Source organism: Dromiciops gliroides, chromosome 3, assembly GCF_019393635.1.
Source record: "Dromiciops gliroides isolate mDroGli1 chromosome 3, mDroGli1.pri, whole genome shotgun sequence".
Lineage (NCBI taxonomy): Eukaryota > Metazoa > Chordata > Mammalia > Microbiotheria > Microbiotheriidae > Dromiciops > Dromiciops gliroides.
The window spans coordinates 1,689,401-1,830,278 of NC_057863.1; the positions used below are offsets into that span (position 1 = coordinate 1,689,401).

The 140,878-nt window shown below is 50.0% G+C and overlaps 2 protein-coding genes and 1 long non-coding RNA gene across 4 annotated transcripts in view; 2 read left to right on the plus strand and 1 right to left on the minus strand.

The window, feature by feature from the left end:
* Positions 1 to 22,869: 22,869 nt before the first annotated feature.
* LOC122747014 lies at positions 22,870 to 26,869 on the minus strand. Its single transcript, XR_006355602.1, has 3 exons — positions 25,206 to 26,869; positions 24,940 to 24,992; positions 22,870 to 24,623 (listed from the first exon to the last, which is right to left on the minus strand). It is a non-coding gene; the product is annotated as an uncharacterized LOC122747014 (long non-coding RNA).
* A 113-nt stretch (positions 26,870 to 26,982) lies between these two features.
* On the plus strand, positions 26,983 to 85,404 carry UBE2G1 (ubiquitin conjugating enzyme E2 G1). The gene is made up of 6 exons (XM_043993207.1): positions 26,983 to 27,715; positions 62,096 to 62,198; positions 66,617 to 66,714; positions 69,098 to 69,276; positions 75,949 to 76,071; positions 84,429 to 85,404. The coding sequence occupies exons 1-5, from the start codon at positions 27,067 to 27,069 to the stop codon at positions 76,033 to 76,035; spliced, it is 1,116 nt and encodes a 371-aa protein (XP_043849142.1). The 5' UTR covers positions 26,983 to 27,066; the 3' UTR covers positions 76,036 to 76,071; positions 84,429 to 85,404.
* A 12,639-nt stretch (positions 85,405 to 98,043) lies between these two features.
* The window catches only part of ANKFY1 (ankyrin repeat and FYVE domain containing 1), a 75,461-nt gene continuing 32,626 nt past the window's right edge, over positions 98,044 to 140,878 (plus strand). The window contains exons 1-7 of one of the 2 annotated variants that reach the window (XM_043993002.1): positions 98,044 to 98,120; positions 109,490 to 109,682; positions 118,626 to 118,744; positions 129,468 to 129,603; positions 135,866 to 135,989; positions 138,548 to 138,697; positions 138,958 to 139,123. In XM_043993002.1, the coding sequence (XP_043848937.1) occupies positions 98,084 to 98,120; positions 109,490 to 109,682; positions 118,626 to 118,744; positions 129,468 to 129,603; positions 135,866 to 135,989; positions 138,548 to 138,697; positions 138,958 to 139,123 (925 nt within the window). In that variant the 5' untranslated portion in view covers positions 98,044 to 98,083. Of the gene's footprint in view, positions 98,121 to 109,489; positions 109,683 to 118,625; positions 118,745 to 129,467; positions 129,604 to 135,865; positions 135,990 to 138,547; positions 138,698 to 138,957; positions 139,124 to 140,878 lie in introns of those variants that run through there. The other variant, XM_043993003.1, reaches the window with a different exon arrangement.

Sequence of the window (140,878 nt, forward strand, 5' to 3'; positions counted from 1 at the left end):
AATGGTCTAATTCTTTTTGGTCCAATATTTGTTATTGCTCTTTTGCTCCTGTCCTTTGTATTATGTGAGAAATGGGTAGTTGTTTCCTCTCAATGTGGATATAACAGTCAGTCATACTCCCCCTTACCTGTTTGTAGGACAAAGGTTTCAGATCCCTTCCTCCCCCTCAGGTTAGCAGGTTTTCACAATCAAGGAGCCCTGGTCTCAATAAGGTCTGCTCCAGAGTTGTGTCTATATAAGGAAGTATAAAGTTCACTCCTGAGTTATGCCCATACAAGGAAGAGGGGTGGGAATACTGCGTTTTGATTAGCTAGTTTTTGCACATAGATTGTAACCCCACCAGTGATGAAAAAAGGGAGGGTCCATTCATGTTAGGGACTAGGGTATAAAACAGGACCTGTGATCCCCCTTTCTGGGCACCCACTAGCTGCACACTAAGGTTCCTCCTTCTCATGAGAAGAAAATAAAGAGCCTTTGTCGCTTCGCTGCTGAGTTCCCGAGAATTATTGAGAAGAGGATGGATTTTTCCCTCACAATTATTACTTTATTCCTTTCAACATATCTTTAAGTGACCACAAGTCCAACATTCTTTCAGAATTCCTTTAGTGTCTCTCTTTCTTATCCAAGTAGGCGCTCAGTGTTATCCATTTGCCTCTAAGACTGGTCTGGCTGCACCCATAGATTCCGATAAGTGGTGTTAGTGTGGTTATCTTTTACGTGTCCCATTTGGGTTTTCTGATGTCTCCTTGAATAGAATTCTGGTTCAAAGGTTTGTTGCTTCAACATAGCCTCATATGTTTTGCTCCTGTTACTGTTGTTTATTTCGTGCTTTACTTCATTGTTGTCTGAAAATAATTTCTGTCAACTCTGTCTTTTTAAATTGACCCAGAGTTTCTTTCTGCCCAAGCCTACAATTCTTTTTAGTTGATGTTAAAAAAAAAAAAGTATCCCTAGCTTCTTTCTATTATTTACCTCAAGTATATGTTTGTGTTGTTGTTGAGTCATTCCAGTGTGGTAAAATATGAAAGTTTTTAACAGTCGGTTAGGATAACTGAAAGACGCCAGTTTTTCAAGGACCACCCTTTTGGGGAGGAGATGAACAGTCCGCCTGCTGCGCATGTCAGACTGCCTGCCGGGTACAGTCCGCCTGCTGCGCATGTCAGACTGCCTGCCGGGTTTTTTGACTTCCGGGGTGGAGAGAAGCAGAGTAGGCCTTTTTGCCTGCTTGGCGGGACTCCTGGCGGCGCAGCACAGACGGTCTCCCTCACTCCAAAGGTGGCCTTTTTTGGTTTGGTGAGTTTTTATAAGAAATATAGACTAAGCCTAGATTTAAGACGATTTCTACTGTATTTCTACTTTCCTATCCTTCTAATCAACAACACCTTATATACAATAAAGGCTCTATCTAGAAAACCAGAAGCTTCTTCCATTTACTGGTCTGGGAGATAAATTAAGGGAAAAGTTAAGTAGGGGAGATTTATGATCTAATATCCAATTTTAAATTTCACAGTTAGTCTTATTTCTTTTTGATGAATTAATCACCACTTTAAGTATCTGCTACTGTTATACTAGAGAATTCATGTATAAGATGATGTGGTCTACTTGCTAAAAGAAGATTATGTAATAATGTCTAAAAGAAGATTATGTAACAATGTCTAATATAATCAGCTATTTACATTCATTTATTATTTATATGTCATTATACTCTGGGTATGGTTTGGAATTATTGTATATATCACTAATATATTCTCAGTTATGCAGCATAGCACACATTTTTACCATCATATTGTCTTTGGTGAAATTAATGAGATTTCAGAAATATGGAAACTTATCATTTCAGAGACTAACTTGCTGTGAACTCTGATGCAGGCCCTGGAGAGAATATATGTGCAACAAAAGGAGAGACAGGTATACATAAGTCCATGGTTTGCTTATGATGGTGACTATGTAGAGCACAATTACTAGGCACAGTCCAGTATTCATCCTCTCTCCCTCCTAATTTAACCTAATTTAACTGAACTTACTTATCTTTTTATCTCACTCAGTTGAATTCACCTGTGGCCTAGCACAATCACTGGCTGTCTCGGAACCATGAGATATGGTATGATAACCTTTCCATAACATTTTCAGGTGTCATGAACACATACTAAATTTGACTTTGATCCAGACACATGGTGGTAAAAAGTGTTACTGATTGCAAAATGCTATGCTAAGGTTTAGTAAAAAAAAAAAATACAGCAATTCAAACAGTTAAAGAAGAAATCCAGCTTTCCAGACCAGAGTCCAGAGTCCAGAATCCAGACCAGAGTCCAGAATCCAGTTTTCCAGACCAGAATCCAGTTTCCTCCTGATGACATCTTACCACTTCAAGAAGACAAGAGAACTCAGAGACTTTATATGAACTGTTTTGCTTTATTAGCTTTTACTATCTCCTTTCTGTTATATACTATCTGTAACATGTACTCTCTGCAGAGGCTCTCCCTTTGCAAGACTAATGTCAAAGCGTCGGTTCATGAGGAAAGAAAAAAAAAAAAATCGCCCCTCTGGACAAAACTTTCCTCTCTTCTTTTTCTGTATTGTTGTTCGCATATTATTAGTCAGCAAAAGTTATTATATTCTTTTTACTGTTCCATCAAGGAAACATTCCATTTCTTGAGGAAGCAAAGGGGGGAAATGTGGTAAAATATGAAAGTTTTTAACAGTCGGTTAGGATAACTGAAAGACGCCAGTTTTTCAAGGACCACCCTTTTGGGGAGGAGATGAACAGTCCGCCTGCTGCGCATGTCAGACTGCCTGCCGGGTACAGTCCGCCTGCTGCGCATGTCAGACTGCCTGCCGGGTTTTTTGACTTCCGGGGTGGAGAGAAGCAGAGTAGGCCTTTTTGCCTGCTTGGCGGGACTCCTGGCGGCGCAGCACAGACGGTCTCCCTCACTCCAAAGGTGGCCTTTTTTGGTTTGGTGAGTTTTTATAAGAAATATAGACTAAGCCTAGATTTAAGACGATTTCTACTGTATTTCTACTTTCCTATCCTTCTAATCAACAACACCTTATATACAATAAAGGCTCTATCTAGAAAACCAGAAGCTTCTTCCATTTACTGGTCTGGGAGATAAATTAAGGGAAAAGTTAAGTAGGGGAGATTTATGATCTAATATCCAATTTTAAATTTCACACCAGTCATGTCCCAGTCTTTGTGACTCCATTTTGGGTTTTTCTTGGCAAACATACTAGAATGGTTTGCCATTTCCTTCTCCAGCTCATATTACAGATGAGGAAACTGAGGCGAACAGGGTAAATGATTTGCTCAGGGTCACACAGCTAGTAAATGGCTGAAGCCAGATTTGAACTCATGAAGATGACTCTTCCTGATTCCAAGCCCAGTGCTCTACCCATTGTGCCTAACTGCCCGAATATGTGTTACTTAAAATTTAAGAATTGGTTCATCATATCTTATATCTTTGTTGTTAAATCTTTTTACTAGATTTAAAATACTCTGATAATGGAATATGGAAGTCAATCTGATCTATTATTTCTCCTTGCAGTTCTATTTGCTGTTCACTAACTAACGTGCCAAGGTGTTTGGTACATATAAATTTAACATTGATACATATTTACCAGAAAAGAAGTATTGTATAATGGATAGAGGCTGAGTTTGGAGTCTGGAAGAAATGAGTGAAAATTCTGTTGCTGACACTTAGTGGCAAAGTACTTCCATTTGTGCCTTAAGCAACTCTCTAAGACTTACCTAGTAAGTAATAGGTTAGTTGTGACCTGCATGGGCTGAGGAGGTACCTACATAGACACAATCACAAATACTTTGTGAAAAATAATGAATGGGTCCCTGGTGTCCCATGCCTAGTGATCCCTTGAAACTCTTTTCAGCATGAGAGAATAGCCTGATTTTCTCTCTTCGTGGCTGGTATTTGAATCCCATTTTATATCACATTGTCATTGTCATTCCTGCTTTTCTTCTGACTTACAGTTGTACAACCTATTCTAGATCCTCTTATTTTAGATCTCATTTTTCTTTAACTGTGCATTTCATATCATAGAAGTAGTAGTAAGCTTCCACCAGTCGTGGACAACCATGGATCAGTGCCTTGAAGAGCCACAGGCCACAGTATGGCTGTGTAACATTACATAAGTAAAATGTTAATGCATTGGCTTTAAAAAAAAAAACCCAACTCTTCCATAGTGCTTTTCTTTTTAATAGGAGAATCCATGCTATTCACATTTAAAGTAATAAATAGTCAGCATGCTTTCCCCCCCAATTAATCAATAAGCATTTACTATGTGTCAGGCCCTGTGCTAAATTCTGGGGATATAGAGAAAGGTAAAAGCACAATTCCCACCTTCAAGGAGCTCCCATTCTGAGGGAAGAGATGAGAGACAAAGAGCTGTAGATATGACATATTTACAGTGAGAATAGAAGATAATCTCAGTTTCTGATGTTTTTATTTTTCCATTTCCCCCTCAGTTTAAGAGGTCAGATTAATCCTATTTGTTCTCTAGCTATTTCTAATGGGAAGCAGTAAAGTCTTCCTTTAATGCCTTGCCATGAGGTGACCCTGGGGTCTCTAAGCTTCTTCAGGCAGAGTGTGGTAAACTCTGACTGGTCCCACCAAGCTGAACAGGCTTCATGTTCAGGCACAGGGACCAGCTCCATGTCCTTTTTCCCAGGACCAACCTAGCAGAGTACAAAGGGATGGGTCACCACCAGGCCACAATACAACAAGCTCTTTGGTCTCAACAGCCCATTGAAACTAATTTTGAAAATCCAACCAAATGGGACTTCTAGTTGTCTTTGAAACCAGCCACTCATTGTCATTCCATGTCACTCAAACCTCTTTTGGTGGAAGATGGGAGTTTTGCTTTAGGACCATCAACCCCTTTCGCCCCCAATTCCACATTTTGTGGCTATTTTCCCTAGTCCCTTTAAAATTCCTTCTTACTTATGATGCAACATCCATTTAACTCTTTTCTCTTACTTAGGTAACCCCTGTCCCAAAGCCCATTGGTGTGGGACTCTCTCCTTATTGTAGACCAGTGAAATTTCAAGCATCTTTGACCATCCAGGCAGCTTCCAGCTTCTAGAGGGCAGATGGAAAAGGTCAATCCCACTTTGGGTTCCTGAAGGAGAAGCCTCCGGAAAAACATGAGAGGAGTGGTCTCTATCCTGTCCCTGTTTCCAGCTTGTTATTCTAGAGACTTTGGGGAGTTTTCTTCTGGATGAGCTCAAGGATCCCTTCTCCTTTTTGTGTTTTTGGTTTTGGTTTTTTTTGGTTTTTGCTGGGCAATGAGGGTTAAGTGACTTTCCCAGGGTCACACAGCTAGTAAGTGTCAAGTGTCTGAGGCTGGATTTGAACTCAGGTTCTCCTGAATCCAGGGCCAGTGTTTTATCTATTGTGCCACCCAGCTGCCCCTAGGACCCTTTCTCTTGACCAAACAGAGTTCTCTTTCCCAATGGGTGAGCACCTTCATTCTACCTTATCTGGAATGGAGCCTCCCATGGGAGCCCTCTTTTTTTTTTTTAATTAATAAAGTATTTTATTTTTTTCCATTACATGTAAAGATAGTTCTCAACTTTTGTTTATACAAGCTTTACAATTTCAGATTTTTCTCCCTTCCTCCCCTCCCTCCCCCCCTCCCCTAGACAGCAGGTAATCTGATATAGGTTATATATATATACACATAATAACATTAATCCTATTTCTGCATTAGTCATGTTATAAGAGAAAAAATCAGAGCAATGATGAAAAACCTCAAAATAGAAAAAAAAAACAACAGCATCAAAAACAAAAGAAATAGTATGGTTCATTCAGCATCTATACTCCACAGTTCTTTTTTTTTTTCCCTTGGATTTGGAGATCCTCTTCCATCACGAGTTCCCTGGAACTCTTCTGTGCCATTGCATTGGTGAGAAGAATATAGTCCATCACAGTAGATCAACAGGGAGCCCTCTTTGATTTCTGTTTTGCTGTGATTTGGATAAATGGGTTTCTTTGCTGTTTGCTGAGTATGCTTATTATGAAACTGGCATTAGGTGGGAAAGGGGTCAAGCCTTGAATATAGAGCTTGGGGTCTCTTGCCTCCAAAGTGACAAAGCAATCAGGAAGCAGCTCAAACTTGACCACATTCCCTGGATGAGCTATATTTAAGGGAGTGCCTAGATATTCTTCTAACCCCATAACCTCTCTCTGAGGAGAGCAGAGTGGCATCTGGCCCCAACTTCCTGCTTCCTCTCAACAGGAAATAAGTCTCCCTTGGAGAAAGGTGGGGAGGAAAGAGGCTGGAGATGTCTATTCTCCCTCCCTTCTAGCCATACACAAGAGGCCTCCTTGCCAAGTGTGGGCCTCTCTACACATCTGAGGCTCACTCCTATTGCTACACAACCATTTTATCACAAATTAAAATTTGTTGCTAACTCCTGTACTGAAGATTATATATATCTTTTTTTGTTTGTTTTGGTTTGTTTGTTTTTTGTATTTTTGTGGGGCAGTGAGGGTTAAGTGACTTGCCCAGGGTCACACAGCTAGTAAGTGTCAAGTGTCTAAGGCCAGCTTTGAACTCAGGTCCTCCTGACTCAAGGGCCGGTGCTTTATCCACTGCACCACCTAGCTGCCCCAGATTATATATATCTTACTTAAATTTCATACCCAAAAACATTTGCCAGGGCTACATAATCTTGCTATACTTTGTGAGAATTTGCCTCCTAATCTTGAAGTCCTCCCTAACCATTGATAGCAGCACTTTCTCTGGTAGCTAAGGATTGGACACGACATAAATGGATATTGATTTCATGGTCTGTACTGCAATATAGCTGTGCTACAAGAAACAATGGCTAGGATGAAAACCAAGAAGCGTCAGAAGACTTCTCTGCACAGATGCAAAGGGAAGTAATCAGAGCCAAGAAACCAACATGCACAATGACAACAACATAAATGGGAAGAAGAAATACAAGGGGATTGACACAGAATGGTTTAAAATTCCAGTGACAAAGCTCAATCCCCAAGCCCCACTAAGGCATCAAGCAGTGGGTGATGTCCTTTTCTGATGTTTTGGTTGGTTTTGCTGAGATCTCTTTCTCCTTTTTGTTATTCTGGGGTGGTTCTCTGGGGAGGAAGAAAGAGGGATTCACTGGGAACAGAAACAAAAGATACAAATGTTTCATCAAGGAAATGCTCCATGTTCCTCGAAAGAAACAAAGGGGGGAATGTGGTACAATAATGGAATTTGGCAGACTGATTGGGATGGGCCATATCTGGCCTGTCCTGAGTGACTATGCTGCTGATGTCAGCAGGAAAAACCACTCTCCACAGGCGATTTGAAGGACCTCCCCTTTTGGGGGAGGGAGAGTAAACCCTCGCTGAGGGGAGCTCTGTCAGTCTCTTTCCGATCAGGTTTGCTGGCGGGAGCAGATGAGAGAGAGGTTTTTCCTGGCAGTTTCTCCACTGGGCCCTGGCTGCATAGCTCTTTTCCCATTGAAACTATGGACCCCAAGTGGTGAGTTAATAAGCCCAGCTCTTTGAAATTAGCTGAGCTGAAAGTGAGTTTGGGGATCGTATAGGCTTTTTGTTATAGTTAGGGGGATTATCCCTTGTCTTTGACTTTATTAATTTTAACTTTGCTGTGTATTTTATTCCCATTAATAAAACCTGATTCGTTTGTGGAAAAGAGGCTGTTAAGCTCCTTTCTTATTGGCCTGGGAGAAATATCCAAAAAAGCAGTTCGGAGGAGAGGGAGTTTTGGACCTAGAGGTCCCTCATTATTTTCCAAACCCCAATATTAAGGCGAGCCACCCAATTAACTCTACATTTAAATTTGGTCCCGACACAACAAAAACTATTTTTAAAAAGAACGCTTTCTTTGTCTTTATAATTTTGAAATTTCACAGTTGTCAGCTTTAGATTTCCCTGTGCTGAAGTCCTATTACATTTTTCCACTTACAGAGGAATTCCTGTTGACCATTCAGGGCAACTTTCTTTAATACTTTTTTGAATGTGGAATCTTTTATTCTCCTCATCCCTGGCATTTGAACTTCCCAGTCTCCCTTCCAAGTCTGTTTCTCAATCTGACTTTGCCATTAACTGTGTTTTGATTCTTGTGACATTCTGGGCCCCTTCTTGGGTTGCCTTCCTAGTGACTTATGCTCGGCTACATTGATTCAGCTTTTCCCTTTTCCCTTTGATGTTTCCAGTGCATTTTGGGAAGTTGTTCCATTATCTTTCCCTTGCCTCTCGCACTGAAGTCAACTTCCTTTAATGCATCGATTGCACACTTTGCTTTCTCTTCAGATGTTTCTTCCATCTATCCAGTGGCAGATGCAGCCTGTGATTCTGGATCAGTTTTAGTGCCAGGCTCTTCAGTGTTACAGAAGGTTTGTATCAAGTTGGAGTTTCTCTTTGACTGCTAATGATCTGTCAGGGAGCCTACGTTCCTGGAACGCATTTCTTGGCTAGTATCCAGGGAACTGGCAGCATTCTGGAGTTTACCATCAGCTTTTTCTCCAGACTCCAGGAGCTCAGAAAAGAGCAGGATACTACTTGGATGCAGCATTTACTGGGGCCCTGGCAAGTTGGGAAGCTGTTCCTGCCTTGAGCACATTGCCTGGAGCTCCCCCCCCAACCCTGTTTCAAGACTGCTGGTGAAAGAAAACTGGGGCCCTGTTCAGAGGGTCTTTTGAAAGGAGACATGAAGAACCATCACTGACCTTTCACTGTGATAATATCAACCTGTCACAATCCAAAGAGAAACAAAATGTTTTCCTTTGTTTATTTGACCCTTGGAATGACTCATGAATTCATCCATTGACAGACAAAACTTCAGGTCCCAACAAGGTATCCAAGGCAAGAACTCCTCCAAGCTATTAGAAATTCAGGTCTAGGGGAAGGGAAAAAGCCAGGCTGGAAATGTTTCTTCTGGGATGTTCATTTTTTTTTATGTAAAACATTGCCATATTAGTCATTTTGTATAAGAAAACTTCATTCTGTATTGTCAACATCAGTTCTTTTTTTTGGAGGTGGGTAGTATGCTTCATAGATAGTCCTTTGGGATTGTCTTGGATCACTATATTGCTGAGAATAATTAAGTCATTCACAATTCTTCATCGAACAATATGGTTTTGTGTCTCTGGGTCCTGAGTCTGAGCACAGTCCCTAGCATAGAGTAGGTGCTTAATTAATGCACATTGGGTATAACTGTGTTCAATTCATTTCAGCAAACCTGGGCCAAGTTCCAGTGACTAGTCTATGTCTTTGCTGTAGGAGAGGGAACCAGAATGACATGTGTGAAGGAAGGTTTAGACCTGCCCAAGAGACCAGCAAGGGGGGGGCAGAGTTGCGGCTACACTCATGTTAACTTTCAGGACCCTAAAAACTGCACATGAGACACACAGTTTCGCACGGTCTCCTTTTTTGATTTTCCTCTATGTTGAAATGGTCGTTTTTGTTGATGTCCATTAAGTTTACAACAAAGAAGAAAAGCAAACCCCCGCCCTAGCCTTGGTCCTTTGGGGCTGCCTGCAGATCTAAAGGAACAAGCCTCTGCTCAGTCAGGTGGTCGGGATTCCCAACCAGAGCAAATGTTCTTCTGTCTTAAAGCAAACGGAGTGGGAATAGGGGTGGGGCAGGGAGCGGGAGGGCGGGACCTGGCTCCGATCCTCGCAGGTTGGGAGGGCCAAACTGATGCCACAATTCGATCCCTCACCACTCACCTCTACCCACATGTAAACACTTGTTGAACTTGTGGGGTTAGGGACAAGAGATTCAGCAGCCAGAGAAAGGAAATGCTGCTTCGAAAGTGGTACCTTCTGCAGTTTGGGATCTTTCTTCAGTGACTTCACTGGATTAGATTCCACAAGGGTTTAGTACACTCTGCTCTGTCCAAGGTACTGGATGTGCCAGATATAGCTGGGGATGGAGAGACAGAAGTGGCAACGCTCCTGCCCACACAGGGGCTCCATTCAACATCAGGGAATGATGCGCAAACAGAAGAGCAAACACTAGATCACTGGAAAGGGAGCGAGGAACAATCAGGAGGGATGGAGGTGCTTAAAGAAGCTTCCAAAGAACTAGCTAAACCTTGAGGAAAGTAAGGGTTCTAGGAGGCACAGAGAGAATCAGGAACTCCCCAGGATGCCAGCAGGGCTGGAACACAAACAGGTATCTTAGGAAACAAGTCTGGGGAGGCAGGGGAAGCCCCACTGAGAAACGCCTTTTAAATACCAGGCTGACTAGTGTCCACTTGTGTGGGATCACCTTCTCGATTCACAATGAAGCCTGCCGAAGACACCTCTGACTGAACAAAAGTATGTTTGTGGTAGCAAGTCCCGAGCTGCTGAGTGTGAATCATGAAATGGCAGAAATGTGAGGAGCCATTTAGAATGCAGACATCATTCAGAAAACCCTGGTCTCCGGGATCAGCAGGAAGTAGGAAATGCACAGGCGGCCCTGTCTGCAGATCAGCTCCAAGTCCCTACCCCTCCTCAGGCTGCAAAGAGCTGCAGGTGTGAGAATGAGAGGACATTTGCTGAATACAATGATTCCCAGAATACTGAGGGAGAGCCATGAATAGCAGCACCTAGCACCTGGGGTCAGGTCATTTTGATGGTCAGCCCTCAGACTTGTCTATGACAAGCTTACTTCCCGTAAATGCTCATGAATGACAGGTGGGGGCTGAAGCCAGGGGCAGCTTATGAACCATTAGGAAAGATACCTTGATGAGACTTTTCCTTGAGAGCTGTTGCTGAACGTAGCAAGAACACCATGCAATCTTCAACACTACAATAACAAATCAGTTTGTGTTGAGAGCAGCTGTGCTGTGAATGTGCAAGACAGCTGTATGGGACAATTTAATTCGAGGAGACCACGGAGTCAGGCAGAGACAGATTTATTTCATTCTCATGAGAACGGGCGACCCAACTCAAGGAATGAGAAGCCCGTCGATGAGCTCAGGAGCTGGGTGTTTATAGAAGTTTGAGGGGGCAGTTCCCTTGTGCATCAGGTGGGCTCACAATTGAACATCCAATCCTGTCCCATCCTGGTATTTGTGCTGCGCTCCTGATGAGGGTATGGAGGCAGGCTCAGCTAGGTCTCAGAGCTGGGGGAAGGGGGGGGGGGGAAAGGGTCCACCCATGTAAGGAAGGGAAAGGGGGAAGAAGGGAGGGGTGGTACCAGTGTGGGGCTGCACTAACAGGAGACAGCAAGGAGGAGGGGTTTGGGGTACACCATGTTCAATAAGACAAAATACGTGTCTCTTGGGGAGATTGCTACAACACCTTGCTTGGCCACAGAACAAGGTGGGATGTGCTTTAGCAGGGGGATGGAGCAAGGACAGAGTGGCCTAGAAATAACAGACTGGATACTGGGTACTTTCCAAACCCCAGCCTCAGAGTCTGAGCTGACTCAAATCTACTACATCCCACTCAACAGCCACTTCAAAGAAAAAGTGCCTACTATGCAGGCTCTGTGCTAGGTGCTGGGGGTACAAAGGCAAAAGTGAAACAGTCCCTGCCTCCAAGGGTCCGGTTTTTAAATTTTACTCATTGCAAGAGGGTGGAGCAGACACCACTTGGAAAGGCAGTGCTTGAAGCAGTCCCATCACAAGAACAGACTGACTATGGTCAGCAAGCATTGGTAAATGGAGACATGTAGAACCTTCTAGCACTCCTGGGAAGTGTTTTCTAGATGGTGCCTGAGATGGGGCTGTGCCATCTATGTGGCTTCAGCATCTTCCTGGTAAAGAGTTCCACTCCTTCATTTATCTCCTGTTTGTGAGCTTTGTGTTACTTCCTGTGGTTTCCAGCTCTGAGAAGCAACAAAGGGGCTGTGCTTGACTGAGTTATGGTCTCCAGGGAACTAAAGATCTCTGCAGAGGATCTACTTGTCTGTGTGGGGCAGTAAGAAGGTGGAAACTAGGGGCAGCTAGGTGGCACAGTGGATAAAGCACCGGCCCTGAATTCAGGAGTACCTGAGTTCAAATCCGGCCTCAGACACTTGACACTTACTAGCTGTGTGACCCTGGGCAAGTCACTTAACCCCCATTGCCCTGCCAAAAAAAAAAAAAAAGAAGGTGGAAACTAAGCTGGGTCCAATAGATCCCTGCAGGAATTTGCATGTCAAGATAAGGGATTGGCATATACAATATGAGCACTGATGGAAGGTTAGAGTTAAGGAGCAATGTGGGTTCTCTGCCACTCCCTCAATGATGAGACAGTGGCCTCCAGATTTCTCTGGTGTCCTGTGAGGACCAGGGAAGTGTTAACCTGGAAATTAAGGAAGCAATGGATATAGGAGAAAATACGGGCTTTAATTAGGGCAGAGGAACTAGAGCTCATGGTATCACAGAGCAAGATGCTAGGAATACCCAAAGATGGGACCAAGGATGGGTTTTTTATGGGGTAACAACAAAGGGAACCAAAAGACTGCTCTGGGGTCAGGTACAGAAACGACTAACTACTTAATGTAAATGAACCTTTAACAAAAGAAACTATAGAACTGCTCCTGAGTTAAGGATAATACTATTTAACTCTAAATAGAAACTATAATGTAGGTGGACTCTTTTACATAATAACATAAAGTCCAGGGAGTAAGATAGGAGATCATTTTGCTTGGAGGGTGGTCCATAAGTCAATCAAGAGTCTGGAATTGACAAAGACTGGTCAACCCCAGGAAATTCACCTGCCTGGGTCAGTCAGTTCTCAATAAATTTGTAGTTATCAGAAGTCAGTGTTATTCTGTTTGTCTTCAGAGGTTACACCAAGTCACTTAACAGCTAGATATGTTGTGCCTGTTGCTCTAAGGAGAGAAAGAATGAAGGTGCAATGTAGCATCCAGTCAAACAAGGTGTGCTTAGACCACTTAGACAAGCTCTATGTAGGCTGTGAATGTAATCATGGGCTCTATCATTTCTGTCTGTGTCTGTGTGATTGTAGGCATGTTGCTTAACCTCTCTGGACCTCAGTTTCCTTATTTGTAAAGGGAGGAGTTTGGCCAGGTGACCTTCAAAGGTAGCTCCCAATTCTATATTGCCATCTTTCCATTCAATTCTTTGAGGAATTGGAGGGTGAGGTTGTCTCCTCTCAATAAGGGTTAATTCAAAGGCTAATTTAGACCCATCTGGGAGAGTGTATTCACAGATGAGGGGTAATTCAGATAGACAAACTTCCCCTGGGAAAATAGAAGCAGACTCTCAAATGCTAATATTCACAGATTCAGATAGAGAAATTTCCCCTGGGAGAGTCAAGGCAGAGGGTTGGGGGATGCTTGGTCTAACTATCTAGTTATCAAGGATAAATTGTAACTGGGACAAATTTGCCTCAGTTTACCCAAATAATTCAAAGAGACCACCAAGTCAAGCAGAGACATTTATTTCATGCTCATGAGAATGGGCAACCCCATGCAAGAGATGAGGAGCACACTGATGAGCTCATGAGTTGGATTTTTATGGAAGTTTTGAGGGGGGGGTCCCCTCATGCACAGGGTGAGCTCACAATCTAACATCCAATCCTGTCTTACCCAGTATGTTTGTTCGGCTTGTGATCAGAGTATGTGTGTAATTTAAGATTCTAAATGTGGATTCTAATCTGTTCCCCCAGTTTTGGGGAAAACTGACTAAAATCACTGATAAAACAAGTTTAGGTTTTTAAGGGTTTATTGGAAAATAGAAAGAAAAAGATTGAGAACAGAATTCCAACAGCCTGGCATTCCTATCTTTCCTCAAATTTCCTGTGAAGTCCTCTGCCGCCACCACCACCAAGTCAGGAACCCAAAAGCGCAAGAGCTCTCCGCGCAGGCTCCCTCTCCTCCTTCCTGTCTCCTCCCAGAAAATAGGAGGCTCCTCAAGTTGATTGGCTGGTAGCCTTGATAGACAGAACCCATGAGCAAACGTCATTTCCTGACGCCAAGGAAAAGCCACAATGCCTCTGAGGCATTTTCCTCATGGCGGAGCTTTCCCACAGCAAGTCTCCAGTAGGTGGCATTATTCTAATCATTACAGTCCCCCCTTTTGTTCCTCAAGAAACAAAATGTTTCCTTGACGGAACAGTAAAAAGAATATAATAACTATTGCTAACTAATAATATGTGAACAACAATATAGAAAAGGAAGAGAGGAAAGTTTTGTCCAGAGGGGCGATTTTTTTTGTCCTCATGAACCGACGCTTTGACATTAGTCTTGCAAAGGGAGGGCCTCTGCAGAGGGTACATGTTACAGATGATGTATATTATAACAGAAAGGAGATAGTAAAAACTAACAAAACAAAACAGTTCATATAGAGTCTCTGATTTCTCTTGTCTTCTTGAAGTGGCAAGATGTCATCAGGAGGAAGCTGGACTTTGGTCTGGAAAGCTGGATTCTGGACTCTGGTCTGGAAAGCTGGATTCTCTTTAACTGATTGAATTGCTGGATTTTTACTAAACCTTAGCATAGCATTGTCAATGATCAAATTAATAAATTCCATTACATATGGATACATGTTCCAAGAGCGAGGGGGAAGGGGAGGGGGGAAAAGTGAAACCACTCTACCCATGTAAAGAGGGGGCAAGGGGGAAGAACGGAGAGGTGGTACCAGGAGCTGGTGCTAGGGGCTTGGGTTTAGGAATGCAAGAAGGGAGAGGTAGCGTCTGCACAAGCAGGAGACAGCTCTCCTGTTTGGTCATAGAACAAGGGGGAGTAAGGTGTGTTGTAGCAAAGGCATGACTAACCCATAACAAGGACTGGGGGCTTGGAATGCAGGCAGGGAGGGATGGTAGCAGGGTACATTGAGTTCAGCAAAGCAAAATACATGATTCCTGTTATTAGCAATGGGACAAAACATAAACAAAATAATCTGACACTAACAGGGACTGGGGGCTGGGTACTTTCTGGACCCCATCCTCAGAATCTGAGCTGACTCAAGTCCACCATATCTTATTCAGTAACCCTTGAAAAAGGGGAGGAGCCATTTCACATTGGGGATTAGAGGATAAAAGGGGCCTGTGAGCCTCCATTTTTTGGCACCCACCAGCTGCGCACTGGGTGGCCCATTCTTGTGAGAATGACAATAAATACGCCTTTAACACATCACCACCACTGAGTTCCAGAAAATTATTGAGTAGGAGTCATTTTCCTCATAATTTGGAGGTTCCGCCAAGATAAAGGAGTAGTTTTTAGCTATGGGGACCTCCCAGGGCCCAGCATTCTTTCGAAAGGACATCTCAGAGGGTTAGAAAAGTCACCAAAGGGTGGCTAGGTGGCACAGTGGATAGAGCACCGGCCCTGGATTCAGGAGTACCCGAGTTCAAATCCGGCCTCAGACACTTGACACTTACTAGCTGTGTGACCCTGAGCAAGTCACTTAACCCCCATTGCCCTGCCCCCCCCCCCAAAAAAAAATTCCACTGTCTGAGTGGATCTTGAAAAGTCACCAAAGGGGCAGCTAGGTTGCACAGTGGATAGAGCACTGGCCCTGGAGTCAGGAAGACCTGAGTTCAAATCCAGTCTCAGACACTTAATACTTACTAGCTGTGTGACCCTGGGCAAGTCACTTAACCCCAATTGCCTCACTTAAAAAAAAAAGAAAGAAAGAAAAAGAAAAGTCACCAAGGATAGTATTGAAGTTCTCTTAAGAAATCCCTAAAAAGACAAGCCCTTTTGAAGGGAATAGATTAAGTGAGTAGAAAGAAATTGAACCCTGTTTGTACTGACAGTGGAAAAAAAAAAACCTGAAAGAAAAAAATGTGTTCTGTGATTTAAATGTTTTACCTGTGATTATCTTCCAAGCAGAATAAGATATTTTGGGATGAATGAGTTTTGAATTTGGGTATAATACCCTAGTTGGGGGGGAGGTAGCGTGCCTGAGCCCTTGGAGGGGCTCTGGAGCACACTGGGCACTCCAGAAAGACATGAAACCTAGTGTTATATGAGTATTGGATGTGGTAAAGATTGGTTATTGGTTAATGTGCTTATTATATGGAACCTGACGTATCTCCTTGTGCTATCCAAATTGAGAACAAGCCACACCCTCTCAGCGGTCAGCCACACTCTTTATCTACAGGGGCCTAAAAGCTGCTGTAAGGAACTTTAACTTGTTATCTGACAAGTATGCAGGGTAGGATGTGTGAGAATTAGAGCGCTACCAACACACTGAGAAAAATATTTCCAGAAAGCTCCGCCATAAGGAGAAAGCATGTGACTTGGCATCTACGGGTGACTTAGCATCAGGAAGTTACTGCCTGTTAGTTGTCAATCAAAGTTATCAGCCAATTAGCTTGAAGCTGTGTCCTGTTTGACAGGGGGCTTCTGGGAGAAGGGGGAGGATCTTGGTCTTTTAGGTTCCTGACTTGGACTTGGCGAGAGGACAGATGCTGGGCTCTCTGAGAGATGGTTAGATGAAACTTGCTTTTGACCTCTCTATTTACTAACTTCTAATGCACTTTAATAAATACTTAAAAGTCTAAACTCTTGCTAAAGCTTCTAATTTAAGGAGACCATTCATTAGATTTTAGACATCACAGCTAGAATTTTAGGCCCCTACAGATGGGAGGTATGAATGATAATATTTTTCTTTTATAAATGCAGAATATTAGGCCATAGAAATGAAAATGTTACCATTATTTGATTTGATTTAAATGAAAATCTGCCCTAAAAGAAAGAGTGTGGTCTGAATGTGTGCTCTTCTGTCAGGATTATTATGGTAAATTAGGAAGATTTGGCATTAAGAAATCTACTAGTTGGGGCAGCTAGGTGGTGCAGTGGATAGAGCACTGGCCCTGGAGTCAGGAGGACCTGAGTTCAAATCTGGCCTCAGATACTTTACACTTGCTAGCTGTATGACCCTAGGCAAGTCATTTAACCCCAATTGCCTCACAAAAAAATAAGAAAAAAAAAGAAAAGAAAAAGACAAGAAAAGAAATCTACTAGTTGTATGACCAAAAGACAGTTCTGTTTCAGTTTACCTTTTCTGCAATAAAACTTACCTCCCAGGGTTATGAGGATCACATGATTGATTGTAAAGTGCTTAGCATAGAGCGAGTGTTATGTAAATGATTTTCTGTGTAAAGTATAGAGCAAAAATGTTATGGGGAAAACTTAGACCTGATGGTGACAGCCCAGCACCCTAAACCCAGGAACCTAGGGAACAGCGAGGCTTCCAGTCCAGTGCCCAGAGCCAGCCTCCCTTGTGGACCTGCTCTTCTGGGTGCCACGGCTGCCGCTACCCAAGAGCCTGAAGAGAAAGTCCTCAGCACCAAAGTCCCTGGCTGTGTCTGATGGCTCGGTGTCAGAGAAAGGCTGACACTGTCTGTGGATATGGCATGAAAGAAAAGGCTGGACCTTCTGCTCTGCTGCTGTCTCCTCCCTCCCACCCCTCTAGGCCCACCTGTGGCAGAAACCCTCCCAGGAGTGCAGGGGCTGTCAACCCTTCCCTTTGCATCCCCAGCACTTAGAACAGAGTTCTGCATACAGTGGGTGCTTAATAAATGCTTTGTTTGGTGTTTGGTTCTCAGTACTGTTGCAGGAGGCTTCCAAAGAACTTCTCACCCAAGAACAGTCCCAATTAAGCACCTCCCATTCAGAATTGCTTTTGCCTTTTGAATTCAAGGAGCTATGGCTTTCTAGAATTCTAGATGGGTTGCTGTTGTCCACTCTTCATGGCCCCATTTGGGATTTTCTTGGCAAAGATATTGGTTTGCCATTTCCTTTTTCCGCTCATTTTTACAGATGAAGAAACTGAGGCAAACAGGCTGAAGTGACTTGCCCGGGGTCACGCAGTTAAGAAGTGTCTGAGGCAGGATTTGAACTCAGGAAGATGAGTCTTCCTGACTCTAGGCCTGGTGCTCCCTGCACCGTGGTGCTCCCTAGCTGCCCCAGAATGGGCAGACCCATTCACAGCTCTTTTAGGAATGTCCAGCCATGTCCATCTTCCCACACACAGTCCCTCCATTTCTTGTCATCTTTGCCAGTTTCTTCAGTGTTGATTGAAACCTCAGGGTTGTTTTGGTTTGCATTTCTCTTATGATGGGTGATTTAGAGCAATCTTTTGTGTGGTTGTGGAGAGTGCAATTCTTTTAAAAACTGTTCTGGCCCTTTGGCACAGGGCCAATTATGCCCGGGGCCTTAGACGTGCGTGTTTGTGTCAGCACAGTGCCATGTATGCAGTGGGTGATTAATAAAAGCTCCTTGACCAACTGAATCTTCATACCCTCCATCTGTTGGATATCATATTTATCAGAGAGTCAATGCAAAGGTATTGTCCCCTAAGGGTTGGTTTTCTCCTTGTGCTGGCTGCACCGTTTCTCTTCATTGCAAAAGTGTCTTCACTTGACATCTCTCATCCAGGGTGGCCTCTTTCCCATGTGTGGCTAAGAATTTCCCCCAAGATGTTGCTGTGAAAAGTACTTCTTTGCCACGTGCTCTAGTTTTTCATGTGATTGTGGATTGTGGTGGGCCATGCCTGCTCTGTCTAGCTTCTGAGAGCTGAAAAGACTGAGCTCTGACCTGCTTAATCCAGGAGTCTGAAGGTGTCAGGGCCTGGGCTTCAGTTCCTCACTCACCCTCAAATACAACTGCATTCCCCGGTCCAGGCAAGACTCAGGGGAAAGAGCCCCACCCTCTGAACCACCGCCATGCCTGGCAGGACAACAGGTTTCCCCAGCTCGGGCCTTGCTACGAGGGAAGCACTTTCGTGCACTGCCTCGTCAACAAGCCCACAGACTGAGTGACACCAAAGAGAGCAGGGCAGGGCAGGGTGGTGAGATTGTGGACATCGCTCACGCCTTGGAGAGAGTGACTCAGGTGATGACCAAGGAGTTTTATTTGGCTGGGAAAGCTTGGCCAGGGTAAGATAAATAAGGGTGGCCCCAGCGTGCCTCAGGGGAGATGTGGCCACATCTGCCTGGGCCGGGCCAAGGCCGGAAAGGCCAGGGAAGCAGCCAGGCTTCACTCCCGCTTGGGCTTTGGAGCTGTCCCCAGGCTGCCGCTGGTCACTTTTTCCCTGGCAGGAAGGCTCTGCTGCCTACTCTTGCCCAGGCTGAGTGCTTCTCCGGTCTCATGCTCCAGCCTTCCCTCTTCCCCTCCAAGAGCCCAGGGGCAAGGCCACATGCCTGGCCCTTTTCTAAGCATATTCTGTGGCAAAGCCCTGCACCTGATACTCCCGGCTTGGCCTGTTTGCTGGAGGCTGGGAGAGAGCCTCACTCGCCTAAAGGTTGGTGCTTTGACATTTCAAACACAGAAGGCCCATGGGGCTTTCAGCTAGGAGACCAATTGCTAGAGGAAACCAAGGGGTCATAAGTTCCTCAGGCTTCCTATCAAAAACTGAAGTGAGGACTGTGAGGGCCAAAATTTGATATACAGAGCGTTATTTGGGTGACTCGCCTTAATATTGGGGTCCCAGAAATGTGAGGGACCTTTTAGGTTCACCCTCCCCTCTGAACTGCCCTTTTAGATATTTCTCTCAGGCCAATAAGAAAGGAGCCTTTAAACTTTAATTCACAAAAGGATCCGATTTTATTACTTGGGAATTAATTAAACAACAAAGGTGAAACTAATAAAAATCAAAGATAAGCAAATAGGAAAATAGAAATACAGATAAACACTCTTTTTTTTAAAGTGAGGCAATTGGGGTTAAGTGACTTGCCCAGGGTCACACAGCTAGTACGCGTTAAGTGTTTGAGGGCAGATTTGAACTCAGGTACTCCTGACTCCAGGGCCAGTGCTCTATCCCCTGTGCCATCTAGCTGCCCCCCAGATAAATGCTCTTAACTCTAAACTTAATCTATGCAACCCCAGACTGTTTCTAATGTAGCTAGTTCAAAGGAATTTAGGGTTTTCCCATAATTAACTCACCAGACCTGAAAGTCTACAGTTGCTTGTGCTGCCAGAACAGCTAACACACCACCAGCACAAGAGCCAAGAAGGAAAAAAGACTGAGTTCTGGAAGATGCCTGGCATTCCTGCCTCCCTTCAGGGAGTGTTCAATCTCCCCTCCCCCAAAAGGGGAGGTCTTTCAAAAGCTGCCTATGGGGGCAGCTAAGTGGTGCAGTAGATAGAGCACCGGCCCTGGAGTCAGGAGTACCTGGGTTCAAATCCGGCCTCAGACATTTAACACTTACTAGCTGTGTGACCCTGGGCAAGTCACTTAACCCCAATTGCATCACTAAAAACAAACAAACAAAAAAAAAAACTGCCTATGCAGAGTTCTCCTTCTGACCTTTAACCTCAGGGTCAGCCAGGTGTGGCCCCTCCCAAATGATTCAGCTAAAACTGTGATATTAATCTTTACCACAAATAATTTTTACCACAGGACATAGGGTTCAGCTAAGAAACTGTGGTATAGGGGGCAGCTAGGTGGCACAGTAGATAGAGCACCAGCCCTGGATTCCGGAGGACCTTAGTTCAAATCTGGCCTCAGACAGTTGACACGTTCTAGCTGTGTGACCCTGGGCAAGTCATTTAACCCTCAATGCCCCACGCAAAAAAAAGAAAAAGAAACTGTGGTATACATGGAGAGTACAGGGAGTGGGCCCAGGGAGAGCACTGCCAGAGGATGGAAGATTGGGCAGTGACCAAGCCCAATGACTCAAATGGCGCTCCCTCTTCCCATTGGGGAGTTCCTTCCAGGGCCTCTATTTTGGGGAGAACCATCTTTCATTTCCCTCTTCCCTATGCCTCCAAATCTCTCACTTTGCCATTCCCCCCCCCCATTATTCAGCTTCCTTGTATGGATGGTCTGGTAACCTCCTTGAGGGCAGGGGCTCTTGGCGCAGCGCCTGGCACCCAGTGAGGGGCTGAAAAAGGCTTCTTGCAATAAAGTCAGACCTAAACAGAGAAATATTCATTACTCATGGGTGGACTGAGCCAATATAATAAAAATGACAATTCTACCCAAATTAATTTACTTATTCAGTGCCATACCAATCAAACTATCAAAAAAGTATTTTATAGAGCTAGCAAAGATAGTAACAACATTCATTTGGAAGAACAAAAGGTCAAGAATATCAAGGGAATTAATGAAAAAAGTGTGAAGGAAAGTGGCCTAGCTCTACCAGATCTCAAACTATATCCAAAAACAGCAATTAATCATCAAAACAATCTGCTAGGCAATAGAGTGGTGAATCAGTGGAATAGATTAGGTACACAAGACACAGCAGTAAGTGACCATAGTAACCTACTGTTTAATAAACCCAAAGACCCCAGCTTCTGGGAGAAGAACTGGCTATTTGACAAAAATTTCTGGGAAAGCCAGAAAGCAGTTTGGCAGAAACTAGGTGAAGACCAAGATTTCACACTATGTACTAAGAGGTCAAAAAAAGGTACATGATTTAGACATAAAAAGTGGGACTATGAAGAAATTAGGGGAGCACAGAAATTTTTATCTGTCTAATCTAGTGAAAAGGGAAGAATTTATGACCAAAGAAGAGATGAACATTATGGTATATAAAATGGATAACTTTGATTACACTAAGTTGAAAAGTTTCTGCACACATACACACAAAAACCCAATGCAGCCAAGATTAGAAGGAAAGCAGAAAACTGAAAAAAAAATTTGTGGCAAGTTTTTCTAATAAAGGCCTCATTTCGCAAATATAGAGAGAAATGAGTCAAATTTATAAGAGTGTAAGTTATTGCCCAATTGATAAATAGTCAAAGGATATGGAACAGGCAGTTTTCAGAGGAAATTAAAGCTAGCCTATGAAAAAATTATCTAAATCACCATTGATCAGAGAAATGCAAGTTAAATTAGCTCTGAGGTACCGCCTCACACCTATCAGATAATACAGAAAAGGAAAAGCACAAATGTTGGAATGGGTGTGGACAAACAAGGACACTAATGCACTGCTGGTGGAATTGAGAACTAATCCAAACATCTGGGGAGTAATTTGAACTATGCCGAAAGGACTATAAAACTGTGCATGCCCCTTGACCCGGGAATACCACCACTAGATCTCTAACCCAGAAAGATCAAAGAACATGAACAAGGATCCATGTGTACAAAAATATTTATAACAGCTCTTTTTGTGGCGGCAAAGAGTTGGAAATTGACAGGCTGTCCATCAGTTGGGAAATGGCTGAACAAGTTGTGGTGTATGATTGATGGGATACTATTGATCTATAAGAAATGACAAGTAGGATGCTTTTAGAAAAACTTGGACTTACACGGATTTATGCAAAATGAAGTAAGCAGAACCAGGAGAACACTGTACACAGTCAGAGATCAACTGAGAAAGACAGTTATTCTAAGCAATATAATGATCCAAGATGATTCTAAAGGGACCATGCTGAAAAATGATGTCCACCTCCAGAGAAAGAACTGATGGAGTCTGAATGCAGATCAAAGCAGACTTTTTAAAAACTTACTTTATTTTTCTTGTTTTTATTTTCTGGCCTATGTTTTCTTTTGTACCATGGCTAATGTGGAAATGTTTTGCATGACTTTACATGTATAATCTATGTCATATTACTTGCCTTCTCAAGGGGGGAAGAGGGAGAAAATTTGGATCTTTTTTGGAAATCTGAAAATTTTAAAAAACAAATGTTAAAAAATTTACATGTAGATGAGAAATATATAAAAATATTGGGGGGGGGGAGAAAAAGGCTCCTTGCTTTGTCTTGCCCTGGCCCAGGAGCAGTGGTGAGGCAATGAGCCTGTAATCAAGCAAGGAGCTTGCCCCCCTCAGCCACTCTCAGTCCTTGGCATCCCATTTCCCAACTTCGCGCAATCAATCTGATTCCAAGTAGGATCCCAAGCTTGAAGCACACTCTCTTCTTTATTCCTTTCTTCCCCTCCCCTCCCCTTCTCCATTTCCACTGGAAATGGACCCAGATGTTTAAGGCAATTGGGGCTAAGTGACTTGCTCAGGGTCACAAAGCTATTAAGTGTCTGAGATGAGTTTTGAACTCAGATCCTCCATACTGCAGGGCCAGTGCTCTATCCAGCGCCACCTAGCTGCCCCATATTGACTTAAGTAGGATGGGTTTGGAGGTGACCTTGGGAGTTAGTGCTAGAGAGCCTGCACCCACCCAGTGGAATTGACAGGTAGCAAGGGGAGCTTCATCAAAGAAAATGACCACCTGGAGGACCGGCCCAAACTCCGGCCTCGACTGATGGTCATGAAGGGCCTTGGATGCCCAAAAGAGCATTTTGTATTTCATCTTGGAGGTGACAGGGAGGCCCTGGAGTTTATGGAGCAGAAGGGTCACGTGGTTAGACCCGTGTTTTAGGAAAATCACATGGCTGAGTAGAGGCTAAGCTTGGAGTGGGGAGACACTTGGAGCAGCCTACCCAAGTCATCCAGAATTGAGGTGAAGGACAACAAAAGGCAGCCTGGGGCTGAGTCCAAGCCGAGCATGGAAGAGGTTGAGTCAAGCCCCTTGGACCTTTACAGGAAGTCCAGTGCATTCAAACAAGGAAGGACTAGCGAGACCACTGTCAGCACCTAGAGGATCCCAGAAGTTGTCCCATTGTGCCGGGTTCCCCCTAACTTGTTGGCCAATGGTGGCAGGAAGGTCTGCTGTACACAGTCCTTCTCTTTACTGCCCTGGTGATGGAATACAAGACAGGATCAGGGTGGAACTTTACAGGGCTCCTGAGCTGAGCCTTGAAGGGTGTTGGGACAGAACTGGGCTAGCTTGTGCAGAGACCCATAGAGGCCTGTTGTCACGGAAACTTGCCAATTGTGAGTGCTGCCTGGGGTGGAGCAGGCTGCCTCCTGGAGGTCCCCTTGTTGGGGGATTCTTGCTCAGGGGCTCCTGCCAGCTCTGAGGTCCTGGGGTGAAGGGGTCCCAGCTCCAGGGGTGTTTCTACTGCCACTGTTTGCAGGTCTGCTTGAAGGGGAGACCAAAGGTTTTGACCTCCAAATTCCACATCTTCCCAAGATCCAAGAGTCCCTTCCATGAGTCCTCCCTCCACTGTTTTAGAACCCAGTGCCTTGGTGTCTTAGGTTTAAAGAACGCTCATCTTCTGAGGCCAACCCCTTGCTGGACACGGAGCCTCCTTGCACTGAGCTAGGTTGATCCTCCAATGACAGACAGTCTAGATGCCTGGCTGGCACACAGTAGGTCACCTGGCATGGCAGGACCTGCCCAACATATGCTCTATAGGTCTAGAGTCCAAGGGTAGTCCTGGAGGCTGCTTTGAGGATCATCAGACCTTGAGAGCCTGTCTGTCAGAGACACGCTTCATCCGAAAGATGCCCCACCCAGGAGATGCGCAGGGAAGGCAGGAACTGTCATTTCTTCAGCTTTGAGGGCTGCCCCTCTCCCTCAACTTAATCCAGTGCCTGGCACACAGTAGGTGATCAATACATTTTAATGACTGGCTTATTGGCACACAGTAGGTACTCAACCAATATTTGTGGAATGAACTGAATCTAGGTCAAGTTCCACTCTCCCAAATCTGAGACTCTAGAGAACAAACCATCAGCCAATGAAGAAGTATTTATTACATTGTATGCACTGCCAGGAAGTGAACTAAGTTCAGAGGACGCAAAGACGTGAACAATGTTGTCTCTGCCTTCAGGGAGCTTGTTTCTATCGTGGCAAACACCGTTTCCTCATATAAATAAATACAGGTAAGATGGGAGTGGGGGGAGGCAGGCAAAGTGTTACACAGGAAATGGCCCTTCTACTGAGCTTCTTAGATTTTGAGAGCTGGAGATGAAAAGAAGAGGCGTTGCTGACATGGAGGGCACTGTTTTCAAAGGTGCAGAAACAGGGATGGAATGGAGCGAGGCGGAGCAGGCCCTCTAAGGTGTCCGAGCTATGGAGCTGGCTCTGAGGGGCCCTGGTGGGCTGGGGGAGGGGAGGGTCTTTGGTAGTGCTGTGGAGTTCTTGAGTTCCCGCCCACCCAAGGTTCACAGCTGTTATTCTTTGATCTGCCAGACTTAATTAGCTTGGAGAAAGGACAATGCAGTAGGGTGGGACAGACAGAAAACCCCAATCCAGTAAACATTTATTTACTAAGCACCTGCTAGGTGGCGTGCCCTGGGCATCCTTACGGGTCCTGAAGGAGTTTACAATCTAATGGGAAGGAGGAGAGACAGAAAAGGAGTCAGGAGAATAGGGTGGGGGAACACGAGGAGGTACCCAGCCCAGGGACAACTTGTTCTGGGAACTGAAAACCAACCAAGCAAGCAAGCCACAACCCTGCAGAGCAACAGAGGCAAAGTAGTGAGTGTTAGAATAGTTGGTTAAAAGCAGCCCCTCCCCCAAATCTGTGACCCAATGCCCCACCAAGTGTATCGAGAGCAGGTGTAGCCAAGGGCTGTCCTTCCCTCCCTCTGGGGCACTTCGTGGAGGCCTGGGTCTGTGTCCTGTCTGTCCCTGGTGCCTGAAGCCACCAGCTAGGGCCCGACTCTGCTGACCTCCAGATTTCCACCTTCAACGGCCTATTGAACATCTGGAAATGTGGTTATCTTGGGATGGTTCTCATCTCCACTCCATCACTTAGCCTCCATCTCTCCCTCTCCTGACTTATCTCTACAAACATGCCCCTATCTCTTCTGGAAAAAACAAACAAACCAAAAACCCAACTCTTCCTTTGACCCTTCCATCCCTCCCATCTTCTATGTCTCATCTGCCCTCTGTGGCTAAACTACTCTACAACAGGTGCCTCCACTTTCTCTCTTAACCCCTTCCAGTTCAGCTTCCGACCTCATCATTTCCTTGGCCAAGGCACAAACGATCTAATCACCAAATCCAAAGGTGATTTCTCAATCCTTGGTCTCCCTGAGCTTGCTGTAGTCTTGGCTACTCACTGTGGGTCGCTCTCTCTGGCTGCTCCTTTGTCACCTGCCTCTGGATCCTCCTGCAGACCACTCCCTCTAATCCTAGGTGTCCTGAAGGTTCTGTCCTGGGCCCCCTTCTCTCTCTAGACCAGGGCTTAAACTTCAGCTACCCTTGGCCCCAGGTATATAGTAGGTAGATAAAATAGCTATACATGACCTTTCAGACCCACAGTTTAAGAAGCTCAGCTCTAGTCTGCTATACCTGGTGATCCCATCAGCCCCCACAAATTTAATTACTATCTCAAACCTACCTTTCCTCCTCCAGTCTCTCTGTTCATCTCCAACTGCCTTTCAGACATCTAAAATTCAACATGTCCCAAATCAGCCATTATTTCTCCTCTAAACCCTTGCCCTCTGTCACCTACTCCATTCCTATCCCCCCAGGCCCCCAGGCTCACAAGCTAGGGGTCATCTCTGACTCCTCACTGCCTCTCACCCCCTATAGCCAATATGGTACCAGTCTGCTGTTTACCCTTGCAATCGCTTTCCCATATGCCCCCTTCTCTGCTCTGACAGGACACGGCCCCCACCCTGGTGTAGACCCTCATCACCTGGACTACTGAAGTAGGTGATGGGGTCCGGGAGGTGCTGCCCACCTCCAGGCTCTCCCCCTACAGCCCCCGCCTTCATCCATCCACCAAAAGGATTGCTCTAAAGCTCAGGTGTGTCATGCCACCCCCCCTCCCTGCACTCAGTGAATGCAGGGGCTCCCCTTGAGCTACAACCTCAGATACATTCCAAGTCCCTCCAAAGCCTGGCCCCAGGCTTCTTACACCGGATTCACCACGCGATCCAGTGGCCCGGCAGCTACGGGAACAAGAGCCTCGGTCTCGGGGCTCCGGGCATCCTCTCTGGACGTGCCCCACGCGGGCTTATGTCTGTCCCACCATCTACGGGGAGGCTTCCCGGCCCCTCGGGATTCCAGCGCCTTTCCTCTAGAGCACCCCCCCCCGCCATTTTTTCCGTCTACAGGGGTTTGCGTGGGATCTCCCCCGTGAGAGTGTAAGCCCCTCGCGACCAGGGACTGCCCTTGGCCATCTCCAGCGCCTGGCAGAACGTGCCCGCTTGGTGAACGTTTCTTGATGGGCTGATTGCCCATCTCTCCCGCGTCTTGCGCCCGTTCTGAAGCCCCCAGCCCCCCCCCCCCTCCGGTGCTGCCTCCTCGGTGCGGGCGCGGAAGGGAAGCCCCCTGGGCACCGGCGCCCGGGCCAACGGGCAGGATGCCATCCCGAGCCTAAGGCCGGCTGGAGAGCTGCTCCCGAGGAGGCTGCGCGGCCGCGCCTCTCCGCTGCGCTGACCTCCCCATCATGGAGGATCGGAGGCGCCACCGCCCCGGAGACCTTCTCAAAAGGGCGGCGGCGGCGGCGACGTCGGCTGCGCACGGGGGAGGGGCCGGGGAGCGGAGCGCCTCCGAGCGGCGCCGGCCAAAACCCAGTGCGCCTGCGCCGAGCGGCTCGAGTGCGCGTGCGCCGAGCGGCCCTGCGCGCAGTGAGCCTGTGGCGAGGGACGGAGAAGGAGTCGCCGAGGCCGAGTGTGGGCCGGAGCCGGGGCCGGAGGCGAGGGGAGCCGGAGCCGGAGCCGGGGCCGGGGCCGCAGGCGGAGGCGCGGGGAAGGAGGCAGCGGATCAGGCCCCGGGCGGAGCGCAGGGAGAGGGAGGGAGGAGGCGAGCGGCCGCTAGGGTGACCCGGGCGAGGCCGGCGGCCTGCCAGCCCGTTGGTCCGCCCCGGCCCCGGCCCCTCGGTCGCCGCCGCCGCCGCGGTCGCCGCCGCCCGGGCCTCGGGCCCCCCGGGCCCGCCTCCGCCCGGCCCCGGCGGACGAGCGAAGGGGCGAGCGAGCGCCGGCCTCCCGCCCTCCCTGCCCGCTCCGCTCCCGCGGGCCCGCGGCCCGGCCCGGCCCGGCCCGGCCGGAGGATGACGGAGCTGCAGTCGGCGCTGCTCCTGCGGAGGCAGCTGGCAGGTGAGCAGGCCCCGGGCCCCCGAGGCCGCCCGCGCCCCCCGCCCTCCCCGGGGGGCCTTTGTGTGCCGGGGGCCCGGGGCGCGGGCGGCCGGCGCCCCCTCCGCCCCGCCCCGCGCCGGGTCCCTTTGTCCGCGGCCGCCCCCCCGCCCCCCTCCTCGGGCCGACCCCGGGGCCGGGGCTCCGGCCGGGAGCCCGGCGGCGGCGGGGGACGGCGGCGGGGGGCGGGCATGCGCAGTGGGCGCCCGGCGCGGCCCTCGGCGCAGGCGCAGGCGCGCTGGGCCCCGGGAGGCGCCTGGCCGCTTCACAATGCAGCCCCACGTGCGGCCGGATTTAAAGAGAAAGGGCCCGGGGAGGGGGGGGGGCGGCTTTGGAACCCCCTCCTCCGGACGGGGGGCGGGGCACTGTCTCCTCCGCTCGTGTCTCTCTTTAGTGAGAAGGAAGCGGCCCAGGCTTGGTTGGGGGCGAGTTATTGTGCTCCGGGGGGGGGGGGGTGAAGACCCTGCTGGCCGGGCACTGGGCACGGTCCGGGCAAAGGCTCAGAGGCCGGAGGTGGCGGGGCTGCCGCCACGTGGTCCGGGGCTTGAGGAGCCTAAGGGGGAGGAGTTTATTTGGCTCCTGGAAGGAGGCGGGGCGAGAACGGCCGGGCCGAGGTGTGGGCAGGACCCTGGCCCAGAACCCTGCTCCGGGGGAATAGGGATCGGAGGGTGGCCGGAGAGCAGGGGGGAGGGGCTCGCTGTTGGGCCCGATTCTCCCAAGGCTGGGACCTCCCCGGATGGGTTCTCTTGAGGCCCTGAGTAGTGGCTCGTGTGTTGTATGTGTAGGCTGGGAGCCCACGGCTCTGCCATCACTACCCGAGGGACCCTGGCCCCCTGCTGGGATGACCCCGAGGGGAGATCCTTGGCACATTGACGGGACTTGGTCAATGTCCGATCTTGTGGTTACAACGTGCATTTAACGTTCCCAGAGGGGGTGGGGCAGGCCCAGTCTCTCTCTGCAGCCCTTAAACGCGCGATCTCAGTGAAGATGCTTTGCTAAACCCGGATGTTCAGCCAGATCTCTGGGCTGCTTGTGAACTTCTGGAGGATCCTCGTCTTCACGGTTCTGTAGAACCCAAGTAATTTCTTTCTTAGAAATTGGTCCCTTGAGGGGTACCAAGTGCCGAGGCAGGTATTGTGGACGCCCTAGAATTTCAGCATCTGTCAGTAACACGACCTCTGGTGGTGTAAGGGCAGGAATGATAAGAAATGGGACAGCTAGGTGGGGACCTGTGCGGAAAGACTCCTCTTCCTGAGTTCAAACGCAGCCTCAGACACAGTCTAGCTGGGTGACCCTGGGCAAGTCACTTCACCCTATTTGCCTCAGTTTCCTCATCTGTCCAGTGAGGATCCCGGGGAAGGAAATGGCAAGCCCGTCCAGTATCTTTGCCAAGAAAACCTCCAAATGGGGTCACAGGATCTGACACGACTGAACAACAAACTGTAAGAAATAACTGGATAACTTTCCAAGATTAACAAGGTCGTTGGGATTTTATCTGGTCAGATCATGGTGGGGAAAATAATACAATTAATCATAGTAGATTCCTCTACACAGGGTTCTGCTAAGTGTCTACTTTCCGCTGGAAACCCATCTTAAAAATTATATTCTGAACACCAGCAAGTCTCCACAGCAGGGCAGACGAGCAGCTGAATTTATTTCTTTATCCACTGTCCACTAAATCTTTGCTATCTCCTTTCTGCATGAAATTAGGTTCCCAAAGGAAAATGTAAGTAACTTTGTCTTGGCCAAAGGCATATTGGCTCTGACCCACTAATTAGCCTTTGGGAAGTTTTCGTGAAACTTTAAAAATAGGAAATAAATGCCTGTGGTCAACTCGCAGGCTGTCAGTAGACAGCAGAGGAAAAAATCTGCAGTCACCTAGGCAGTTTTCCACAGTTGGGGCCAAGAAGTATATTGCCCTGAGAGCAGCATACCGATGACCCTCTGGCCCAGCCTTGGGAGTAGATACGCATTCTAGCCAGTACTTGGCTCTGGAGATCCCAGGGCCCCTGTGCTGAAGGGAAGCCTCCAGACAAACTGGGCCTTAGCAGAGGGATCTCTGATTAGGCAGGGAGAGACAGACCTTTCCAGAAAGTGAGCCAGTTAAACATGGGAGCCTTGTGGTTCAGGAAAGGGCTCCGAATGCTGTCCAAGGGTGAGGGGGCGTTGTTTCTCTCCCTTTGAGATGAGCTGCTGGCACTGGAAGCATTGGACACTTCACATGCTGAGACTGACAGACCTTCTGTTACTGTGTTTGGGGCCTAAGCTGCCCACTCAGAAAGGCTGGACGTGGAAGTGCTCGAAGATGCTGTTAGGGGCTTAGACTGTGGCCTAGGAACCAACTTGGCCCTGGTGAAGAGGAACGAGGAAGCTCAGCACAGCCCTACATTCAGAATGAATGGCTTGGTGGTGTGGCTGGTTGGTTTGGCTAAATCACTGGGCTAAGGGCTTTCCTTCAGAAGTTGCATTCTCTTAAGGGCCCTGGGAATCTCAGCAGCATTCGAATGCATCTGGTGCTCCTCCTTCGAAAGCCTGTAAAGGCTTTAAAAGTTACTGTGACCCTACAATGCGGAGATTTTGTTTTCTGAAATAGAAGATAGTGTTTCTTCTGTGGATAGTAATGAGAGCCATGTCTTGGCACTTTCCTGGGATACAGTCATTGAATGTTGGGCGAATGAAAGATTCTGAAGAAGGCCCCATCGACTGTCTTAGACCTCGGAGCAGGAGAGCCCAGGTTCAGATAGATAGAGCCAAGCTGCTTCACCCTTAGAAGCTGGGAGTTTTTTTAAAAATGGCTTATATTTGTTCTGGTGAGATGGGAGAAAGCAGAGTACATCTGAAAGCTTGACAGAACTGAGGGAACAGTGAAGTACACAGAAACCTGGACCACACTTGTATGAAGGAAAGCAAATGCAAAAGACTTGAGACTCAGGCCCGGCCACAGTTCCTGCATCTTAGCAGAGAGGTGGTGTCCTGGGGGAGCAGAATGCGGTGTGCATTTTCAGACAGAGCCAGCTGTGGACTCCCCTTGTTCCAAGGGGGGGCAGGGTATGTGGGAGGAGAGTGATAGTGACCTGAAGAGAAAGAACAGCCCAAAACATCTGAAAACAAACGGGAAGTGTTCAATGTAAGGCCTCCCCATTGTCTTTGTGGGTTGTCCATGTTTGAGTTAGTGATCCGTATTTGTAAAGGAAGTAAACTTGGAGGGTTGAAAGAGCGCTGGCTTAGCAATCAGAGGGAGGAACTGGCTTCCAGTCCTGCCCTGGGTGCTCACTGCCTGTGTGACCTGGGGCCTCCGTGTGTGCTCTTGTGGGCCTTCCTGACAGGAGTCCCAGTGGGACCCAGGACAGGTCTGATGAGCTGGTCAGGGTGAGGGTCCCCAAAGGCAGATGATGTGGGCAGGAGGGACCCAGTCTGGGTCAGGGCCCACCAAGAAGATTCCCTGAGACTCAGGTTCTCTCCCTGAAATGTGACGCTGTTTTTCTTTGGCTTTTCAGCAGGTCTGTGCCACGTTTGAAAAAGGAATGCCATGGGGGAGCCTTCTGGGGAAGGAGCTTGGTTTGCAGCTTCGAGCACCAAGGCATTTCTGCCCCTTGGACAGACTCTCCCTTTCCCCCAAGAGCCCTGGCACCCTGAAGGTCAAGGCCTCCTGTGTCCTAAATTGCCCACAGGGCTCTCCACTGGGGTGTCTGGAACGCGCTGTTTGTCCTCGCTTTGTGGCCACTTGCACAGCCCTGCCTTGGCTTCCTCCATTCTCCCACTTGACAGATGTCGGGAGTGCTGGCAGGAGGTGCCCTAGGTGCCCCCTCCACCAAGGCCTCCCTTTGTGCTTCCATTCTGGGTCCTCGTTTGCCTCGAAGCCCACAACCATGCCACAGAGCTTAGGCGGGGGCTGGGCTGGCAGGGCTGGGCCAGAGGCCTCGGACCAGGACGCCCAGACTCAGCTGTGACTGGAAGACCCTTAACCTGCACCTGACTGGAGTTTGACAGGGCCGGCCTGGGGCTCCTCCCAGTTCTCCTTCATTATCGTGCCTTTACTTCTCTTCTCCAGCGCCAGGCCAGCTCTTGGCTTGCTTTGGTGTCTCGGGTGCGCACAGTAGGCCTTCAGTAAATAGCCGTTGGTGTCAGGAGGTCACCTGTGCAGAATCCGATTTTAATTAGTCTAACGGGGCTTCGGGTTACTGAGCCGCTTCCCAATAGATCCGGTTACAGGCCCTTGGAAGTATCAAAGCCTGTAGAGACAGAAAGCGGGCTTTTTTTTTTTTTTTTTTTGGAGTGGCCTGTGCAGCCAAGCTCTCAGTTACTTTGAAATCTATCCTGTGCTCAGGATGACCCAAAGATATTTCCCAAAGAAATGAGGGTCGTTTTCATTCTGCACGTAGAACCGATGGGCTTTTGGACCGTCCCAGCACAGTATCGAGTTGTTTCCATCTTCACTCCTGCCGCGCCCCAAAGGGCCAGGGGTGTCTGTGCTCAGCTGAACTGGGAACCAGGCTTTTCTTTAGACATGATGGTGGGGAAGGGCCAGGCAGAACAGTGACAGGAGGTGGTATGCGTGCAGGTCAGTGGGATGGTCACACGAATGCTGGGAAAGCAGCTCTCCCTTGAGTCACAGGGGGCTGCTTTTTGGTTGTGTCTTGGCTGTATCGGCTCTCTCCCCAGAAGTCCCTGCTCGCCCCCTCGTTCAGTCCAGATACCCACTTGAGACAGAAAGGAGAGGCACCTCCCCTTGCATCCTCTGTTCTTTCCATTTGGCCAAATGACCCTTTCTGGAGACACGGTGGCCATTGTGGGGAGGGGGTGTTGTCCATGGATTAGGGTTTCAAGGGGCTTGGCTTTGTGGGCAGAGGTGAAGAAATAGTGAAGTTGGTGACTGTTTGTGTCACAAAAATGTGGCTCTTGTTCAGGGGCTCAGTAATCTGAAGCCCTCGAGCAGCAGGAAAAGGTGAACTGAGGCAGGAGAAGCAGGAACAAGCTTGGAGGGAAGTGGGAAAGTCCAGGCCTGCAGGCAAGGCTGGCTCCCTTGTCAATGGCCCACACTGCCCTTTGCATACTTATTTCGAGAGCACCTGGGGCCAGCCTTGTCCTCCTTGTCACAGTTGTTGGGATTTCCTGTCCCCACCTCTGTAGTAGTAGACAGGCCAGCCACCCAGGACAGAGGGCCGGTTTTTGGTTCCTCTGTTTGATTGCTCGCTGTGGCAAGAAAAGACATTGCCAAGTGGGCAGCCTCTCTGGGCTTGTTAGGTAGCTCCTCAGAGGCCGGGTGAAGAGCCTGTCCGGTCTGGCAGAACCGGCCAGCGTTGGACTCTGCTAGCAGAGCCTTCAGGAACCCAGGGCCCTCCTCCCACCCCGAGGAAGAAGGGAAAGCAGGAAGCCTTTAGGAAGCACCCGCTGGGTGTCAGGCTCTCTGCTGAGTGCTCCGCAGCGGTCCCCGTTCCATCTGCATAGCAGCCTGGGGTGGGAGACTGTCCTCATTTTAGAGATGAGGAAAGTGAGGCAGGGAGGGGCCGAGTGACTTGCCCAGGGTTACACAGCTAGGAAGTGTCTGAGACTGAATTTGAACTTGGGGGGTTCCTGGCTACAGACCCAATGCTCTCGGCACTGTCTCTCCATAGCTAGCTGAGGTATTGTAGGACATCTGGGAATTGCTTTCCTCATAGTTTACAGAACTGGTCCCAAAAAACTGGCCTGGTGCTTCAGAGCATCTCGTGGGAATCTCCTCGTGTTGTCCCTTTCTACAGAGCCCCTCCACGTCTGCCCCCTTGCTTCTCTTCTCCCAGTTGTGTTAATGTTGGCATTCCCCTGTTGCGCTGTCCATGGGCCTCTCCTCTCCTTTAGCGGCCTCTGGGCAGGATTCTAAATCCATTCACCACGCTTTTATGGAACATGGACGCAAAGAAGAGGGTCTTATCCTTGAGGAGGAAGCTCTCCTGGACTAGAGGAAAGCAGCTCGTGGCCCCCCCCCCCCCAGTAGTGTCAGGGGGAGACAAGCACCCACTCTGGGGGCTCAGGGAAGGAAGGCAGCCTTGGGCTGATCTTCGAAGGCACAGTGGTGCTAAGCTGAGGGGCGGGCAGCCTTGTCTAGGACACTGCCGGGAGCCAGGGAGAGTGGCACCCGTGAGGGGGATAGTCTGAGACCAGCCCAGCCAGATGGGGGGAGTCCCAAATGAAGGGCGGCCACTTTATGGAGGCTGGATTGGAGAGGAAAGAAGCAGTGAGAGGGTGAGAGGTGCCCGGGCCCTGAGCCGGGGGCAGGGAGGGGAGCCATTGGGAACTCTGACTTCACTAGACTGCTGCTCAGTGGAGAGACTGAAAACTGGCCAGGAATGGCCACAAAGCTGGTGTAGGGTCTGATAGAAGTGGGGAGGGGAGCTTGAGGAAGAAGTCTGGCTTGGGCGGAGATGGGCCACTTTCGGGGACATGGTGGAGGATGATGTCCTTAGAGAGCCCGCTGTCTGAAGGAAAGCCCCCTTGGGGAGCTTAGAGTTTAGCCCAGGGATGAGGCCTCCCCAGGCCTCGGTGCCTAGAGATGCACCCAGGAGATTCCTGAGAGCCCCAAGGGCCGACTGGGATAGAGCCCTGAGGTATGCTGGGAGGGGCACAGGGACAGAAAGGTCCCAGACCTCTGCAGAGACGGCCAGAGGGGAGGCCTGAGAAGCAGCCATCCACTGACCCCGTAAGAGGCAGAAGCAGAAGGAGAGGATGGCTAATCCTGAGGGGGAGGTGGGCAGATTGAAAGCTGGGGAGCTAAGCGGATGGATGGATGGATGCTTGGCTAGAAGACAGAAGATGGTTGGATAGGCGGTTTCTCCTGGGCATTTGTCTGAGACTGATTGCTTGAGTGGATTCGGGGGGGTCAGAGGGAATTTGTGTGTGTGTGTGGGTTGTTTTTGATTTTTAAGGGGGGGGGTGTAGGCATGTTTGCAGCTGCAGGGAGGGGACCAGAGGGCAGGTGAACAGACTGGAGGTCATAGAAGAAGGGAGTCCTGGGGCAGCTAGGTGGCACAGTGGATAGAGCACCGGCCCTGGATTCAGGAGGACCTGGGTTCAAATCCAGCCTCAGACACTTATCACTTACTAGCATGTGACCCTAGGCAAGTCACTTAACCCCAATTGCCTCACCAAAAAAAAAAGGGGGGGGAGTCCTGGGAGCAATGTGAGAATGTGAGGTCACTCACGGGACCCCTCATCTTCTCCTGTCTGCTTAGGTGCTTTCTTCATTTCTTTCCCTGGAGACAGGCTGTGTGCTTCCCAGAGACAGACAGACAGACAGACACACACACACACACTCACTCACTCACTCACTCACTCACTCACTCACTCACTCACTCACTCACTCACTCACTCACACTCCAGCTTCTATTCCTCCTCACTGTAAGAGAGGCACGCCCACTTCCCCAGTCACCCGAGACTGAGGTCTGATAGGTCTCTGAGGCTTCCCTCTGACTCCTTTCCAAGTTGATGTAGGAGAAGGAGTTGTGATGGGCCTTCAGATTCTTACTCTTTTATTGCCTTGGGGAGCACTGGAAGTCACCACATTTCTTGGGGCCCCAGCTGCTTTGTCTGTAAAGTTGGGTGATCTCTAAAGCCCTTACGGCTAGGTTTCTGGGCTGTTCATTCCCTGAGGCAGTCTGTTCTACTTGGTGGCACAATGGATAGAGCACTGGGCTTGGAGTCAGGAAGACACATCTTCCTAGCTGTGTGACTTCACCCTGTTTGTCTCAGGTTCCTCACCTGTCACATGAGGATCCTGGAGAATGAAATGGCAACCCCCCTCCACCAGTGTCTGCCAAGAAAACCCTAAACAGGCTCACGGACAGTTGGACATGACTGAACCACAAAAACTATTGTTGGCAACTTTTCCTCAAGGGAGCCAAATGGATCACACCTCCCCTTTGTTCTAGGTCTGCTATCCTCAAATTTGTCCTTAAGATGAATCTTAACATTCCATTTTTTCTCAGTTGTCTCATCCCTCTTCACTCCCGTTCTGAGGCTGGGCTAAGAGAGAACCTGCTCCCAGCCTGATGCAAAGTTCGAGAGTTAGTGGTCTTCAGAGGCCATGGAGTCTAGCCCGCTCATCATATTCTAGAAGTTTAGACCCAGAGGTCCCGGCCATGCCTCTTTCCCTGCCCCACCTGTCTGCCTGGCACCCGGCCGCAGCTGAATCACTGCCTGTGAATTGAATGGCTTGGCATGCCCCCTCTCCCTCCAGTGTGCAGTCTTCTGTGTCATCTAGAAGGGAGGGAATAGAGGTCTGCATCTCTGGAGTGACCAGGGCACCCCATCAGCTGCAGATGGAATTCACTTTCCTTTTCCTTTGAAATCCAGCCAACATTTTCAGAGTCTTGGTTCTAATGAACAAGCTCTAGAATTCTGTTCTCCCCCCTGTTCTGTCCTTCACTGCCCAGCTCCCGGCTCCCCAGGATCTTCTAAGCAGTCAGGAGGCGGTGGTGAGAGGGGGCTGATTAGGGCAGACTCGGACAGCTTTCTTTTCCTGGTGACATGGCTAATATGGGCGCGTCATGATTTCACATGCATAATTGATATATTGCTCGCCTTCTCAGTGGATCGGGGGAAGGCAGGAGAGAATGGGGATTTTTAAAAGAAAATATTAAAAATAAATTTAAAAACGATTTTTTCAAAAAGGAAGGACAGCCTGATTCCAGGCTGAGTTTAGGAGATGGAGTGTGTTGTGCATGAGGAACAAGGGAGCAGGCTGGTGTGGAGGAGTTAAAGAGGGAGGTCAGAAGGGACTGGGCTTGGGAGAGCTGGATTGATTTTTGGTTTGGTTTGGTGTATGAGTACATGTGTGTGTGTTTTTGTTTTTTGTTTTTTGTTTTTTGGTGAGGTAATTGGGGTTAAGCGACCTGCCCAGGGTCACACAGCTAGTAAGTGTCAAGTGTCTGAGGCCGGATCTGAACTCAGGTCCTCCTGAATCCAGGGCCAGTGCTCTATTCACTGTAACACCTAAATGAGGACTTCCTATTTGATGTAAGATTGGAGCTGAGGAGAGAAAGACTAGGGCAGAGTGGAGACACCCAGGGCTTAGCTGGCAGCCCTGAGAGCTGAGGAGCGGGCCTATGGCAGGGCTTGGGGCAGCACCTCTAGTTAATGGGCCAGCAAGGGATACTGAGGAAAGGTGCTGCCTGGAGAGGAAGTGAGCCTCCAGTCAGTGGATTTATGACCAGGGGCCTACCATGGACCAGAGGGCTGGGGAACACAAAGGGCACACTTAGCAAAAAGCATACCTTCTGGGCTGCAGCTAAATGTGGAGGTTGGAGGCCAAGATGGCCAAAGGGAGGCACCGGCCGCTTCTCTGCACTTGGCCTTTTCTGTGCTGCATGTAGCTCATATTCGATGTTCCCAAGGCAAAACTGATGGGCTTCTATTTTGTCTTCAGCCTTGAGGGTGAACCAAATAAAATCCAAGCTGGCACCTTGTACCTGGATCTCTGCTTTGTTCGGTCCTTGGTGCTGACATGCCCATGTTATGGGGAACTAGGTGGGGATTTGGGGTAGGGGCCCTTGGGAAGAATGACACCCTCTTTCACACAAATCCAATTACAATAAAATAATAGTTTATTTAGGATGCTAGGGAAAGGAAACCAAGAGAGAAATCGGGGAGAAGGCATGGCACAGAGGCGTAGCTCTGAGGTACCTATTTCCTGGAGCAGGACTGATGGGGGTGATCATCTGACTGGAAAGCTCCCCTATTGAGGGAGGACCATCCCCCACTGCTGCTGGCTGAGGATCTCTCAAGCCATCTCTCTCCTCTTTGTGCCACCAAGGCAGCAGCCACACCTAATTTTATATTCCCAGGGGTGTGTGAATGGAATGAAGCATGGTGGTCCTGGAGCTAGCTTAGTCCCCATCCAGGGCCTCTGTCTCTTCAGGTGTCTGTCCTTTGGTTTAGTTTCTCAAGGACAAGGTTCTTTGATCTACCCCAGACAACTTCTGGGGTGCTATGGGCCCATAACACATACCTGCCTACCCCCATTTCCTTTTTATTTAAAGTTTTGAGTTCCATATCCCATCTCCTCTTGAGCCCAACGGATCCTGAAGCCTCTCTGGCTTCCAAGCTTCTGGGAGGGCTTGGGAAGGCAGCAGTAACCTTGGAGGAAATAGAGACAGCAGAGGCTGAGTGACTCTGGGGTGGTGGGAGTGGATGTTGAGGTGGGGAAAACTGGCAGCGTGTATGACAGCAGAAATAGGGCCAAGGGGTCTGCCCTGACCTCTGGGGGGGGGGTCCTGTTTGCCAGCATCTTTCTGTTAGGCTTGATAGATGGCTGACAGTTTTATCACCCAGAAGGGGCCTGGGAAAGGGCTCCCCAACACTGACCTATAGTGGCCTCAGTCAGGAAGGGAAGTGGTTGGATGGGAGGGCCTTTGTCAGGTTTGATGTCCAAGTTATTAAAGACCATGGAAAGAATAGGGCAGGCCAGAAGCCATTTTCCCATTGATGAGAGGTTAAAGGGTAGGGATTCTAAACTATTAACCACACCAAAGAATGTTTTGCATCGTTACTAGTCAGATGAGTGTAAATGGCCAATATGACAACAAGAGGAACGGTCACTGCTGAAGGGCTTGTAAAGGGCTGTGAGTTAGGACTGTGTTTGGGAAAGCCCTTTGGGACTATGCAAATCAAGTGACCCCTGCCCTTTGACCCAGAGATTCCCCTTGGAGGCTCTTACCTGAGGAGATCACTTCCCAGGCACCAGGCGTTTCTCCTGGAGACCGAATAATGTCCATCGGGAAGTAGCTGCACACATTGTGGTACATGAAAGTAATGGGACATGACGGAGCTGTAAGAAACGACAAATGGGAAAACTTCGGTGAACTGATGCAGAGCCAAGAAAACAGGGGATCAGCCACATGACGGTCCAAAAGGGGAGGATGCCGTGTTATAGAGACAGAGGTGCTGCCAGCGGCCGTGTGTCATCAGTTCTGGAACCTGGGCCCCCAACACGTCGTCCCCTCAGCCCCAAATGGGCCATCTTTATATCCACTCTCCCTTCTCGAGCTGCTGCATCTCTTACAGCTCCAGGAAAAATGCCTTGCTTGCAGTTCTGGGTATTCATTTGTTTAAAGGTAGAGTTAGGTTCACCAAGTCAGGGGCTTTTCCTGACTGTTTGGAAAAAACAATGGATTCAAGAATTGGGTAAAGAGGGGCCATAAAAGTTGTGGAAGCTGGGTCAAGGAGGGCTTTTCTGCCCTTGGGATTGAGTGACTTGATAGAACCCTGGTTTTAGCTAAAAGACTTTAGAGGCCACTTAGAACCTTCCCCTCATTGTACAGATAAAGAACAAGTCAGGGATTTGTGCAGTAAAGTAGGAAAGGTGGGATTTGAACCCAGGACACCACCTTGGGAGCCACATTTTCGATCATGATTCATTCGGGTACTACTGGCTGCCCTCCATAGGTAGTTAACCAATGGGCAGCATTTGTCAATAGGCAGAGTCTGACTTTTATTTGTCTCCCATTGAAGACTGTTCTTTGTTTTCCATTCTTTCCCAATACCCTTCCCATTGTCAAGAAGAGTTGGATTAGATGGGTCATTAATCTGACCCACAACATTGGATGGCTTGAGGTTTGGGGGATAGGAACAGGAAACTGGCCTCTCCTAAATGAAAGAAAATGGCAAACCCGCTGCGCTTACCTGACAGCTTCCTGTGCCACTTGGTCCTGCCAGGAGCCAGGTTAACCCTTTTGTTCTCCCAGTGTCTTAAAGAAGCAGATGATGTGGTGGGAAGAACCATTGGAAGCCTTCCTAAGGTGATTATCTTTGACCTGGGAATCTGAGCCCCCTGGACTTATGTCCTGGGTCTGAATCCTGGGTTGTCCTTGTACTTCCATGGGCTGGAAAGCTGCTTCCTCTAGGCCTGTGCTGAAGGAGAGCAGAAAGTGGCTGCTCATTTTGGGGGTGGAGATTCCATTTCTTGGCAGTTCTGAAGCTCGGAGGATCCATTTCGAGTCCTTTTCCGATCCTCATGGGACAACTTGGAGGGGCGCCTCTTTTCTCACCTTGTTGTACCCACACAGTATGGGGAATGGGGCGGTGCCACATTGGGAGCGCTTTTCTTAATACAGAATGTCCCTGTGGGCTGTGCTCCTTCCCCTTCTCAAGTTCTGGCCCCTGGAATCTGGGCTATTTATACTTGTGTGGCGACATAGACAGTGGCTGTCTCTGATAACCAACAACTTCTCTTGTAACATGAGAATTATGTAATAGGGGACCAGGAGGAGGGAGCTGTCACACACACTAATGAAACTGGACTGTGGAGCTCCTGGTGACACTGGGACTCAATCATTCAAACCTAAATTGAAGTGATATTTAAAAAAAAAAAAAAAGGTAAAGAATTGTTAATGGATCAGGGGGGCATGTTTTGTTGGGGGAGGGGTGATGGTAAAAAAAATTTTTTTGAGTGCTGTAAGTGACTTGCCCAGGGTCATACAGCTAGTAAGTGTCAAGTGTCCGAAGCCCGATTTGAACTCAGGCCCTCCTGACTCCAGGGCCGGTGCTCTAGCCACAGCGCCACCTAGCTGCCCCCAATTTTTTATTTTTATAAGATTTTTGTTTTAAGTTGGTTTTCCATCACAGTTCCTTCCCAGCATGCCCTTCCTCCTTCTCCCTCCAGCTGTCCATTTCACAAATCATTTTAAAAGGGAGCCAAATCAGCCCTGCAATGATTGCTTGCAGGGTTCTGTCTCCATGGCCTCTCAGCCCTACCAAGAAGGGAGGCAGAGATGGGATCATCTGTCTTCTGGGACTGCACTTCATCACGGTCACCTCAGAGCATTCGCTCTGGCTGTGGTTCTTACTCTGACTTGGTTGTGGCATTTTGTCCCCATTGATTCCTATAAGTCTTCCCAGTTTCTGTTTCCTCATTTCTGTCACCTTCATGTGTCACCACCTAGTAAGTCGTCTTCCACTTGGTAGGCTTCTCCTTTGTTTGGAATTCTTTCCTATCCCTCTAAAGTGCACCCTCAATATTCGGGCATGTGTGGTCTTTCCCTTTTGTCCCTGGTCTAAGAGAAAGTGATTGAAAACAAAATGTTTCCAAAGGGAAATAGCAGCTTTATTTTGCTGTGGGAGAAGGTAGAGCGATGGATGTATGGAGACACATGTACACACACAAATCAGAAAGATTAGTCACTTTTACAGACAGTTGGAAGGCATCAGAGTGACAGTGAGCTTTTTAAAACATGATAGAAAATGTGTTGAGATGATCACGTTACTGGGAACTACCTTTGAGATAGTGGCCCCAAAAGCATAATTCTATTATTTTCTTCAACGATAAAAATCAGTTAATTTAGTTTTAGTTGTGTTTTTCTTGAGGTTGGTTCTTTCTGACATTTCTGAATAGGCCGGACTTTGGATGGCATTGGGAAAGGTGATGGCACTCTGCTGTCCTAAGATTTTCTGGTTCTGTGGCACTTTAAAATCACGTCTAGGGATTTGAGAGGAAGAATGAGTGGTGGGCTGGATGGCAAGGCCCCCAAAGCCACTTATTGCTCTGAGATTTCTGGGAAAAGGCAGAGGGGGATCCTGACCAGGAAACTGGAGGACAGCGATTGGATCTGCAGGCAGAATGGAAGCAGAGCCAAGGAAGAGGGAGTAAGAGAGTCCCCGGTCAGGGCCCTGGGCCTTGTTCTCTCATCCCATAGGGGTGATGCCTAGCACTATGCCACTGCAGACGGCCACGGAAGTTTTGGGCTGCTCGAGGGAGCTCGCATTGTGGGAGACCTGGCTTAGGATGGCTGGGCTGTCTTAAGACCTAGGAATGCTGCTTCTGGGGGAGGGACAGTATGCCCAGCCAGGCTAGGCTTGATTGAAAGGGGGGCTTGCCTCAAGTGTTGAGTCTGGCCTTAGAGGGAGAGAAAACAGGTCCGGCACATCCAGCATCTCTGTCCAGTGGGCGGGGCTCCTAAGTCACTCCGTGCTCACTGTTTGTGCAGCCACTTGACCTGCTTCAGCCCTCTCTGTTTCCACATGGGGTGATGGTAGCCCCTTCCTCCCAAAGGATCATGTGGTAAAGCACTCTGGACTGTAGATGCGGCTGTTTGGGTGATGATGATGGGGCCCGAGATCGGGAATCCAAGGGTGGAGGTGAGGAGGGCCTGGGCCCAGGAGTGTCTGTGAGTGAGAGAAGGAACAGGCGGTGAGAGGCGTTCTGCTTCAGGCCCGTCTGACTCTCCATGACCCACGTGCACCGTGGCACCCCCTCGTAGAGGTAGGAACAAAACTCGACGTCTGAGCAGTTGGAGGTTCTGGGAGTGAGGCCGCCTCTGAAACTCATCACCAGATGTCTCACCAGCTGCCTGCATCTCAGCCTCGACCATGTGGCTCTTCCTGAGTTCTGATGAACTTCATGGAATTCATGTTGGAAATAAAGGCACTCTAGTGGCCTGAGGCTCTGCTCTGTAAAAAAATTAATTATTAATAACTATAACTAACCTGGAAAATTATAACTGGACTTATGAAAAATTATGATTATATGAAAAATTATAAATTTAGAAAAATTATAATTGGGCCGTAAGTCCCATCTGGGTCGCCATTCAAATGTTGAAATATTTTTAAATGACTAGGGCTAATTTGGGGGGCTAATCCGACTGGAGGACTAATCTGGGGACTTTTGACTAACTGGCTACCTGACTTCGTTTATTTAATGTTGGGCCGTTTATAAAGTTCCACCATACTGCTCCATTCCCAAGTTAATAAGCAAAATATTAAGAAGCCTCTAACTAAATAATCAAAGCAGAGTTTATTTATGAGATACTATTTCAAATTAGGAATACAGGGAAATAAAGTGTACAACCTGACTGCTTTCCTGTGGGCTCTTTCCACTGCTGCGCTTGGAACTTCTTAATACAATGAGGGCCTTGGCCGCCTCCGGCCTCAGGGCACGGTACACTTTCCCTGGTTTGTATTAAGGCCCTTAACCTTGTCAGCCCCGGCTCTAGTCTCCGATCTTTGCCATCTCCTCAGCCGCCTCTTGACCTCTTCTTGTTCGTCTGAACCCCTGAGTCTTGTCTATCTAGTCCGTCCTTCTTTATCTAGTCCGTCTCCTTCCTCCCCCGAGTCTATCTCACTCCCAGGTCTCTATATACCTTTTCTTCTCTCCACTCAAATCTCGGGGCTTCCTTCGCCCCCACAGACCAAGCTAATCTGCCAGCCAGAGCTGCAGCTGGTGGGGGGGGGGTGCTCTCGAGCCTTATCCTCAGCACAGGCCATCCAGGATCCTTCAGATAGCTCCACTCAGGTCGGAGGGAGCTGGGGGCTTTTTTTTCCCCCCAGTTGTCTGACCTGGTGTCTTGTACAGCCCACGGGGCTTTTTCACTCAGCTGAAGCTGAGGAGGAGGGGGAGAGACCCTGAGGGCCTAAGGCTTTTTAACCTCAGCCTAAAGGTAGGGTCCCCAAATCAAAATAAATTTCCACAGCTCTGTCCTAGACCTTTCTGTGCCTCAGTTTCCTTACTTACCAAATAAGGGGATTGACCTCTGGACCCTCCCTGCCTTTGGGAACCAGTGAACATTCAGGGCTCTTCAGGAAGTTCGATAGAGACTTTGGCGGGGCGGGACCTTTCTGAAGCATTCCAAATGGAGAAGCTCTCATTTGCTGTTTCTGTTTGAGTTGCCCCTTTATTCCCAGCTGTCTCCACGGCAGGCAGACCAGATGACGGCATTCCCCTCTTCATTCTTCTGTGGCTTCTGGGATGAAGGAGGAAATCCCTGGCCTGGCACTTAAAGCTCACATAAAATTCCCACCAGGATCCCCTTTCTAGGCTTCCAGAGAACAACCCTTCACTCAGTCAGTCAGTCAGCACTTATTAAGGGCCTTAGGAGAAAGGCAGAAGAGCTTCCTTACCTGAGGAAACTTTCAGTCTCATAGGCAACAACTACTTCGAGGTCAGCTCCCTACCCAGGACAGGTCCATCCAAGTCTTTCTGTGCCCAGGCTGTCACCCGTGTCAGCTCCAGCTTTATGGCCGCTTTGTGCGGTGCCTGGGCTTGTGTGGCCAGATCCCAGACTGGAAGCTCTTTGAGGGTGGCACTGTCTACCTTTGTTTGGGAGGTCTCTGTCTCTGCAGGTCCTGCCTTTGTGCCCATCACCACTGCAGCCATGGACCGAGAGAAGACTCTGCTGCCATTGCTCGTAGCGTGACCCGTGAAGTGGCGCTGAGTTTCAAAATGGGCCATCGAGGCTTCCTTGGTGCTTCTGGCTGCTCTGGTAGAGGGAGGCAGGTTGAATGAAGAAAGGCTTGGGAATGGGGCTTGGTTGGACCTGCTAGCCTCGGTTGGTGTCGGGGCCCAAGCTACCTCCATGGGCCTACTTTGTATCTTGCCCTCTCTGTAGTGAGGCAGCTGTCTCCTGGTGGTCTTCATTTCTAGCTGACTGGCCCATGGTCAAGATGGAAGGCTGGCTCTCCTGGACCCCAAGGTCTACTCTTGCTTTCTCTCTGTGTCCATGCTTCTCTCTTAACTCAACCAAAACAAACTGTCCCCTCTCGATTCTCCATGAGACAGCGTCCTCCTCAGCCCTTTGATGGACAGTCGGGCCCTGCTCTTGGCCTGGACAGATTGGGTCGTCAACATGAAGGTTGTGGTTTTCTTTGGAGACCCCTCCATTGTGAGCCATGGTTGGGCTGGGTTTTGTTTTGTGCTGTTTCGTCCCTTTTGGCTTAACTCCTTGTGTTTTCCAGAGTTTTCCCAGGGGCCTTAGTCTCGAGTTGAGATTTGTCGCAGTTGGGAAGAGCAGTTGCTTATGTTTTCTCTCTGAGGGAAAACCTGCTTCCAGAAGAATATCGTCACATCTGACTGTCTCTGCTCCGCTTTGGTCCCTGGTTGGTCGTTGGGGTTTTCTGCTTTTTCATCTCTGATCGGAAAGGATTATTCGTTTGTTGTTGTGAGAAAATAATTATTAATAGCTTCTTGGCGAACCCAGAGATCACTTTCTTAGGCCTTTCTCCCCCTACCCCACCTCCCATCCACTCCTCCCCCAAGTCCAATTCTCTGTGAGAAACTTCATCCAATCTTATTTGGGACAAACCTAGGGAACAAAAGGAATGAAGATAGATTCTTTTGTCTAGATCTTGAAGGACTGTTGGGGTTACCCCACACCTAGATAATGGACTTTGCCTTGAGCGACTTTCCTGGAGATTTTTTGCATTCTTTTTCCCTGATGTCATCTCTAGAGAGATGTAGACCCCATTCAAGTCATGTCAATCAGTGGAATTGAATGATGCTAACCAATTCGCTTTGATCATTGTATAATAACCCGCCTCTATCAAAAGAGGATAGAGAAGCCCTTGGAAGGGGCTTCTCTTGGTTCTCTCAGACCACGTGATCTCTGGCTGTCTGTCTGGGGGCTTGTCTCCTGCCCAGGCTAAGTGGCTCGCTGATGCTCCCTCCCTGCTTTGTCTGCTGCTGGGCCTGAGACCATGAGAAGTTAGGGAGACCCGTGGTCAATTCTTTGCTGGTATAGTATTGATAAATTTATGGCAGTATGCTCACCCCAAACTGGCAAAGCAATTCCATTTAGAAAACCCATTTTCCCCCACTGGCTTTTTGGTCCTAGTGTATTTCTGTCATCTGGAAGCCCACTGACTCATAGGGTTTTACTGTTGGAAGGAATCTTGGTCCTCCCTAGCTCTTTGGTCCAGCCCCCATCTCAGAGGAATCCCCCTCGCACAAACCCGGCAGCTGCTCTGCTGCATTTCTCCTGGGGGGCCTGCGCTTGGGGAGGAGGGTTTTCCCTCTATCAGGCCAGAGTCCGCCAGACCCTGCTTCTCTCCTCTGGGGCCAGATAGACCCAGTCTGGTTGTTATTTCCACATGACAGCCAGTATAATTTAACCTCACTGAAGACACATCTCAGTCTCCTTCCCCTTCCCCGGTCAAGAATGAGACAGTCCCTCCTTTGCTTGGTGGTGTGCAGGCAGAACAACTCTGGGAGGGCAGGGATTACTCAGCTGTGCTCTTTAATAGTAAGAGCTGGCCTGGGCATACCTCATGCACGCTTCCTGGCCACCCTATGATTTACTCCGTTTTACAGATGAAGTGACTGGGGCAACTCGCATAACTGCTGAGTGTCGGGGACTGGCTTAGCCACCTAGCTGGCTCACTGCCTCTTTGTAGCCTCAGAAGGCACGCGGGGTGTGTTGGTTTAGATCTGTCCTTTCCTTTTTGTGTTTCAGCAGTCTCGGTTTTGTGAAGAGGCGATGGTGCTTCAAAGAGCAGCCTCAGGAAAGCTCCCGGCTGATGGATTGTGTCAGGGCAGGTTGGGTCAGTCTGGCATGTCCTGTGGAGGAGGAGCCCAAGGTGGTGGAAGAGTGGCTGTTCCTCAGGTCGGTGGGTTGGCTTTTGGGGGGTGAAAGTGGAAAGGTCAGAATGACAATAAGCAGCATCCCGAATGACCACTAAAAATAGGTCATGGCCGGGGAAAGAGTTGGTGACATGGTGTTCCTCTGGCACCAGCCATTTGAAACCGTCCGACGCTTCCTGGCTGCTGACCTTGGGCACTATACTTCACCTCTCTTCCTCTGATCCCTGCCTGCCATGGTCGGTGTGCAGGTCAACAAGAGAATAAATGCTGGTGTTTATTACCAAACTTGACTTGAGAATTGTCTGCACTTTGTCCATTCTTTGCCCCTTTTTACAAAGCAGAAGTGCCTAGTGAAATAGCATGGGGCTTAAGATCCGAGTTTGGATCTTGCTTCAGATACTTCCTAACTTTTTTTGGTGAGGCAATTGAGGTTAAGTGACTTGCCCAAGGTCACACAGCTAGTAAGAGTCAAGTGTCTGAGGCCAGATTTGAACTCAGGACCTCTTGAATCCAGGGCTGGTGCTCTATCCACTGTGCCACCTAGCTGCCCCCTACTTCCTAACTTTTTGACCCTGGGCAAGTCCCTTCACTTGTGTCTGCCTCGTTTTCCTCAATTGTAAAATGAGGGGGTTGGATCCACTCCTGGCCATGAAGGCCTCTTCTGACTCTTCCTTAAGGATCTGTGATCCTCACTTTCTCCAACTAAATGAGCCTCAGGAAAGACAGCGTCATTAAGCTGCCGGTGTCACACTTCAGAGAGTAGATTTGGTGCATTAAGTCTGCTCCACTCTATACTGTCTTCCTGGGCATAAGCCCCTAATCCATGTATTTACTAACAGTAGTTCGGGAAAGTACAATGCAAATTCTGTAGGAAAGTGCACTTTTTTCTGGTGCTTGCGATTGGCAAGCATTGATTGAGTGCCTCCTGTGTGCCCTGTCCCATGTTGGGCACCCAGGGTACAAAGACAACAATCAGAATGGGCCCCTGCGTCAGCATGCACAGGCTCAGGCAAGGCCTCTCCCAGGTCAGTGACCTGGCCACTGCTGTGGCCACCAGACCCATGGGGGGCGGGGAAGGTGGCATTAGGGAAGCAAGAAGGGAGCGTTCCTGTAACTTCTGGCACCACAAGGGGCTGTCCCACTGTCCTCTGCACTCACCAGCTACAGGGCGTGCGTGGCCTTGGTCCTTGAGCTGCTTCTAGCTGGGATTCTCTGATAGTGAACTGGGTTGTCCTGCTTGAAAAGAGCCTGTTAACTTTGGAGGGGACTTGGGCGTGTCTTTGGACCTCTGTCAGAAGAGGCCATTGGACTAGATTGAGGGTCTCTGCTGAAGCCTAAGGAACCAACTGCAGAACCATGTGTTTAAGTGGAGTGAGCCTATAAAGGAAAGCTGTTCTATCGAAAGAGAGTTGTTGAATCGCTTTTAAATCAACCCTGGGCCACAGAGTTTGAGTCTCCTTCTACCATCCTGTCAACTGGTGGAGCCGGCCTGGACCTGGATTCTCCTCCCGGGCTAGCAGCCTCCGAGGTGTCCGCAAGCTCTCAGAGGTGGGCTGCCAGAGCATGCCAAGCCCCCAGTACTGCGTCCAGTTCTGTTTGGGAGGATTGCTCTGTCCCCCCATCCCGCTCTTTTCTCCTGGGCCAAGCTGGAGTATTAGCCTCTGTACATTGACATCAGAGGCACGTTTCCACTGTCAGAACTGGCCTTCCTTGTCAAATTCCAGGTTACTCTTTGATGTGAAATTCTACCTTCCTCAAAAAATCCATAATCTGGGTAATAGAAACATTTTAAAGATGGTCCAAGTCAGTTGAGAGTCCTGTGAGAGATTTTCTTTGGATTGGTCAAATCTGTTCTTTGGCAGAAAGTCTCAAGGCCTTGCCCGCAGTTACACAGGCGTCTGGCAGCAGACCCCGATGCTTAGGCCAGTTCTTTTCCTAGGGCCCCAGATAGGTCTCCTAGATTGGTTCCCATGGGTGCTTCCTTCCTAGCAAGGGTCAAGGGGCTGCTTGGGCTGGGTCGACACTCGAATAGGCCTGCACTGTCGTTCGAGAGAGATTGTAGCCTGTGCCTGCCTGGCCTCGGCCCCCCCCCCCCAAAAGGCACACAGAGCTAGGAGAGAAGGCGCCTGGAGGCCGCTGACGGAGGCCAGCCTTCTCGGCTCACAGTGAGGTCACTAGCTTGGCGGTGTCCGAGGCAGAATGTGGCGATCCCAGATCTTAGGGACTTCAAGGCCAGGTGTCTCTGTCACAGGAAGTCTGCCAAGGGGGCTGGGAGCCTTCTTTGCTTTCTTCAGTCAGGAAAGAGTAACGGGAATTGTTCTGGAGCATCAGAGGGTCAAGCTGGCCTGTGGAGGGGACCTTCTGCAGGGACGATGGGCAGTGTGTAGATGGAGAGGGAGGAGAAGGCTCATGCGCAGGCTTTGGGCAAGCCGGGACTGGTGGCCCCAAACAGCTGCCGAGAGTGTGGGGGTCAGCCCTGTGAAGGAAGGGTGGGGGGAGGTGGTGAGAACTGGGAGCACCTGAGCCTCCTCTCTCTGTAGTCTCAGGTGTACTCGTCCTGCCCTGGCTCCCATCCCCAGGTGCCCTTGGGCTGTGCCCTTACTTGGGCAGGTGCTGCTATTTCTAGCTCTCTAATATTTCTACTGTCACCACTTCTCTCCTGATGGGGCTACCCATCAGTCAGTCTGCTAAGTAGCAGGAGACAGAAGCAAGAGACAGTCCCTACCCTCAGAGCTTACAAGTGAATGGGGGAAGACACTCCCTTAAAGGCTGAAAAGCTGGGGGGTGCACTGTGAAGTCCTGTAAAGTCGGGGCTGCCCTGGGCCCCCTCCTGCAGTGGAGGGGCTGGAGAAGCTCTCTGATGCCCTGCCCAGACCCTCCCCCAGCCTCCTCATGGCTGTCCGAGGTCTTACCATCCTAGTCGGGAACCTCAGCGGCTCCGCTACCAGAAAGTCCTTGATGACCCAGCCCCCCTTCCCAGGTCCTCTGGGGTCCCTGGCCTCCCTGGCCATTGCTCCCACACCCTGGGCCTTTCCACTGGCGCGCGCCCCCCCCCCTACACTCTTTCCCGCCTCTTTCCCTCCCATCTGCTCCTGTTTCTTTAGTTCCTTTTGTTTCCAGCTAAGTTCTCTCCTACATGTGGGAAACCTCGTGGATCCCCTTAGTTCTGGCACCTTCTCTCCAAGATTATTTCCTCTTGATCCTGAATGTGCCTTGTTTGTCCACAGTCATCTTTGGCGCTTTCTCATTCGGCAGAGCTTTCTGATCCCCTGGACTTAGCATATAGCCTGGGAAACGTTCTGGTTCATGACTGGCTGACTGACGGTAACCCTGCATTTCCGTGCACGCTAACGGCAATCTGTCTGTGGCAGTTCGGGCCTGTCTCTTCCTGTCCTTCTCCCTTGGTTAATCATTCATAGTTATCATTAGAACTATTACCCAGTGTCTTCCACCTCATCCTCCTTTGTAACCAAGTCTAAGGGATCTGCACTAGGACTCATCCTCTATGTAAAGGTGGAGGGGTGAGAGTACAAAGGTCACCAAACAGCTCGATCCTCACACCAGCCCTGGGAGTTGGCAGTAAGCATTTATTAGGTGCCTGCTGGGAGTTGGGCACTGTGCCCAGTACTTGACAGTTATTGTCCCCTTTGCTCCTGAGTGTCTGAGGCTGGACCTGAATTCAGGGCTTCGTGACTTCAGTGCCCTGGTGACTCCTTGTTCTCAAAGGACAAGTTTGGTCCTGGAGGTTGGTCTGCGTTTGGCAATGACCCAGTGTTTCCATTCTTGTCATCAGGGTGAATGTTCCCTCCCTTTAGCCATGCCTTAGTGCAGACCTTGTGAGAGTTGGGCCTCCGTGGAGGGGCTTACTGCCCACTTAGTGCCCTCTGCCTCCACGGTCACAGAAGGGGAAGATAACTTATGAGAACAGACTTAACAGAATCTTCATTCTCTACTAGCTATAAAAATGGTTTCCCAGCTTTCTGCCTCCCTTCTAATTTTGGCTGCATTGCTTCTGTTTGTATAAACCCTTTTTAATTTCCTGTAATCCAAATCATCCATTTTGTATTTCGTATTCTCTTTCTCTTGTTTAGACATAAATTTGGTCTCCTTTCCATAAATCTGAGAGGTAAGCCATTCCTTCCTCTCCTAATTTACGCATGGCATCACTTTTTATGTCTAAATCTTGTGCCCATTTTGACCTTATTTTAGTATAAGGTGTAAGATGTTGGTCTGTGACTTGTTTCTGCCATACCATTCTCCAGTTTTCCTAGTAGTTTTTGTCAAATACTGAGTTCCTATTCCAGAAGCTGGAGTCCTTGGACTTATCAAACAGTAGATTACTAAAGTCATTTACTACTGTGTCTCCTGTGTCTGACCTATGCCACTGATTCACCACTTTATTTCTTAGCCAGTATCAAATAGTTTTAATGACTGCCACTTTATAGTAAAGCTTCAGATTTGGTACAGCTAGCCCATCTTCCTATACATTTTTTTTCATTAGTTCCCTTGATATTCTTGACCTTTTGTTTTTCCAGATGGATTTTGTTATTATTTTTTCTAACTCTATAAAATAAATTTTAGGTAGTCTGATTGATATGGCACTGAGTAAGTAAATTAATTTAGGTAGAATTGTTATTTTTATTATATTGGCTTGGCCTATCCATGAGCAATTGATATTATTCCAATTATTTAGATCTGATTTGATTTTTGTGTAAAGTGTTTTGTAATTGTGTTCATAGAGTTCCTGGGTTTGTCTTGGCAAATAGACTCCCAAGTATTTTATATTATCTACTGTTACTTTAAATGGAATTTCTCTTTCTATCTCTCATTGCTGGACTTTGTTTTGTTGGTCATGTATAGAAATGCTGATGATTTATGTGGATTTATTTTATATTGTGATAAAATAATGGAATTTGGCAGATGCCCAGGGGTCCCACCTGAATGATCTAGTACTGTTTGGGAAACCGACTAGGGATGATTGGATATGGGCCACACCTGGCCTGCCCTGAGTGACGTATGCGTTGTCAGCAGGGGAACCACTCTCTGACATCCAGCTTGAAGGACTTCCCTTTTGGGGGAGGGAGAGTAAAAGTAGAAAAGGGAGCTCGTCTTTGGAGCAGACCACTGAGAGGCTGCACAGCTATTTCCTATTGAAACTACAGACCCCAGGTGGTGAGTTAATAAAAATGAGTCCAGCTCTTTGAATTAGCTAAACTGGAAGCAGGTTTGGGGGTTGTGTCAGTCTTTGCTAGAGCCAGGAACTTATCCATTCTTCTCTTTCCCTGTTTTTCTTGTCCTTGACTTAATTTCACCTTTGCTGTTAATCTCCTTTCTTATTGGCCTGGGAGAAATAACTGAAAAAGGGAGTTTGGAGGGGAGGAAATTTTGGACCTAGAGGTCCCTCATTATTTTCTGAACCTCAGTATTATGGCGAGCCACCCAATTAACTCTCCCTATATTAAATTTGGCCCCTACAATATCATGCAACTTTGCTAGAGTTAATTGTTTCAAGTCATTTTTTAGTTGATTCTCTAGGCAAGTCATTTTTTAGTTGATTCTCTAGGATTCTCTAAGTATACTATCATACCATCTGCAAAGAGGGATAGTTTTGTTTCTTCCTTGCCTATTCTAATTCCTTTAATTCCTTTTTCCTTCTCTTATTGCTAAAGCTAACATTTCTAGTACAGTATTGAATAATAGAGGTGATAATGGAAATAAATCCTGTTTCATCCCTGATCTTATTGGGAAGGCCTCTAACTAATCTCCATTACATATAATACTTGCTGATGGTTTTAGGTAGATACTGCTTACTATTTTAAGGAAAGCTCCCCCTATTCCTATGCTCTCTAGTGTTTTTATTAGGAATGGGGGCTGTACTTTGTCAAAAGCTTTCTCTGCCTCTATTGAGATAATCATATGATTTTGGTTAGTTTTCTTATTGATGTGGTTATGTTAATAGTTTTCCTAATGTTGAACCAGCCCTGCATTCCTGCTATAAATCCCTCCTGGTCATAGTGAATTATCCTGGTGATCACTTGCTGTAATCTCCTTGCTAATATATTTTGTTTGTTTGTTTTTGTTTGTTTTTTGTTTTTTGTTTTTTGTTTTTTCAGGGCAGTGGGGTTAAGTGACTTGCCCAGGGTCACACAGCTAGTAAGTGTCTGAGGCTGGGTTTGAACTCAGGTCCTCCTGAATCCAAGGCTGGTGCCTTATCCACTGCGCTACCTAGCTGCCCCCGCTAGTATCTTATTTAAGATTTCTGCATCAATATTTGTTAGGGAAATTGGTCTATAATTTTCTTCCTCTGTTTTGGCTCTGCCTGGTTTTGGTATCAACACTATTTGTGTCATAGAAGGAATTTGGTAGAAATCTTTCACCTATTTTCCCAAATAATTTATATAGTATTGGAATTAATTGTTCTTTAAATGTTTGGTAGAATTCACTTGTAAACCCATTCTTTACAAACATCTCATTTGATCTTCACAACAGCTCTGCCAGGTGGGTGCCCGGGCAGGCCGAGGTGAAATGACTTACCTAAGGTCACACAACTAGAATTGCCATCAGGTCCTCTTGACTCCAGGCCCAACCCTCTTCTTCTCCCTCCTTCTCTGGCTCCCAGGCCAAGATGAGCAGCTGCCTGCATTGATGGAGGGACTTTCTCCCTTGCTCTGAACACTGCCTGTACCACCCCACCTAGAGTGTTTATCATTTGGGGGAGGGAGATGAAATTGGCATGTCTGCCTTGTACCTCGCTTGACATTTATAATAATAGCGAATGTTTATATAGTACATTCAGGGTTTGTTTTTGTTTTTTGCAGGGCAGTGACGGTTAAGTGACTTGCCCAGGGTCCCACAGCTAGTACGTGTCAAGTGTCCAAGGCCAAATTTGAACTCAGGTCCTACTGAATCCAGGACCGGTGCTTTATCCACTGTACCAACTAGCTGTCCCTAGTGTTTTGTTTGGTTTTGGTTTTTTGCACATCCAGGTTTGCAGAGTGCTTTCCATAGGCAGTCTCATTTGAGCCTCACAACAACCGTCTTCCCTGGGTCTGAGGCGGGATTGGATCTTCCTGATTCTGAGTGCCTCACTTTGCCCCTGAACCACCTTCCTATCTCTTCCTCTTGCTGTTGCCTCTTCCACCTATTCTTGTATGATTTTAATCTGTGCACGGGGGTGCTGGTGAATTGCCTAGTCAGTGCCCACTGGGTTCACCTGAGCACAAAAGATATTGCTAGAATTCATTGCTGAGACTATGAAGTCTTATTTGTTTCAAGTTTTGAGTTCCAAATTCTATCCCTCCTCCCCTGCCCCCTCCCTGAGGCAGTAAGCAATCACATAGAGGCTTATGCGTGTGCAATGATGTAAAACATGACAGATTTATTAGTCATTTTGTACAAAAAAACTTGAATTAAAAGAACAAAATGAAAGTGACCAACAGCCTGCTTCGGTCTGTGTTCAGTCAAGGATCAGTTCTTTCTCTGGAGGTGGATAGTCTGCTTCCTCATGAGGCCTTGGGATTGTCTTGGTAAGACTGTGAAGTCTTTAGCAACCCTATAGGACCTTGGGCAGCTAGGTTTATTGTTGAAGGCAAAGGCTACAGAAGAGCAGAGCAGATGGGGAAGTGATCAGCGGGCCCTGGGCCAGCACTTGGAGTCGAGGACAATGAAGGCTTGTGAGCAGTGAGATGGTGCTGACCAGGAGGTGGCACCAGAGCCCTTGGCACAGGTGTGTGGGGTTGGGCCAAGGGCCAAGGAGAGCCTGGGGAACTGGGGATGGTGTCCAGCACTGCTGAAAAGGCATTGATTAAGTGCTTCCTGTGTGCAAGATCACACTGGGGTCAGACTGAAGCCAGTGTCCTGTATTCTTATGGCGGTCACAGGCTTAAGCTGCAAGTCTGAGGGGTGCAAAGAAAGTCCCGGGATCCCCAAGGAGGGGGGGCCTCAGTGCCCTTCCACTGGGCCACCCATAGGCTTCTGATGTTCAGTCTTTGACAGTCCCAAGGACTTGCGTGGTGAGGGCTAGCTTTTCCCTGCTGTTGTGGTGGCTTCAGAAATGGGTTGAGGCTGCAGCACCCCTGAAGCAGTGGCCATGTCCTCTCTCCACAGGCCTTGCTTTCTGGGATGATGGGGTGGGGGCGGGTCTTCCCCAGGCCAGCAGGTCTCCCAGGTTCTGGGTCCTGGGCTGTCTCTGTCAGGACAGAAGGGGAGTCAGGCATGGAGGTGTTAATATTGTTTTCTGAGTGAAGATGGAGGAGTTGCTTTGACTTCAGCTGAGCACGTATGTACTAGAAAATAGAAGGAGCAAGATGGGATACGAAAGCATAAATTAGTAGTTTGATTTTCTTGCCAAGATTCTAGGCAATTTTTTTACAATTTATTTTGGCTTAACTCTGCAATCTAGGGTTCCTTGGGCCTGGTGTGGCTGTTGTTTTTCAGTGACAGTGGTAGCTGAAGTACTGAGCCCCAGTAATCCTCTTTTTTCTTGTATAAGAGAAGGGGAGGCCTTGACCCGATGGACTGAAGCTTACAAGTGTGTCCATTAACATCAGCACAGAATGAATCATGGCTCAGTCCCTGCACCCGTTGACTCGACCCAAACTGGGCTTGTGACGCGTGCTCTCCTTAGAGCCTGGGTGACTAGCAGGACACCGGTGCAGGGCTCGTGAGTCAGCTCCCAGATCCCCAACAAGGCACTGATTGCATGCATCATTACCCAAACACTCTGATGTTCAGAGGGACAGTGAAGAATGCTGCTGGTCTCCTGGGGCGGGCCGCCATTTTCTTCTCCAGCAGGTTTTACAAATGAGGAAACCCAGGTAAGAAGGGTGAAGTGACTTGCCCAGCTCGCCCAGCTGGTAGGTGTCTGAGGCCAGATTTGACCTCAGGTCAGCCTGACTCCCTCCACTGCAGTGCCACCCAGCCACTAGCCTGTGTGCTAAAAAGCGGTTAGAGTTTTGGTCTATGATCCTCAATGCCCTACGAGGCAGGTGCTGCCATTGTTCTCATTTATACAGATGAGGAAACTAGGATGGCCACAGTTAAGTGACTTGCCCTGGGTCACACAGCTAGTCAGAGCATGAGGTCTGATTTGAACTCGGGTCTGCCTGACTCCAGGTTCAGCACTCTATCCCCTGAGCCACCGAGCTGCCCCCATGGGGACGCACCAGAGGTAAAAAACAAGTTGGGCAGATGGATCATGGGTCCAGCTATTTTGGGAAAAGAACATAACCGGAGATCATGGAAGGTCAGAGCTGGAAGGAACCTTGGAAGTGGTTTCTGTGGTCTAGACCCCACCTCAGTTTGCAAATCAGGAAACAGGACCGGAGGGGGAGGGGGAGGGGGAGGGGGAAGGGGACTGGCCCAAGGCCCTACAGCTCTCAGCTCATTGTTCTTCCTCCTCTGAGCCTGCACTGACCTCTTGTCCAGAGTGGGGCCTGATTGATCGAGGGACTAGGAGCCCTTCTTGGTCTGGGTGTGCAGGGGCTTGTTTTCAAGCTTGGCTCTGTCTGAATGATGAGTCACCGGCTCCCAAGGCCTCCCGGCATTCTGGACAGAGCTCGTGTGCACATGTGCAGTTGGTGAAGGGCGGATTTCAGGGGGCGACTCTGGGCTGGGAGGTTCCCCCCCATAGCGGTTTGCTCTGGTCTTTTGTCTCAGGTTGTGTGCCACCAGCAGCCTAAGTCGTGCAGAGCCTCTGCTTGTCTTGATTTCTCATGGTGCAGCGTGCGCGGTTATTCCTGTACATTTTGTTGTGAATTCCATCCTTCCGGCAGGCCGCTATGAAATGTTTTCTACCCATGGGGCCTTGTGCCGGTGGCCATTCCTGCCGGACCCAAGGTTCCCCTGGTCGCCAAGATTCCAGCCTGTGTGGGACCAGCTGGGGCGGGGCTACGTGTAGGCACCAAATGGAGGCAGCGGCAGTGTTTGAGTGGCCTGGCAGACCTTCACTGAAAGACAAGCACTTGGTGGCAGCGAGGAGGCTGGATCGTTCTAGGGCAGGCCACACTTAGGGCGTCGGCCCGGGTGCCCAGAATGGCGGGGATGCCGCTGGCAGAATTAGACAGGGGTCAGAGGATGTGATGGGCTGGCCAGACGAGGGAGCAGAGAGACAGGAGAGGGTCGGGGCAGGCCCTTGGAGAAAACCTGGAAGGAAAGGGGACAGTATGGCCTAGTGAATGGAGCACCCATCCTGAAATGGCCTTGGGCAAGTCACAGAACCTCGGTGTTGGCCGAGTTTGGCTCAGTGGCCACATCTGTAAAATGGGGGTGGGAATTGTCCCCACCTCCCAGCAAGGCTGTGCAGGGCCCAGTGAGATGATACTTGTTGCCTTCTGTGCTTGCTGTTAATATCTTTGTCCCCGTCTAGGAGTGGTCAGGTAGGAGGAAGGAGACTGAGGAGCTGGTGGTGCCCGGGGTAGTGGCAGAAGCTGCAGGGAAATCAGAGGCCTGAGAGTTGGCCACTGGGAGCTCACTGGCAGCTTTGGAGGTGCTCGTGAGGCGGAGAGAGCTGGAGGGGATGAGGAAGGGACCCTGGAGGGTGCTCCTAGGCGACCTTCTTAAGGAAGCAGTGCCCTGTGGGAGACGGGGCAGCCCCCCACCCCAGGCTTCATGGCGGTAACCTGACGGGCCGTGCCCAAGTTCTTTAATCACTGGATAATACCTGGCACACCCTGGGACCCCACCACATCTGCCTGAGTGGAAGGAAGGAGGCAGCCATGGCAGGGGGTGGGAGTCGTGAATGCTGACTCCCATGGGCTCAGTGTGAGGATCGAATGAGGTACTATGAGTAAAATGCTGGCCTGTCTCCTTTTCTGATGTTTGCCTGTTTACTCATTACCAGTAAGGAGTGGTGAGAGCCCTGTTTGGCGCGTGACTGTCGGATTCCAGCCATAGGCTGATCCCTCCCGACTGTCAGGGAGGCTGATGCACCGCATCTGTGGCTTCCTTTCCTTAGGAAATAATGGGACCAGAGAAACTGCTGGACGCTCTTCTTGAATCAGCAGCCACACAGCTGCTAAAATAGAAGGCTGTTGGGTTCTGCGCCTCCCACCTGCTGGAGCCCTCTCTGTTCCTGCAAGGTCCTCCCTGCCTGCCCTCAGGTAAGGTGGACCTTGTCCAGAGGAGGAAGTACTACCCAGGGCTTTCCTAAGGTCTCTCAGACTGATCTCCTGGATATAATGTGTGAATGGAAGTAGATAAACCAAGGAATCAGATGTGCTTCTCGGTATGCTAAGAATACAACAGAACACGTGGGAAATGACAAGTTAGTGAAAACAGTGAGAAATGGGCTGATTGGGATATGGGCATCTTAAGTCACCACAAAGTAATTTTAAACTTAACAGAATTAAACTGCTGACCTAGGCTCTTCTGCGATGGTGGGCGGCCCGAACCTCTTCCCAGTTTGCCGGATTAAGTGTTAGAAAAATGATTCAAATTACAAAAAAAAAAAGATTCAAAATGACTTGTTTATGCAGATTGTTTTCCTTTGTCCTAAAGAGAACTTTAATTCAGGATTTTCAAAGCCAAAAGATTGTGTCATTTAGTAAGAATTAGACCTAATTACATCGTGTTTGAGGAATCATCTCTAGGCAGACATTTTAGAAAGGCTTTTACATTAGCCAGCCCAAGGATCTTTGCCAGGCACTGACTGTGCTACACACTGAGGGTACAAATAGAGGCAAAGGACAGTCCCTGCCCTTAAGGAGGGAGGGAGAGAAATAGATAGATTTTCCTTCTGGAGAAGGTGGGGAGTAAATTGGAGCCAGAGAAGGAACTTAGCTGATCTCCAGTGCCCCCTGCAGACAGCCCTGGAAGGAGCCTTCCAGAGCACTCCCGGGCCTCTCTCAGGCCGGCCACTGGCTCGGCCTCATTTTGCACGGAGACCAGCAGGGCTAGAACCTGCTGCAAGCCGGCTGGATACTGTCCTGGCACCAGATTAGAGCCACGTGGGCAGGGCAGAACAAGGACTGAGTGAAGCTTCTGGAACAGGCGTGTGCTTTAGCAATATGTCAGCAAGTGGGAGGCAGGGAAATGAATTTAGAACTGGGCGGCTGTGTGCTGGGCACTGAGACACAGAAGCCCTGGCCTCCGGGAGCCCCCACTCTGGGGGGGGGGTTAGTTAGCTGTATTTTCAGTTCTGCATTCTCTCCCTCCCTTCTCTCATTCCTCCCCCATCCATTGAGAAGGTAAGGAAAGAAAAAAATTCTTCCCTTCAAACCTAGAGTCATGACAACAGATTCTCCCATGAACCATTTCAAAGAAGGGAGAAAGGCTGCTTCAGACTGCAGCTCTCTCAGGAGGTGGGCAGGCTCTCTGGATGAGCCCTCTCCTTCATAGGCGTCCCCCCAGTTCCCCATTTGTTGCCATGCCCCAAAAGATGACCGTGCATATGGATCCTTTGCCTTTTTCTTGGATCTCTTTAGAGTATAGACTGAATAGTGGTATCATCCCTAAAGGGACGTACAGTTCATGAGCTTCTACCATGGCCAGACATGTTTTCCCACATCCCCTCCAGCATTTGTCATTTTTATTTTCTGTTATTTTAGCCAATCTTAGGGGTGTGAAGTGGTTTTTCATTTATATTTCATAATTATGAGTAGTACTAGAACACTTTCATATGGCTTTTGAAAGCTTGAATTTCTTCTTCTAAAAACTACCAATTCATATACTTCGATCATTTATCAAATGGTTCTGGTAAATTTGACTCAGTTCTGTATTTCCTAGAAATAAAGCCTTTTTCAGAGAGACCTACTCTGAAGATTCCCCCAACCCCCAATTTTCTGCCTCTCTTCTAATTTTAGGCACATTCATTTTGTTTGTATAAAACCTTTTTAATTTCCTGTCATTAAACTTGTCCATTTTACCTCCTTTGAAACCTCTGTCCCCTTTTTTGGTCACAACACATCTATAGACCTGGCAGGCAATCTCCAAGCTCCTCTATTTGCTCATGAAGTCTAAAGCACCCATTTGGAGCTTATCGATGGACAGTCTGGCTTTTACAGAAATTCACATTATGCAAATTTGATGTTAAAGAATTCTGAAAGAAACCCACACTCCCAAAAAACACCTATGTTAATTTTACTGTTCAGTACAGTCCTCCCTCTCCCTCCCTCCCTCTCTCTCTCTCTCTCTCTCTCTCTCTCTCTCCCTCCCCCCCCCCCATCCTGCCCCTTGGCCAAGTGCTCTGTGGCCTCCCCCACCCCCATCTCCTCAAAACAAAACAAAAGCCTTCCAGTGAAAGCAGGAGATGTGGGGCTTGGCTTGAGACCTCCCGCACCAAGAAATGAGAGTACTGGAGCTTGAAGTCAGGCAGCCCCGAGTTCAAATCCAGTCTGTAAAACTGGGGATAACAGCACCTATCTTTCAAGGTTATTGCAAAGATAGAACAAGAGAATGTTTGTAATTAGTCTGATCTGATCTTCCTGGGAGCCCTAAGAGGTAGATGCTGTTATCTTTCTCCGTTTGAAAGGGAGATTAGCACAATGCCTGGCATATTGTAACTGCTTAATCCCTTCCTTCTTCTCTCCCCCCTCCCCCTTCTACCACGAGGAAATTCAAGGAAGATGAAGATTTTTTGTGTTAAATTTTCTTTTAAGGTCACTAGAGTGTAAGCTGGTTAAGGGAGGGCAGACATCTGTCTTTGTATTCTCAGCACAGTGCTTGGCATAGAAGACTAATCATTCAGTCAGTCGACAGTTCATTGACTATTATGTGCCAGACATTGTTCTTTAGAACACACACCTGGGAGCTTCTGTGTTTCGGAAATGCGTTTTCATCCATGCTTATAGAGAGAGAGTAATTGTGGGGGCAGAGTTGAGGAAAAGCCTGAAGGAGGTGGCCCCATGTCTGCAGAACCCTCACAGGAAGAGCAGGGCACAAGGTTTGTGAGGGATAGGAGGGTGGGTGTCAGAGAGGGAACGAGGTGAGCATGGTGATGGGTGCGCCAGCTTTGGGCACAAGGAGTTTGGCCGTAGAAGAATAAGGTTCTCACATCGGGTGCACTATGATGGATTCGGTAGGCTTTATTACTGACTTACTTAAATCCAAATACCTTCTTCAGCATTTGTCCGTTTTCCTGCTCGGCTTTTTACTTTAAAGCAGTCATTTATTTTAGTATTTTTTTCAGGTAAATTTTTTAAGTTACATTAGAAAAGAGAACAACTTATAAATGCACACTCAACAGGTGTTTTGGAGGTGAACCTTCTCCAATTCAGCAGGAAGATTATGGATAATTGAGGGATCTGTTTGAAGCTAGTCACCCTCTCCCCAAACCTTGTCTTTTCCTGTTTTACTTAGCTTTATAAGCTGTTCCTCCATTCCAGATACGTTCCAGTAGCTCTGGGACCATCTGTGTGGGTATTCCCTTCCCTGATACAGATTGCAGCCCTTCCGGTGTGACTCTTGTCCTTCCATAGGTTTACCACAGAGCATCTTGGGGGGCTTTCTCCAGAAGCTCCATCTTCTCTCAATCGTAGGTTTCTTCAGCATTCTTTCCATCAATTTCCCTTCACCATCCTGTGCATGGTTATTGTGACTACCTTCTGGAGGCAGAATTCTTAAGGGGGGGGCGCAATAAGGGTTGAGTGACTTGGCCAGTCACACAGCTAGTAACTGTCAAGTGTCTGAGTTAACTCCTTTTCTGGGGGACTCCCAGATTCTTCCATCCCCTCTGGGGGCCCTTTTGTCTTTATCTTGGTTTCACCACCAGGTGACCAAAAGTGATATGGGCCTCAGAAAGCAGGTGGGCTCTGCTGACAGCTGTGCCAAGGCTGTGCTTCATGTCTTTTTTACCATGGCTTAGTCACCCGCCTTGAAGAATCTCCCAGGAATCTCTTGTGGATCTGCTTCCCAATGAGAGACCCCATGAGGACTCTGCAGGGAGCATCTGGGAGGTTCTCAAACATCTTTTGTATTTTCACAGAGTTGGGGATGGGGCTGGGGGGGGGGCACAGGGTGGGCCTCGGTGTCTCTGAGCTCACTGGCCGAAGCACTGGCCGCTGCAGTGTAGAGAGATCCGTCTCCTTGGGCTGCTGTAGACCGAGACAGGGCAGGCGCCTAACCATACACTCCCATTCGATAATCAGGTATTTGTATGAGTCCTTGGTTAGGTCAAAATGACCCGATCATGCCTGCCCCATGCTTGAGAGCAATGGGAGACCTTGGCTCACACACTCAGCTTGACAAAGAGAAGAGCTGTCCTGCTTCTCTTGAGAGTTTTTAAAGGGAAAATCAATCATTTTTGTACCAACTTTTAAAAGTGGCTTGAGAAAAAACTGTTGATTTTTTTTTTTCATCTTCTGTGACTTTTGTTGGAGTACATTTAAAATGGAAAAGAACAATAAAATCTTGACCAACTTTAAAAAGAAGCTATTTCAGTGACCTAAAATTGTGTTTTCATTTGGGTCAAAGCTATTGGATCAAATGATCACAGGCAGCTAAAAATACATCCTAGCTTTAGCCTGGTAGAAAGGCAGGGGACCCCAGAGGGCCTGAGACGGGGCTTGTGTTGACTAGGCTAGGATCATCACTTTGATGTAAACACCTCAGTAGTGTCATCTGTAAAATGGAAGGTTGGACAAGATGGTCCTGGGGTCCCTTCAGCCTTAAATCTGGGATCCTGGTCTTTAAAGGTGGATGGGTTGAGCCTCGGGAGGAGGAAGCGGGAACACAAGAGTGGTTCTGGAGCAACAAGTAGCCCCAAAGCTCCCAGCTCGGGGCTGTTACTAATGCTCCTGCATTCCCGTTTGTCCTGCCACTCACTTTCTCTCAGTCTCATGCAGTATCACATCCAGTCATAAATTCAGACTTCTTCAACCCAAGGACTCTGCTCTAGGTGGAGAAAACTGTCTATTAACAACAAGGCCTTTGTGTGGTCTGTTGTTTGGTCCCCTGGGTCTTCCAGTTTGGGGGAGGGCTCTTCCCTGAGCTTGGCCATGTGCGGCTTAGTGCTTGCCTTGTGGTTCATTGCTTGACGCTGGATGCTGAGTGCTGTGCTCAGGCTTACCAGAGTTTTCTTATTTTCACAGAGCTCAACAAAAATCCAGTGGAAGGATTTTCAGCTGGTTTAATAGATGACAACGATCTGTACAGATGGGAAGTCCTCATTATTGGTCCCCCAGACACACTGTAGTAAGTATCACCTGTCCACTCAGCTGTCAGTAGTGTTGCTTGGGGCTCATGGGAATCCTCTCATTTGTTTCTGTGTTTACTGATTACCCATTTCTCATGCCCTGGATTTATTTATGAAAAAGGGCTTATAATTTGGAAAGCTTAAAAACTTCAACTTGTCCCGTTTCATAATCTGTATTCACACAAAAGAATCATTGACAGGTAGGTGTATTCTAGTATTATTTTAGGGTTGATTAGTGATATGAAATATTTCTTGAAAAAAGTAATTTCTAAGGAGAAAAGTTCAGTGAAGACTACTTGGTTGAAGAAAACCAGTGTTTTTTGCAGTCATCCATCCTTCTGAGCTACCAAGAAACCTATTATAGAATAATTAGTTAAAATGTGGGTTTGACCTTAAGATGTTGGTCAATAATTTTCTTTTTAATGGATGAAAAACTTGGGGGGGGGGCAGGGCAATGAGGGTTAAGGGTCACATAGCTAGTAAGTGTCAAGTGTCCAAGGTTAGATTTGAACTCAGGTTCTCCTGAATCCAGGGCTGGTGCTTTATCCACTGTGCCACCTAGCTGGCCCCCAAAAACATTTATTTTTAATCAAAGAAAATATAGTTTGCTGCTTGGAACATTCAGGAATCTTCTTGGTATATACATAAATGAATTCCAGTCATGCAACATTGAATGTATGATCCTGCCCCTTGAGTCGCATTTGCTTGCTGTGTCCCTTTATTAATTGGGCCCTCCAGTTCTGGCCATTCTAGATTCAAAGGAGAAAAGTAGACCACCCCTGTCCCCCACCCTTTGATAGCGGAATTGCATCCCAGCTGTGCTGAGACAGGGGTTGTCTCCTAGTGGAAGCGGACCTGTGGAGGCAGTCTCAAAAGGACATAGACCACACTCTGAGCATTTCTTGGGTAGAGGCAATGGGTACACACATCTCGAGACTGGCCAGGGCCACTCTGCTTTCTGCCCCCAATCCACCCCTCTTCCCACCACATGATTGCCGGCCCTCAGTACCTCCGACTTGGGCAGTTTATTACAAAGAACATCTCCTGTCTGCACCACCCACCAAAGTGATTTTCCCCCGCTCGACTTCACAGCCTGGGCCTCTCTCCCCTGGGTGGGCTTGGTGCTGGCTGCCCCTTGAAGCCTTTCCGGAGGACTCCCAAAGCCACCTTGTGCTCATCCGTTTGGTATCCCTTCCATAGTCTGTGCTTTCTCCCTTGTTGGAACAGAAGCTCCAGGCCAGGGACTGCTTGGTTTTTGTCTCGTGTTGACATTGCTTGTGGATGGGCACCATGACCACATCTGAAGAAGCATTGAATTCCCATTCCTCATTTAACAGAAGAGGAAGCACAGCCTCTAGGGCTCTGTCTGGGCCTCGTGGGATGACTGAGGGCTCCCGCTGCCTTGCTGAGGAGGAAGCCCACCATTAGCAATAGGGGGTGAGCAGCTCTCACCTCGATCCCAGGGACTGCCACGATGCCCCAGTTTCCTGACCGGGGCTGACCCTCAGACAGCTCGGCTCAGCTTTCTGTCTGATCAGAGTGCTGCACGCACCACGAGTTGGGAAGGGCTTCCACCACAGACGATCTGGTGTTCTGAGCGGCTCCCTGCTGTGGGGCAGAGTCTCTGTGAGGGGGCTCCCTCATTGGGTGACAGCTGGCTCCTCCTCCCTCTGGCCCTAGAGTTCACACTGCAGACGGGGCAACTCCTCCAGGATACTTTGTCTCCCCCCCACTAGAACGGCAGGGCCTTCCCTTCTTGCTTCTCAGATGAGGATGGGGCCTGCTCTGACAACCTGGAGGGCACCTGGCGGTCATCGTCTAGCCCTTTACCATCCCCCTGCAGAGCCTCTGTCCGTGGTGTCATCTGAGTGCCAATTCTCAGCAGTGAGCTTGCAGTCTGCTCCCGAGGGCGTGAGCCTGTGACTGGAATGGGAATGTTCCTAGTATCTAGGGGTGCTCTGGTTAGTACACAGTCAGCAGGCAGCCCGGGAGAAGTGTCTTGGACTTGGGGGGTGGGCCTGTACATCGGCCTGGGACGTCGGATGCAGCGTCCCGCACTGAGCTGCCTGCCTGCCGGAGCAGAGTCTTCATCCAGCCAGCATCGGCTTCTGCCGGAGATTTTCAGCATTTCCTAGTTGTCGGCCATGTGCTTGGCTGTCATGAGTCACGTTTCTGTGACCATTTCTGTACCTGAGAATCTGTTCTTGCTGGCGCCACGTCTCCTCAGACAGAGCCCGGGGCTGGGGCGTCTTGGCATTTTCTGTGAGGGATGAGGCTTGGAGGCTCACCACCAAGTTGCTGTGCTTGTCCCACGTTCCCTCCTCTAAGGGTTCTCCATCTTTTGGTACAAGAGCTCCATGAACTTGGAAATAGTCCTCCCCACCGCCCCTCTGTCTCAGTGTATGCCTTTAGGAACCTTCTTGTAAGAAGGGGGGAGGGCTCTGCAGGCTTCCCCAGCCTGCCGCCCAGGCCTCTGAGACACAAGAGGTGACCAAGCCCTGCTTCGTGGCCCCTCTTCGCCAACTTGGTGGAGATGAGGAGGTCCCAGAGGCTTTCTTGAGTCCGCATTTCTCTGGAGGTGACTGAGTGTACATTCAGGTGGTTACTGGTCCCTTGTGTTCCTATGGAAAGCCATTACTGCCCTGGCAGGAAATGGCTCCCTGGCCTGAAACTCGCCTTGTAAGACTGCATTTCCAAGGGCCTCCTCGTTCAGGTCTCAGTGCTTTCCTAGCAGAGTCTTGTCGTCGTCTTCCCCCCCCAAAAGTTGGCAGAGAGGCCAGGCCCGGAGTTGGGAAGGAAGGCCCCTGAGTGCTGGGCCAGTTTCAGACATTTCCTGGCTCTGGAACCCCAGCAGCTCACATCCTAACCACTGCTTGACTCGCCTTCCACATCTGTGAAATGGGGAAGATCCCGTCCCTAAGGTGCGCGGCACACAGGGACACTTGATGAGAGGAGGGGACAGAAACCCGGCTGGGAGAGCCTAAGCAAGAGGCCGTTGTGTATGGGGAAGCGCAGTGCCCAGGACAGGTCAGGTCGACGCTGCCCCTCCCCAGAGAATACCCTGGCTCTCCTTTGCCCGCCACTGTATTGAGACTCTGTGCACAGAGATACTTTCCTCATCAGAATCCATGTGTGCTGGAGAGGAGAGGCAGAGGCAGATGTGACTGGGATCTGCCAGCCAGGGGCCTCTCACCCAGAGCCAGGCACGCCCTCCAGGCCCCTTCTGTGGGATGTGCCACGGCCCCTCGTCGAGATGACCTAGCAGCTCCAGGGGAGGGCCTGCCTGCTGGGGGAGCTCCGAGGAGAAATGTCTGTCTCACGTGGGGCTCTTCCATGTCCAGCCAGGGAGTGGGAGGCTTGGCCAGGTGCAGCCCCTGGAGGCCAGAGTGGGTGTTTGAAGCACAGCCCCAAGGTGGGGTTCTTCCCCTGCGGGGAGAGGCCCTGGCCTCTGGTCCGTAGGAGGAGGGCGCCATTCTGAGGGCTGGGCAGTAGAGGATGGGGGCAGGCTGGTCCAGGCCAGCCATTTGAAAAGTGCTCCCAGGGGCATCTATGGAGTGCTCTAGTGGATCGAGCACCGGCCCTGGATTCAGGAGGACCTGAGTTCAAATCCGGCCTCAGACACTTGATACTTACCAACTGTGTGACCCTGGGCAAGTCATTTAATCCTCATTGCCCCGCGGCCTGTGGGCGGCCCCCCCCCCCCCCAAAAAAAAAGTGCTCTAAGAGACTGAAGGTATTGAACATCCTTGCGCAGAATGGAGATGAGCTTTTTTTCCCCAGGGGATGTGGGTGTAGGGAGGGCAGCTGGTGGGCCAGCGGCTTGCATTTTCACATGATGTTGGCTGGTGGCTCAGTTCCTTCCTCTACCTGATCTGTGTCTCTTGAGTGACTCTGAGCTCAGCTTTTGTAAATAAAACTTCCCACCCTTCTAGCACCAGGAAGAGTCTGGCCAAGGTTTCTTCTGATTGGAGAAATTGGCCACTCCCCACCCCTCCTCACAAAACAGCGAAACCCAGAGGAGAAGAATGACAAAATACCCAGGAAGAGAAAAGGCAGACTTTCAAACCCTAACAGACTGAGAAGTGGGATCTTCCCAAGGTGGAGGTGTGGGGGTGGGAGCAGAAAGTCGGAGGAGGAAGGGACAGGAGAGGCCGGGAGTCCCGAAGACCCTGCGTGCGTGCCTGGCCAGCGTGGGATGGAGACGCGGGCTCAGTGTTTGCAGGCAGGCCCCAAAGCTGCCCTAGCTTTGGTTCCCGAGTTTCTAAAGTCACAAGGGTTCCAAGGGTCCGGTGTCTGACCCTGCGGAAGGTGGGCTTTGGGGTTCATCTGCCGCCAGCTGAAGTCCCAGCCGAGAGGTGGGAAGTGAGGTTTTTGCTTTTTCGATGTTTCTCATCAGACATTTCCTTTGTCTTTGCAGTGAAGGGGGTGTTTTCAAAGCCCATCTCACTTTCCCAAAAGACTACCCCCTCAGACCGCCAAAAATGAAGTTCATCACGGAAATCTGGCACCCGAATGGTGAGTCTGCCACCGTTTTTACCCTTGCAAGCTACGGAGCTGTGGGAAGGGAGCCGCCTCGGCCCGGCTGCTTGTGGCTTGTGTAGACATGCGGGCTTATAACCTTGCTCCCCCCTCCCTCTGGGGGCTGAGGGGTGAGTGAGTGTGTGACACTGCCAGGGAAGCTGGGCAGGGGCATTCAGAGAACATGTGGCAGGCCTTGGTTTGCTTCCTTCTGGGACTCTTGAGTGTGTCTGACCCTGCTGGAGAGCGTTCAGTATCCTGGTGTCTGCGTGACCAGCTCCCCAGTGCTGCCAGGCCAGGGGGCTCCCGGATTCCCCAGAGACTCTGGGCAGTTGCCCCTCCCTGACAGTCCGTCCTTCCTGGCCCACGCACGACACCCCATCCCCCATCTCTGGGGCAGCCTCTCTCCTGGCCTTCCCCTCCTCCTACTCCCCAGTAGCTTCTTTGTACTTAGTCACACCTGCCATGGGCACTGAGTGTAAGCCTCTCCTTTGATGCGTGCAGCACCTACTGTGTGGCATGAGCCGTGTGCTCTGCTGGGACGTATACACACACAGAAGGGCGTGAGCAGTGGGTGTTCCAGGCCTCGGGAGGGCGGCTCCTGCAGCCGGGAGCCGGGGCTTCCGGGCCTTTTGCTGTCTGTGCCTGACTCTTTCACGGTCTTGGCATTTGAAGACTAGTAATAAAGGTGGCTGGCAGACTGTGACCCCTGTACTCTGGTCAGACAGGAAGGGGAGCCGAGCCTCCTGCTTTGGGGGTGGCTTCTCGGTCCTGTCATCTGTGCTCAGGACTGGCAGCCCAATGCCCCTCCCGGGGTGTGGTAGCTCTTTCTGGTGTGGCCTTCCTTGCCATCATTTCCAGTCACGGCAGACCAGAGGAGGGGGAGACGGAGGCCCTCGACAGTTGTACCACGTACAGAGATGGGGTTTGAACCTCACTCCTCGGGGGCCACGGACAGGGCGGTGGGAATTGCTGCTGACTCTACACATCGTAGAGCACAGCCCACAGGCCCGACGATAGCAGAGCCCAGGAAGGTGTGTTCTGGAAGGCCCCGGTGATGACCGGCCAGCGGAGGGGAGCAAGCGTGCCAGGAATGGTCTAGGTGTTGCCAGTGTCTGGGACTGACTGACTGCCCGAGTGTCCCAGGTGTGCAAGGCCCAGCAGGGGGCAGGTTCCTCAGGCAGATCTGGGGCTCCTGGGGATGGGCACTGGGTGGGCTCTGGTTCCATTCGGGCCCAGGAGAGTTGAGAGCATCGGGGGACACAAGGTGGGGGGTTTGTCTGCATAGGGGTCAAGGCACAGCCCGCATTTAAATGGAGAGCCACGGAAAGGGAACAGTTGAATGTAAATCCGTGCCAGAGAAGACGCCCGGCCCTGGGTTCGATCAGTCTGTCTTCAGTGACACTTCTGCAGGAAAGCCAAGGGCTGGGTCGCTGCCTCCCTCGAGTTCCTGCCACTTGGACATCTGGGCCTCTCCAGATGCTGCCTTCAGCCATCCCAGCCATTGCCTAAATGTTCATGGGCTTCAGAGCTCAGAGGGCAGTCCTGGAAACACGTGCAATGGCCTTTGGGTTCCATGTGGACTCTGGTAGGTGCTAGAGCCCCGGGACTGGAGTCAGGAAGACCTGAGTTCAAATCTCACCTCAGACACATACTAGCTGTGTGACCCTGGGCAAGTCACTTCACCCTGTTTGCCTCAGTTTCCTCATCTATCTAATGAAGACCCTGGAGGAGATGGCAAACCCCTCTAGTATCTCTGCCAAGAAAGCCCTCAGTGGGGTCACAGAGTCAGGCCCGACTGAAGTGACTGAAGCACAACAGACGTGACAAGGGGAGCCACAAGGTGCTGGTGTTGGAGTAGCTCCCCTCCCCCCAGGGCCTGTCTGGGTCCACTGTCATCTCGGAGCCAAAGGGAAGTGTGAGAAGGCTGGGCCGAGGCAGGGGCTCCAAGAGGATCTCTGGGAACCTGCCTTTTACAGTGCATCCCCTCATGGGTTTCCTTTGCATTTGTCTGTTTTATGCATGAAAAAGCTGTCTTCTGGGGGCAGTTGGGGGTACAGTGGATAAAGGACCAGCCCTGAATTCAGGAGGACCTGAGTTCAAATCCGACCTCAGACACTGGACACTGACTAGCTCTGTGACCCTGGGCAAGTCACTTAACCCTCATCGCCCCACAAAAACTAACTAACTAACTAACTAAATAAGCTGTCTTCTGAGCAGGGCCCACAGGCTCCCCAGAGCTCTCTGGGCGGGAGAAGGTGCTCTTGGAGCTCAGAGACGCTTTCGAGCAGTGGGGGAAGGGGGCGGGGGTCCCCATGGCTACCTCTGGGATGACAAGTGCCACCAACCTGTGTTTTCCCTGTTTGTGGGTCTTTTCCAGTTGACAAAAATGGCGATGTGTGCATTTCCATCCTTCATGAACCCGGGGAGGACAAGTACGGCTACGAGAAGCCAGAAGAACGTTGGCTCCCCATCCACACGGTGGAGACCATCATGATTAGCGTCATTTCCATGCTGGCGGACCCCAACGGAGACTCGCCCGCGAACGTGGACGCAGCCGTAAGTTGGGAAAACGCTGAGCACTTTCTGGCCACGTCTCTTGTTTTTCTCCATGCCCATACATGGACTTGGCACCTGTGTGCCTGGCCTAGCTCCCCTGCACCCCCATGTCCCCAGCCCAGACTGGCCCTGCCCCCGGTGAGCTGACGGCCGGCCAAAATACAGAGAGCGGGAAATAGGGATCCTTTCCAGGTGGGGCCTCCAGGGTGGCTCACAGGGGGACGTGGTGGACGCCTTAGCTGACATTTGTGGGGGCCTGTGGCCACCCCCGGGAAGGCCCCGTGTGCACTGTGTGGAGACTCAGGGCAGCTGCCCTCCTGCCTGGCCCTCTGGGACCTAGGGTGGTCCCTGGTATTTGACCTGTTCCCCAGCATTGCTGCTGACCTGAGAAGGCACTCCCCACCCCCACCCCCTCTCCACTCTTGTTGATCCTTGTCTCCTGGTCTCCTCACCTCTTTGATTTCCCACAGCATAGGGGTAGCCTTCTGGGGCCCTGTCCTAGCCAGGCCTGCCCTCTCTCCTGTCCATTCCTCTCTCCCTTCTAGGCCCCGGGAGTTCTGTAGCTGGCCCCTTGGACCCTTACCCCTCACCCACAGATTCCACCTGAGCTTCAGCCCTTCTCCCCTGCTTAAGAACCTGCTGCGACCCCTCTGGCTTCTTGGGCTGAGTGCGGACGTGTTGGGCTTTTTGAGGCCCTGAGAACCTGGCTCCAGCTTACTCTAGATGCACTGTTGGGTCCAGCCAGACTGGCCATGTCTGTTTGGTTCCCTGTGCCTGGAGCCCGCTCCCATCCCTGTAAGATTCCTAACTTCCTTCGGCACTTGGCGGAAGGGGGCTTCTCCCCCACCTGGGGGAGCCAGCCCTGATCCCCCAGTATAGAGTTGGGCACTTGGTCTTTCTCGTCACAGGGTCCTGTGGCGTTGTCAGGAGGACTTGACCCCGCGCCTGTCTGGCCCTCTGCCCTGCTGCAGCTGGCTTTCTCCTGCGCCAGCGTTTTGTATTTATCCCTGTCTCCTGCCTGAAGTCTGCCCCCAGTTTGGCTCGTCTATACTTGGCATCTGTTTATGTTTATTAGTTGAATTTTGATGCGGTCTCTGCTATCTCCCTTGGTGGATGTAAGGATGGATTATCTCAATCTTGGTCCTTGGATCCCCTCAGCCTACCCTAGTACCTGGCGCAGACACACAGTGGTCCTCATCTGGTCGGGAGCAGGTGCTCACAGGTCACCTTCTCGTTCCTGGGGGGTGGTGAGTCTCCTTTCTTTGGAGTGGCCAACTGGAGCTAGCCAGTCAAGCTGAGAATCTGAGTGTGGGCACTGAGACTCCCCATTTCTCATCTAGTCGTGCCCCTGCCTCCCTGGCCTCACAGGGCTTTCTTGGTCTGTACTCTGGCCCTCACAGGGATACTCAGGATTATGGGGTATGTCCTTGTTTTACAGAGGAGGAAATCAGGCTTCCCTGATTGGGCGGAGTAGAGCTTCCTGGACTCTATATGCAGGGAGGACTGGCTAGGGGTTACCTCCACCCAGCAGATCCCTTCCCTTTGGATCCAATTGAAGGTGAACCTGCCCCGCACACAGAAGATGTGGGGTGGGTGGCGAGGCATTCCATTACTCGGTGTGTCCTTAGAAATAGTGGGGGGAGCCTGTCTCTGTGCTAAGTTATTGGGGAACTTAGCTGGGGTTTCTAATATGTTGCTACTTAAAAATTAGACTATTGGACCAGTTTTGGTGGCAAGCATTTATTAGCAAATCATACTAAACTTTAGTAAAGAGTCGACTGCTTTTAACACAAGCCTAAAAACTCCCAGCACAAGCGAGAGCAAGTGAGAGCGAGAGAGAGAGCGCGCACGCGCTCACATGGCTCCAGAGTTTGAAAGCCCTACATTACCTAGAGAAAGGTAACTTGTGGCTGGTTCCCAGGTGGGAGAGAGTGAGAGAGAGAGAGAGAGAGAGCGAGCGAGCGAGAGAGAGTGCGAGAGCGAGTGAGAGAGAGTGCGAGAGCGAGCGAGAGAGAGTGCGAGAGCGAGCGAGAGAGAGTGCGAGAGCGTGCTCACATGGCTCCAGAGTTTGAAAGCCCTACATTACCTAGAGAAAGGTAACATGTGGCTGGTTCCCAGGCGGGAGAGAGCCTCAGCCTCCTGCAGCTCTTACACTCTCCTCCAAGCTAATTGGCTAGCATCATTCCATTGGTTGACATGACTTGGGGGTGGGTCCATGGTGAAATGAGCAGTATTGTGCCGAGCTCAGGGTCGGGGACAGACAGACCCTCTGAGGGCAAAAGGCTTTCAAGTAGGTGTGGTCTTAATCTCTAGTGCACCTCTGGGGGTGGGGTCACTGGGTGACTCATCATTAATAATTTCTCACACCAGAAAGGCAAAATCATTGTCTGTTGAGTGGATGCCACTTGCAGAATGTGAATCCTTGACTCTTCCTCCGAATAAGAGATCTCTGCAGACAAGTGCCAGGAATGGCGCGCTCTTGGGTCAGTTTTGTGTCTGGAGGTTTGCCTGTGTGCGCCACAGTGAGCTCTGTGCTCTCCACTCTGGTCTGGCTTCCTCGGTCTCTCTAGAACCTGGCTGTGGTTCCTTCCACCCAGGACAGCACCCAGGCACATCACGAGAGACAAACCCTGCTGGGAATGGCCAGGCTCACCTGAAACATTTGAAATGGTCCAGCTTCCTGCTTGTTGAGACCTCTAAGTGAATGGAGGTTTTCAAGGCTCCTTTCCTTGGCTCAGAGGTTGCTGTTTCTCCTAAACCTAACCTTTGACGAGGGGAGAGGGGAGGCCTGAGCCATGCTGGTGTCTGGTGTTGGGCTTGCCCCACTGGGCTGACACAGGTTCACTGTCCTACGCAAGGGAATTTCACAATGCCTTCTCCTTCAAGTGCAGCTCGGGTCTGCTCCCTTCTCAGACTCTGGGTCCATTGGAAGGCCCAGATGGAGAGGATGTAGGGTAGGTATTTTATCTTCCAAGTGATTCATGAGCCTTTCATATCAAACTTGGCACCTGTGAACTGGTCATAATTTGGATAGAATTGATACTGCTGTGCATTTTTATTTTCTTCATTTAGCATCACAGTTCTGAGAAGGGGTCAGTAGGCTTTCCCAGACTGACTGCAGAGGGAAAAGGTGAAGCCCTCCTGACTTAGGCCTTTCATGGAGGCCACTGGGCTCTTCTGCCCCTCCCCTTTCTCACTGATTCCTTCATCTTTCTGCTTGCCCCCTTCTTAGAGCCCAGCAAAGCTGTCAAGGCCTCAGAGCCCCAAGGGAGGTGGTGTTCCTGGGGCTGGTTGCAAGCCTTGTCACCTTATTGGAGATCCCAGTAAGAGCTGTCATTCACCCTGAGCACAAGTGATAGTGGCCAGGACTCCTGCTCAGGAAATGGGGTGGGGGCAGTTACCAGGGCACAAGTGTTAGAAGATGAACCTGACAGGTCAAATGAATGAATGAATGCAAAAGCATTTGGGGAGGGGGAGAGGACCAAGCATTAAGTGCCTATGATGTGCCAGGCACTGGCTAAATTGAGCACTTTGTAAGAACCCTGTCAGGTAGGTGTTGTTATGATCCCCACTTTGCAGTTGAAGAAACTGAGGCAGACTGCTTGTGGCCTGCCCAGGGCAGCACAGGGCTCTCTGTTGTGCCACCGGCTGCTCAGTGAGTGGAGGCTCTAGTCAGGTTGGACTGCAGATCGGAGAGGCTTTGAGGGCTTTAGGATGTGGGCAGGGCAGCTCGTGGGTAAGGTGCCTCCCAAAGCTGCCCGTTCATCGTTAGAATATTCGGGCTATGGTGCCATTCAAAGTGTCACTGTGCTTTTATGGGCTCAGGCTGCATGCCAAAGGGCAGAAACGGCTCCCCATTGTAGGCTCCGGTCTATATTGAGCAGTGCTCGGTAGGGAGGGGATGGGCTTATTGGCCAGCTCCAGCTGTCAGTGTGCCACATGTGGTGCTGTGCTCCATGGCCGGAGTCTTTGGAGCAGAGCAAGTGTAGACAAACTGCCTCAGATGAGAGGCATCCTTAAAGACCCTTCCCCTCCCAGAGAAGTTGGGCTAGGGGAGGAGAGGTGGCTCTTTTCAGCCGTCGAAGGCCTGTCCTGTGGAAGAAGATTGTGCTTGGCCCAAGCCTGAGATTCACCTACCCTGGTGGAAGATGTGGGATGGGGGCTCATCTACACTGGCATGGTCCAGTGGACCGGGCTGAGGAGGCTCTGAATGTGGGCTCCCTGTACATCTCACACTGAGGGGGCTGCTGTGGGGGTCTGGGCCACTTTGGGTCTTCACGTATCCCCTCAAACCCACTCTTCTCTTCTCCTGTGCACACTGTGAGCTCTTGGCAGCAGAACAGAGAAGGCTTCTTGCTTTGTCCTTACTAAGCGACTGCCAAGCTAGGAGGCTTCCAGGGCCCCTCATGGCAATATACCGGCCCCACTTCTCAGACGTCAGGTTTGTTCTTACATCACTTGACCTCATCTCTAAATTGAGGGGGCTGGCCTTGATGGCTTGAAGATCCCTGCCAGTTCTTTGTGTTCCTGAGGTCTTCCTTTTCTGCAGATCCGAGGTGGGATTTAGGTGCCCAGCGCTTGGTCCTCCGTGCCCTGCCGCTGCTCAGAGTCAAGGTTGGGGGGCTGTGTGCCCAGTGCCCGCCCATGATAAGGGCTAACAGGCCAACCAATAGGTTGGCTGCCTGGAAGTTGGAGGGGTTCCAAATGAGCGCTAGCCCTTCTTTGTGAAGGTGGGGGACTGTTGGTATGGTGGTGTGTATATGCTCTCAGACTCAGTGGAGGTGTCTGGTGAGTCTTGCTGAACTGTTCCTCCCCCGCCTTTTTCCTTTTATGAGCAATCTCTCTCTTTGGGGGAGATGTAAGGGGGAATAAAGGACACAGAGAAATATCAGTAACAGTTTTAAAATGACCCCTTTTGACCTTCCCCATCTCCCCTCAAAGAAACAAAAACAAAACCCGCCTCCATTTGAATCGAATCCCTGCCTGGGAGGGTGTGGGATTTCTTTCCTTGGAACACCTGCTGCAAATTGTCCTGCCTCATTTCTTTTCTCAGTAAATACTCCTTTATTTAAAGTTTTAGGTTTCAGATTCTATGCCCCCCCCCACCCCCGTAAGTAATCAGATATAGGTTGTCCATGTGCAGTTATGTATAACATTGCCATATTAGTCATTTTATACAAGAAAGCTTGAATAAAAGAAAAAAATGTTCCATCAAAATCAACTCTTTGGAGGTGGATAGTATTGTAGGGCCCAGATTTAATACATATAGAGTTATTAATTGGGTGACTCGCCAAACTACTGGGGTCCCGGAAATAATGAGGGACCTGGATTCAAAGTTCCCTCCCCTCCGAACTTCCCTTTTAGATATTTCTCCCAGGCCAATAAGTAAGAGGAGCCTTACAGCTTCTTTTCCACAAAAGGATCAGATTTTATTACTTGGAAATTAAACAACAAAGGTGAAATTAATTAAAAATCAAAGATAAGGAAATAGGGAAAAAGAAATACAGATACATTCTCCTAACTAACCTAAGTCTATACAATCCCCAGATCGTTTCCAATTAAGCTAATTCAAAGGAATACAGGGTTTTTGTGTTCACTCACCACAACTGGGACATCTGCTAGTTTTCTCGCATCACCAGGGAAACTGAGGAGGGAGAGGGGGAGAGAGAGAGAGAGAGAGAAGAGGAAGGGGGGGGGAGAGAGGGAGGGAGAGAGGGGGGAGAGGGAGAGGGAGAGCGAGTGCGCGTGGGGGCAAGCTCGAGCATTCTGGAACTGACTCCTGCCTCCCCTCAGCGAGCATTCAGTCTCCCTCCCCCAAAAGGGGAGGTCCTTCAAAAAGCTGCCTATAGAGAGGTTTCTCCTTCTGACTTCAGTAGCATAGGTAACCTGGGGTGGGCCAGGTGTGGCCTCTCCCAAATGAGTCAGCTAAAACTCCAGTAATTCTTACCACAGTCTGCTTCATCAGGAGTCCTTTGGGATTGTCTTGGGTCATTGTATTGTTGAGAATAGTTCGGTCATTCCCAGTTCTTTATCAAACAATATTGCTGTCTCTGCATGATGTTCTCTTGGTTCTGCACACTTCACTCTACATCAGTTCATATATGTCTTTCCAGGCCTTTCTGAAGTCCTCCTGCTTGTCATTTCTTAGAGCACAATAATATTCCATCACCATCATACACCACAGCTCATTTAGCCATTCCCCAATGGATGGGCATTCCTTTGATTTCTAGTTCTTAGCCACCACAAAAAGAACTGCTACAAATATTTTTGTACAAAGAGGTCTTTTTCTCTTTTTTTGGAGATGTCTTTGGGTTATAAACCTAGCAGTGGTATTTCTGGATCAAAGGGTATGCAGAGTTCTGTAGCCCTTTGGGCAGAGTTTCAGATTGCTCTCCAGAATGGTTGGATCAGTTCACAACTCCACCAACAGTGGATTGGCGTCCCAACTTTCCCACCTATCCCCTCCAACATCCACTACTTTCCCTTTTTGTTATGTTTGCCACCCTGAGAGGTGTAATTTGTCCTGCCTGGTTTTTGATTTCTTTGTTTCATGTTCTGTCTTTGAACGTTTAAGATTGGCCGGTGTGTGGAGGGGGTTGTGGGTGACTTTGAGTCATTTAAGAGTAAAAGGGAGTTTCTTCTAATCATCTGCTTTTCTTTGCTCACCTGCAGAAAGAATGGAGGGAAGACCGCAACGGAGAATTCAAAAGGAAAGTTGCTCGCTGCGTGAGGAAAAGCCAAGAGACTGCCTTTGAGTGACCTTTATTTAGCAGCTCATAGCTTCACTTTTTCAGGGTAAGTGAATGGGTTTCCCCCATTAGTCATCCTCTTGTTTTAGGATCGCATCCTTGTGAGTTCTCAAAGCCCCAAAAAACCTTTTCTTCTGCTGTGCCTCTGATACTAGCTGGCAGGACTAGGCCAGCTTCATCTCCATCAAGTCTGCAGGAAGATGATCAGCCTGGCTTCATCTCCAGGCCCAAGGGCTGCTCCATCTTTGTCTTCATTGGGTCTTTGGGCAGAAGACCAGCCAGCTTCATCCTCATGGTGGGGGATCTAGGTGGCTGAACATCACCGTGCACACACGCTTTGCTCTGAGCGATCGTCTTCCACTGTTGTCTGGCCCTCTTGTCGGTAGAATGCGGGTCTTGCAGACCAGGTTCCAGCAGGTGAACCGGGGCAAGTGCTGCTTTCCTGGGACCTCAGTTTCCTTATCCATGAAAGGAGTCTCAGTGACTCTCCCCGTCAGCCTGGACTTGAGAGCCCCACGTGTAAGTTAGGAAATGCTGGACGGGGAAGCCTGTTGGTAGGTGTGGGCAGGCTCTGTTCCTCTCAGCTGGTGACTCGGCCTCACAGGGGCAGCCGGTTTAATCTCATCTTACTTGCCTCCTGTTGATATCCCTGCTACTGGACTTGGAGGAGCTGCAAAGTCAAGTGGTTAAGAGCACTGTTTTTGGAGTTGGGGAGGCCTCCATTCAAATCCCCCCCTCAGACACTTAGCAGTAATGAGACCCTGGGTCTGAGCCTCAGTGTCCTCATCTGTCACATGGGGATAATCATTGAGCCCTACTTCCCAAGGTTCCCGTGAAGAGCCAAGGAAAGGACCGGTGTCCAGTGCTCGGCGACTCCTGTGGCTCCCCTCTGCGATCCAGACAGCATCGGGAATTGGGGAGGCCTTGAACCCAGGTCATCTGGGAATCAATCAAAGGAGCCAGGGCCAGTTCATCTGAAGGAAAGAATGTTTGTGGGTCCCGACCAACAGCCCTCCAGAACATGGAAGGTCACCGTGTGGAGAAGGGATAGGACTGTCTTGGCTTGGCTCCAGAGGACAAGCTGGGAGTGATCTGGGCAGGTTTACATCTCAAACCAAATCTTGGATAAAAATAACCAAGTAGAATAGAGGACAACAGAGGCCCTTGTGGCGTTCCACTGGATCCCTCCCATTTCTGCAGGAATAACATTACATACTGTTAGCCGACACTTTGCCAGAAGTTAGGTAAGCTGAGCTGGGTGGGTCTGAGAACAGGAGAAAATGACAGCCAGATAATAGGCCAAAATTTGGGCAATGGAAGCCATAGTAGTCCCTAAGGAGGATGAGAGAGCTCTCAACTCTTGGATCAGTGAGAGAGAGGAAAAGGGGCTGGGGCGTTCTGCTGAGGAAGATGCAGAAACCAGTAGTTAGTCTGGTTGTCTTAGGAACTATTTCATCCAGTAGATAGACAGTAAAACTGAACATTTAAATGGATGAGTGAATATTCATAAAAGCATAAAATACACAAATGAGAACAAGAAATAGACAATTTAAATAACTTAGTCTTAAAAAAAGAAATTGAACCAACCCCTAAATGAGCTCCCCAAAGAAAAAATCCCAGGACAAGAGGGAGCTACAAGTTCTTTAAAAAAATGAGTTTTTAATTGTGCACGTGTGTGCGTGTGCATGTGCGTGTACACACGCGTGCATGTGTACGCATGTTATTTGTTTGGTTTTGGACCTTACTGTAGTTATTTCAGGTATCCCTCTCCTTTCCCCCTCCCAGAGAGCTGATCCGTATGAGAAAGAGTCATTTAGAGGGGAAAAACAAGTCCACAGAACTAATTAATACAACGAATCTGTCCCAAAACACATGCAATGTGTGGTCCCTATGGAGGTGTGTGTGTGGGGGGGTGTTTTCTCCTCTTTTCTTCATTCAGGCCCAGCCCAATTGTTGCTGTTCAGTTATATTCACTCTTGATTTTTAGTGTCTGATCATTCTTCCCATTGATATGCCTGGTTACCGTGAACGCTGTTTTCTTGGCTCTCCTGACGTTGCTCTCCATCCCTTCATGGAGACATTTCCAGGTTTCTCTGTATCCATCACACAGATCATTTTTTACAGAAATCTTCCATTATCTTTATGGACCAAAATTTGTTAGCCATTCTCCAGTTGATGGGCATCTACTGTATTTTCAGTTCTTAGCTCTCAAGTGGGGACTTTATTCTTGTCACAGGCTTCCCCAAGGTTCAGGCCTCACCATGGAGTTTCTAGTTCAAAGGACATGGATGTTTAAGTCACTTAATTTGCATAATTCCAGAATGCTTTGCTTGTATCATTTCATTACAAACAAATTCTATTAAAAATTCAAAGAATAGGGGCAGCTAGGGGGTGCAGTGGATAGAGCACCGGCCCTGGATTCAGGAGGACCTGAGTTCAAATTCAGCCTTAGACATGTAACACTTACTAGCTGTGTGACCCTGGGTAAGTCACTTAACCCCAATTGCCTCACCAAAAAAAAAAAATCAAAGAATAGCTTATCCCAGTATTTTTTACGAACTGCAAATAAAATAACAAAAGAAGGTCATTTTACAACATATATTCTTGGTACCTAAGCCAGGGAGAGGCAAAAGGAAGAAAAATTATGGACTAATACATTGAGTGAAGATTAATGCAAAATTTTACTTAAAATATTATCAGGTCTATAGCAGCTTATCACAAAGATTATGTACTTTAACTGAATTGAATTTATGCTGGGAATTCTGGGCTGCCTTGGTATTAGGAAAGTGATAAACCTGACCATATGAATATTAGCACCAGAACTCATGATCACGTCAATAGAGGTGGGGCTGACAAAATACCCATTTGTGTTTAGGAGGGGGAAACCTTCTCTAGAAAACAGGAATAAAGGAACCTTTTTTCAGTCTGTTAAATACCATCTTTTGCCTCAATTCTAACCTATTGTTTTTTGTTTTGTTTTGTGGCCATTGGGGTTAAGTGACTTGCCCAGGGTCACACAGCTAGTAAGTGTCAAGGGTCTGAGGTCAAATTTGAGCTCAGGTCCTCCTGACTCCAGGGCCGGTGCTCTATCCACTGTGCCACCTAGCTGCCCCATACCTATTCTTTAAATCACTGAATGAACATTGCCTCAGATAGACTGAGACCTTGGAAAGACCTTAGCTTAAAAAGGCCAAGGTCTGCCACTGTATCCAGTCCAGGACATTGCTAGTTGTCCTAACCTGTGTCTAACTACTAGATTCAGATTGACTCCAGAGGGAGAGAGTGAGGCTGGTGACTTTGCATAGCCCTGCCTCACTGAAAAACAATTAATTTGCAAGTCAAGACATCACCCTCCTGGTGTCATTGGGCCATTTCAAGAATGAAATATCAACTACAACAATTAAATATCTGAAACCAACTGCAAACATAGGTAGTGGAGATAAATTAGATTGCTTCCCAGTAAAATCAGGGGTAAAGCAAGGATATTCATTGTCTGTATTTTTTGTCATAGTGCTAGAAATTAGCTTTGGCAGAAAATGAAATTGAGATTAATAGTATAGGCAACATCACTTTTTGCAGATATGGTGTACTTAGAGAATCCTAGAAAGTCAGCCAAAAATTTGATTGAAAAATTAACTTAAGTAAAATTACAGAACATAAAACCCATATCTATACTTCACATTTCTTTATAAGCAACCAGACCTAGTAGGAATAGATAGAAAAATTTCATTTTATATATATATGATATGTAAAATACTTGGAAATCAGCATACCAGAATACATTTAGGAACTGTTTGAACAAAAGTACAAAATGCTTTACTGAAATAAAAACAGACTTAAATAATTAGGAAAATGTTAATTGGTCATGGGTTAGCCAAACCAACATGCCAAAAATAAAATAACTCAATTAATTTACTTAACTGTGCCATGCCAGCCAAACTAGCAAAGGGTTATTTCTTAGAATGAGAAAAATAAATAAAGATCTAGGATTTCAGAGGCAATGATGAAAAAATGGGAAGGAAGGAGGACTAACTCTGCCAGATTTTACACCTCTCACAAAGCAGTAACCCTAAAAAATAATGGGAAACGGATGAAAAAATGTCTATGAGTGGACACTATACAGAAGTACAGGAGGCTCAGAGACCCTGGTTACTGTTTGAAATATGGAAAAACTGGAAAACAGTCTGGCACAGATGAGGTTTAGACCAGCACCTTGCGCCACATATCACCATAAGCTCCAAATATATACATTATCAAGATATAAAAGGAAGAAGAAATTCCATAATATAAAAATAGATGAGTGAGTGAACAAATAGGAGAAAGAGAATCACAGAAGATAAAGTAACAGGCTTTGATTCCATATAATTTGGCAAAAGCAAAAACCTGTTTGGCAAGTTTTCTCTGATGAAGGTCTCATTTCCAAGACATTGAAGGAACTGATTGAAAGTTTTAAGAATAAGAGCTCATTGGGGCAGCTAGGTGGTACAGTAGATAGAGCACCATCCCTGGATTCAGGAGTACCTGAGTTCAAATCCAGCCTCAGACACTTGACACTTACTAGTTGTGTGACCCTGGGCAAGTCACTTAACCCCCATTGCCTCACCAAAAAAAAAAAAAGCTCATTTCCCAGTTGATAGATGTTTTAAGTATGTGAACAGGTAGCCTTCAAAGGCAAAAATCTAAGCTACCTATAGTCATGTGGGGGTGGGGGAGAGAGACTCTCCAAATAGCAGCTAGAGAAGTAACAAATTTAGGTAACTCTTAAAATGCCACTTCCTATTCAAGAGATTGCGCCCCCCTCCCCCCCCCCAAATAAAATAAAAGGATCAACACTCATTGGAGAAACATACAGAAAAAGATCCCATGGAGGTGTCACTGGTGAAACCGTGACTTGGTCTGAAAAAGCCATCCTTGAACATTGGATCTCTGCCGAAAGCAAAGCCTGTGCCCCCAAGAAAATGGAGGGAGAAGCAGAAAGCTCCTCTGCGCGCAGAAAGAGTGACCGCGACAACCAGGAACCAGGGGGTGTCCTTAAGTTGGCATGTGGCTGAATAGATAAAAAATGAAAAATCAGGGAGGCGGAGGTTCTGTGGTCTGGTAACTGTTCTCGAGGATGCCGTGTTGGCCAAGTCAGGAACCTGCACCAACGGAAGTGGGAACAGCTAAGGACTTGGGTGCTGGGCTGGTAGGTAGGGTTTGTGGTGTCGATGTAATGTCCGGTTTGAAGTGTCTAGTGGGGAGGTGGGGATCACTCAGACACTTCCCTCTTCAGGGAGTGCTTATTGTCCCACGGGATACATCCACAGTGGGTGTCCATTCGATGTGGCGTGATTGGGGAATCTTCTGGTGATGGAGCCCAGGGTCGTTGAAGAGCTCCCCAAGGGAAGTCTCAGAAGGAGCCTTGGACTGGACCCACAGTTAGAGGCTGTGACCCTGGTTTTGATCTAACAAAGGGCAATGAGAAGTAGCCACCAGAAAGAAGACCATGTCAGTGCCCAGTAGAGAGGGGCTGGATCCAGGAGGGGAGGAGAGAAACACTGCTGCTGATTATGTTAGCTGACATTTAGATGGCACCTATTGCGTGCCCAGGCCCTGGAAGGAGGGCCTAAGAGGAAGCTGAGACAGATAGCGTTAGTGACTTGCCCAGGGTCTGTCAAGTTGGAAGTGCCTGAGGCTGGATTTGAACTTCGGACTCCTTAATTGTCCGCCCGTTGTAAGGCACCCCCTTGTTGCCTCTGCTGCTGCTCTCTCCTCCCCAGTTTTGAAGCATGGGTGCAGTACACCCCTTCTGCAGTTTCAGATCTTCACTTGTTTTTGTTTTGTTTGGTGGGACAGTGAGTGTTAAGTGACTTGCCCCCAAGGTCACACAGCTAGTAAGTGTCAAGTGTCTGAGGCCAGATTTGAACTCAGGTCCTCCTGAATCCAGGGCCAGTGCTTTATCCACTGTGCCACCTGGCTGCCCCCTTCGCATGGTTTTAAAGATGGGTCTTGAGCACAGGATTTGGAGAAGATCTTTTGGTTATGCTTGGAGTTGGCCCATTCTGAGCCCGAGCAGCCCTCCTTTTTTTACGTGATCCTGCATGCTCATGTCTTCATCCTGTGTGACCCTTGCTTCCTTCTGCCTCCTGGCTGGGGAGCTCCCTGTGCAGCCACATCACCCACAGATCTTCCCATCCCTCCTGGGCTGTTAGGCCGTGGGCTCCTGCCCACCTTTCCTTGGATCCCTCTCTGTCACTTCCCTCCGGCTTTCCCAGTGCCCACAGATGTGGCTGGTGATGATGAGGTGGGCACAGAGTGTCTGGGACTTCAGGTGGCCAGCTAGTGCTGAGCCCAAAGCCCTCTTCTCTCAAAACATGGGCAGGGGACGCGCCCCAACCTCGGCTCTTGTGCTGCTCTGCCCCCCTCCCCCCCCGACGGTCCTTCGGATACTTGGGGACAGGGCTCCCCCCACCCCTTAAATTCTCCTAAAGCTCAGAGAGGTCCATGACCTCCGGGCCCTCCAGCCGCTCTGCCCCTCTGCATTCTGGGAGGGAACCCCAAGCTTGCAGTGCATGCAGTGGGCTGGCACGCAGCCCTGGCATCCTCTCCCTTTTCCCTTTGGTCCCCATCACCTCAGTCATGTTTGCTCCCCACTGACTGCCCAGATCTTCCTAAGACACTTCCTTGCTCAAACAACCTGCCCCTGTGTCCCCCAGCGACACCTTCACCTGGAACTTCAGTCTCCACTCTGTCCTCCCTTGTTTCTTCTGGGCTTGCCTCTCCCCTCCCCCTTCTCTGTCCACACTGCTCGGCACGCACACCTATATTCCTATTGAAGGCAAAGCCTGGGCCGGTTTGGGTCAGTGGCCTGACTCTGCCTCTTGGCCAGTTTGCTCCTCATTCTGCGGCCAAGCAGAGCAGGTGACAGCCCTTCAAAAACTTAGGGAGTCGGTGCTCTCACATGCCTAGGCCTCTGCACCCCCCGGCCACCTTCCTTCTTGGGGAGGATGGAGTGCCTGCACCTCACCATCATTCCTCTCAAAGGGCGTCGAGAACGGAAGCCCAGAGGCCCTGCCTGATCTACCTGGCACCATGGGACTGGCCACCAAGGGCCCTTTCAAGCCTCCCTTTCTGCCAGTGGCTCCTCCCATGCATTGGCCCTGTGGCTGTGGAAAGCTTGTGGTCCACTGAAGCCCTCAGATTCTCTTTGTTTGGAGGGAATGCTTTCTAGGCAAAGCTTTTCCACTTGTCTTTTGGAAGCAGAATTGTGAACCACCCAGGTAGAATCTCGACATTTATCCTTATTAAATTGGATCTGAAGCTGTCCTTCCTTGCCTGGTGAGTCTGCTGTCTACTCCTCCTCTGTGCCAAAGACAGGGGTCAGCAGCACTGAACCCAAAACCATGAGCCGTGGTGATGTTTTGGGGCTTTGGCTGTTTCCAAATCCACCCTCTGCCTGACAGACTTTGTGAGAACTCTTGAAAATGTCTTCAGCATCCCCTTCATCTTGCCAGTCCGGTCAGTTTGTCACAAAATGAGATGGGACATCACCCTCCCTTTGACCGAACCCTCCCTTCTCCAGCCCGCTGAGTCCACAGTTGTTGCACCTGTTGGCAGGCTTCCTCCAGCCTGGGCGTGGGAACTTCTCCATAGCCGTACCTATGTTGTCTTTTCCAGGCAGAGATTCTTCTCTTTGGCAAAGGACAGAAGTAAATGAGCAACTGCCTGAATGCTAGAGCTCCCGAGGCCTTACTGAGCTAATCTCCCTTCTTTCTGAGTCCATTAGGAAGCCCATGGAGTGGCTCTCGGTCTCATTGACAACCCCTGACATAGTCATCCTCTCTCCTCACCTAGAATTCCTGTCATCTCCACCCCCAGGAGCCAAGATTTTTTAGAAGCAGCTGGGGGAGGGAGGGGATAGGTACCACCATGCACAGAGCCCGGGGTCTGGAAGCCCTGAATTCAAATCCAGCCACAGACACGTCCTAGCTCAGTGACCCTGACCTTGGGCAGGTCACTGTTCTCCCTCTTCTTTCTTCTCTCTCTCCCTCCCTCCGTCCCCCCAGTGAGGGTTAAGTGACTTGCCCATGATCACACAGCTAGTAAGTGTCAAGTGTCTGAGGCTGGATTTGAACTCGGGTCCTACTGACTCCAGGGCCAGTGCTCTATCCACTGTGCCTCCTAGCTGCCCCTCCATTCCTCTCTTTAAAATGAGGGTAATAACAGCACCTCCCTCCCAGGATGGTGGTGAGGGTCAAATGCAGTTCTAGTGCTCCATCTTTTAGCTCTCTTCGACCCCTCACAGGTAGAGTGTTTGACCTGAGAAGTGGTTTCCCAGGGAATGGTGCCTCCCTGTGACAAGCAGGAGTTCGTGGGGTGAATGCCAAGGGGTGAGCCTGATGTCGCTGTTTGTGTTTGTCGCAGGTCTCCACTTGGGAAACATGGCACTCTCCCCACCTAGCTGGACTTATGTCGTTACAAGTTGGCAAACACTGGCTGGAACTGGGCTGCAATGACACACGCCAGTTATCAGTGCTGACAGAGCCTCCCAAGTGCCAACTTAGAGATGACGACGCATTTTGAATTCTAATGAACTGCTTTAACCTTCAGGAAGAATTGTAAAGACATGTACATAGCACAACGTGACCCGGAGAATATCTGTCCTGTCCATGTCCACCCCCATCCATGGTGTACCAAATGATGATCTCGTAGTTAGACTAAGAATCGTGTACATTCGAAAGATTTTAGCAGGTTTTCTTTCCCTATTCACTGTTTCTTTATCAGTTTAAAGAGACTTCTTAAAGCATGTCAGATGAAAACCAATTAGGGTTAAACTTGTCCGTTTAATTTTCCTTTAAACCATTGAGGCTTCATTAAACGCTTTCATTTACTAGACTTTTGTATTTTCTTTGTTTGGAAACACTTCCCTGGGCTCTTGTACCTTCTGCCGGAGCATTTTCAAGTTGTTTAGTTCCAATACGGAGACTCTCACTAAGCAGCTGCCTGACTTGAATGAGGACCTGCCAGGGACGGCCAGCCCGCGGTGCTCTCCTCCTGTCATCCAATCACGCACGTCTTCGATTGGGTGTAGCAATAATCTTTCTGGCCGGCAAGCTCTCTTGCCCACTCTCCTGGTCCAAAGTCAGTGGATTGGAATGAGCCCAAGGGTTTTTTGGGTCCTCTTGTCTTCATCGGACTCATCAAGCATGGCCAGCTGGAATAACTTCTGGGTTTGTGATTGAAGACGCTGCCCCCCCCCCCCCCCCCCCCCCCGCACCCTCCCCATTTCTCAACACCTAATGTACAAAGAAATTGCGATGTATATTTTCATGTAATTTGATTTTGGGAATTCTGTCACCTTATGTAGTGAGTTCTTCCAAAATATAATTTTTTCCAATAATTGTCCAGTTGTTGACTTTTTCTGTACTGAATAAAGATTAACATACTGAATTAGCCGAGAAGTGCAGTTTAGGAAAATCTCAGGTTGATTCCTTATGCAAACTGAATACTTGAAACCCCTATGGCCATGCCAGTATATGTAGGCTTTGACAGAAGTGGGTGTGTGAGGGTGACCTGGAGAGCCTGGGCACTGAGCTGGCAGAGTCGGGCGCACAGCCAGGAGAGAAAGCTGCTGCCGTCTTGATTGGGGAGTGTTGGAGCGCATACCCGCCTTCTTGGGGGCGGGAAGTTGGGCTTTCCTGGCAGATAAAGGATGAAGCCCAAGAAAGCAAACCTGGCCTTTTGGGACTTAGCTGAACCCCGAGGCTGAGTCACTCCTATACACACAAGGGCCCCTTCAAGGGACAGGGGAGATCCTCCTCTAGAGCCGGGAGAGGGCCTCCCTAATCCCCAGTGGCGGACGGTGGCGAGCCCCCTCTCCCTGTAACCTTGGTGTTGTTGGCTTTTGTGGTGCTCCCTGCCAGGGCTGTTCGCAGAGCTTGGGCCTTCTGCCCCTTCTGTTTCCGCTGCTCTGATGAGGATTGGTGCCCCCACGGAGTGCTCAGGCTCTCGTCTGCAGGCTGAGCTCACCGAATGGACTAGCGCCTCCTCCTGGTCACTCAGGGAGTATGTGATAGCGGGCATGTCGGTGCCCCTTGGACTGAGGGCTGCCCCAGCAAGTGGCGTACTTGCCCGGGGAGATGCCAGGACTTGCATTCCTTCCTCGGTGGCAGGCAGGGGTGTCATCCGTGCCTTCTTTTCCAGTCTGACCACTGCGCAAGTTGCCTCTCTCCGTCGTCTGGTGGTGAGCAGCGTGGAAGCGTCAGGGCAGCCTTTTCTCCTTGGACCTCCCTGTTGAGGGGGCGACTTTCTCCTCCACTTGGTGCAACAACGTGGACGTGAGAATGACTGTCAGGACTCTGGAACTGTTGGTTCTTTGCATCTCCTCCCAAGCTGTCAGGTGGCTCTTCCCATTGGATCTGCTTCTTCTGGGATGGGGGAGCCCTGGGGCCTCATCCTCCATGCTTCGAGCCCACGAGAAGTTGGGTTCTGGTACTTCTGCTGCCTTGGTGGGGCTGGACGAAGGACCCAGCCTCTCAGTGGGAGTTTGACTCTGGCTTGGGCCCCTTGCCCATGATGCGTCCCCCACGGAGGGCAGCGTCTAACCTTTCTTGTGCATCGACCTCCGAGTGCGTGGAGTGGCCCCTCCTCAGCATCTATGACATTGGACTGACTTGCTTCATTCCCATGTTTTGAGTTGCGTGGTTCATTGATTGTATTTCTTGCTGTGCGTTCTGTTGTGAGGTTTATTGTATTGTAAAGCACTCTGTCACTCAATAAAGGATGACTTCTAGGTGACCTCCCAAGCTGTTGTGGTTTTAGGGTGCAGCTGTCCCAGGAAGCCCGGGGGGTTGCCACCTTTGCAAATGTCATGTGCTGCCTTGACAAGGTGGGGAGAGGAAAGGGGTGGGGGGCTTTCTTCTTACCCAGACTTTGTGACAGCAGTTAGTACAGGGGACCAGCTTTGGGCTAGTAATCCAGGCACCTCCCGGGAGCTTGCCAGCACCTGACTCAGGGCAGTGTTAGGCGAGGGCCTGGGCCAAATTTGGCCCTCCCGCAGCCTTCAAGGACAGACCTTGCTCAGAAATAAAACCTTTGCGTTATTTCACTTCAGTCCAGCTGATAACTTGCCTATCTTGTGGCTTCCAGGCCCGGGGATTGGGACTATGTGCAGCTGGACAGGCATTAGGAGGATGGGGCATCTGGCTGAGAGACAGGGCCAAGGCCCGGGAGGCCCCTTCCAGGCAGAGCCAAGGAAAGCTTTGTGAGCAGGGGTGGAGGGAGGGTGAGGTCATCAAGATGGCCACTTTGGCGCCAGGCATTGCCAGCCTTGAAGAGAAGCTAGTGGGCCTCTTTGCTCTTTGCAGGGGTCATACTTGAGGGGCAGAGCAGGAAGCCTTTGGGGCTGGGGGTGGGCAGGCCTACATGGCTGTGAAAGCCAGATAGGTGACTTGTGAGAGGCAGCCCCAAAACCAAGCAAGGATCCAGGCAGGCAGAAATCAGGGTAGCACCGGAAGGAAACCTCTGGGTGGGGTGTCCAGGGAAAATTTGAGCCAGCCAGGGGCCTGTCTGTGGGCTATAGAGGGGGAAGGAGAAGCAGAAGGGAGGGGGTACAGAAGAGGCGCCATGGTCAGCCTGGAGCCCAAGAGCTGGAGGGCCTTTGTGGCACAGAGGGGCTCTGGGGCCCTGGACCCTCTAGTGAAGCTGCAGGGGCTCCCGCAGAGGAACGCTTTGGTGTCTGTACTCCTAATAGGAGGAATTGTGAAGTCTAAGAGGTCAGTGAGAATAAAGACAGTATCTTTCCCATCCAAGGTCACAAAACAAACTGATCTGTGCTCTGCATACAGCCTGAGAATGCCTTGGGGGGGGGGGGGGACCAAGGCATAGAGCGAGGAGGTGATGGCCTTCCCCCAGGCTCCCCTGGCTCCCCATGGCACAGGTCATTTGAGGGGTGGCTCAGTGTGAGCTTCAGAAGCGTCTTCATGCTAGGCCTTGTAAGCTGGGGCTTGAAGCTTTTCCCTTTGGGCTGGCGCCCCCCCCCCACACACACACATGTCCAGGTTTTCTTCCCCCAGCCCCTTCCATGTGTGTGCCTTCATAGATCTCCCACGGTCTTATCTCCCTCAGCTCCTTCCCTGAAATGTTGCCCAACACTAAGATCCTGTTTTCTGCGTGACAACATTCCTGTCAGAACTTGATAAATCCAAACAAAAGCTAAAAAGAAAATTGGAGGCTCCAGAATGTCCCCAAAAACCCGATTGATGACTATGAAGAATTCTGGCCAGGAGTGCTAGAGGATACATATGTTTTCCTGCTCTTACAAAATTGATGGCTTCCTAGAACACCAAAAAAGCTCAAATGCAGAAAAGCAGAAATCCTTTGCTGAGACACAAATAATTAAAACATGGGAGAAAAGAGGTAGAGATCCAAGACTAAAGCAATACCCCAAATAATGGAGTGGGTTAAAGGCCAAACCACTGAAACTCCAAATTATATTAAGGAGATGGTTAAAAGTTATCCCACAAAAGCGATCCTAAAAAGGCAATTCATATCCCTGAAAATTTGTAATCATCGGGGAAAAGAAGCAAAAGAATTGACCGTAAATTTCAAAAATAACCAATTAATCATTCCAACATACATACCAGAGACAGACAGAGGGAGAAATTGAGATGGATTGATTTGGGACATTAAAATGTTAGCAGGATTTTTAGAATACAAATGAACTAATAACACAAAAGTTGATTTTTAAGGTTTTCACTAATAAGTGAAAAGCCACGAGCTAATTTGATTTTTTTTTAAAAGGGAAGAAACCCAAATTAAGATCAAAAAGTGGTTGAGGGGGTGTTCACAGCCAATGAAGAAAACTCAGAAATTACTGTACTGAATTATATTCCAACAAGACTAAAAACTAAGTGAAATGGATGGACAGATTTTTAAACATTAAGAAAACTGGAAATAACCTAAATAATACAATTTCAGAAAGAAATTTAGCAACATAAATGATCTCCTGTGGGAAAAGCCTGGTCTGGATAGAGTTACAAAAGAGTTGTATTGGCCATTTCAAAACAGGTAATAGGCCCTGTAAATGTTTCCAAAAGGAATGCTTGTGACTGTCCCAAGTTTTTCTTCGATATGAACATAGTCCTTGTGTGCAAGAGAGACAGAAAAAGAAGAGAAGCAGGAGAGACAGAGACACAGTTGGGCGGGGAGGGGGGGGGGGCGTGGAGAGGTGTGTATGTGTGTGAGACAAACAGATGAAAAGATAAAGGAGGGGGATGGATGGGTGTGTGTGTGAGAGAGAGAGAGCACAGAGACAGAGATGCCGCGCCACAGGGGCCAGGCTGGCTGCCAGGCTGAGTGGCTGGAGGCTTCTCACAGAGGCCCACGCACCACCGAGACCAGCATGCTGCCCCCCCACCCTCACCCCCATCCTACATGGGGCATCTTTAGGACAGTTCTGTGGAGGCAGCAGATTTCATCTGGAGTCACTCGTTTGACCCCACATTCAACTCTCAAGAAAACACTTTCCACCTGCAGGTAGGTAAAGAAACTCAGTTACTACATGAAGTACTGTGCTGAGTGAGGTCCATTGCGTCTAACGACTTGGCCACCAGGGGGCGCAGAGGCTCCAGTGCTGTGTATAGTCATACAGCTGACTTGGAATCGTCCCTCAGACCCTGACTTGCGGTGTGGACCTGGGGTGTTATCATCGCCATCTGTCGAGTGGGGTGATAATAGCTCCAGCGATGGGGGGAGGGGAGGGTTGGGGTCTTTCACCCAGGCAGCATGTTAGGACAGGGGAGGAGGGAGCCCGAGTCTGCCCCACGTGCATGGGCCTCAGGCAGGCAGGAGTCAGATGGAGTCAGATGGAGAGAAGGGGACCAGATCCATGGGTATCCAGCCTGCCCACGCACCCTGTCCCCACTGGGGCTAGCCACCCTGCAAGGGAGGGGTGCATTTCCCTCCTACTTGAGGCCCAGGGGGATAGAGGGGGTCTGAGGCTGGGCTCCTAGGCCTGAGCATCCTCCCCCAGAACCAGCCTTGGGGCTCTGCTGCCAGCAGGGTTCCTAAGGTCATGGTGTTGGGGTGGGGGACCTGGTGCCTAGGCCTGAGTGGTTGCTGAGGGCTGAGGAAAGATCTGAGCTTTGCATCTCCCCCAGTTGGGGGAAGGCGGGGGAGGGGGGGAACTCTGCTGCCAGCAGCTGTGCCATCCAGAATTGCTGGGCCCAGCTGGACCAGGCCATGCCTGTGGGCCTCTCTGGGGGGAAGGGAGTGGTGCTGAGTCAGTCCCTTGGTGCTGACATCCCCTGTGAGTCACTGTTTGCACAAGCAGAGGCGGAGCCTGGGCCGGATGCAGGCCTGGCAACCTTCCAGCTCACACTTGTCCCTGAACTGAAAACCCTGTCCAGGGCTGGCCCCTGGACAGGCCAGGGGCTTGCGCAAGTTTGTCTCTGGCACACCCAGCCTTCCCCAACTTCAGATGGCAAGTACCCTGCCTCTGTTTCAATTCAAGAAACATTTTTATGCACCTGCTGTGTGCAAGGTATCGTGGGCATACATAGTCTGGGAATGTGTTAGCTAAAGAGGATTAGCTTACTAGCAATGAGTTTGTGACCATTATCAATTGTTGTATTAGGAGATGAGGAATGCTGCTGGCCAAAATGCAGGGGCCAAAGTACTGTCAGCTTTGTCAGGGAGAGATCTTCGCCACAGGAATCGCAGCAGGGGTCAGGCAGCACCGGCCGAGCCTCCCAAGACTCAGAGGAATTGTTTGCTGCTGAGCCAGAGAGGATCTTGGGAGTGAGTGATATCTCTGAACATTAGGCTGAGGCATTCTCTATGGCAGAGGGCTTTGATCTCTGACTTTTGCTAGCTGGACATGCCTGCTCTTTCTAAAGAGCTGTCAGTGTCCCCTCATCGGAGAGCTGTTTTAGTTACTCCACCCTAGCCGACTGAAAAGAGGCATGTGCTGGCACACTATAAAATAGGCATGGCCCAACAAAAGAGCGGACCTGGTGGGCAGCTTAGCAAGAAGCCACTCTAGTGACCCTGATAAAACAGTACACCCAGGGAAAAGAAGGCCTGATCCAGCAGCAAGAGATAGAAATTCCATTCAAAATAACTGCAGAAAATGTAAAATACTTGGGAGTCTACCTGCCAAGGTAGACCCAGGAACTATATGAATACAATTACAAAACACTTCTCACACAGATAAAGTCAGATCTAAACAATTGGATAGGCCAAGTCAATATAATAAAAATGATAATTCTGCCTAAATTAATTTACTTATTCAGTGCCATACCAATAAAATGACCAAAAATCATTTTATAAAGCCAGAAAAATAATACATAACAAACGGTCAAGAACATTAAAGAAATTAATGGGGGAAAATGGAAGGTGGCCTAGCCATACCAAATCTCAAACTAGCTACACATGACACAGGAGTAAATGACCATAGTAATTGAGTATTTGATAAACCCAAAGACCTCAACTTTTGAGATAAGGAATCACTATTTGACAAAAACTGCTGGGAAAACTGGAAAACGAAATGGCAATAACTAGGTATAGACCAACATCTTGTACTGTATACCAAAGTAAAGTCAAAATGGGTACATAATTTAGACATAACAGACATAATTTAGACAAAAGGGGATACCATAAACAAATTAGGAGAGTGAGAACATGGAATAGTTTACCTGTCAGATCTTTTGTGGTGAAAAAAGAGATACAAAGCATTACAAGATGTAAAATGAATAATTTTGATTATATTAAATTTAAAAGGTTTTACACAAATGAAACCAAAGCAACCAGATTAAAGAAAAGCAGAATACTTGGGAAAATTTTTCTTTCTATGCTATTTCATTAGATACCTTTGCTTTGAACCAGTCATGTCCCCTGACTGACTAGAGAAAAAGTAAATACCTGGTAGGGGCTCATGAAGTATTATTTTAAGTGGATACGAACCCACAGAGTACTGTGAACCTGAAGTAGTTCTTCAGAGTCCACATGAAGGGGCATGGATGCCACAGATGTTCCAATTGTTTGATAATAAGCTATGGCTCCCTGACCTTCACCCCAAAGGCCTAATCATTGCAAGAGTAAGGGGTAGCTCATGAATAGCTCAGATGTTCTGTTGGTGTCCTCAAAGGCTTCATAGGGGATGAGGGGATCTCCTCAAGATGGTGGTGGAAATGGTCTCAGAACAGCCCAGCTCTCTCACAAGGATTCCACTTCCAGCAGGGCTGAAGAAAGAGCATTAACCCAAGTAGGGACTAAGAAATCAGAGGTGGAAAGACTGAATTTTCCTAGCCCAGAGTGGCCCAAAGAGGCAGCCAGAAGTGTGCCTGCAGGTATTAGGGGCCCCTCAGCCCTGGAGCTGAGCTCAGGGGAGCCTTGGAGCCCAGGGACCTGAGGACACTGTTTCCACCGAAACAGGACTTTGGGGAAAACAATGTTTGAGGGGCATAGCAACAGTGTGAGAAAGAGGCAGCTACTTAGCACAATGGACAGAACTGGGGTGAGGAAGAGATTCTGATCTGTCTCGGATATGGCCTCGCTGGGTGACCCTGGGCAAGCCCTTGACCTCCGTGCCCTCCTCTGTGTGTAGGACAGAGATAGGTAATCATACCGCCTCCCTCCTTGGAGTGCAGTGAGCATCATGTGAACCAAAACCTCCAAGCGCCATCTTGCTGCAAGCTCTCCTAAATGGGAGATGTGTTCTCAGGCGGCTCCAGGGTGGACAATGCAACTTTAAGATCTCCTTTATAATGCCTGTGATGGGGAATGGTGGGGAAGGGGCTGCATCTGTGGGGGCTAGGCAGGGGTGCAGATCTCCAGTGTAGAGGCCTGACCTTTCTCTCTAGTCTGTCCTCCCTACTAATACTTCCACCCCCCCTCTCAGCCAAGGACCTTGCTTCATGCCTGACCCAGAAAAGAGAGGTATCCACCAGGAGCTCCCTCTTCTCCTTGTTGTCCCCCGCCCAGGGCAATGAGGGTTAAGTGACTTGTCCAAGGTCACACAGCTAGTGTCAAGTGTCTGTGGCCAGATTTGAACTCAGGTCCTCCTGAATCCAGGACTGGTGCTTTATCTACTGCACTACCCAGTTGCCCCCTTCTTCCTGTTTCTACGTCTCACAGTGCAGTGTCACCTGTCATCTTCCTCTCCTTTGCTCCCGTCTCTGAAGAAGAGTGGTTCTGCTCCTCGCCAAGGCCGTCTGGGGGCCTGGTCCTCCCACTTTCTTTCAGAGTTTACTCCTTCTAGCCTCCCCTCTCCTTAATTTTTCACTTCTCCACATCCACTCTTCCTATCTAACTACACGCTCAGATCTCTTCCATCTTTCATATGTGACCCTGCAATCAGCTCTCTTCCCACATCTCACCTTTTCACAGCCAAACTCTTGGAAACACTTTTTCTAATTGTCTCCAATGCCTCTCCTCCCTCATTCTTCTCAGCCCCTTATAAGCTGGCTCCTGACTTGTCTGAACCCTCTCTGCAAAGTTCCCACCAGTCTTTTTTGCTAAATCCAATGACCTTTTCTCAGTTCTTATCCTTCTTGACCTTGACCTCTCTAGAGCCCTGCACACTGTTGACCACCCTCTGCCCCTGGTTACTCCCCATGGGTTTTCAGGGGATCTTGGGTACAGTGCCCTCATTGTACGGATGAGGGAGCTGACGTGCATCAAACAACTGGCTGGGGGTTATGTGGTTGCTGAGTGTCTGAGGAAGTTAGCATGCAGGTCTTTCCACTTCATCTCTTTTCATGAGCCTGGTTCTTCTCCCACCTGCCTGACCACTTCTCCTCAGTCTCTTTTGCTTCCTTACCACTTTGCGTGAGTGTCCCCTGACTCTGTGTCTCTGTCTCCCCAGCTTTCTACCCCCATTTCTCCTCCTCTCTCCCCCCCTCATTGAGGAAAGTGTTTAATAATAGTTTATATTTTTCCAATGACATGTGCAGATAGTTTTCAATATTTTTGGAAGTATGGAGTGTTGTGTGATTTCGGGACCTGTGCACTTTCAGTGGCCTGGTGTTGAGATCCAGGGCAATGTCTGATCACTGCTTTTTTTGTTTCCTCTGCAAGCTTCTAATGGCTTGCTCTGAACAAAACTGCTGTGGGCTTGTCCCTCATAGGAAGTGCCAGTAGACTGTTTCTGGAGTCAACCATGCTCAGCCACCTGCATAGATCTGCAAATTCAGGGCGACAGAACTACAGGCTCTCCTTTGGTCTGGGACCCTTGCCCTGGTTATTCCTTTGTAGTCTTCAGATTGAGCTGGAGGCTGGAGTGAAGACCCTGCTCCACTCCTTGGCTCAGAGATGCACGCACAGCTGCTCTCTGCTTCTGACCTTGTCCCTCAATCAGTACACAGCTTAAGGCTCTGTCCCCTCACTCAGGAAGAGTCTGCCCTGAATCCAGGACTTGGAGCTATGTCATGAGGGACAGAACTGACAGTTAGCATTCATTCCCACCCCGACACAATGCCTCTTCCTGCTCTGGTGCCCAGCATCCGTCCTTTCAGTCCCTGATGGCTGCATCTGCTTCGTGGCACATGCCCCTGGCCTGACTCCATTCCCAGGGGTTGCAGACCTCTCAGCCTCCCTTTGCCAACCTGAGCTGGACAATTGACTCACTGCAACTTTTTTCTTAGATTTCCAGATCAGCAGTTGGTCTGGTGTGTTTTTCAGATCTTTGTGGCAGGTTGTGTTGAGAGAGCTAAGCTGTACTCCTGGCTGCCCTTCATACACACCGAGAGCCTCCCCCCCCCCCCCCGTTTTGTTTTGTTTTGTTTTTTGGGGCAATCAGTGAGGGTTAAGTGACTTGCCCAGGGTCACACAGCTAGTAAGTGTCAAGTGTCTGAGGTCGGATTTGAACTCAGGTCCTCCTGAATCCAGGGCCGGTGCTTTATCCACTGTGCCACCTAGCTGCCCCTGCCTCCCTGCCTTTGACTGGGCAAGTGTAACTCATAAGTCGTGCAGCCTGTCAGAGGGAAGTTTTAAGAAAGAAAGTGAAAAACAAAGGAAGTATCAGAGTATTCCCTTTTCTGGCCCCCACCTTTGGAATGTGAGGATGTGTCTGTTCTTCCCAAACCTTACCATTGCCCTCCCACCCAAAGACCCATTCAATCAACTCCAATGGCTCCCTGTGGTCACTAGGATCAAATACAAAAAGCTTTGCTTGGCATTCAAGGCCCTTCACAACTCAGCCCCTCCCCTCTTTCCAGTCTTCTTACCCCTCTCTCTGATCCAAAGTCTTCTGGTTGTTTCATGCACAAGACGTTCCACCTCCTTGCCTCCCCTTTCTCGTCTCTGCCCATTGGTTTGCTAGAATTCTACCACCCACAGGAGACCTTTCCCAGTCCCACTAAGCTTGGTGCCTTCCCGCTGGGGGTTCTCTTCGCCTAGTCCGTAGTTGTCATCTTCTCTATCAGAGAGGAGGACTGCCTTTGGCCTTTCTTTGTGTGAGGGAAAATGACTCCTGCTCGGTAATTCTCAGGAACTCGGCAGCCATCCCTCAGAGGCTCATTTGTTGCCATTGTGGAGAGAATGGGCAGCCCAGTGTGCAGCTGGTGGGTGCAAAAGAATGGGGGCTGGTAGGCCCCATCTTAAACCCTACTTCCTCATTCGAATGGACCCTCCCCTTTTTCATCACTTGTCCAATTACTCAAGGGTTACAATCTACCTGCAAAAACTAGCCAACCAGAAGGCAGTATTCCTAACCCTAATTTCCATAATTATTCTTTGGGTTCTTAGCCAATGGGGGAAGTGACACAGGGACATTTCTTCAATCTTCCCTTATATGGACACAGCCCAGGAGAGGACCTAATTGAGACCAGCTCAGGGCTCCTTGAACCATGTGATCTTGTTTGCTGGAGGGGAAGGAGGTAGACTGAGACCTCTGCCTTTAAAAACAGGTCCGGAGGAGTGCCCTTTGAATGGTGACTGTTACATCCTTATTGAGAGGAGACCATCACTTGTTTCCTCACACTTTGTATCCTGAGAGGACTAACTTCTCCTGTAACCTGTAGGCAGGATACATTATTCAAGTGCTGAGGGCTTTTTCTCCCCATCTCCATTCCTTCCTTTTCCTGCTGAGTTAACATTTAACCAGTAGAGGAAGCTCTTCTCAGATAAGAACAGACTACAAGCCCTAGAGGCTTATTCTCCCCTCCCCCAAATGTTTTCTGAAGTTAGATAACAAAGAATTGTAAAATCTCAGGGTCTGGTTGTCCCAGGGGTGGGGGCAGCAGTGGTGCCACATCTGGCGGGTGGTCTGCATGTTTAGAAGTGTCTCGAAGAATGTGAACCCGGATGGGGGAGGGACTTTGCATTAGATCTAGCATAAAAAGGGAAGCTTGCTGTGCCAAGGCGCACCACTCTCCTAGACTGCCTGCCCTTTCTTGCAGGGCTTCCTGTTGGAATGGGAGCTCTTTCTTTGCACCAGACTGGGAGTCGTGCCTCAGTTTATCTATTTCTAACATATCCTCAGCACTTAGCACAGTGCCTGGCACATGGCAGGCATTATTTTTTTTATTTTTATTTTTTTTGTAGTGAGGCAATGGGGGTTAAGTGACTTGCCCAGGGTCACACAGCTAGTGAGTGTTAAGTGTCTGAGGTCAGATTTGAACTCAGGTCCTCCTGACTCCAGGGCCAGTGCTCTATCCACTGCGCCACCTAGCTGCCCCCATGGCAGGCATTATTAGCACTTCTCTAAACTCAGCTCCCCTGCCTATATGTGGGAAGAAACAGTGGGAAGGACCTTTGGGGGCCCCCATGCGCCCTCTTCATGTCTCTACCCAGGGCTGCCAGCTCAGTTGAAATTCTATTTCAATGGAGACACAAGATCAGCTCAGGTGGTTGGGGGTGAGTTGGGGAAGCAGTTTTTTCCTCTCTGACATTCAGAGAAGACCCTTCCCATCTCTCCAGCTCTATGTAGCATAAACTGCGGGCGCCTTCCATTATCCCCTTGTTCCTAATTAAGCACAAACATCACAAATTGGGGAGGAGCGCTCAGCATCTTACACCAAGGATAAGCTAGCTCGAAGGAGCGACAAAGCAAGACCCCCCTGCAGGGCAGGCAGCGGCTGTCTTTGCTGCCGTGCCTGACACCTGGTAGTAGTGCCTCATCGATATTTACTGGTTGGTTAATATTGATTGCAATCAAGCCCGAGACCACTTCAAGAACAACAAAGGCTCTGGCCAATGGGCGCTCTTTGGAGACGGGGGAGCTCAGAGAATCAAGGGTCAGCGTTTGGAGTGGGGCAGCTGCACCCCGTCTTTCTCTCCGGGTTTTTAACAAGCAGCGGCCCCCAGGCTGGGCTGGCAGCAGCCAGCCGAGACCTGGGCTGCAGCACGGTCCCCGCTAACTAGGTGAAGCGGCCGCTGGCTCTCCTAGGAACCCGAGCTCTTAGCCCAGTCCCGCCGCCCCCCTTCGCCCCAGACCCGAGGCAACCTTCAAGCGCAAGGGGGTCCATTGGCTGTTGCTGCCAGCTGCGTAAGACATCCTCGGGTTCACGTGGGTGACCGGAAGAAGCAGGGGCAGTTCTCCCAGCGTGGCCTCAGCCCACACTGGTGCAGCACTAGCCGGTGCCAGGCGCTGGCCGGGCGGCCCCTGCTGCCCTCGGGAAACTCCCAGTCTGATGGGCTAGACAACATGCAGACGCCTATGGAAAAGGCCCATCCAGACGGGATAAATACTAGCTAAGGAACAGAGGCAGCCCCTGGAAGGCTTCCTGCAGGAGGCGGGGAGGGAGAGCGTTCCGGGAACGGGGCTAGCCCGGGCCCGGGCGGGGCGAGCAGAGAGTAGGGTGGGGGGCGGGAGCGGCGCGGGGAGGAGGAGAGGGCGCGTGCGCACGCAGCCCCGAGATCAGCTACATTGTAACCTAGGGATCCGGCTCCTGGGGCCACCCGCGAACATGTGACCGAATCCCAAGGGCGGGGTGGGCAGGCACAGTGCGCCTGCGCGGCATGCCCGCGCCTCTCCTCGTCCCCTCCTTCCTCTATGCCGCGCCTCTTCCCAGCTGCTCTCGCGATCATTTCCGCCTCCGCAACGCGCCGCCGCGACCGCTCTCACTTAAAGTCTCGCGATGCTCGCGGGAGGGGCCGCGGCCAACATGGCGGACGGTAAGGAGCCCACCGGGCGGGGTGGGGCGGGGCTGCTCTGGTCCGGTTCGGTCCGAGCTCGGGCCCCACAAGGGGACCCATAGCGCTGGGGGAGCAGGCCGGAAGGGGCCGAGGGGGTGCGGGGGGAGGGGGGCCGCCATGTTCCCTTGGCCACGCTGCCCCCACCCCCACGCCCAGCCTTGCGCGCGAGCGTGACTGTGCGAGTGTGACAGTGAGTGTGCACGGTGTGACTGTGTGCGAGTGTGACAGTGAGTGTGAGCGTGCACAGGCGTGACAGTGAGTGTCATTGTACAGCTGGGTCTGAGTGCACAAGGGAGAAAGTGACTGAGTGTACACAAGTGTGTCACTGTGGCAGGGCCTGAGGGTGTGCAAGTGTGACCATGTCTGTGTGACAGTGTCAGGGTCTGAGTGTGCACAAGTGTGATTGTGTCCAGGCGTGACAGTGAATGTGAGCATGCCCTGTGCAACGGGGTGTGAGGATGTCCAGGCGTGACAGTGTCACCGTGTGACTGAGTGTGAGTGTGTCAGTGAGTGTGCACAGGTGTGACTGAGTGTGTGTCAGTGTGCGGCTGGGTCTGAGTGCACAAGGGGGAAAGTGACTGCACAAGTGTGAGTGTGTCACTGTGACGGGGTCTGTGTGCACAAGTATGTGTGCATAGGTGTGACTAAGTGTGTGTCGGTGTGCGGCTGGGTCTGAGTGAACAAGGGGGAAAGTGACAGAGGGAACAAGTGTGAGTGTGCCTGTGTGACAGGGTCTGAGTATGACACTGAGCTTGTCAGCATGTGACTGAGTCTGAGTGCACTAATGTGAAAGTGACTCTGCACAGGTGTGACTGAGTGTGAGCATGTCATCATGCAACTGGTCTGCTTGTGCTGGTGTTAGTATGTTAGTGTGTAACAGGGTCTGAGTGTAATTGCCAGGGTATTAGTGATTGTGACTGTGTGTGAGCATGATTGTGTGTGAGGGTGTTCGTGAGTCAGAGCATGTCAGTGTGTGTTTGAGAAGATTGTGAGACTGAGTGACTGTCCCGGTGAGGGTGACTCGTGTCAGTGTGTGAGGATGATAGTGTGGGTGCATCTGTGTGTGTGACCAAGTCGGGTGTGGTTCCGTGTGTCAGTGGGGGTGAATTTTGAGAAAGTTGGGGGCTGGGGACCAGGTCAGTGTGTGAGGGGTCAGTTGTCGACGGGAAGGCAGTTGGGCTAAGCCCTTCCCTAATGGCCTCTCCTCCCTGTCTGAGGAGTGCCTGCCCACTGGTGTCTGAATAGAGCATTTGCAGACAGGGGGAGAGAGAGGGGGGGGGGGCGGGGGAGGGAGAGAGAGAGAGAGAGAGAGAGAGAGAGAGAGAGAGTGTGTGTGTGTGTGTGTGTGTGTGTGTGTGTGTGTGCATGTGGGTGGGTCTGTGGCTCATTCATTGCCTCCACCCCCATCCATTTCCCATCCCTGAAACTCACGAGGGCGTTTCCAGGGGGAAACGAAACTGACAGGAGTCCAGGAGGCAGGAGCTGGGAAGCCATGAATGGAGGGAAAGGTCCCAAAGCCAGCTCCCTGCTTGTCCCCCACGGTTGGCTCCCCAGGCTCCTCCCCTCCAGGGAGGCAGAGGAGTGTGCACAGGGCCACAGAGGACAGGCTGACCTGCCTCTGGGCCTGGGAGAGCCCTCCCAACTCCCCTGGCAGGCCTGTGTCCCCCCTCCCACCAAACAGTTGTGGGGCCAAACCCTGCCAGCTTCTTCAGTGGCCTTCCTGCCCTTCTCTGAATACTCTCGACCCTGGCAGTGGCCGAAGCTGACCATAGCCGTCAGGATGGAGGCTGCTAGGGGGCTGGACCGGGGCTCAGGCAGGCCCAAGTTCAAATCCAGCCTTAGACTCTCCCTTTCTAGCTTTGGGACCCTGGGCAAATCACTTGACCCCTCTGCCTCTTTGCTTATACAAGGATAATGCTAGCCTGTCCTTCCAGGGGTTGAACTAATCCCTGCCTGGAGTCGGTGCTAGGCAGGGGATGGGCAGACACGCACTCCTCCAGTTCTGGGCGGAAGCTCACTCGAACACAGAGCCCCACAAGGGTTTTCACAGGAGCTGTTTCCTGGCCAGGCCTGCCCTTCCTGGACTTGCAGAGTCCCTGACGACTTGGCCTTTCTCGCTTTTGAATCCTCCGGTGGATTTTGTCCATCACTCTGAGCCACCAGGCTCTTCTGGCCTCCCCCATCTTGGTTCTCAGCTCCCTGTAGATTCCACAAGCACTCAGGCCTTTATTGAGGTCACTGCTAACAATGGTGGCCGTCTCTGCCATCTGCAGACCTCTTGCCGACAATAACAGCTCTTTAAGGTTTGCAGTGCAGGTTACAGACAGCTCGTTTTGTTCTCATGACAGCCTGGGAAGGTAGGGGCTGTCCATATCCTTATATTCCATGTGGGGAAACTGAGTCAGAAAGTATCAACTGACTTGCCCAAGGTCACACCGCTAGCTAGTCTCTGAGGACCAATTGGAGGTTAGGTCTTCTGACCCAGCTGCGTCCGAGCTGACTTCAACCCACCACTCATTAGGTCTGGACATTCAGTCAGTCCTGAATCTTCATAGCTTGACCTCTACCTGGCTTAGAGCTTTCCCTCTGATTCAGTCAGTAGACATTTATTAGGCACCTGCTGTGTGCGGGGGACTGTCTGAGGCACAACATAGTCCCTGCCCTCAAGCAGCTCTCCATGTAACCAGGGGATAACAAATGTGGACAAATAAGCTATGGACAAGTTAATAGGAAGGCGGTAGAGTTAGGAAGGGTTGGGAAAGGCTTCCTGTCGAAGGTGGGATTTTAGTTGGGACTTGAAGGAAGCCTGGGAGGTCAGGAGGCAGAGCGGAGGAGGGAGAGTGCGTGGGGATGCCAAGAGGCAGAGCTGGGAGATGGAGGGGCGTGTTGGTGGGACAGCCAGGGGGCTGGCTCCAGATGGAAGAGGATGGGGCTGGGAGGAGGGGGCAGGCTGGGAAGGGCTCTGGATGCCAAGCAGAGCACTCTGTGTTGACTTGTGAGGAGAGGGACAGCCAGACCGACCAGCAGGGAGGTCACTTTGGTGGCCGGATGGAGGAGGGCCCCGGGGCGGGCAGCGCAGGCGCTTGTGCCGACATGAGTGACTCGGTCAGAGTTTGATTCAGATTCTTTGTGTGGACTTTTCCCACAGCTGAAATGATCACATATGATTATGATGCCCTGGACTCTCCCTTCCCTTCCCTTCGTTTGAAATCATTCCCTTCTAAAGTTGTTCCATTGGTCTGCACCTCTGCGTGTGTGTCCCAGCTGCTTGTTCAGGCTCCTTTGATTCACCTTTCAGCTCCTGGGAAGGCGGCCTGCAGAAGGGGTGCCTTGGTACCCCAGCAGAAGGCAGCAAGAGAGTGTGGGGAAAACTTCCCAGAGGTCCCTTGGATCCCTGTCAGTCTGTCCGGGAGGTGGCCTCCTCCTTCTCCCCAGGGATGAGCACAGTCTGCTCCTAGCAGTCACTCCCACCTGGGCACAATCCCTGGTTCCTGTTCAGTGCCTCCTGGCCCCACCTTCCTTCCAGGGCAACTTCCATCTCTGCTTTCTCTTGGACCCAAGTCGAGACACGCGTGAAGGCTGGTGGCTGGAGGTTGAGGGAATTTCAGGGAGAGCTTTGGCCTCCAGGGGAGTATGTGGAGGCCACCCAGCTGCCCCTTGGTGGTGACTGAAGGTGATGGGGCCTCTGGAAGACATGGAGGTCATGGCGATGACAGCTGGCTCCCCATTGGTGTCCAGTTTGTTTGAAGGATCGCTGGGGCCGAGACTGTGGCTGGGCTGGTGACTTTGGGTGGATTGGTTGGCAGCTCGAAAAGCTTATGGTTCTCAGAGCAATGCCTGCTGGCAACTTGACCAAGGTCACATGGCCAGTGTTTCAGTAACAGAATTTAAACTCCGGTCTTCCGTAGATGGATAAGGGATGTGGTAGCGTAATGTGCTAGAGCATTGTGCCAGCAGTCAGGTCTGCCCTCAAAGGCCGGTTTGTAGTACCTTGGGCAAGTCATTGAACCTGTTTGCCTCAGGGCTTGTTCCTAGAGTTGTTGTGAGGATCGAATGTCATGATGTTTGCAAAGTGCTTACTTAGCTCGAAGTGCCTGGCACATGGTAGGTGCTGGGCCAGTCTTAGCTGTCATTCTCATCGTCAGTCCAGCCTGGGAGCTTGACACCCTCCACTCTCCCAGGCTGCCTCAGCTAAATGACACAACAGAAGGGTTCTGAACTCATCTTTTTCTTCAGAAGTTAATTTATGGATGAAGAAACTGGGGCCTAGAGAAATGAATTTCCCCAAAGTCACCCTCGGAGCTATTAGTAGAGCCAGGGCTCCAGCCTAGAATCTCTGGTGTCCAAGATCTGTTTGGCTGCTCTGAGAAAGAAAAGTGTCATTTCCACACCGTCACCAGGTGACCAGGTGACCAGGTGTGTGGGCATGCCAACACGGTGGCAGTGGATAGTGATTCAAGAAGGAATGAGAGCACCGGCCCTGGAGTCAGGAGTACCTGAGTTCAAATCCGGCCTCAGACACTTAACACTTATTAGCTGTGTGACCCTGGGCAAGTCACTTAACCCCAATTGCCTCACTTAAAAAAAAAAAAGAAGGAATGAGCGGGCAGCTAGGTGGCGCAGTGGATAGAGCACCAGCCCTGGAGTCAGGAGTACCTGAGTTCAAATCTGGCTTCAGACACTTGACACTTACTAGCTGTGTGACCCTGGGCAAGTCACTTAACCTCAATTGCCTCACTAAAATTTTAAAAAAAATCAAAGAAAAGAAGGAATGAGCAAGTATTTCCCTCTGGGGATCCAGTAAAGCCAGAGGCTTCTGGGCTGACCTCCCCCCATCCCTGGAGAATTCGGCTCTGGTTGTGTCAGTCAAGGCTGTGGGGGCATGTCAGAAGTGCAGGGACTCTGGGGGCCAGAACTTGCTTTCTCTGGTGACCCGGAGGACTCCTGGCACCCTTGGAGCACGGTGGTGCCACAGCAGATGGATTGCCAGACATCCCTTGGAGCTCGGATGAGAGACAGATGGTTTGAGAAGTGTGGACAGTGCAGCGAGCGGCTTCCTTCTCCCAGGGCAGGGACTACCGCTGCCTTTCTCGTCCTTGGTCCTGTGCTTTAGGACTGGACTTCAGATTGACGCAGGGAGCAGAGCAGAGGAGCCCAGCAGGGACCCTTAACCCGCAGCAGTGGAGAGACTGAAAGTGGGAAGGAGCGCTGCTTCCTTCCAGAGGCTCCGAATGGAGACCCAGCCACTGGGGCCCCAGACAGCCAGAGGGGGAGAAGGCACAGCCCCATGGCACCCCCCATGCCAGACTCTGTGCCACCACTCAGGGCAGACACAGATAAGACTGAAAGACCTCCTGCTCTTAAAGTGCTTGGTTTGCCCTGGAGGAAACAACATGCACACAGAAAAATAAATACGAAATCCCTGCAGAATAAGGGGGAGTTTGCAGGGGAGAGGTTCTGACAGTGGGGAGCCCAGGAAGCCTCTTAGGAGGTGGCAAGAGCTAAGTCAGCTTTGAAGGGGGCTTGGGTTTCTGAAAGGCCGAGGTGAGGAGGGAAGGTATTTTAGCTGTGTGAGGAGACCAGCAAAGGCACTGCCAGAGTCACACAGCTAGTAAGTGTCAAGGGTCTGAGGCCAGATTTGAACTCAGGTCCTCCTGACTCCAGGGCCGGTGCTCTATCCACTGCGCCACCTAGCTGCCCTGGGAAGGCATTTTAGCTGTGTGAGGAGATCAGCAAAGGCAGTGCCAGGGTCACACAGCTAGTAAGTGTCTTGAGACTGGATTTGAACTTAGGACTTAGTGACTCCAGGTCTAACACTATCTATTTGCCACCTTACTGCCTTGATGTACAGGTGTAGGTTCAAGGGTATTTGAGGGCATAGAAAAATGTGTGTAGTGTGAGGGCAGGAAATGGGGAAGTCATTGAGGGAAGGAGGAGAATGTCCTGAGGAGCCAGAGCTGATAGGCACTGGCATTTGGGTTGGGCAGTACACTCACACAGGAGGGCGTATTGTTTAGTGGGTGTCGGGCATAGACTTCCCCTATGACCAGGGCATGGGGTGGGGGCCCAGCATGGTGCTGGGAAGAAGCTGTGTCTCAGCGAAGGCCAGAAGGTGACAGAAAGAGGTTTGAGACAAGAGTGGGCATTGCAGAGGGCGGCAGACTGGGGCACGGGCGGGCAGGGTGGCGGTGAGCACAGGGCAGAGGCAGAGTTAAGCAGGCAGGGTCCTCCCGGCAAAGGGGGATGTCCCGTGGGACCCAGGGAGGCCCAGGAGGGCAGCAGGTGGAAGAAGTCTTGTGCCCAGGGCCTCTTGGCAGTGGAGAAGGCCCTGGGGGGTGGAGAATGTCCCCTTCTGCACGTCAGGCACATCCTCCCCACCAGAGTACGCTGAGGGGCTCCTGGTTCTGCGAGCCTGTCCCTTCCCTGTCATTCTTACGGCAGAGCATGCGCCGTTCCATCCGTAGGCCCGTCCCCAGTTGATGGGCCCCCATAGGCGTCCTTCTGTCTTGGATTTCTTGGGGCCCAGACCTAACGGTGTCGCGCTTTCCAAACGACTGGGCTCCTATGGGCCCCTTGGCAGGCGGCATTTGCCATCTTTGCCGTCTTTGCCAACCTGATGGACATGAAGTGGAAATTCAGAGTTGTTTTGTTTGAATGTTTCTTAGGAGTGGTTCGGAGCATTTTTATGTGGTTGTTTATAGTTAGCTTTCCCTCCCCCAAGAATTGCCCATTCCCTGAGAAGGAAGGATCGACGGGAGCTGAAGAGGGGTCTTTGAGGATGGAGGGAAGGTCAGTGGGTCATGCTGTTCTTGGCCTTTGGGAAACAGGCCTTGTGCTTATGTATTTGTTTCAGTGAGAAACTGAGGCAGCCCACTCCCCGCTTTTGCCCAGCGCTAATTGTTGGCAAGTTTTTCCTTGATGTGCATCTGGCATTTGCCTCTGCACACTCTCCCCTCCTTCATTCTGCTGTGGGTAGGGGTAGGGGTGTCAAACAGCGGGTCAAGTCCCTTCTTCACATGGCCACCTGACAGGGGCTTGAAGACAGCAGTTCCTGAGCCCTCTCTTCAGGCGGAACACTTCTGGTGATCATTTTGCCGCCCCAGCGGCCTCCCATGATTGTACACCTTAGCATTGTCTTTTCTAAATCTGATGCCCAGACCTGAACCCTGTCCTCCCAGAGTGGTCTTAGCAGGGTAGAAGAAGGAAGGCTCCCCTCGGAACCTTGCGGGTGCTGACGTAGCCTGGGAGCAGGACTGCCGGAGTGAGAGCCGGGCCCAGGGGCTGGCCCATGGCAGGAGTGATCCGGTGCCTCTCCCCTCCCTCCCTGCTCCCTCTGCCCCTCTGCCCCTCTGCCGGCTCTCGAGGTCTCCCTGCTGTGGCTTCTTTATGAGTCGTGGCCACTTTCTTCTGTCATGACCTGTGGTGTTGGAGTTGTTGGCCTCAGCTCCCTGACCTTTGCCCTCCCCTGACAGCGGGCTTGGGGCTGGCTTCCTGTTGGATTGGGAGCTCTTTTCCTTGCCATTTCCTGTCTGTTTCCTCTCGAGCGCTTACTTCTCTTTGCTCACATCCCACATCTTCCCTTTTCTTCCCGGGAGAGGCTTCTTTCACCTTTCTCAGTCTTTGTTCTTCTCGCTTGTATTTCAGTGTGTTTCTCATGAAGTCTCTGTCCCTTCTCACCTGGGAACGTCCAAGTCCATGTTGATTGACTGGGGGGTTCCTCTCCCTCTGTGTTGGCATATAAGTTGGAGTCCTGTTCAGGGTGGTCTTTTGCAGATGTGTATGGGCAGTCTGTGCTTGTGAGCTGAGCAGTACCTCATCCACTGCTTCCATTTGGGGGACATGGTAGGGCAGGGGGAGAGAGCTGGACTTGGGGGCAGGAAGACACTGCCATGTGCAGGACCAGCCATTATGACTCTGGGATAGTTAACTTTCCCTCTTAGCCTCAGGTTCCTTTTCTGTGGAATGGGTTGCTGGGTAGATCAGCAATGTCAAACTTGGGCTTGGTGTTGACTTAGAAAACCACAAATTACCGTTATCCATGTTGATTTTTATTTGTTTTGTTAAACATTTGCCAATTACTTTTTTTTTTTTTGATGAGGCAATTGGGGTTAAGTGACTTGCCCAGGGTCACACAGCCAGTAAGTGTCAAGTGTCTGAGGCCGGATTTGAACTCAGGTCCTCCTGACTCCAGGGCTGGTGCTCTATCCACTGCGCCACCTAGCTGCCCCTGCCAATTACTTTCTAATCTGGTTTGGACTCTGGGTGTGGCTAAATGAGGTAACAAAGTGCACCTGTGGAGGTGTGAGCTATTTGGGTAGTTGTTGGAGGTTACATCTTTCTTCTGGTTTTATGTGTAGTGAGAATAACCAGATTGATACGGTTCATCCCTCCTGGAGCATCACCCACTGGCGGGTCTTTGGACAAGGGTATTGCACATTTAGCACATCGCCTGGTAAATTAGTGTGAGATTCTTGGTCCCAGATCCCCCTCCTTTCCTTGTGGCTTTGCCAGGACCCCAGCGGGGGGACCACAGTGTCTGTTTCCTGGATTATTGTGGCCAATTCATCCCTTTTCAAGTGGCTGGCTTGTTGGGGATAAGGCCAAGTGGGGTTGGGCCCTTGGAGAGCATATTTGGGCTGATGTGGGGGCAATTTTTTATTTTTTAATTTTTTTTGACCAAAAATGTTAATTAACAACCAAGGAAGAAAAACCAAGTAAACAATAAGTGCTTGCTTATATTGTTTTGTTTTGTTTTCTTTTGTTTTGTGGGGCAATGAGGGTTAAGTGACTTGCCCAGGGTCACACAGCTAGTAAGTGTCAAGTGTCTGAGGCCAAAGTTGAACTCAGGTCCTCTTGGCTCCAGGGCTGGTGCATTATCCACTGCGCCACCTAGCTGCCCCTGCTTATATTGTTTTTTTAAATCACCAAAGTATTTTATTATTTTCCAGTTACATGTAAAAAGTTTTTAACATTTTTTATAAGATTTTGAGTTCCAGATTTTTCTCCTTCCCTCCCCCCTCCCCAAGACAGAAAGCAATCTGATATAGGTTTTATATGTACAATCACCTTAAACATATTTCTGCATTAGTCATGTTGTGAAAGAAGGATCAGAACACAAGGGAAAAACTTCAGGAAAGAAAAAAATACCAAAAAAAGTAGAAACAATATGGTTCAATCTGCATTCAGATTGCACAGTTCTTTTTTCTGGATGTGGAGAACATTTTCCATCATGAGTCCTTTGAATTGTCTTGGATCATTGCACTGCTGAGAAGAGCTGTCTATCACAGTTGATCATCACACAATGTTGCTGTTACTGTGTACAATGTTCTCTTGGTTCTGCTCATTTCACTTGGCATCAGTCCTCTTAAGTCCTTCCAGGTTTTTCTGAAATCTGGGGGGCACTTTTTTTTTTTCTGAGGCAATTGGGGTTAAGTGACTTGCCCAGGGTCCCACAGCTAGTAAGTGTTAAGTGTCTGAGGCCGGATTTGAACTCTGGTCCTCCTGAATCCAGGGCCAGTGTTCTAGCCACTGTGCCACCTAGCTGCCCTGGGATGGGGTGGAGGGCACCTTTTTTTTTTTGGTAAGGCAATGGGGGTTAAGTGACTTGCCCAGGGTCACACAGCTAGTAAGTGTCAAGTGTCCGAGGTCGAATTTGAACTCAGGTCTTCCTAAATCCAGGGCCGGTGCTTTATCCACTGCGCCACCTAGCTGCCCTGGAGGGCACCTTTTTAAGAACATAAAACACCAGGCTCCTAACATTCGGCACATAGTTGGGAATTTTTTTTATAGTCAAACATAATTTGGTCTTAAATTTGGTTATTTTTAAAAATTCATGTTTCTTTTCAGTTCCAAATTCTCTCCTCCCTCCCCTCCCCATGCCACATACACAGAATGATGCATAACAAATCCCTGCATTAGGCATGTCCAAAACAGAGAAAGACGGAAGACAGTCGGCTTCCCTCTGGGTCCCTCAGCTCTCTCTCCCGAGGCGGGCCGCCTGTTAGTAGTGGCTCCTCGCGTTGTCCAGACTTGTTAAATCTTCCAAAGGTGATGATCTTTATGATCCTGTTGTTAGTGTAGAAACAGTCCTCCTTGGCTCTGCTCCCTTCACTTTGCATTCAGGTAATAGGCGTCTCCCCAGGTGTTTTGGGACTTTTTAGATTAACAGAGGGGCTCGTGACCTTGTTCTGCTTCTCAGAAGCCATTGTGCAAAGGGTCCATTCTGTTCTCCGGCCTATTCCAGCCCTTTTGTTCTCCAGTCAGCTTTTCAGAACTTCGGTGTCTCCGCTCGTTTTTTCTTTTCTGCTGGGGCAGATTTTAGCACATTGATTTTGAATTTCTCGTTGTTGGCAAGGCTCCTACTCAGTGCTGGCCGTGGAAGTTAACTGTGGAGCTCTCTGGAGGTTTAACACTCAGGTTCTCTTGTGAGACGTTTGTAAAGCACGCAGCATGGTGCCTGGCACCTAGAAGACACTGAGGAAATACCCTTGCCCTTTCCCATCTTGAAACCTGTAGAAGGAAGTCATGTTTGGGGAGCTCAGGAGTTGGCAGGGTTTGAAAGGACGGTATGATGTCATTCTCGGTGCTCTGGGCAAACGCTTTCTGCAGCTGTTGCTGTGCCCTGGATGACTTGGGTTACGGATGCAGTGGAAGGGCCCTGAATGTGAGCCCCGGAGGCGATCCTGTCACTGGGGAGCAGCACCGAGCACAAGCTATTTTGCCCCCGGGATTGGGGCTCATCGGCATCTAAGTCTTTTTTATGGATTATTTGTTCCCAGTGGGACCAAGGAGAGTTAACAGAGTCACAGAGAAGACTAGCGGGAATCTGTGTGGGGTTTCAGTGGTCAGCAGGGGCTTTCTGTGGCGTCTGTGCAAAGGGAAGATGTAGGAGAGGAGTTTTCTGGGAAGGCCTAAGAAAAAGCAGTCTCATTTCTGCCAATTTCTGGATTTCCCTGTGTCTGCAAAGGATCAACTGGCAAAAATCTTCCTAAAAAGGGTTAGATTTTTCTTGATCTATGTGGGTGTACATCTCCATCGTGCTTCCTTGAAAATGAGACACCGATAGACCCTGGTACTTGAGCGGGTTTCTCTTAGCTGTGTTCTAACCTAAAACTGGGCATGGTCCTCTGGCATGTTAGAGGACAAGGGCATTGTAGAACACGGCCCATGCACTTGTGCAGGCATGACGTGTGCGTGTGTATGTGCACACATCTGTGCTCACGTGTGCGTGTGTGGTGAGCACACCAAAGATGGCGCCCACAAGTTGCCCTTGCAGGTGTGGGGCAGGTCCTCCTGCTCACCTGCCTGGCCGCCTCCCTCCTCACTGTGCTTTTTGGTCCCCATTACAGAGGAGGTAGCCAAGTTGGAGAAGCACCTGATGCTTCTGCGACAGGAATATGTGAAGCTGCAGAAGAGGCTGGCCGAGACAGAGAAGAGGTGCCGCCTGCTGGCCGCCCAAGCTCACCAAGAAGGCAGCAGCGACTGCTTCATCACACGTTTGCTGAGGATCGTAGCCGATCTCTATGAGCAGGAGCAGTACAGGTGAGTGGGCCCCCGGCCGGCTGCCTACCTGCCCCTATTCCCCTGTCAAGAAAGCAGCTTCGAAGCGTTTGGGTGGGTGCTGAGCAAACCCGTTTTGATACAACACATTTTGCTTCCCTTGTGATCATAAAAAACAGATAGAGGTTCCCTCAGCTTGACCTTCAGAGCTTTCCGTCCGCCTCCCGCCTCCCTTTCCAGGTGAGGCCAACATTTTTGGCTAGAAAGGTTTGCTGGCTTTTTCCTGCACTTGAGTCTGTCCCTCCTGCCTGGGCCTTTGTCCATGAGGGATGCAGGCTTTTCAGGGCCCAGTGTAGGTGCTGCCTCCTACAAGGGTTCCCGAGCCCTCCTTGTCCTGCAGTGGCTTCTCAGGCACCTTCCCTCCGTAGAGCTTGAGAGTCTTGAGTGCAGGGAGTGGTGCGTTTTACCATTGTGGCCTCAGCACCCTGCACGTTATCTTGTTTCCTCAATAGATGCTTGTTTTATGTTACTGAGCAGAGATGTGCTCTCAAGGAGGGTCATTAGGGGCAGCTGGTGACCCAGTGGGACAGAACACTCAACAAGGAGTCAGAAGAGCTGAGTTCAAGTCCTGCCTCAGATACTTACTAGCTTTTTGGTCCTGGGCAGTCATTTAGCCTCAGTTTCTTCATCTGTGAGGTGGGGATAACAGTAGTACCTTACTTGACTGGTTTATTGAGTCTCAAATGAGATTATATATGTAAAGTGCTTTGTAAGCTTTGCCATATAAAGGTCAGCTCTTACTTTGTAATTACAGGTAAATATGGGAGTGAGGGTCTTGGAGGAAGGAAGGGTAATAACTGTGACACAAGGAGGATGAGAAAGGGCAAAGGGGAGACTTGGGCCAAGGGCTGTGAAACATCTGAAAAGGGGGAGATCCTGGAGGAAGTTGGTCAGAGAAGGCTTCCTGGAGGAGGTGGAATCTGCTGTGGGAATTGTCCAGAGGGGGGACCTGAACAGAAAGGTTGGAGGAATAGGAGTGAGGCCATTTTTGAAATGGGGAGATGGGATTAGCAGAGGTTTGGAGATGGGGACCAGCAGGAGAATGGAAAGAGTCCTGAGCAGGGAGTTGTGTGAAAGGAAAATGGATGACTCGGTTCGAGTTGTGCCACGTGGGAAAGGTCTTTGACTGGCAGGAGCGGGACCCTCCACATCCCTAGCAGATGGCAAGGTGCTGGTGGGAGGTTAGCAAGCTGCCTTGGTCCCTGGAGTGGAGATCTGATTTTGGAGGCTGGCCCAGAGAAAGGAAGGCCAGTTAGGAGACTGGAACCCAGAAGAGGCAGGATTTCAGTGGTCACGTTGATAAAGGGGCTGGGTTTATGAGCTACCCCATGGAGATACAGCAGAACTTGGCAGCTGATTGATTCTGTGTCCAGGGTGAGACAGAGGAAAGAGGTGAGGTGGGTCCCAGAGTCCCTGAGGTGAGATGCCGGAGAGCTGAGGAGGCCCCTGAAGGTCCTTAGTCTAGCCCTGCCAGTTTATGGGAGATGAGTGCACAGAGGATGCCAGCAGATGGCCTTGAACTGGCACTCGGGCACTGGAAATAAGCATGAGCAGGCCCCACATGCCTTTAGGGAGAGAGGGCTAGACACAGATCCCTGGGGCCCTCTGCTGTTGGCCTCCCTCGGGTGGGCCGGGCTCTGAGTCCAGCCATTCAGTCAGTCCTGCGTCCTTCCAACTCGATGACTTACCTTGTGGTGCGGGTCTCTCCCACCTTTTCTACCAGGATAGCACGAGGTGCCTTGTCAAGTACTTTCATGAAAGGGGAGTAAAATGCCCCTAGGACGGTCCCTTCATCTAAAAGGAAATAAAGTTAGGCCGGAGGCAGGCTGGACTTCTGAGATCTCGCGTCCCTTTCTCAGTATTCACCAACCAGCTCTTGAATCATTTGTTCTAGAATTTTGCAGATTCCCTCCTCTCCCCTCCTCTCCCCTGCCCCCCTCCTTTTCTCTTCTAAACATCACTGGGCCTTCTCCAGTTCCATGGCCATCGTCCTGTTCTTCTCAGGTCTGCAGAGGTCACTGGCCTCAGCAGCCCCATCTGCCAGGACCCAAGGGTGTTCTTTTGGGCCAGCTGACCGCTCTTTCTCTCAATTCCCCATTGGCCATTTTTGTTCGGCCCTTTCCAATCCAAAGGGCCGGACTGCATAAAAAGATGGACCCTGAACCGGATGAGGGCAGAGCTGCTCGGCCTCCCCTCTCTGGTCAGTTTTCCTGAGCGGTGGGCCATCAGAACTAATCAGGAGCCCCTTTTTCATGGCCTGCTCAGCCCCTTGTGGGCATGACGCCTGCAGGAGGAGGCTCTCGCTGCCCGATCTTCTTCATCTTCGTAGTAGCTCTCAAACATACCCCCTTCTCCCCCTGACACTGCCCCCACCCTGGTGCAGACCCTCATTGCCTCATTCCTGGACTGGTGCCGTAGCTGCTGGTGGGCCTGCCCGCCTCGGGTCTCTCCTCCAGGACTTCTTCAGGTCAGACATTCCAGTGATGTCACCCTCTATTCTATCACCCCTATGGCTCCCTATTCCCTCCAGGATCAAATAGAAAGTCCTCCGTCTGGCCTTCAGAGCCCCTCCCAGCCCGGGCAGCTTCTCCCTCCCTCCCTGCTGTACCCCTGATGCACACTCTGCAGTGCGGTGGTGCTGCCCCAGCTGTTCCTCAGATGAGACCCTCCCTCCGCCTCTTGGCTTCAGACATTTTTTCTCCCTGCTCGTCTCTGCCTCTTGGCTTCCCTGAAGGCCTGCCTTCCACAGGAAGCCTTTGCCAGCCCTTCTTCACCCTGGTGTCTTCCCTCTCACCATTCCCAGCTAGTTCCTGAATGTCTGTTGTTTGGACCCATGGGTTGGTTCTTCATCTCTCCTGTTAGACTGGGAGCTCCTTGAGGACAGAACTGCCCTTTGCCTTTCTCTGTCTGCCCACGGCTGAGCACAGGGCCTGACACACAGTGGTCCTTCTGTGTGTTTAATGACCGCCTGCCTGCCTACATGCCAGCCCTCTGGCCAGGCCTGTGGTCTGCTCTCTAAGTGCAGCCATGTCCCCCCCTGCCCAGACGCTCTGTAGTGTAGATCGGTGACAACAGTCACACACTCCCTTGAGCTGCTTCTTTGTGGCTACTTAGGATGTGCGATCTCAGGACTGTGGCCATAACACACCTGGATTAGCCCTTGTTCTGCTGGCGGGGGGCTTCCGGCTGCATTTTGGTGCAGACTCAGAGTGTTGGCCGTCCTCCCGCCTGGCATGGGCTTCTTTCTCCACGCCACCTCCTGGCTCCCCTGGCTTCCTGCACATCTCAGCTGAAACCCCACCTTCCCTGTCCCTTTGAATCCCCGGGCCTTCTCTCTGTCTGTGCCTTCCTTTGGATACTGTCTCATTGGTGCCTATTGGTTTGCTGGTTCATGAGCCCCTTGAGGGCAGGACTGTCTTTTGCCTCTTTGTATCCCCAGTCCTTAGCGTGGTTTGTCGTCGCACGCAGTGGGACTCTTAATAAATGCTTCTTGGCTGACTGGACACTTCTGGGGGAGAAGAAATCACTTTCTGTGGTTTCTCATCAGATCTCTTGGTCGTTACTTGATCTGATGAAAGATAAAGAACGAACAATGGGTGAAAGAAGATTCTGGGGTGTTGTGCTTGTGAAGGAATACTTGGATTCATGGGAGCCGGTGAGATTGCTGAGTGCCCAGGACAAAGTCATGGGCGTCCCCACATGTAAGAGGGGCAGAAGGAAACTGAGGAGGTGGTCAGACAGGTAGGAGAAGAACCAGGACAAGCCAGGTCCCTGGAGATGAGGGAGTAGTCTGGTGCTGAGCACCCCAGAAGAACGAGGCCAGTGGGGTAGGGAGCCAGATTGCAAGGGGCAAGCCCCTGGAGCCCCGTGTGGCCTCCTCTGTTGGGGACGCTCTCGGCGACAGGGAGGAGACGTGGGAGGAGAGCTGGAGAGTTAGGGAGGTGGCCATCTGACGGGACCAAGGGCACAGACAGGAGGGGAGGAAGAAACTGATGGTGAGGGAGTAATGATGGCTTGTGCAAGCTCTTGGACCGGATGGGGGGGAATGGGGGCCAACGTCGGCAGAAAGAAAGCACCTCACTCCTTCCGAGAAGGAGTTTGGAGGGGCAGCGGAGAGGGAAGGGTGGAGGAGGCCAGGTGGGTCATGGGCAGGAGAGTCGAGCCCAGTTGGGTCAGGGCATACGTAGGGTGGGGGAGGGGGGAGGGGTTGGGGGATGGCACTGCCCCCTTTGGTAACTTCTGGCACAGGTGTTTATTGCAGGAAGAAAAAGGGGGCTGGAGGAGCGTGATGGGCTGGGCCACAGGGAGGAGCTGAGGGGCCCGAGGGCCCAGTGAGCATGGAGCACAGGTCTGGGGGGGAGGAGGGAGAGGACAGCACGTTGGAGTCAAGCACCCATCTACTGGTGACATCTATCTGGGAGGGGAGTTGGCTAACACGAGAGCAGACCGGCGGGATTCCAACTGCACCAAAGGTGAGGTGAAATCGAGTCCCATGGGCGAATGTAAAACTTCCCATTGGCCGTAGCATTTATCTAGCACCTACTGTATACTGGGCACTGTCCCTGTGCTTTATAAAGACAACCTTCAGAGGTAGATGCTGTTATTCTCCTCATTGTACATAGAAAGAAACTGAGGCAGACAGAGGTTAGGCGATGTGCCAGGGTCACCAGCTAGTTAGTGTCTGCACTGTGGGTACCAGCTCTCTGTGTACTCTGGCACCTCCTTCTGGGTTTTCGCTAACCCCACATTGTTTCCCAGCATGGGCATTTGGGGGTTAAACAGTCATCTAAAAAGACTGTTGCTGCTGCCCCCCCCCCCCGCCTTGTGCCAGGTGGGCATCTCTGCCATCTTAGGATCACGCCCCTTCAGCTTATTCTGGGCTGAGCAAACCCTTGAGTCTGCAGACCTGCTGGCAGGGTCTCAGTGGAAGGGCCATTCGAGTCAGCTCCCTGAGGCGCTCTACCGTCCTCACGGACCGATCTGCCTGGATCACTACCAGTCTGAGAGAGCAAGTGTATGGCATGGTGCACAGGAGGCTGGGCCTGCAGCTACCCCAGACTGGGGCGCTGGGCAGTGACTGGACCTCAGTCTCCTTATCTACAAAGGGGACACGAGCTAACCTGTCACCTTCACCGTGATGAGATGAGGGAGGCTTGGCCCGGCCAGCAGAGGGCCTGAGACCGCTCCTCCTCGTTGTTCACTGCAGGTGAGCAGGACATCAAAGGCCCCATGGCAGAGGGTCAGGGCCGGAGAGGGAGGAAAGATAGCTTCTGCCGTGGCAGAGATGGGGGGTGATGGGCAGAGGGGGTGGAAGGGCGTGTGTGGCTTGATTTGAAGGCAGGAGGGAAGGAACCAGTGGGTCTGGAGAGAGGGTGTGAGGGAGGGGTCCGTCTGCAGGGCTCAAGGGCACACACAGGAGGGGTGGCCTTGGCTACCTCTTTGTCAGGGCCTGGGGGAAAAGAGAGTCTGGGAGGTGATGAGAATGGGAGAAGAGCAAGCTGGTGACAAGCTGAGGGGGGTGGGGGGGTTGGAGAGCAGGGGAAGGCTCAGCCCCCTGAGCCTCCCAGTGTGAGGAGGGAGGGCCTGGTTTGGCTGCAGCTGCTGCCGGTGTTAGACTGAACTCTGGTCAGCAGCTGGAGGGGGGGCTGGGCGTGATGGGGCCAGGGACGGCGAGAAGACTGAGCCAGGTGGTGGCTCACAGGAGCCTCTGGACAGCTGGTCTGCTGGGATGCAGGAGGGGGAGGATGTGCCCCTCTGATGAGGAGGCTCCTACGTGGGAAAGTGGGAGATTGAAGACAAAGTGTCTCAGTGGGCAGGGACCAGCCTTTCTTGGGTGCCCGCCACCGGCCAGGCCTGGGGCTGACGGCTTTATGGTTGGTATCTCCTTTGGCTCTCATGGCAGCCCTGTGAGGTAGCTACTGTTGCTGTCTCATTTGACGTGAGGAAACTGAGGCAGAGGTTCAGAGGTTTGAACTCGGACCTTCCCTGCGCGCTGGACTGCCAGCTGCGGGCAGAGCCTCTGGTGATGTCCTGACCTCCCCACCCTCACTCACAGGATTGTTTTCTTCAGCAAACGTTGAGCGAGCCCATGGGAAAGATGAAGGGCAAAGGCGGCTTTCAGAAGGGGGTGGAAGGGCCCGGGCCAGCAGGAGGGGAGGGCTGGCTTGGGGGAAGGTGCGATGCCCTAAGGAGGAGGCAGGCTTGCCCAGGGGCGATGGTTGGAGGCCCCTTCCCTCCTCCCCTTGAGCGGCTCTTCCTTCAGCACTTGGCTGTTGGACAGAGCCCAGGCCCAGCCCAACCCAGCCAGCCTCCCTCCTTCCTTCTGCCCCTGCTCTGCTCCCAGGTTTTTCCTGCTTCTCCTGGGCAGTGAAGGCCCTCAGCCCAGACCTTTCCAGCCTGGAAGCCTGGCCCTGAGCACATGGTGTATTTTTCCTGTACCTTCCGGACTCTTAAAATGGCTTCCCCCACCCCCACCCCCACCCCCAATTCCTCTCCATTACATTTTGTTTGTTTGTTTTTTTGTTTTGTTTTTGCAAGGCATTGAGGTTTAAGTGACTTGCCCAGGGTCACACAGCTAGTAAGTCCATTACATTTTTTTTTTTTAGTGAGGCAATTGGGGTTAAGTGACTTGCCCAGGGTCATACAGCTAGTAAGTGTTAAGTGTCTGAGGCCGCATTTGAACTCAGGTAGTCCTGAATCCAGGACCGGTGCTCTGTCCACTGCGCCACCTAGCTGCCCCAAGTCCATTACATTTTAAAAATTGAAATTAAATATTTTCAATGAACAAAAGTCTAGTTCTAACCCCCCTGCCTTGGCCCATTAAGGAAAAAAGAGGGGGAACAAAACCCTTGTAGGAGATATGCATCTACTCTCTCCATCAGTTGTGTCCCCAAACGGGGCTAGAGCCAGGGCTAGAAACAACCTGTGGTTCCCAAAGGATGCTCAGGGAATAGTCAGAGGGCGGGTTTGCCATCTTTCTTCTCCCACCCCAAAGGTGGGCTCCACCAGACCCTGTGTGAGCTGGCAATAGAGCGGGGCTTTGTCGCTGAGATGCCGAGCTGAGATCGCCAACCTGGGGTCAGGAGATCTGGGCGGCCAGGGGCACCTCCTTTCCCTCTCTGGTCTCATTTTCATCATCTTGAAAATGAAGGTATTGGTTGGAATGAGTTTTAGCCCCAATTCTTACTCTCCTTCCTGTTCTAAAGTTATATTGTTCTAAGATATTTCTTTCCCACCAAAATGTTAATTTGGAGAACTGTACACTAAGTCCTTAATGTAAACAAAGCCAAACATTAAAACCATCCCCTACATCCAGATTTTTAAAAGGAAAAAAATTTAAATTATTTAAGTTCTTTTTGACAATTTAAATTCAGCTAAATCCTCCATTCTCCTTTTGCTGTGTTAAGTAATTCATCAGTAAAATGAGCCAATTCTAAATTTTTACAAAATTCACCTGCTGTTTTCTAATCTCTTCAATTTATGAATGTTTTTGATGGGAGCGGCCTGCTGGATTCCTCTGATCATGGTTTTGATCGGGTTGTAGGGATTTTTTAAGAATTCACTGACCAGTATATGTTGGTGTAAAAGTGGCAGAAATAAGAATTGGCCTAGCACTCTTGACAGCATGACAGCAGGACTGTGGCTGAATGAAGGGGATTCAAGGACTCTTCATTTTCATGGAAGCGAATCATAGGGTCCTTGCTGTTCTCTTGCAGTTCGGGAGCTGTCACACTGAACGGTGGTTTCTCCCATATGGGAGTGCTCCGCAGCCCCTTGTGGCTTGATGGGTTGAGTGCCGTGCTTCTGAAAGGTGTCCAGAAAACAATCCTTGTTCATTTGTGGGCTGAGCTGGGACGGAGCATTGCTGAACCCTCATATCTGGAGAAGAGTAGGGTGTTGTTGATGTGGTGGAGTTCTTCAGTTGCTCCCTTTGGGAGCGTGAGCCTGTGGGAATGCTTCTGAGGTCTCTCTGGGAGAGAGAGCAATAGAAGGTGTCCTGCCTGGTTGGGGCAGATACCCTGCTGCCCTTCTTCGCCCCCTGAGCCTGAGGCTCTGGAAGGGCAGGCAGCTTGGCCCCCTACTTTGTGCCTGTCTGGCCAAAAAGCTTCTGAAAACAGCTCCTGAGCTCCGGCTGCCTCTGACCCGGTGTGGTGCGCTGTCAGCACCTCAAGGAACAGAAGGGCGGGTGGGGCTTTCCAGGTCTTCTCACAGCAGATCCTACATGAGCAGGAGGGCTTTTATCCACTTGGACATTTTGTCAAGTCCCCCTTCCTCGATTTTTTATGTCTGTTCTGCCCCTGTGATTTCATTGGTGTGAAAGTGTCTATGCAGGTGCGGATAGCAGCTCATTTGTAGCTCAGCTTTGGAGAGCTTCCCAGGGCACCTGTAGATGCAAAGGAGTCAGGACCTGAATCTGCGCTCAGTCCCCCACACTTTTACATGTCTCTGCCTTTGCTCACGGACTCCCTCTAGTACGAGACTGGGATGAGAGCCTGCCCAGGCAGAGGGAGCATCCCTGACCCAGGGCACCTGGATGCACAGCTGCTTCCAGCAGAGTCGTCTTAGACTTGGCTTGATGGTCCCTGACTTTCTCTTCCTAACTTCTTACCGGGGACTCAGCTCATCTGTATGAACCAGTTTTTGGGGCGGGGGGGATGGGGCAGGTATGACTCTTAATCACAAGCTTTAATTGGCCATTTGACTGTTATGAGCATCCCCATAGAAGACATTTTGGAAGCGGCACATCTGTATCGGGCAATAAATGATGCCCCACATGTTCCAATTCCAGACACATTGACTCAAGCTGTAGCTTCTGAAAAGTTTCTAGGCTGCCGGCTGGCCGGCCCTTTGTGGTCCCGCAGACGAGCCGTACTTAGGGGGGTTGACTTGTGCTGTTCGGCTCATGTGGCTCTTTTCCTTGACCAGTGACCTGAAAATCAAGGTTGGCAATCAGCTCATCAACGCTCATAAGTTTGTGTTGGCTGCGCGCAGCGAGAATTGGAGTCTGGCCAGTTTGGCCTCCACTGAAGAACTGGACCTCTCAGGTGAGTCTCTGGCTGGCAGGGCCTGGGGCGGCTTTACTTGCTTTGCAAACATTTGGCGAAAGCCTTTTTGGGAAGTGGTCCCAGTCACGTGGTACCCAGTCACACGCTGGCTCTTTGCCTCGGGACAGTGGGGACATGTCTCCTTAGCAGCCGTGAGCCAAGCAGGGGCCAGCGCAGTGGCAGCCATCAGTGGTCCTCGCTGCAGAACCTGCTGAGGCTCCAGGAGCTTTGTGGGGCCGGTGGCTACCAGAAGCTGTGTGTGCATAACTGATTCACTGAAGGAAGGAGCCCTGGGCCAGCAGCAGGATGAGTGGACTGCAGTCCACTTTCCCCACCATCCACACTGGCTTTTAGCACAGTCCTCATGAGGACTACTCTGCTCGAAGGCACCAGAGACTCTTGGGGCTGACTGGACGTCAGAGGCCACGTCTCATCTGTCCTCTGCCTTGAGCATCCAGTCTTTGGGCTCATCCCAGGCGCAGGGCTACCTCCTGATGGGGCCGAGTCCAGTAGTTGACTGCTCTGATCATTAGGAAGTTCCTGCTAATAGTGAGGAGCTGAAATGAGGCCCCTTTGGGATATCAGGAAATCCCAGAATTTCCGACTTGGCCTAGTTCTCTGAGCCCATCAAACCCAACCCATATCTGAAAAGGGTTCCCCTCTGCAGCCTGCTGGACAAGCGGTCAGGCACCTAGCCTCGGCTTCCAGAGGCAGCTCTGATGGGGAAGAAGTTTAGCCTGGTTTTCTTGGTTTTTTCTCTTTATTTCTTTCTTTCTTTTTTTTTTGGTGGGGTAATAAGGGTGAAATGACTTTCCCAGGGTCACATAGCTAGCAAGTGTCAAGTGTCTAAGGCCGGATTTGAACTCAGGTCCTCCTGAATCCAGGGCCGGTGCTTTATCCACTGTGCCACCTAGCTGCCCTCTTGGCTTAGGTTTTCATTCAGCCCAAGCAGACTCCCTCCGCCCCAACCCTGGCTGCTTCTGGCCCGTGCCCCCTCTCCCCCCCCCCCCCAAGCACATCAGCTTTAATCCCCCTTCCACCTGGGAGTTCAGGTGCTTGGCATCTGCTCTCAGTTTCCCTGAGTCTTCCTTCTCTAGTTATTCAGGCCCCATAAATCTGTGATATGTTCATTTTGTGCAAGGTGCTGGGTTGAGTACTGAGTGCCAAAGGAGGTGGAGATGGGCCCGACCCTCAGGGAAGCTCTCCTTTAGGAGAGAAGACAGTGCACAAACCCCTGGGGACGTAGAGGCAGTCAGAGAGAAGGCCCTGGCAGCTGGGAGGGGGCAAGGCCTCCTGCAGGAGGCAGGATCAGAGGCCAGCAGTCCAGGCATGCTGGGGGCAGCCAGGGCAAGGATGGAGATGCAGCTTCAAGGGGCAGCAGATAGCACAGGGTTCCCAGAGGGGCTCAGGTATAGGGAGAGCCCTGGGGAGGTAACGGAGGGAGGGTGACATGGACGAGATCAGTAGGAAGGCTGCTGACTGCGGGGCTTCAGGTCGGTGGTGGCGGGGCAGGGGGATGTATAGGAAGGGTGCTGTACGTGGTGAGCCTGGGTGACGGGCAGGGTGAGGCAGTGATGCTGATGGTGGAGCAAGGGCCCCTTCTTCTGGTGAGATCTCACTGGCAAAGGGCTGAGTGCAGTGCCCAGAGCGTAAGGGGCTTGGTAAGTGCTGCCCTTACTCACCCTTCTCCACCCTGACTTCTCATCTCAGTGATACCCATAGGGAGGGGACCAGACACAGGGCTGGGAGTTTTCCAGAACCACAATCAGGTCGGGGAGAGGTGACAGACCCACCCAGCAACATGCTGCCTCCAGCCTCTCCATCCGTATCCCTTTCTGCTTCTGACAGCCAATCAGCAGGCACTTACTGTGTGCCCTGTGATGGGACAGGAAGAAAAGAGCCCCTGGGGGCTGACATTTTTATTGCTTTGTTCTTCTGATACTGAAAGTCCTTTTTGGATCCCTTCCCCCTCCCAGAGAGCCGTCCCATGTATTTTACTTTTAAAAAGAAGAGAAAAAAAATGAGCAAAACTAATCAGTCCATTGAAAGTATCTGACAATATGGGCAAGTGTTGCGCATCCAGGACCCCCCGCCCCTAGATGCCCCTCACCTCATTCTCAACACACACAGCCACTATCCTTGTTCAGGACCTTGCATCTCTCTTTTTTACCCCCATTCATTTATTCATTCATTTATTTTGATTTTTTTTTTTGGTGAGGCAATTGGGGTTAAGTGACTTGCTCAGGGTCACATAGCTAATAAGTGTCAAGTGTCTGAGGCTGGATTTGAACTCAGGTCTTCCTGAATCCAGGGCCGGTGCTCTATCCACTGTGCCACCTAGCTGCCCCCCATAGTTCTTTTTTTCTGGATTTGGAGAGCATTTTCCATGATGAGTCCTTTGGAACTATCTTGGATCATTGTATTGCTGAGAAGAATCAAGTCTATCACGGTTGAATAACACATAATGTTGTTGATACTGTGTACAATGTTCTCCTGGTTCTGCTCATCTCACTCATGATCAGTTCATGTAAGTCCTTCCAGGTTTCTCTGAAATCCGCCTACTCATCATTTCTTACAGCACAATAGTATTCCATTACATTCATATACCACAACTTGTTCAGCCATTCCCCAATTGATGAGCATTCCCTCAATTTCCAATTCTTTGCCACCACAAAAATAGCAGCTACAAATATTTTTGTACATGTGGGTCCTTTTCCCTTTTTTATGATCTCTTTGGGAAAAAGTCCTAATAGTGGTATTGCTGGGTCAAAGGGTATGCACAGCTTTATAGCCTTCGGGCATAATTCCAAATTGCTCTCCAGAATGATTGGATCAGTTCACAGCTCCACCAACAATCCATTAGTGTTCTAGTTTTTCCACAGCTTCTCCAACATTGATTATTTTCCTTTTTTGTCATATTAGCCAATCTGATGATACCTCTGAGGTGATACCTCAGAGTTGTTTTAATCTGCATTTCTTTAATCAATAGTGATTTAGAGCATTTTTTCATACGACCATAGATAGCTTTCATTTCTTTATCAGACTGTTCATATCCTTTGAGCATTTCTCAATTGGGGAATGACATGGATTCTTATAAGTTTGATTTAGTTCCCAATATATTTTAGAAATGAGGCCTTTATCAGAAACACTGGCTATAAAAATGGTTTCCCAGCTTTCTGCCTCCCTTCTAATTTTGGATGCATCGCTTCTGTTTGTACAAAACCTTTTAAATTTCATGTAATCAAAATCATTCATTTTGCATTTCATAATATTCTCTATCTATTGTTTGGTCATAAACTGTTCTCCTTTCCATAAATCTTAGAGGTAGACTATTCCTTCCTCTCCTGATTTACCTGTGGTATCACCTTTTATGTCTAAGTCACGTACCCATAGTCCCCTGCATCTCTTGCCTGGACCGTCACAATATTTCTCGGTGGCATTGGCTCAGATCTACCTATGCTGCCTCTGTCTCTCTGCAGACCTCTGGCAGCCTCTCAGAAATCTCAGACTAGATATCCAGTAGACATCTTAAACTTGATATGTCCAAAAGAGAACTCATCATTTTTCGTCTCTACTTTCCCTCTTACTGTAGGGGGCACTATCATCCTCCCGGCTCTCAGGGTTCCTGGACTCCTCCTCTCTCTCAACCCCCACATCCAGTAAGGTGCTAAGAGCTGTCAGTTTCCCCTTTGTGGCACCCTCAGATACACCCCCTTCTCTCCTCCGACACTGCTCCCACCCTGATGTGGGTCCTCATCCCCTCATGCCTGGACCGCTGCAGCAGCTGCCCGGGGGGGCGGGGGGGGCGGACGAGGTCCTGCCTATCCCAAGTCTTGTCCCCACTTCAGACCATCCTCCCTTTGGCCACCAGAAGTAGGCATGCTTGTGTTCACAGAAGACTGGCACCTCTGGTTGGAGGGCTGCTGGGCCCTTTTCAGGGTAGCCTTCTGCCTTCTGTGCCTGCCCGGCTCTCGTCTGTGGTTCCAAGCAGCCCAGGGTGCTCAGGGCCACTGTCCGGTAAACCATTTTGGCAGATGACGGGCTAAACCAGGTTGAAGAGAATTGAGGGGCCTCAGATTCATCAGTCACATAAGGGGTGTCTACCCCAAACATGCCAAGGCTTCTGTCAGCAGAATGGGGGCGGGGAGAATAGTTTGGGCCGACAGCTGTGAAGGCGGCTGAAGCAGCAATGGGGAGCTCTTAGAGATGGTGAGGCTTCAGAGGTGTCGGGCCATCCCCAGTCATCCCGACTTGTCCTGCCAGCAGACCTTGATGACTCTGGAAGCGAGCGTTAGACTGACTGACTGATAGAGAACTCACACAAAGCAAGCGCTCATGTGGAAGTCAGAAGCAGAGACACGAGGACACTTTCAAGGTTTCTCTGAACATGAGAGACACTGGTGCAGGACCCCCAACACAGGGTGCCTGTGCTCTATGAGTGAAGCAGAATTCAAAAGAAGTGTGAGGGACGAAAATGTAGCGCCACCTCCACTCCAGTTGTACACGTGGGCCACGTGGGCCTGACCTCCAGTAGAGCCTTCTGGGCTCTACGGGTCTGATCCGCCATCTTGACCTGGCATAGTGCTGTCTTTTTGGTCCTCTTCAAGCCCCAAGGACAACAGTCAGCCAACCAGCCGCCGCCTGGCCACCAAAGTGATTTTCCTAAAACAAAGGTCCAATGGCGTCACTTCCCTACTCGATAAACTCCTCTGGGCACCTGTTGCCTCGAAGGGCAAATACAAAATCCTCTGTTTGGCATTCAAAGCCCTGCACAGCCTAGCTCCTTCCTCCCTTTCCAGTCTCCTTCCACCTCGCACATACTCTTTGCTTGAGGGACACTGGCCTCCTGGCCATACAACAGCCAAAACCCTCCTTTCTCAACTCTGGGCCTTCTCTGGTTGTCCTCCGTGGTGCCTGCAATGCTGATCCCTCCTCCACTCCAGCACTGCCCTCCCTGGCTTCCTTTAAGTCCTAACTAAAATTCCACCTTCTATAGGAAACCTTCCCCAACCCCTTAATTCCAGGGCCTTCCCTCTGTTCATGATTTCCTGTACACGTTTGTTTGCATGGTGTCTCCCCTATTTGACTCTGAGCTTCTTAAGGGCAGGGACTTTTGCCTTTTTTTGTATTCCCAGAGCTTAGCATGAGGTGACATATAATAGGTGCTTAATAAATGTTGATTGATGGTGTAACGATTGGAATGATGCCACCTGCTGGAGACTTACTGTAGAAGAGCTCCGCCCATGAAGGGAAGGTCTTTGAGGACAAGAACATGTGTCTTTTCTTTGGCATCATGAAGTGATGTTGGCTAGTGAGAGGAAGAAGAAAGAGACTGGCGCTCGGTCTCACGCTCTCTTTCCTTTGGACTCTGGTGGAGAGCGGAGCTAGAAATGCGCTCTCCCTTTAATAGATAGGAATCTAGGCCTTTCTCTCTCTTTACCAAATTCTTATTCTCCTTAATAAATGCTTAAAAGTCTAACTCTTGCTAAAGCTTATACTTTATTGGCGACCACTCATTAGATATTTTAGACAGAATTTTAGCCCTTAACAATGGCTTGGTTATGGGGCAGCTGGGTGGCACAGTGGATAGAGCGCCGGCCCTGGATTCGGGAGTACCTGAGTTCAAATCCGGCTTCAGACACTTGACACTTACTGGCTGTGTGACCCTGGGCAAGTCACTTAACCCCCATTGCCCCACAAACCCCCCCCCCAAAAAAAACAACAACAACAAAAAACAATGGCTTGGTTGTAGTGGTCTCCTAAGTGCCCTCTTTCCACTCACTTCTATCCTCTACCCTGCTGCCAAAGTGATTTTCCTAACGTGCAGATCTTTCTCACTCATTTATTCTAGAAACCCCAGTGACTCCCTTTTATCCCAGGATCAAACAGAAGCTCTTGTGTTTGTCCTGTAAAGCCCTTCAGAACCTTCCCCCAAGTCACCTTTGCAGCCTTCTTCCTTGTACATCACGCCCTCCTCACAAACCCCCCTCCAGCCAAAGTGGTCTTGCTCTATTACACAGCAGTCATGCTTGTGCGTCAACTGTCCCTTAGCCGTGGGTCTGAGTGGCTTCTTCCTCACCCCCATGTCTGGGAATCCCACGGTTCTTTCAGGGCTTAGCTCACAAGAGTTGCTATGTGGTAGTGGGTAGAAAATGGCCTCAGAGTCAAGAAGGACCAGGATTCGAGTCCCTCTTGAACTACAGTGGTGACGGAATGAAGAGTGACATGGGGCAGAAGTGAGACATGTTGTAGCTGCCAGCCTGTTTGTTGGACATCTCCAAAAGAGCCCATGGCATCTCAGGCTCAGTATGTTTAAAATGGACATGCTGACCATGCCACTCCCCTACTCAAGAATTTTCAGTGGCTCCAACGAGCTTTTAGGATAAAATGAAAACTCTTCATCTTGACCTCTAAACTTCTTTACCATTGATAGTTATCCCACTTCTCCAGATTAATTTCCTTTTTTCTCAAAATTTTTTTAAATTTTCAGTTCTAAATTCTTTGCCTTTGTCTAACCCTTATCTGTCCATTGAGAAGGCAGGAAATACAATACCCATTATACATGTGAAGTCACGTTCCAGAGGGTAAAAAGCTACAAAAATAAAGGGAGGGAAAAATAGAGTTTAATCTGCAGTTTAATCTGGGAGTTTCTTAGTTCTTCGTCTGAAGGTCGATAGCATTTTCATCATGCTTCCTTTGAAATTGTCTTGGATCATTGCGTTGCTGAGAAGGGCTAAGTCTGTCATAGTTGATCATTGCACAGTGTTGCTGTTACCATGTACAATGATCTGGTTCTCCTCACTTTATTTTGCATCAGTTCATATAAGTCTTTGCAGTTTTTCTGAAGCCATCCTGTTTATAGTAAAATAGTATTCCATTACAATCACACAGCTTGTTCAGCCATTCCTCTATTGATGGGCATTTCCTCAGCTTCCAATTCTTTGCCCTTCCAAAAAAGAACTGTTATAAATATTTTTGTACCATTAGATCTTTTTCTTTTTCCTTTCATCTTTTTGGGATACAGACCTAGTAATGTTATTGCTGGATCAAAGGGTATGTAAAGGGTTTGCTAGCCCTTGGGGCATACTTCCAAATTGTCCTCCAGAATGGGTAGACTGCTTCACAACTCTACCCAGAATTGTGTTAGCTAATCTCATGGATGTGAAATGGTACCTTAGAGTTGTTTTAATTTCCATTTCTCTAATTATCAGTGATTTAGAAATTTTTTTCAAATGACTTGATAATTTTTATTTCTTTGTTGGAAAACTGTTCATATCCTTTTTTTTTTAAAGTGAGACAATTGGGGTTAAATGACTTTTCCAGGGTCACACAGCTAGTAAGTGTTAAGTGTCTAAGGCCAGATTTGAACTCAGGTCCTCCTAACTCCAGGGCCAGTGCTCTATCCGCTGCACCACCTAGCTGCCCCTGTTCATATCCTTTTATCCATTCATATCCTTCATATCCATTTATCAATTGGGGAATGACTTTTTAAAAAAATAATAAATTTGTCTCAGTTCCCTATATATTTGAGAAATGAGTACTTTTCAGAGAAATTTGCCATCAAATCCCCCCCCCCCCCAGGTTCCTGCTTTGCTTTTCATTATGGCTGCATTGGTTTTGTTTGTGTAAAGCCTTTTTAATTTCATGTAATCAGAATTTTCCGTTTGACCTCCTGTAAAGCTGTCTGTCTTTTGTTTGGCCATGAGCCCTTCCCATATCCATGGATCTCACAGGTATCTTTTTTTCTGGATTTCCCTAATTGGCTTTTGGTGTCAACCTTTATGTCTAATCACATGTCCATTTGGACCCTACCTTGGTACATGGTGCGAATGTTCATCTGAATCGTTTCTGCCAGATCACTTTCGAGTTTTTCTTGCAGTTTTTGTGGATCCCAGTTGCTGGGATCTTTGGGCTTATCGAACCCCACGTTCCTGTGCCCCTTCTCCTCCATTGATTGCCCTCTCTGTTTCTTGGCCAGTGCGAGATGCAGAGCAGCCCTTGGCATTCCGCCTGCAGCCTCTGCCCCTCTGGCTACCTCAGAGGCCCTCCTTTCTAGCCTTGGCTTCTTAGCGTCCCTCCTTCAGCAGCCAGGTCCGTCCTTCTGGGTCAGGTAGCAGTCGCGGCCCCTTGAGGGCGGGCAGGGCAGTTGTGTGTCCAGTCCCAGAGGAGGTGCCCGATGGGCACTTACTCTGCGGCATCTCCCTTGTCTAAACAGGGAGTTCACAAGAGGCTGATGACGCTACCATTCCAGCCCTTAGGCCTTAACCTCCTCAGGCCACTTCTGTGCCCTTCTCCTTCCTCCCAGGCCTGCGTCTCTTGCCCCTGTAGACCTGTTCGGTCTCTCCTTCCCTAAACGTTGGTTCACGCTTTGGAATGGTAGCGGGTTCACAGCATTCCTGACTCACGTATCAAGTTCCCCGACACGGCTCCCCTCCCAGATTGATAAGCAAAATATTAAGAAGCCTCTTAACTAAATAAACCAAGCAGAGTTTATTTATGAGATACTGTGGAAAATTAGGAATACTGGGAAATAAAGTAAAACCTGACTGCTTTCCTGCGGGCTCTTTCCCACACTTCTCAATACAATGAGGGCCTTGGCCACCTCCGGCCTCCGGGCACGTTACACTTTCCCTGGTTTGTATTAAGGCCTGTAACCTTGTCAGCCCCGACTCTCCTTCTCCGAATCGAACTCTCCTCCGTCCTTGTCCGGGCTCTCCTCTAGTCAGCCCCTCTCCTCTAGTCAGCCTCTCTCCTCTAGTCAGCCCCTCTCCTCTAGTCAGCCCCTCTCCTCTAGTCTGTCCCCTCAAGTCCAGTCAGCCCCCCAGTCCGACCTCCTCTAACTCCCAGGTCTCTATATACCTTTTCTTCTCTCCACTCAAATCTCGGGGCTTCCTTCGCCCCCACAGACCAAGCTAATCCGCCAGCCAGGGCTGCAGCTGGTGGGGGGGGTGCTCTCAAGCCTAATGCCTCAGCACAGGCCGTCCGGGATCCTTCAGATAGCTCCGCTCAGGTCGGAGGGAGCTTTTTCTGCTCAGCTGAAGCTGAGGAGGAGGGGGAGAGACCCTGAGGGCCTAAGGCTTTCTAACCTCAGCCTCAAGGTAGGGTCCCCTAATCAACATAAATTTCCACAATGGTCATAGCAAATTCATGGATGATGAAAATGGGAAACAGACCAGAGATGATGTTGGCGTGCGTTCTGGGCATGTTATGTAGACATTTGACCAGCCTCATTCTTTTGCCTCACAGAAAGTACCCTAGTCAGCAGACAAAGGCTTCCTTGTCCCAGAAGCTTATTCACTACCAGTCCATCCATGGGCGGGCAGTTAAGTGCTTATCAAATGCAGTGCTCTCTTCTCAACCCTTGGGATTCAAAGAAAAAGCAGAGCCAGGCCCTGCCCTCAAGGGTCTTACATTCTGATGGAGGTGACCAGATGCCCATCAGAATGGGTGAGGTCTACACTGTGTCCCAGAGGAATGCCCTAGCAGCTCCACAGAAGGCAGCATTTGAGAGGGAGACTCTGCCCAGCCCGAGGCCGCATAGGCCTGTGGAAGGGAGCTAGTAGTCACGTGTGATGGACAGCCATGGGCCCACGCATCCAGCCTTGGGTCGGGAGAAGGGGCCCAGCTGGTGAAGGCATGGAAACAGCAAAGGGTTTTGTATTTGATCTGGAGGCCACAGAGAACCCCTAGAGTTGATTGGGGGGGGTAGAGCCGAGAGAGCTGAGTGGAGGATGGACCCCTCCCCACCCAGGAGCAGCAGCCAGGGTACCAGTCCAGGTGCAGGCTGATGGGGAGGGTGGTGAGTCTGTGAGGGGAGAGGGGATGAGAAGGTGGAGCCCATGCCATCTGGCAGCAGATTGTGGGGAGGTGAGTGAGGGAAGGAACAGAGGTGGCACAGAGGTCAGAGGCCCAGGGGCCTGACTTGGAGGGGAATAAGGACATTTAGAAGAGAGGAAGGTCTGCTTGGGACATGCTCAGGTTTGGTGCGCCCCTGGGACAGCCAGGCTGGGATCTGTCGCTCTGGAGATTGGAATGAGCAGGGGAGATGGCCCGGGGAGGGGAGGAGGGAAGAGGCACCTGGGCAGACACTATGGCTCTTCCTGCACTGTGCCTCAGATAGTTGCCTGGCTGGGAGGGCGAAGCCAGGCCGGCCCCCAGCCCCTGGGCACTTCTCCGACTGACATCTTTCTGTGATTTGTCTGAAGAGAGATATTTCCTCTTGAGACTGTTGGGATGTATGGAGAGAATGATGCTTATTTCTCTGGCTCAGTTGGATAACCTTAGGTAGCAGCCACAGAGCCCCACTTGGAGTCAGGACAACCTGAGTTTGAATCCTGCCATGGACAGTTTCTGGCTGTGTGACCCTGGACAAGTCACTCCACTTGTAGCTACATCAGTTTCTTCATATGTAAAGTGGGGGAAAGAGGGAAGGGCCTAGGCATTTATGAAGCGGGTACTGTGTGCCAAGCACAGACAACCACTTTACAAGCATTATCTCATTTGGGCCTCACAGCCAGCCTGAGAGGCAGGTTCTCCAGGAGAGCCGAATGTTCAGCAAGCACTCCTTGGCTGGGGAGGCAAGTGACGGCCCTTGTCCACAGTCACACCACACCTAGGTATCTGAGGCCAGATTAGAACTGGGGTCTGGAGTTCCGTATCCTGCGGCCGCCTCCAAAGGGCTTTTGGCCCCAGTTGGTTTTACAAGCTCCTTTTTCTTACCCAGATGCTAACCCTGAGGTGACAATGGCCTTGCTTCGCTGGGTCTACACCGATGACCTGGAGCTCAAGGAAGATGATGTCTTCTTGACAGAGCTGATGAGGCTGGCGAACCGCTTCCAGCTGCAGCTCCTGCGGGAAAGGTGAGTCACAGAGTCCCTGGAAGCAGCCGAGCCCCCTGCCCTGGGGCCCAAGGAGAGTTCTCAGGGCCCAGCAAGGGGGTTCCCGAGCCCCATTATTCAGGAGGACCTTTTAAATACTCTAGAGCTGTGACCATTTTAAAAAGAATCTCCTTGGGGGCAGCTAGATGGAGCAGTGGATAAAGCACTGGCCCTGGATTCAGGAGGACCTGAGTTCAAATCCAGCCTCAGACACGACGCTTACTAGCTGTGTGACTCTGGGCAAGTCACTTAATCCTCATTGCCCCCCCCCCCCCCCAAAGAATCTCCTTTTTCCTATGAACTTGATACAAGCACATGACTGAGCACGTGGGCATTTCAGGAACAAAGAACAGAAAACGACACCATCCGTGAGATGGTGAATTTCTACTCTGTGCCTAGTGGGATTTGATAGCAACCAGATGACCCTGCTGGTCATTGCCCTCTCCAGCACCGCCATCTGCTCTTTTCTGTCTTGTCACCATTTTTCTTTCTTCTGGTTGGCTGAGACCAAAATCCATTTTGAAAGCAGTTTGTTCAGTTGTCTGGCAGAGAGGAGAGCTGAGCAAGGATGGCCCAGGGCCTCAGGGTCTGTAAGAGACCCATCCTGGGGGATGCAAACAAAGCAGCCAAGAAATGCCTGCTGCCCCTTCCTGCATCCATTTCCAGCTCGGATTAGGTTTCTGCTCAGCACCACTGAGGGCCCAAGTTCAGCATTGAACACATCTGTCTGTGAGCTACACAGCACTGGGTTCAAGTGCAGTCACACAGCACAACTGTGCAAGTCACCAGTCAAGTCTCCGTGAGGTAGTATGGGGGGTGGGCACTCCCTGGTGGAAGAAGGTGGGGCCTGAGTGGCACCTGGAAGAGAGAGAGAGCCCCGAGGTGGAGGGGAGGAGGGAGTGAGGGGGCCTGTCTTGTGGGAGGCTGGGCCCCCAAGAAGGACCCAGGAACAGCAGTGTTCAGTGGGAAGTTCGGGCCACCTGGAAAGGGCCATAAAAGTCACTCGTCTCTCATAGAAGCTGTAAGGAAATTGGTGGAATAGAGCAGTGAGCTAGCTGGTCAGGTCTGCCCTTCAGCAACTCTGTTGTGACTTGGCTAGACCGGAGGAACGAGACCTGCTAGGGAGCCGCCGAGAGTGTGGTGCTGGGGCTGCCCAAGGCCTGAGGTTCAGGGGTGAGAGCTCAGCTGAGCCACAGTGCTGAGGTAAAGGGCCTGGATGCTAGAGGAATTCTCCGCACAGGAATAGAGCTAGAGAGAGGGAAGGCCTTGGGAAGGAAAGGCCCCGAGTGCCATCTTGGACGTGCTGAGTCAGCCTGACAGCACCTGGGGGGGTGGGAGGGCTGGGTTCGGACCCTTGTGCACTGCAGATGTTCCAGCAGAGTCTGGGAGCCGCCTGTCAGGGGTGGCATAGAGGGGTTTTTTTCTAGATGCCTTTCAGCTTCTGTGATTGTAGCCATGGCATTTCGGAGTTATTTGGCATAATAATAAATAAAATCAGAGCAGCTTGTTCATGGAAGGAGAGCATGACACTGAGGACCTGCTGAGGTTTTGGACTTGGCTCTGCCTATCATTATGGGGCTCAGGTTTTTTGCATTTTTTTTTTAATTGAGAATAATTTTTTTTTCCTCACTCCCACCTCAGTGCTCCTCCCCATCAAAACCCTGTAATACATAAGCACTGACCAGCTCCTCCACTGCCCATGTCAAAAATATATATGCCTGGGGGCAGCTGGGTGGTGCAGTGGATAGAGCACCTGCCCTGGAGTCAGGAGGACCTGAGTTCAAATCCAGCCTCAGACACTTAACACTTACTAGCTGTGTGACCCTGGGCAAGTCACTTAATCTCCATTGCCTCACTAAAATATATAAATATATATATATATATATGCCTGGTTCTGTGTTTTCAGTGCCTCACTTCTCAGTCAGGAGGAGGGTTGTCATTCTTCATTGTTGGTCCTCTGTAATAATAGCTGGTCAATCATTTGATCAGAGTTCTGAAGCCTTTCAGAACCCTTTTTACTACAGTGTGCTGTTGTTGAAGAGAACAAGCATTTATTTATTAAGCACCTGCCTTATTTGTTGGGTTATTTACTTGGCTGCCCCTTTATTTAGTTATTTGTTGGGTTGTTTTTTGGTTTTATTGGAGTAATGAACATTTTTATTTATAGTTTCAGGCTCCAATTTATCCCTCCTTCCCTTCCTCCCTTCACCCCTCCCTGAGACAGTGAGCAATCAGATGTAGGTTATACATGTGTGGTTATGTAAAACATTGCCACATTAGTCATTTTGTACAAGAACACTTGAATAAAAGAAAAAAAATGAAAGCAAGTGACAAAGAGCCTGCTTCAGTCTGTGTTCCATCAATATCAGTTCTTTCTTTGGAGGTGGAGAGGATGTTTCATCAATAGTCCTTTGGGATTGTCTTGGATCATTGTATTTGTGAGGTTTAAAATTGGATACAAGGGCATTAAACTCTCCTTTAACCTTTCCCTTATTTATCTCCCAGACCAGTAAGTGGAAGAAGCCTCTGATCTTTAGTTAGGGCTTTTATTGTTTGGGAATTACAAGGTGATGTTGATTAGAGAGATAGGAAAGTAGAAGTACAAACAAATAGTCTTAGATCTAAGCTTAGTCTGTATTCCGTATAGAACTCACCAAAAACCCAAGGCCACCTCTGAGGCAGATACAGAGAACCGGGCGGAGTGGCACCTCAGTCAGCGTCTGTGTGTGCAGAACCAGCCAGCGGACGAGGAGAGCGGAAAAGAGACCTCACTTCCGTTCTCTCCTTGCCTTTTAAGCTTGCACCCCGGAAGTGGAGTGCTTAGCAGACGCACGGGCGGCTCATCTCAGTCTCCTCCTCAAAAGGGTGGTCCTTTCAGTTCTCGCTAACCAACTGTTAAAAAAAACTTTCATTTTTTTACCACATATGGCTGAGAATAGTCAAGTCTTTCACAGTTCTTCATTCAGCAGTATTGCTGTCTCTGTGCACAACGTTCTCCTGGTTTTGCTCACTTCACTATACATCAGTTCGTACAAGTCTTTCCAGGCCTTTCTGAAATCATCCTGCTTGTCATTTCTTATAGCACCATAATATTCCATCACCATCATATATTACATAAACACCTGTTTTATGCCAGACACTTTGCTAAGCACTTTACAAATATCATTGAGTTATAAGATGATCCTCACAACATTGAGTTATAAAAGATAGATCCCCACTTTACAGTTGAAGAAACTGAGGTAGTCAGAGGTGAAATGACTTGTAGTGTCTTAGGCTGGATTTGAACTCAAGTCTTCCTGACTCCAGGCCCAGCACTCCATGTAGCTGCCCAGTGTAAATTGTTCTGGTTCTCTTCACTCCCCTTTGTATCAGTTCATACCAGTTTTCCAAGACAACCCTGCATCCATCCCCTTACAACACAGTGGTATTCCATCCATTCACATCTCATTCCTTGTCCAGCCATTCCCCAGTTGATAGGAACCCCCTTAGTTCCCAGTTCAGTGCTACCATGAAAAGAGCTGCTCTCATTCTTTTTGTACGTGTGGGTTCTTTTCTTCTCTTTGATCTCTTTGGGCTATAGACCCAGTAGTTATAGAAGGCAGCATTCAGGGAAGTCTTTCTTATGGGAATAGTTTCAAATTGCTTTTAAGAAGGACTTGGTCTATTCATGGCTCCACTAGCAGTCAGTGAATGGCACTGTTTTCCAGCAACATTGGTCACTTTCTTCTTTGACAAACTTTGCCATTTGGCAGGGTGTGAGGTGGACCCACAGAGTTGCTTTAAATTGCATTTCTCATCATTAGTGATTGAGGGCATTGTTTCATGTAGCTATTATGTTTTCTCTTGTTTGGTCATTTCAGCTATGTCCGACTCTTTGTGACCCCATTTGGGGTTACCTTGGCAAGGATACTAGAGTGGTTTGCCATTTCCTTCTCCAGTCCATTTTACAGGTGAGGAAACTGAGGCAAACAGGGTGAAGCGACTTGTCCAGGATCACATAGCTAGTGAGTGTCTTGAAGCTGGATTTGAACTCAGGACTTCCTGACTCCCGGCCCAGCACTTTTTGCATTGTAGTACCACCTAGCTGCTCCATTATGTTTTCTAGTTCTCTAAAATTATTTCCTGGTACCTAGTTATGGCACTGCCTTTAATTTAGTTAGTACTGTCATTTTTATTATATTGGGTTGTCCCTTCCCATGAGCAGTTCGTATTCATCAGTTATTTAGGTCTGTCTTTATTTGTGGTAAAGAGTGTTTTTGTAGGCAGAGAGAGGAATCTGAGCTCCCAACATTCCCCTCCAAACAACTTTACAATAAATGCTTAAATCAAATTCTGGAGAATTGGAGCCAACACAAGGTCAGAGAGAGACATCTTTCCAGCACAAGACAACACGGGAAGTAGGGAGGAGATATCTGTGACACTGGAAAGGAGGCTGGCCCACAGCCCACATGCATGAAGCAGCAGGGGTAGAAGTGTGTGGGGGAGGCAAGCAGCGTCAGCTTTGGAGTTCTCAAGCTGGAGATGGTGAGGTGATCAGGCAGCTGCTCAGAAAGAGATTACAGGACCCCTGTGCTAACCCTGAGAGTAGGATCAGGCCCTGTTTGGTAATGCTGTTGCTTATACCCACTTCTGGATCATAGTTAAAAGGCAGAGAGGCACCAATTCAAGGTACCAGTGACCCTCAGGAACAGTATTGTTTCTGAGACCAAGGAAACAGGGGCCCTGAGGAGCTGAGGTGTCAGTTGTAATTCCAAGGGATCAGGAGCCCTTCCTAGGGGAGGACCAGAGCACAGACCAGAAGAACAGTGATCACACCTCTCCCTGGTTCATACCACCTTGGAAGCACTGAAAACTTGCAGGTCCCCAGAACTAGCACTGAAAACAGTAGTACAAAAAAAGCCTGAAGCTTAGGACAGTTGACTGTCCACTCCCACCCCCAACACGGGAAGAGAATCCAATTTTAACATAAAGTTAAAGTCTAGAGATAGGTTAGAAAATGAGCAAACAACAACAACAAAACCCTGACCATAAAAATCAACTATGGTGACAGGGAAGACCAAGGCACAAACTCAGAAGACAAAATAGCTATAAGCAAAGCCTTAAAAGGGAAAAAAAAAAAGTGAATTCTACATAAACCCAACAAGAATTCTTGGAAGAGATCAAAAACTTATTTTCAACATCAGATTAAGAGTGGTAGAGGTAAAATTGGGGAAAGTACAAGAAAATTATGAAAAGACGATTAACAGCTTGGTAAAAGAGGCACAAAAAGTGCTAAAGGAAATAACTCTTTAAAAAGCAGAATTGGGGGCAACTAGGTGGTGCAGTGCATAAAGCACTGGCCCTGGATTCAGGAGGATCTGAGTTCAAATCTGACCTGTGTGACCTTGGGCAAGTCACTTAACCCTCATTGCCTGCCCCCCTCCCAAAAAAAAAGCAGAATTGGCCAAATGGGGAAAAAAAAGGTGAAAAAAGCTCACTCAAGAAAATAATTCTTTAAAACTGGTGCTCTATCCACTGTGCCACCTAGCTGCCCCAGAACCCCTAAGTTTTAAAAAGGATTGTTAAGGAACACCGGCCCTGGAGTCAGGAGGACCTGAGTTCAAATCCGGCCTCAGACACTTAACACTTACTAGCTGTGTGACCCTGGGCAAGTCACTTAACCCCAATTGCCTCACCCCCCCCCCAAAAAAAAAGGAACGTTAAAAATTTTTTTACACATGACAGAATTTGGGGGGGGGCAGGGCAATGGGGGTTAAGTGACTTGTCCAAGGTCACACAGTATGTGTCAAGTGTCTGAGGTCTGATCTGAACTCAGGTCCTCCTGAATCCAGGGTTGGTGCTTTATCCACTGTGCCACCTAGCTGCCCTGATTGATTGGGAAATATTAAAAGAAATAAATAAAAATAATTTTTTAATAAAAAGTGTTTTTGTGATTGTGTATGTAGTTATTTTAAATGGAATTTCCATTTCTAGCTCTTCCTTCTGGGTTTTGTGGATGATATACAGAACTGCTTAAACCTTCATATTCTTTTTCTCAGCTCATTCCTAGAGCTGGCTTCTCTAGCGCTCTACAGGGCAGTGCTGGTGACAGTGAACATCTTTGCTTTGCCCAGCCTTCATCTTCATAAAAAGGCCAATCATTTATCCCCTAACATATCATTCTGGCTCTTTGTTTTAGAGTGATGTCATTCAGGAGAGCTTCTTACCTGATGATCCATCACTGTTCTGCTTCTTCTTTGGGTAGGTGTGAGAAAGGAGTCATGTCCTTAGTGAACGTGAGGAACTGCATTCGTTTCTATCAAACTGCAGAAGAGTTGAATGCTACCACTTTGATGAACTATTGTGCGGAAATCATCGCCAGCCACTGGGTAAGTTCTCCCCCGTGTCTCCTTTGTGTGTGCTTGGGCAGACCCTCGGGGCTGATGTAGAAGCAGCTCCTCTCGTCTAGGAGTGAAGGAATGAGAGGCACATACTCAGTGTGCCCTTTGATCAAAAAAACCAGAAACCAAGGGAAACAATTAAATATGAAAACCAAGCAGGTGTATGAGGGAATCACTGGGTCCAGGGAGAAAAGGGAATACGTTTTTGCAGGTCAGAGAGGGGAAAGACATTCTCCAGCCTGGGTCCAGGGCTCCCACAGTGAGTTTGCAGTGACCTAGCTCTTTGTAGATGAGGTTTGGGCACATCCTCCTGTGTGGAGCTGAAGGCCTGAGACAGTGCCAGGTACTTGCAGTAGTGCACTATGAAAACACCACATTCATCTCGAAGTAACCCCGGCGATCCAGAAAACACAGGGGGCAGACCCCAGCTTGCCCTGTGGGACTCTCACGAGTGTGTCCTCCTGTTGGACTCCATATGTTCCTCTTTCTGTCCCCTGGGAATTCCTGTGGTTCTAGGGGATTTTCTGGGAGAAGGCACTCCTCTTTGAGGTCCTGCAGCGGGCACTGCTGCTGAAATAAGCCCACCACGATTCTTTTTTTGCCCCCTAAATAATCTATCTATCTATCTAGCAATTTATTTTTCTGCCATGATTCTTGAGTCCAGGTTCAGGAGCTGGGAAAATAACCCCGCACTAAGATGAGGTTCCTCACGAGGCTTTCCGTAGTCACAAAGAGAGAAGTAAAGTCTTTTATGTGTTGCAATCTCGTCCATTCTTTTAGGCTGACAGAGTTTAAAAGCACAGATGATTCATGATTCCCGGCTACCTTCGCTGTCATCAAAGCTGCACAGACTTAGTTAAACAGAACCCTAGTCTTTCCATCTCCCAGGGCAGCAAACCCTGTCCAAGCCCACACGCCGCCTGCCTTGCTTTTCGGCTTCCTTCTGTGTGTTGCCTCTCCTGGTCAATTGTAAGCTCCTTGAGGACAGGGACTGTCTTTGGTTTGGTTTGTAATTGTATCCCCTGGGTTCAGCCCAGTGGCTTCATCAATGTTTATTGACTGACTGACAGAGGGAAGGGAATAGGGGACAGCTTGTGAAAGGGCGGAGGTGGAATGTTGGCCTTAGGGTGTGTATATACATCTACGTATGCATCTGCATACATAGATGCATACCTACCCATTTATACTGGGCACACACCTGCATAGACACACATACATGTACATACACCTTTTATATTTGTGGTTATGAAATAGGGAAAGTATTTTAGACAAGTTTATGTGCATTTAAAACTTGGTGTATAACAACACATGCATACACTAAGACAAGACTGGAAAAGTTGTTTGGAGGCAGACTTGGAAGGGCCTTTGAGCTCAGAATGGCCTCTCAGAGCCTGTTGACTGGTCCATAGCACTTGGGTAAAGTCTCATTGGCTACTGAGCTGAGGGAGAAGGGGGCACGTAGGAGCCAAGACGAGCATGGCCACTAATGTGGTGGCCACAGTGGGGTGAGAGGGGACACGAGGTAGAGATGGGGGAGGAGCTGCACAGGGTAAGCTTTGCCACCAGCTTGGCTGTGGGAGGTGACAACAAGGTTGGGCATCTGGGGGTTAAGAATGTGGGGGTGTCCTGGACTGCAGTAGGGAACCTCACAAGTGGGGACGGATTTGGGGAAAAGAGCATGAGTCTTGTCTGGGGGGCACCGGGGCTCTGTGGATCGGCCTGGGAATTGTTGGTTGAGAGAGGTCACCGAGGGGAGACAGTGCAGAGGAAAAATGCAGACCATCCTTGTTGAGCCTCCCTCTTCTTTTAAATAACTGACAAGCCACCTACAGAAACCGGCCTCTGTCTCCTCTTTAGCTTCTGATCTGGAGCCTCAGTGTTCCTGCGCCATCCTTCCGTTTCTAGTCTGTAAAATGGGAGTCAGGACAGCGCCTGCCTCTCAGCACAGTCGTGATAGCCACGGGAGGGAGTGCTCGTTAAATGTTCTGTGTGATGGCCGGCTCTTGTCCGGGGACGTGGCCTCTATCTTTAAAATCTCATCTTGTAGATGAGCTCCCTGTTTGGCCACATCGGCTCCTTTCCCTCCTCATTGTAACTGTTTCTGCCTATGTCTTTAGAATTTATTTCCTGAGGGCTTTCCACCTTCCTGGCTAAGGGAGAGTTAAAGGTAGTGCGATGCCAAGCACATCCTTAGCAAGATGGCCCGGCTGGCTGCATGGCATGGGAAGGGGACCCATGGTCCAGGTGGGCTACGTGCAGTAGTTTTTGCTTCAGTCGGCCTCCATTCAAGATAGCTGCGCCCTTTGAGGGGGGGGCGCGCATGATTCAGCAGGTGGTGTGTCCTCTGTCACACACTGTAAGAAAGAGAAGGGTCAGTAGCTTCCTTTGCTGTGACTGGATGGACTTTTGCTCACAGCACAGCTAGACATCCTTCACCTCTGTTTGGGGCCACTGGGCTTGTGATGTCGTTGGCATCCCAGTGGGGGAGGAGGGGGGGCTGGCGTGCTGCCGGGGTCTCTTCAGCTGGCGTTTGGGTCCCTCCCCAGGACGACCTGAGCAAGGAGGACTTCAGCAGCATGAGCGCCCAGCTGCTCTACCAGATGATCCGGTCCAAGACGCAGCACCCACTGCACAAGGCCATCCGGCTGGAGCGTGAGGACGTCGTCTTCCTGTACCTCATTGAGATGGATGCTCAGGTACCACCTGCCTGCCCCGAGGAGGAGAGGGAGGAGGGGCAGAGGGCCCCCCAGGGAACAGAGGTGCCCAGCAGCGGCGGCGAGGTAGCTCACGACACATGTATGCACGTGCACTCTAGATTGTAACACTGCCCCCCACCCCCCAGTCTCTCTGACTGACTTAGAGGCGAGAGTGGTCAAGTGTCTTTGAACCCCAGCCCCTGGAATTGGTGTATACTGTGTCCCTGACGAATGCTCACCCACTCACCTGTTTGTAATAGCTGCCCTTGAAGCTGAATGAGCTGGATCCCAATGGAGATCTCGCTTTAGATCTGGCCCTTTCTCGAAGACTGGAGAGCATCGCCACCACTCTCGTGAGCCACAGAGCGGATGTGGACAAGGTGGATAAGAGTGGCTGGAGCCTGCTGCATAAAGCCATCCAGAGAGGTGAGGCAGGCCGGGCAGCCCCACCCCGGGGGGGGGGGCGGGGTCCTGGGGCAGCTACTCCCAAGCGAAGCCCATTTCCTTAGGGTTCCCAGGGTCTTTCTCCAGTCCATACCTGCCTCTGTCCTGGGCTCCTCAGCTCTAGCGTCAGGTAGCCGCTGACCTGACCCCATTCTAAGGGATTTGACTACAGCCTCTAAAAGTAAACGGTAAAATCACCCTGGTAAGGTTCACGGCAAGAATCAGTGCCCTCTGGCAACTTGTCAGCATCATCATCTGCCGGTGCAGAGAGAGGCCAAGTGAGCAGGGCACGTGGCTCAGTTTCCTTCTCTGTGATGGGGATAACAGTGGCTCCAGGACTGACCTTGAGGGTTGTCGTGAGGTTCTGTGCTTATCTGGCACGGTAGGAGTTGTAATCTTTAGTGTATTAAGATACAAACGTATCTTCATCAGCAGGGCAGCTCAGTGGCTAGCGTGCTGGGCTCACACACTTAGCTGAGTGACCCTGGACAAGTCACTGAACCTCTATCTCCCTTTCTTCTTCTTCTCCCCCCTTCTCCCCTTCCTATTTCCCTATTGAGTAAAATACATCTCTAAATGTGTGTGCGTGTGCGTGCAGTGCTACGCTCTTCCTTCTTCTCATCAGGGATGCTTGCAAGTCCTCTGCCCCCCAGGTGCATTTTTCTGTTGTAGTGCGATGCTCAGTCTTTCTGAGTGTGTCATTCTGGCTCTCAGACCGTTTGCTTTGCTGCGGGCGCTGAGCTCCATTCCTGGCCCCCTGCTCCTGCCATGTGGTGGCTGCTGCCTGCCGGGCCTCCCGGTACCTGGGAGCTCTGGGCTTTGGCCGGGATGTTACTGGGAGCTTTCCTTTGGGGATTTCTCTAAGGAAGTAACTGGAAGTGACCAGAGGGTTCTTTCCATCTCCACTTTTCCCTCTGTTTCATAGAGATCTGGGCAGCTTTCATTTCTTGCAGTAGAGTGTTCAAGGCTCTTGTTTTAGGCACGGCTTCAGGTCGCCCAGTGATTATGATTTTTAAATGTTTTCTTCTTACTCTGGTTTCCAGGTCACTTGTTTTTGCTCGGGAGACACCTTGGATTTCCTTCTTTTTTTCAGCCCGTTGATTTTCACATTTCTTGCTGCCTCACAGAGTCACCGCCTTCTATTTCAAATTCTCAGAGAGTTTGTCGCTTGCATAAGGTCTTGTTCATGCTTGTTGTGCCAAGCTCTTCGTTCCTTCTCCCATTCTTTCTTCCCCAGCTCTCACTGCCTTTTCCGTCTTTTTTCCCTCTCCAGTGCTCTCATTTCATTTCTAAAAACATTCAACTCTTTTTCTTCTCCTTTCATCCCTTCCATGGATTCTGGAGATTTATGCCAAGGCTGGCTTTTCTCTCAGGATTTGCTTGTGGCTGTTGTAGAACCATTCTCATCATCTGTGTTTGTGTCTTTAGCTTCCCTGCCAACAGAGTAGTAGCTCTTTGTGGGGGGGTGGGGGGGATGAGGGTTAAGTGACTTGCCCAGGGTCACACAGCTGGCAAGTGTCAAGTGTCTGAGGCTGGATTTGAACTCAGGTCCTCTTAAATCCAGGGCCAGTGCTTTATCCACTGCGCCACCTAGCTGCCCTTAGAGTAGCTCTTTAAGTTGGGACTTCTTGTTTGTTTTTTGACAATTTTGGCTTGATGTTAGGACTTGATGTTCACCTTCTGGAAGGAAAGTCTGAGCTGGTCTTGTTGCTGCTTTCTTGGAGTACTGAGTGTTGT

Bases quoted from the DNA above. Each gene is read 5' to 3' on its own strand.
- UBE2G1 (XM_043993207.1), top strand. From the start codon at position 27,067: ATGGAGGATCGGAGGCGCCACCGCCCCGGAGACCTTCTCAAAAGGGCG. The intron at 27,716-62,095 runs GTGAGCAGGCCC...TTATTTTCACAG, and splicing joins CCTGCGGAGGCAGCTGGCAG to AGCTCAACAAAAATCCAGTG. The intron at 69,277-75,948 runs GTAAGTTGGGAA...GCTCACCTGCAG, and splicing joins CCGCGAACGTGGACGCAGCC to AAAGAATGGAGGGAAGACCG.